The 105,225-nt window shown below is 43.1% G+C and overlaps 1 protein-coding gene across 1 annotated transcript; it reads right to left on the reverse strand.

Annotated features, from left to right (window-relative positions):
* Window positions 1–11,356: 11,356 nt before the first annotated feature.
* AMN1 (antagonist of mitotic exit network 1 homolog) lies at window positions 11,357–98,731 on the reverse strand. Its single transcript, XM_040345753.1, has 7 exons — window positions 98,396–98,731; window positions 62,608–62,740; window positions 31,554–31,701; window positions 25,095–25,312; window positions 23,496–23,552; window positions 19,017–19,128; window positions 11,357–11,679 (listed from the first exon to the last, which is right to left on the reverse strand). The coding sequence occupies exons 1-7, from the start codon at window positions 98,428–98,430 to the stop codon at window positions 11,606–11,608; spliced, it is 777 nt and encodes a 258-aa protein (XP_040201687.1). The 5' UTR covers window positions 98,431–98,731; the 3' UTR covers window positions 11,357–11,605.
* Between the last annotated feature and the right edge of the window lie 6,494 nt (window positions 98,732–105,225).

Below are 105,225 nucleotides of genomic sequence, written 5' to 3' on the forward strand. Positions count from 1 at the left end.
ATATACTAGCGTATATTAAAAAAGCCTGTAACCAACTATAAAAGGATTTAATCACAGGTTTGCGGCGATCATCCTCAGATTTTTCCTCCCTCCTGTCATACTTATTTTCTCTGGCAGCAGGAAGAATTGTATTAAAATCTATATATTCATTCCTCCATATTTTCTCTTTAACTGAGACAGCTAGGTGGAAACCTAAAGGAGATAACAGGCAAGGCATGCATTCTCTGTCAATTCTTTCACAACCACCCATTGCTACTTTAATGTTTGAATTTTCATTAACAGTAAAAGTGGGCTGAGGGACAACATTAGAAGCAGGTGCCAATGCTGACCAAACCCCTGCTACGTTGTCCTTTACTCCAGCAGGGGATTGCTGCAGAGTTTTAATCATAGTAATTAATTGCTTCAATACAGATACTACAGACATTTGTGATGAATCACACTCACCCTCCAACCCCTGAGTTCCTCTCACTCCGGAGGCTGACATGGGCGACGTGCATCTTACTGGAATGGCGCTGGACTTCAGCTCCTCCATGTGAGCTGTCGCAGACCCGCGTTTCTGCCGGGTGCCTGAGTTGGAGCCCGATTGGCTCATCTGTAAGTCTGCCCGTGCGGGGGATCTTCCGACAGATGCCGCCGGACCCGGAGAGTTCCGTCCTCCATCCCTGCTCCTGGATGCTGCGCCTGTACGATGGCCCCTGCAAGATAAAAAAGAGATATCCGGGCTTCTGTCGGCAGCAGCAGGCGGGGCTGTACTGATGGCTGCTTTCCCTGTGCGAATCCGCTTGCTCGACCTCTGTCCTTCATGCTCCGCCTCCTCGCCATCATTCCTCTGTGGTATCTCTGGAATGCACACCTCTGCTGGCACCATCTCTGCTTCCAGTCCACATGGCTGCTGACAGGAGTTCTCGCTTGTCCCCGGCGCTGAGCTGCAGTCTTCATAGTCCTGGTGAGAAGGTAAGGAAAGGCAATGCTGCAACCATGACTCTCCTCCAGCTGCTTCTGCTCTCTCTAATAGCTGCCTGAGTAATACTTTCATGGTCCTGAGTGGAAAAAACTGCCAGAGCTTCACCTGCTGGTTCTCTCCTGTCACACTGGCGCTGACCCCTGTGACTACTGGCCCTTAAATAGGCTAACACCACCTTCCAGAATGATCTCTGACCTGTCAGCTGACCTCTGTAACCAATCCTAGCTGACCTCTAAACCTTCCAGAACCCTCTAAGCCCACCTGACCTGGCTGACCAATCCTAACCTGCACGGTTTAACCACTAGCAGCTTCACCTCCCTTAGACCTTATATAACCCGCTGACCTGCTATTAACCTTATCTGACACTCTGCCTCACACCTAGTTACACTGACACCTGTTCCTTTAAATCTTAGTCTCTTGCGGATGCCATGACCCCATGAGGAAAGGGAGGCCTAAACGGCTGTCCCTTTTACTTCCCCATTCTTTCTGTGGCAGATATAATCCTCATAAAGCACTGCAAGGTGCCAAGCATGAACTCTTATCCGGGAAATTAAATCTTTAATTTTCAGACTCCATGCTATAAACAAAGCCTTCTCTTAAGAAACAAGTAAAATATTTAAAAGTATTCTGTGTGAATGGAAACATATGAACATATAGCGGGGCTTTCTCAAATTTGAGTGCAAAGCGGAAACACATTTTAATGTGCATTCAGTAGTGACAATAAATTATAACTCAAATACCTTTGCTGCCAAATCATACAATTATCCAGGTATATCAAATGACTGTTTCATAAGTGTGCTGATTTATGAAAATGTTGTTTAGTCCAAAAAAAAAAAAAAAAAAAAGGACAAGGCTTTTTTTAAAACACGTTCAAGCATTGATGGATTTTGGTGGCAAAACCTCCGTGTGGTGCTATCCAGAAGATGACAGTCAAAACTACAACTTCTTGACCCTTTGCTTCAAATTCCAGTTACAGGAGTTTAAAAAAGAAGCTAGGAGGTCTTTGTTTAGGGTTGCAGCTCTTTTCTTCGATCCTCAGGGGCTGTACACTTCTCACGACTGGCCACATAACCATCAGCCTACAGAGACCTCTTTCTAAATCTGGCCATACATGGATCGAAATTCAACCATATCAGCTGGGGCTGGCCAAATTTCAATCCATGTATGGGCAGGCTGGTTGTACACACGTCAATCAAAAAACACTCCCTTCCATCAGAATACAATATCACAATGGGAAGTATTCTTCCCCAACCACATTGAGTGTGTTGATTAAGAAATCAGATTTTTTTTTTTGTTCAACCTGCTAGTGAAATGAAAAAAAAAAAATCAGTTTATGGTCTGCCTTACTGTTTAACAACAGGATATAGATACAATTCTGGAAGTATTTGTTCTTGTGACATTTTTTGTAAGATATCGCAGTCTTGAAAAAGGGAAGTTACATGGTTTAGATAAAGGGAAGTTGCTCAACAGTTAAGTTTATGCAATGAGTATTTGTCGCAAGACTCACAGATGTCTAAACCAAAAAAAAACAAAAAAAAAACCACATCAAATATCTAAAAGGAGAAGTTGAAGTAGCAGTATAGGCAAGATTAAAAAATGGCACACTGTATATTATGCATTCTTTCAATAGCATTAACATAGTTTTTTGTGTTCTGAGTATCCACCACCCTGCAACATAGTTTTTATTGTTTATTGTTCATCCTTTTAGTAGATCTGTTTTTTTCACATTACTGTTCTGCAGAAGAATTGCACATCAGGAGTAGTCACCTTGTTAATAGGATATCCCTAAATGGTCACGTAGTTTCCCAGAGACACTTAAGCCCTGTACACACGATCAAATATCTGATGGAATCTAATCCGATGGATATTTTAGACAGATATCCGATGAAGCTGACTTTCATCAGACTTGCCTACACACCATCAGTCAAAAATCCGACCGTGCCAAAACCCAGTGACGTAAAACACTACGACGAGCCAAAAAAATGAAGTTTAGTGCTTCCGAGCATGCGTCGACTTGATTCTGAGCATGCGTGGATTTTTATCCGATGGAGTTCCACACAGACGATCGGATTTTTCTATTGGTTTTTCATCCATAGGAAAAATGTAAAATGTGTTCTATTTTTTAACACCGATGGAAAAAAGACCGATGGGGCCCACACACGATCGGTTTGTCCGATGAAAACAGTCTATCGGTCTGTTTTCATCGGACAAACCGATCGTGTGTACACATTTATCCTTTTTTTACCTAATGATCCTGACTGTAACACACTTTATGTCCTAGGGTGACATTGCTCACACACTGCATTGTACATATAAAGGAGCACCTGGTAGGATGAAGATATTTTTCTGTATTTAAAAAAAAAAAACTAACAGTCCAAAACCTTTGCACAAATAGATGGGTGAGCTTTTGGAATTTTGACTTTTTCAAAATAGTTGAGTTCTGTACCTTGTACTTTATCTGCTCTAAACTTTCTCTTTATCTTTTTTTTTTTATTACCCTTTAGTCTTTTCCTACTCTTGCAAAACATTTTGTTATTCTAATGCTGATAAGTCAAACATCAAAGTCCTCCCCTGTCTCCAACCCCTGAAAAGAAATTTAAGCCATTTGTTGTTTATCTTACAGGCCCACATTCTTGTAATTTTCTCCTTTGTGGAAAAGAGTTTAGAAAAAAATCGTTTTTTTTAAATCATAAAACTAAAAAACCCAAACTGTAGTTTTTACTGTTATATGAAAAATTAGGTTTTGTATATATTTTTTATTATGGTAAAAAATGTATATTTAATTTTTTTACATATTGATGTTATGTAATCTACTAAGCCGCCAGCAGGTGAAGCCCTTGATGAATGTTAACAAGTTTTACAGGCTTGAACAGAAGTAACCAGCTAGCCTAGATTAGCACACTATGTGGGTAGTAGTAGTAAAATCTTTGAAATCCATATAAAATATGCTACATAATAACAATAAAAAACGCCATAGGCTCCTTTCACACAGGGCGGACATATGTTCACATCCATTTTTCCATAGAGATACACTGATTTCCAATTGTCCGTTTTTCATCCATCCGTTGACGGATGAAAAACGGACATCAATGCATCTCTATGGAAAAACAGATGTGAACGGATGATCATCCATTTACATCAGTTTACATCTGTATTGCTCAACATCCGTTTTTTTAAACGGATCAAAGCCCTATTTTGTTCTGTTTAAAAAAAAAAAGGAACTGATAAAAAAAAGATGTGAAAGGGGCCTAATTGGCTGGCCAGAGTAACTTTGTAAGCACAGTTACAAAATAACAAAAACTCTCATGCATGATTTTTACCCAGGGCTTTTTTTCCCCAGAAAATAGGTGCAGGAAGTGTCTTCAGTGGTGACAGCGTACAAGGTCTTGAACTGTCCTCCTTTCCGGACACAGAGTCTCTGAAGAAAAATATTTGCCAAAGCCCCTTAAGGATTAGGAAATCTCAGTGGAAAGTAGCACAAAGTGTTGAAGGTTGCATACAGGAGTATATACAAGTTCACTGTGGACACTGATCCCAGTTCTACTGACTGCAGGAACTACCAGCCCATCTGGCTGCTTTTTCACCAGCCCACCTGGCTGCTACTGAAGATCTCCCAGAGCAAAGGGAAGGAAAGATTTAAGCACAATGCTGTCCTCCAGAAAGGCTTGCTACATGTGGCAGTCTTCCCCCTTGTAAGTCCCTGACTCTACTGATGTACTCACACTGTCCTCCTTGCTCCCGCTGCTTCTTTGGCAAGATTCCCTTCAAACCACACTGCTGTTAGGATCCTCCCAAGCCAGCCCAAGCTCCAGCCTGAGGCAGAGCCGCCCCTGGCAGAGGTCTTCCTCTAGGGTCACTGACAGTCTCCTCAGCACTCCATCTTCCACCCAACTCCCCTCCCTGCATGACTAATCCATATTTAAGGGCTGGCTCAGCCGCCATGCAAGGCCCCTCCAGCTGGGGATTGGCTAAGTTCCCCAAGGTATGCAGATCAACCCCCCTGGCCTCCACCCTCCAGCTTCTAGAAATGTCTCCCAACTTCCAGAACCAGGGGGAGGCACCAGAGACCTGACTGTATGAGTAATCCAGTCTGAACTGCAGTTAACTCTTGACCCAGATTCGAAGACTAATTTTACAATGAGCCAGTAAATTTGCCTGCACTATTCTAGTAGCACACTAAGCTGACTTTCATCAGTCTTGCCTACACACCATCGGTTAAAAATCTGCTCGTGTCCAACGCGGTGACGTAAAACACAACGAAGTGCTGAGAAAAATGAAGTTCAATGCTTCCGAGCATGCGTCGACTTGATTCTGAGCATGCGTGGATTTTTGACCGATGGATTTCCCCACAGACGATCGTTTTTTTCTATCGTTTTTTTAACCATAAGAAAAATTTAAAACAGGTTATATTTTTTTTTCACCGATGGGGAAAAAAAACGATGGGGCCCACACACGATCGGTTCGTCCAATGAAAATGGTCCATCGGTCCGTTTTCATCAGACGAACTGATCGTGTGTACAGGGCATTAGAGTTACCAAGTCTAAAATTTATCGTTATCATTCAAGTATACACATATGGTATTTTGTAATAAGAGCTTGCGTAGAAATGTGAATATCATCTATCATTTACTGTATCTTTGATATTTAAAAGTATATGCATTTTTTTTATTATCACGATTAATAGTGATTAACCACTTCCCGACCGCCGCATGTATATGTACGTCCACAGAATGGCACGTACAGGCAAATGGGCGTACATGTACGTCCTTGCCTTCTAGCGGGTGGGGGGTCCGATCGGGACCCCGCCCCGCTACATGCGGCGGTCGGGTTCCCTCGGGGAGCGATCCGGGACGATGGCACGGCTAATTGTTTATAGCCGCTCTGTCACGATCGCTCCCCGGAGCTGAAGAACGGGGAGAGCCGTGTGTAAACACGGCTTCCCCGTGCTTCACTGTGGCGGCGTATCGATCGAGTGATCCCTTATATATGGGAGACTCGATCGATGACGTCAGTCCTACAGCCACTCCCCCCTACAGTTGTAAACACACACTAGGTGTACCCTAACTCCTACAGCGCCCCCTGTGGTTAACTCCCAAACTGCAACTGTCATTTTCACAATAAAGAATGCAATTTAAATGCATTTTTTGCTGTGAAAATGACAATGGTCCCAAAAATGTGTCAAAATTGTCCGAAGCTGTCATTCCCTGTTTAATACAGACAGGGAAGCTTCTAACCACCAACTGCCAGATGCCCAATGCTATCACTAGGGTTTATTAATCACTTGGGATAGCAATACAGTAAAAAAAAAAAAAGTGCAACATTTTATTTTTTTACAATAAAATGTATTGAAAAACCCAATAAAGTAAGCCCATTGCCCAGCATGTACCCACAAATGCAAACATGGCACAGGGTGCACATGTGTATGTAAACTGAGATTGCACCACACAAGTGAGGTATCGTGGCAAACGTCAAAGTGAGCGGTTTTGTATTAAAAATAATTTCACCTGCAATTCATCATTTGTGATTTATGCAATTTTATGCCCCTGCCACCCTATCTACAGTATGTGGGTAAAACCACACAAAAGATGGTGGTCAGGTGGGTTGGGGTGACCAGGCAACAGCAAGGGTCACCTTAGGAGTTTTGTACCAGAAACCATTGGGAACGCAGAGGACCACTCAAGGAGTGGGGAAAGTGGATTTCTTAGGTCCCAGTTATATCCCACTGATATCTCTGGGCGCATTGGAACACACGGTGTCTACCTCCATTAAATCCTCAGCTATGCTCTCTTAATCCTGCCAGAGAACAGACTCTTTCCGACACCCTCCAACATCAATGGACATGGCTATCCGTGAATCAGCTCTCACTGCAGGTCTATGCACATGGACTCACCTGTTGACAAACTCCCAGATTCCTTGCACTAGCGAGAAGACTCAAGCTGCCACACGTCCATCATGGCAGACCCAGAGGTAAGAGCCATCTTCATCTCCCTACCCATAAAAAAGGGTATAGCACACATTTCCTCAGATATAAAAAATGCTCTGGGTGAAATTCAGTTCCTAAACTGTGTTCTTTAATAAGTGCAGTATGAACTTGCTCTTTTCATGTAGGCATGATGGTGATCCACTCATGCTCCTCCTCCAAGAACCGCACTCACCAGAAATGTATGACCCCTTATTTCTGAATGGGTCAGATAACACTGTGTAATAATAATTCCTCTGGCTCCAGGTAGCAGTTGCTGACTCCTCCTGATTCTCCTTTAATATCTCTCTCTCTCTCTCTCGCTTATCACATAATGGGGCCATGCAGAGTAAATGAACAAGGGCAATCCTATATAGTATTATACCATAAAATGTATTGAATTAAAATGATAAAATTGCACTTAGAGTGAATATAAGTACAGTGAATATAAGTAATGGAGCTTTAAAGTATGCTCTATCCAGGACACCCTGCATTCCACTGACTGGAAACAACAAAACCAGAAGACATAATGACCCAAGTGGCAAGATCTTTACATAAGCCATACAATAGTTTGTCCCTTTACATAATTATCATATAAAAAAGCCCTTGAATGTGATACACAAAAGTCGGTTTATGAACAACCATTCTAAATATTGAGGCTCCATGCACACTGGCTTAGAAAACATTGCTTCTACAGGAGTTCTGTGTTCTGCCTGTAGAAGTTACTCAATGTTATCCTATGTGTCCATGCACATTAGGATGATTGCAGGCATATTTTGAGCACAACGTTTAGAGGCAGTTTAAAAAACCCTTCTCATTTGCGTCTCTTATTGGAGCTCACTGGCAGAACAAACGTAAAACTCTCCTAAACTCGTCTTAACTTAGTAGAAAAATGCTCTATATGAGCGTTCTTTACTGCCAAGAGAACAGAGTGATGTTTTTTTAAGCCCAGCGTGCATGGAGCCAAAGACTATAGTCTATGAATCAGATGGGCTATTCCTAATTAGATAATTGTACAAAATTGCTTAATGAATAGTCTGTGCAACGTGATCGCAGAAATAAGTCACGAGTTAAAAAACGATACAGGGACATCAGGATTATGACCTCAGATTTATGATTATTGATGAGATGACAAGAATCAAGAGGAGTGACAGAATTTCATTGCTAAAGAAAAGGAGATTTGGTGGATCCACAGTTTGCCATCATGTTGTTTTTGCAATATATATTTTTTGCAAGCATCCAGTGAGTAAAATAGGTTAACATTTGTTACAACTGTACACTAGGATTTGTGTTTAATGGCATCCCGGTCTTAGTCCACAGGGTTCAAAATTGTGTTGGCCCACCCTTTGCAGCTATAACAGCTTAAAATCTTCTGGGAAAGCTGTTCGCAAGGTTTAGGAGTGTGTCTATGGGAATGTTTGACCATTCTTTCAGAAGTGCACTTGTATGGCCAGGCACTGATGTTGGACAAGAAGGCCTGGCTTGCAGTCTCCACTCTAATTCATCCCAAAGGTGTTCTATCGGGTTGAGGTCAGGGCTCTGGGCAGGCCAGTCATGTTCTTCCACCCCAAACTCTCTCATCCATGTCTTTATGGATCTTGCTTTGTGCACTGGTCCAAATCATTTGGTGGGGGGGGGGGGATTATGGTGTTGCGTGAAGGGAACTCTTAAGGCATCAGGATACCTACGGACTAAGACTGGGATGCCATTAAAGTTCATGTGCCTGTAAAGGCAGGCGTCACAATACTTTTGACAATATAGTGTATGTGTGATGGTGATATCATGAGTAGTGTTCTTGGAGGGTTAATTATGTACACACAGTGTACATAATTACAGTGTAGTTACTCTTGCATATTTTTGCATTTGGAAATGATTGGTCAGTTTGAACTTACTCCAATGATGTGTTTTGTGCTCCTTGTTATGACATTTGAAGCCACGTTACTGCATCAAGATACTCCTCCAAAGTGTGATCCCTAGCTCTTAACTATCTAAGATCCCAATTTGGGACATATATAGCAATTGAAAAAGAAAAGTGTATATTAACGGCCTTCAATACACCACTCAGCGCCAATGGGAAATGTAGTTGCTATTCAAAACAGGTAACCCAGTGAAGGGTAAGCAAGGAGATTGACCAAGATATAAAATAAATAAAAGATACAAAATCCCTTAAAATAGAAACATATAAAAGGGATAAATGCCTAAGCTGCTGTTTAAAATAAATGACAATTCAGAAACAAGGTATAAAAATACTAAGGCCATGTACACACGGGCAAACATGTACGATGAAACCGGTCCGCCGGACCGTTTTCACCGTACATGTCTGCCCGGGGATTTCTGTACGATGGCTGTACTAACCATCGTACAGAAATCCGCGCGTAAACAATACGCGGGGCGTGTCCGCGGTGTCGCCGCGATGATGACGCGGCGATGTGGGCGGGCCTGCCAGTTAAATGCTTCCACGCATGCGTCAAAGTCATTCGACGCATGTGAGGGATGGCGGGCGCTCGGACATGTACGGTAGGTCTGTACAGACGACCGAACATGTCCGAGCGGGCAGGATTCCAGCGGACTGTTTTAAAACAAGTCCAGGAATATTTGTCCGCTGGGAAAAGGCCCCGGCGGGCAAATGTTTGCTGGAATTCTGTCCGCTCGGTCCTACACACGACCGAACATGTCTGCTGAAACTGGCCCACGGACCAGTTTCAGCAGACATGTTTGGTCGTGTGTATGGGGCCTAAAAGACAGTCCAACACCAAAACAGCGCTAATGTTGGTAAAAGTTAGATGGCCAACTCCACAATGACAGTTTTGATAGATGTGCAAAGTGTCAGATAGTGTCCATGGGTGATCCTATAGAAATAGACAGCGTGCACCTTCCACCGAAAATTCCTGGTCCACCTCGTGAGAACACACTCCACCTTAGGGGTTTAAACTCACCAGAGCAAGTAAATAGCCAAACCATTAGCAAGGAATCAAGGTCAGAAGAGGCACTGCACTCGACATCAACCAGGGAAATACTAGAATGCTGAAGGCTCCAATTGAGTATAAGACAATGTGAGCAAGTAAACCGGCACTGCACCATCTCCTCCACGGGGAGAATCGCCACTCAAACCAAACCTTGAGATGTGTGCATGGTCACGCCCTTTGTTGAAGTCAGGATATCCAAGGTTTGAGTGGCGATTCTCCCCGTGGAGGAGACGGTGCAGTGCCGGTTTACTTACTCACATTGTCTTATACTCAATTGGAGCCTTCAGCATTCTAGTATCTCCCTGGTTGATGTTGAGTGCAGTGCCTCATCTGACGTTGATTCCCTGCTTATGGTTTGGCAATTTACTTGCTCTGGCGAGTTTAAACTCCTAAGGGTGAGTGTGTTCTAACTTTTGCCAACATTAGCGCTGTTTTGGTATAGGACTGATACAGTTGGACTGTCTTTTAGTATTTTTATACCTTGTTTCTGAATATATATATATATATATATAGCAATTAATAGATTAAGAGTAGACATGTTCTGGAGGCAACCCATTCCTCCTCCTTTCAAGTGCACTTATCCATTTACCTCCTGATCATGGTGCTAAACTACCCCCCACTCCTCCCTCCCCAGATATATATACTGACCTTGCAAAAATGTCTGTAGCTGCTGATTTTCTTACAGAGTTATCAACTAAAAAATGTATTAAACTAACCTCAAATCCATTAAAACCCTCCTTTTTTTAAACAGAATATTATCCGATAACCAATAGTTGCTCATTAACCCACTCAAATCCTGAGCAGAGAACCCACTGCATCCATCAGTTGAAGACAGGACCTGCAACAGAGTATACTTTTAAGTTGCCCATACATGTGGCAATTTGATAGAGCAATCAAACTTTTAAATCAAATTTTGGTTGAAATCGTATAGCAATTGAAGACATGAAATGGTAGTTTTGATTGACTGCAAGAAGGTGGGATCAAATTGCCCAAATCAAACCCAAATAGCTTTCAGAGAAACTGCAATATTTTTTTCCCTTTTTTGATTTGATCTGTCAATAAACTGTATTAATACTCTCACTTTAGTGCCCAGTTTGACTTTATGATCAACCAAATTCTTGTGGTTTATCAAACTCCAGAGTAGATTGCATAGTTGTTGGTGATTATTTGCAATCGTATGTGCAATTACTGGTGGATGGACAGTGTTTGAAACTCTGTTGAAGCTGTTTGGTGACTGAACATCGCCACATGTATAGCCAGCCTTAGTCTGATGAACGCATGTTGAATTGCCACTGGCCACCTTTGATCTTCACAGACTTAAGCAGAAGACCTTTATGATTGTTTCACAAAATGACTGACCATGTGAGAAGAAATAAAGTGATATCCTGAAAAGCTGGGTCACCTCAGAAGGATCACATGTGCCAACCTAGATTTAGATAAAAATAAATGCCACAACTTTGCCCAGTGATTATCTACATAGTGTTAGCTACTAAATAAGTTTATTGAAATCCAAAATACGTTAAAATCTTAGAACAAAAGTGCAAATAATTGTAGGTAGGACAAATAGAATAAGTGCTTGTGTGTTAAAAGTCCATCGTATTTCCATGTAATTGACTACACATGTTAATTCTACACAGTCAGTTCTTCTCAACTGAGCCTTGGTGAAAGAGAAGGCTAACAAGGCCTGTCATTGCTCACAGCACTTTGGGTGATGTTTCTAGTAAACCGTCCATGTGACTTGCTTTATTTTGTTGGGTCCCACAAGCTGTTCCAATGCCTCCCTAGAGCGATCTGCAAGACAAAAAACAAACAGTTGAGCAAGGATAACAGAGGGGTCACCTACAGATGACTATTTGCTCTGAGACCAGTCCAAACATCCCTTTTGCTAAGTGAGACTTGGATTAATTTGAGACAATACCTAAAGGAATCCTTGAACTGATAATGTTACAAACAACATGTAATAAACTGCTACTCTTTTTGTAGTTGCATTATTCCTGTCAGTGTGAAATTACAGTATATAATTTTTTTTAGTTTTGTATGGAGTGTGGAGTTCTCTTTACCCCTATTTTTTATTCTGGTAACCATTGTCTCTGGGACAGAAAGCAGTGGGAAATTCTTAATTTTACAATTGTCACTGAAACAGGACGTGAGTGAAATTCTTCTAAAGGGGAATACTGTTCCAATGAAAGCAGAGGAGATTTCTCCTCACTTTGGAGATACTTCCTATTGTATCTATGGAACAGAAAGTGAGTGGAAATCCCTGCAATGGGACACAGATACAACAAATATCAATGAAGAAAAGACCTGTTTTCTTATACAAGGCCCCTTGAGATCCCTAGTGGGAAATCCAACGCATAAAGTGGAATGGCGTAAAACCTGATCCGATTGAGACTTTTTGACCCAGAGACACAACTGTAAGAGGAAATTGTAGAAAAGTGATTCCTCAACAACACAAGTGTCTTCTTTGAAATATTTACTGCTTGTTCTGGTGACAACTCAAAAATGTTGAATTTGCCATCACTTTTTGGCCTGGTGGCAATGGCTACAGTGAAAGAAATGGGAAAACCAGACCACCTGACCTGTCTTCTGAAAAACCTGTATGCAAGTCAAGAAGCAACAGTAAGAACAGGACATGAAACCACCGACTGGTTCAAAATAGAGAAAGAGTGTGGCAAAGATGTATATTGTCACCCTACTTATATGCAGAGTACATCATGCAAAATGCCAGGATCGACGAATCACAAGCCGGAATTATGATCGCAGGAAGATATATCAACAACCTGAGATATGCAGACGATACCACACTAATGGCAGAAAGTGAAGAACTAAAGAGCCCCTTAATGAAGGTGAAAGAGGAGAGCGCAAAAGCTGGCCTGAAATTGAATATTAGGATTATGGCAACTGGTCCCATCACTCCTTGGCAAATAGAAGGAGACAAATTGGAAACTGTGACAGAGTTTATCTTCATAAGCTCCAAGATCATAGCAGACCGTTAATGTAGCCATAAAAATAAGAGCTTGCTTCTTGGAAGGAGGCAAGTGCAAACCTAGACAACATTATATAAAGCAGAGACATCACCCTACCGACAAAGTGCCATATAGTCAAAGCTAGGATATTCCCAGTAGTAACCTATGGCTGTGAAAGTTGGACCATGAGGAAGGCTGAACACTGATGAATTGATGCTTTTGAACTATGGTGTTGGAGAAGACTCTTGAAAGTCCTTTGGATGGCAAGAAAACCAAACCAGTCAATCCTGAAGAAATCAACCCTGAATATTCACTGGAATGCGAGATCCTGAAGCTGAAACTCGAATACTTTGGCCACTTAATGCGAAGAGAGGACTCATTGGAAAAGTCCCTGATGCTGGGAAACATGGAAGAAAAAAAGAAGAGGACAACAGAAAAGATGGATAGATAGCATCATCGAAACAATGAACATGAAAATAAAACAAGCTGGCGCACTATGGTCCTCGAGGTCACGAAGAGTCGGACACGACTGAACAACAACATCACTTACATTGGATGGGAAACTTTGCACTATGGGTTGGAGAAAAAAGTCAAAATATTCTTAAACCATTCCTTACATTCTTACGGATCTTTAGGACCTGATAAATAACCAGTGTTTTGGTGCCTCCAGTATTAGGTACTTTGCTTCCCTTTTATTTAATATCCCCTCCCTTTGGGCTTTTTTTTTTAAATCAATTTAGTTAATTTAGCCTTGTATTTATTTCCTGGGTCCCCTCTTAATTTTTCTTATGTGTCTTCATCAGATAGACGATTCAGCTGTGTCATATAATCCTTTTTATTAAGGATTACAATTCTGCCCCCCTTGTCGGTCGTTCTCAATATTATATTTTTCTTACATTCCGGCTCTTTGATTCCCTGTTTTACATCCTTGATTCCTCTAATGGGTTCTATACTAATGCCCTCATTTTGAATACGTCTAAGCACTGGTTATTATTAAGTTTAGGATTGAAAGTAGATTGTTTTTTAGGCCCTATTTTTGTACAGGGTTTCTTCTTTGACTTTTTAATAATTTCTACTGGCATAATACTTTTTTATAATTAACTTTCTAATAAACTTTTAAAGACCTATAAAGGTTTTAAATTTATCAATGTTTTTTGTTGGAGCGTACTTTAACCCTAATTCTAATACTTTAAATCAGAGTTCTACCCAAAAATTTAACTCCTCCCCCCCTTTTGGTGTCACATTTGGCACCTTTCAGGGGGGAGGGGGGAGCAGATACCTAATACAGGTATTTGCTTCCATTTCCCAGCATTGATATCCGCGGATATCTATGCTACGTCTGGCACCTCCCCCCCCGCGCTGTCTTCTGGGAGACACACAGGTTCCAGAAGACAGCAGGGACCATTCAGATCACGCAGGGCTACTCGCGCATGCACAGTAGGGAACCCTGGACAGGTAAGTGTCCATATTTTCAAAGTCAGCAGCTGCAGTAGCTGCAGTATTCGCCGAAACTCCACTTTAAGTTCTGCCTTTGTAAAGATGGTGTCACTTAGGTTGAAGATGCCAGTGTTTAAACTTCCCTTTTCCTTCTTCTTCTGACCTCCTCTAGAACCTCTGCATCTCTTCTTTCCTCTTCTCTTGTGTAAGCCTGATGTTGCGTCTCCTTAAAAGCCCCCTAGTCTTCGGGGAGGTCCAAAGTAGCCCTCTCTCCCCCTCTGTTGCATGCCCCCCTCTCGCAACACGAATGATAAGAAGATTGCACAGGATATAAGCACCAACACTTTAATGGACTGTGTAATGGGATAGTTTTATGTTATTCATTTGAGCACTAGCAGTATTGTAGTGACCGCATTATCGGGACACTTAATATATGCTTATTTTTTTATAATGTGCTATTGTATATACAGTATCTCACAAAAGTGAGTACACCCCTCACATTTGTGTAAATATTTTATTACCTTTCGATGTGACAACACTGAAGAAATGACACTTTGCTACAAATATAAAAAGTAGTGAGTGTACAGCTTGTATAACAGTGTAAATTTGCTGTCCCCTCAAATTAACTCAACACACAGACATTAATGTTTGAACCGCTGACAAAAAAATATAATTACCTCATCAGCAGTACGCAAGACATACACAGTGGATAAACATAATTTCCTGCCAAAATGGTCAGGGTGGAAGAGAGAGAATTACATTTTTTTCTTGTTTACTTCAGTGGCAGGGGGAAACAAAGCTTCCATCCTGCACTGGCTATCGACGGTAGCCATCGGATGTCTGTGGGCTTCAGCTTTTTTTTTTGTGGTTGGCAATGTCATTTCTTTGTGATTGACATGGACCTACATTGCTGGACAAGACGATTGACAATGGATGCACACTGGGGAAGTTTTATTTTTAACCACATCAAAACCTGTACAATTTTGATATTTCTCGTAAACAATCGGCATTTTTTAACTAGAAAATTACTTTGAACCCCACACATTATATATTTTTTTAAGTAGAGACCCTAGTGAATAAAATGGTGGTAGTTTCAAACTTATTACAGAATACAGCGGTCTACCAAATGCAAATTTTGAGGAAAAAATACTCTTTAATTGATTTTAGTAGACACAAACAATATAATACTCAATTTTTTGTAGAATATTAAAGATGATGCTATGTCGAGTAAATAGATACCAAACACATCATGATTTAAAATTGTGCACGCCCACAGAATGACTACAAATTACAGTACATTAAATTATTCATTTTTAGTACTTGTATGGCACTCGGCCTATCATTTGCATGGGGTCGCGCCTCATTAGCATGGCTCACGCCCACTTCCACCTACGACGGCTTACGCAGAGGGAACCCAGCGCAGTTTGGGAGGCAAGTGTTTTGTGAATTCGGTGCTTGCCTCTCTACGCTACGCCAGCATAAATATGCGCCGATGTATTTACATATCTAGCTTGGACATGTTTATCATATATTATGTTATGTTTATCATAATATGAGGTGATCCACAGTATAAAAAGTGAGAAATCCATCCCTTCCCCACATAACACATCCTGCTAATATACAATGAACTGTGGATCACCTCATATTATGATAAACATAACATAACATATGATAAACATGTCCAAGCTAGATAGGTAAATAACCTGTCACTCAAAGCAAGGAGAGAGGAAAGGACTTTTTATTTAGACAGGTTTTTATCTGGAAGTCTGTTTATTTTCACGGAACAATAAAAGAGGATTGCTCAGAGCTGGATTAACTCTGCGTGGCAAGACTGGGCACAGATTAGGAAATCTTATACTCTACATTGTGACATCAAAAAAGAAAACAAATTGGGGTTTACATCCACTTTAAGCATTGCCTGGTGGAGGGAAACTTGGTTGTCAGAATGTTTATACTGAAATATTAAACAATTTTATATTTACGAAAATAAGCAAGAATCTATAATTAGGGGGATTCCCACTTATTTCCACAAATCAACAAAAGAACTAAAATTTGTTTATTTGCGCTAACCTGAAGACAAAAGGAATACAAAAAAAGAGTGCAAAAATATATATATTCATTTACTAAAAATTAGGGCAAAATGATATCAAAATATAACTGGTGTCAAACAAAGAATATGGATCAACATTTCAATAATATGGATGATACAGATGGCGAGAAAATAACCACAGGATGTCGTTTCAAAACTATCAAGGTAGCAAAACTGGGTAACTACTTGAAAGTAATTAATAGCTTATCACTTGCTCAACAGGATGTGAAAACAAAAAGGTGCTGATTTTGACAGGTGACCTCTCTCAGTCAACAGATATCGCAAACTCAAATTTACTTTAACCGCACATGGACAAACTTGTTATACCATGCACAGAATTGGTTATTTAACCAAGACTTATATTTAAAGTGAAGATACATTTCCAATAATTATTTTATTTTAAGCATACATCATAACTAACCCATTTACTAGGAACTGGAATCCGTTTCAATAAGATATATATATATATATATATATATATATATATATATATATAAAGTGTGTATTGCTTTCTTCGATTGAAAAAGGAACAAATTATACTGCAGTTAGAATTATTACAATTCCAAATCTTCATGCTACAAGGACTAAATGGTTTAGCCAGATATATGTCTATTCAATTGCCTACAGATAAATAGAAATATATACTTTACCAGAAATCTCAAAATCTTCTGTCTGAGAGATATCAGCTTTGTCTCCTTCCTTCTTTTCTCTCCTTTCTCATTCCTCTCTCCTAATCTTTCTACAAACTTTTATCCCCCAAATAAAGTAGGCGTGGATGTGTTTTCCACGTAATTTATGACGTCAATTACAGTATTGGTTTAAAAATAAATTTGGTAATTTTCTTAAAAATATCAAGATATCGCTTCAAATAACCTCTGATCCAAGTCTTGAACAAAACCATAAATATAATGAGTAGTCTATTTTATGGCAGCATCTGTCAGACTTATTGTCTCTTCATACAATATATAGCTCTAAGAACGTCTGAACGATGGTAATTACCTTTTGCTTTAAATCCATATGAGAATGAGGTAATCGATATTAAAAAACACAATGGTTCCACTCTCATTCATAGTACTTTAAATTAGGGTTGTCCCGATACCACTTTTTTAGGACCAAGTACAAGTACCGATACTTTTTTTCAAGTACTCGCCGATACCGAATACCGATACTTTTTTTTAAATGTGTCCCCAAATGCAGCCATGTCCCCCACAGATGCAGCCATGTCCCCCACAGATGCAGCCATGTCCCCCACAGATGCAGCCATGTCCCCCACAGATGCAGCCATGTCCCCCCACATATGCAGCTATGTCTCCCCATACCTAGATGCCGCCGCCTAGTTAATCACTGTGCGGGGAACAATACAGCTTTCATTTGAATAGCTGTGTGTTCCGTGCCGCGTATAGACACTCCCCCTTGCTCGGGATTGGACGGGTGATCTGTCTATCAAAGTGCAGATCACCCGTCCAATCCCGAGCACGGGGGAGTGTCTATACGTGGCGCGGAACACACAGCAATTCAAATGAAAGCTGTAATGTTCCCCGCACGCTGATTAACTAGGCGGCGGCGGCTTTGCGTTATGCGACGGCGGCGGGGAGGGGGGGTGGGTTGTGGATTTGGGGGACGTAGTATCGGATCTGGCATCGGGGGCATTTGCGGGAGTACAAGTACTCCCGCAAATGCTCAGTATCGGTCCCGATACCGATACTGGTATCGGTATCGGGACAACCCTACTTTATATACTAATATATTTCAATGAGTAAAATTCAAACAATATACAGTATAATGAAAATATGTTAAATATTACAAAAAGCACATAAACAAAACAAAAAAATATGTGAAATTATTCAATTAAGTAGGCATATAAATGCTCCATATAATGTAATAGTAATATTACATTTCCCTGGCTGGCTAGTTCCCTGGCTGTCACTGGTTTAAAGAGGTTGTAAAGGTTCGTGTTTTTTCACCTTAATGCATCCTATGCTGCTGTTAGACATATACACCTTACTAACTGATCCATGACTGCTGTTCCTCTCTCTGCCATCTCTTCACTGCCTACCACTAGCCCAACTTTAGAAATTCAAAATACTAACAACAACGTAGAAAGACATCCACAACACTGCCCTCAGCTACATTACCAACCTTACCTGCAGATATCGTCCAAATCGTCCTCTCCGCTCCTCCCATAACATCTTGCTCTTTAGCTCTCGTTACCTCCTCTCGCCTCCAGGATTTTTCCAGAATCTCTCCCATCCTCTGGAACTCCCTTCCTCTGTATGTCCAGCTACTACACTGTCTGCCTTTAGGTGATCCTTAAAAACGTATTTATTCAGGGAAGCCAACCCGACAAACTGTACTTGAGTCACTTCCATCAGATTATCCCCCGGAGCTATTACCTTTTGTACCACCTCCCTTTAGATTGTAAATTCAATGGGCGCTCATATATCTTTTGTATTGAACGGTTTTGTAAATGTACTGTCCCCCTTTATATTGTAAAGTGCTGTGCAAATTGTTAGTGCTATATAAATCCTGTATAATAATAATAATATTAATAATAATAATTTTAAAGCCCAATTTCTATTGAGAATGACATTGTCTGCATGAGATACATAGGTATGATGTCTGTGACAAAGACCGACCTGTAATCTGTGGACAGCCGTGGAAAAGCAGGATGTAAATGTTTGGACAACACGTCAAGATGGCTTCCACCGCATCATCAGTAAGATGGACACAACGATCCATGTGAACTTCCTATGGAGAATAAGAGAAAGTGTTAGGGTTACACTTAGAGTTGTACAAGAGGAAATGTTATAGTCTTTTTAATAGACCTAGGAAGTGAATAGAGTATCGTATCAATCACTACTGTGATTTACGCATACCAGGAACAAATGACAAAATAACAACCCAATGTAACAAAAACAATGCTTCGTAAATATGCTTTAGAAAAGGATTATTTCTGTAATATATTTTTTTTCTGTGGATGTTTATTGACTGTGAACTATGAAGTTCTGTACATTACATCCTGGCTAAAAGTATAACTAAAGGCAATTTTTTAAACAATTTTAAGTAAGGGAGGGTTTTAACCCATCATTTTTTTCCCCCTTCTCTCACTGTTCCACAGCCAAAACAATAAGTGAGAGGAAATCCCTTCAAAGTGAGAGAATCCCATGGTGTCACCATAACTATTGTGCCCAGTGGAAGATATCCCCTCAATAACTTTTCTGGGGACAGCCCAAAATTTGTCATTCTCTTTTACTCTAATGCCGCGTACACACGGTCGTTTTTTGTGATAAAAAATAAACAACATTTTTAAAAACGTCATTTAAAATGACCGTGTGTGGGGAAAACGTCGTTTTATGTCTTCTGAAAAACAACCAAAAAAAATTCGAGCATGCTTCAATTTTTTATGTCGTTTTTCAAAACGTTGTTTTTTGTGTCATTTAAAATCTCTGGGCCAGATTCATCAAGAGATACGACGGCGGATCTCCTGATCCGCCGTCGTATCTCTGAGATCCGACGGTCGGATCTATGCGACTGATTCATAAGAATCAGTTCTGCATAGATCTCCCTTAGATCCGACTGGTGTAAGTGACTTACACCGTCGGATCTTAGACTGCAATCTCCCGCCGGCCGCTAGGTGTCGCCTCGGTCTTTTACGTTTCGGATATGCAAATGAGGAGAACCGCCGATTCAGAAACGAACGCCCGCCCGTCGCTTTTTTTTTACGTTGTTTGCGTTTGGCTTTTTCCGGCCGATAGTTACCCCTGCTATATGAGGGGTAGCTAATGTTAAGTATGGCCGTCGTTCCCGCGCCGAGTTTCACATTTTTACGTCGTTTGCGTAAGTCGGTCTGGAATACGGATGGCCGCAATTGACGTTGCCGCCGAAAACAATGACGTCCTAGCGACGTCATTTGGAGCATGCGCACTGGGAAATTTCGCCGGCGGCGCATGCGCAGTTAAATCGGCGCGGGAACGCGCCTGATTTAAATTGTACACTCCCCCTAGCCGCGGAATTTGAATTCCGCCTGGGGAGTTACGATCCGCCGGTGCAAGTTTTGAGGCAAGTGCTTTGTGAATACTGCACTAGCCTCGCTAAATTGCACCGGCGGATCGTAAATCACATAGATTACGCGGATCTAAAGATCTGCTAATCTATGTGAATCTAGCCCACTATGTGTAGCTAAAACAACGTTTTTAAACCCGCGCATGCCCAGAAGCAAGTTATGAAGCAAACTTGAATGGAACAGAGTGCCGCCGTACGTGCTGAACGTAACCGCGCTTTGCTAGAGCATTTTGAAAAAACGATGGTGTGTAGGCAACGTCGTTTTTTAAAATGAAGTTTGAAAAACGTAGTTTTTTTCATGAGAAAAAAATGACGTTTTTTTTCATCACAAAAAACGACCGTGTGTACGCGGCATCAATGATAACAGTAAACAGAACAAATAGAGAGGACAAACCTCCCTAAAGGCCCATACACACAATAGGACTTTTTGACAACAACTGTCCGACGGAAGTGTTTTATCGAAAAAATCCACGTGTATGCTCCATCGGACAATTGTTTTCGGTTTTACAACGGACAAATGTTCGCTGTGCATGCTCTCAAACTTTCCTGCAATAAATGTCCGATGGAGGATAATCCGATTGTGTGTACAAAAGTCCATCGGAGGAGCTTATGCACAGACATCAACCGGGGCCATCTCTCCGCTGGATTGATATATTCAGCTTCCGCGCTTGTTTGATATTTTTGTTTTATCCCTGTGCTACCATCAGCGTATACCTTTTTATATGTCCTCCTCCTTTTATTCAAATAAACATACGGAGGCCATTTAGATTGTTTCCTTTATTTTTTTTGGTCATGCATTCCAATGCGATTTCACCCAGCAACTTTTAGTGGAGATCACACACACTGCAGGCCAGCCCTGGTTTTGCTGCTCACCTGTTTGGAGACACTCCTGCTGCATGGATCATTTGGTATTATCTCTTGTTGGATACATGCTCACATGACCTTCTCCCACAGAGAGGTCTATCTTTTCTGGTAAGCACATTGTGTGTGTGGTGGAGGATTCTGTTGTCACGCTCACCAGCAGAGGATTCAAACTCACCTTTTTCACGAGGGAATTTATCCTTACCTTGGTCTTACTATTGAGACTTTTTATTTATATATGTTGTGATTTGCATATCACTGTTTCATTTATAACTTTATTTGCGCTGCACATACCCATTGGTTTTTGTTTAGGGAGAAACTGTTAGTAATGCTGGACTGTAAATAGCCATTTATCAGGTGATTATGTATCATTACTTAGATAAAACTGTGCCCATCAATTTCAGCCTCACTGTGCCCATCATATGCAGCCTCACTGTGCCGATCACAGTAGGCCAATCACATCCACATTTCAAGTAAAAAAAACAAAAACACTTAACATAAGAAGTCCTCATCAGAGCCCCCTTTTACATCAGATGTCCCAGAGTCCCCCTTTACAGCAGGGGCCCTCCTTTACATCAGGTGTCTGAATCAGAGTCTCCCATTACAACAGGTGTCCCCATCAGCATCCACCTATACATCAGGTGTCCTAATCAGAGTCCCCCTATACATCAGATGTCCCCATCAGTCTCCCCCTTTACATCAAATGTCCCAATAAGAGTCCTCATTAACATCACATGTCCCCATCAGAGTCCTCCTTAACATCAGACGTCCCCATCAGAGTCCCCGTTTACATCAGATCTCACCATCAGAGTCCTCCTTTACATCAGATGTCCCCATCGGAGTCCCCCTTTACATTAGATGTCCCAATCAGAGTTCCCTTTTACATTAGATGTCCCCATCAGAGTCCTACTTTACATTAGATGTCCCCATCAGAGTCCTACTTTACATTAGATGTCCCCATCAGAGTCCTCCTTTACACCCCCCCTCTCGTACTCACAACTCTCACACAAGTCGCCTATCATCCACCTTCAAACCGGCCAGATGAGTCAGAGAAACGGGAAGTGAAGACACAGGACCCGCCAATCACACACCTCAGCAGGGAACATAGCTATACTGGGAGTGTTCTGGGTGCAGAGCTCTGTGCCCCGAGGACTTTCTGAAGGAAGCCAACAGAGCTTCTTGTTTGCAAACACCTCATGCTTCCCATAGCAGCTGTGTGTCCGGCGCCCTGCACACACTTAAAGGGCCAGTATTTTTTTATGACGAGTAGCTTTTTGCCTTTGTTTTCCATTTAAACAACAATTACCCTGCCTGGGATCAGAAGTCTACTTGCTATGGAAACAAAATGCTTTAGTTATCACAAGTGTAAGGACAATTAAAGCATAACTTAATAAAACAACACATTGCAGCATATCAACCCTTAGATGTGCCTGTCATGGTAAAGTCTGACGCCTCTCAAACTATGTTGTGAGAATGGGAATTTGTATTCTCCCATCAGTTCATCCCCAAAAGTTATCACATTTTCTACTACTTGCCCCTCCCTATTAGGCTGCAAGCTCTCAGGAGCAGGCCATAGACAGTTTGAATCTTGGCCAGTTTAACAGGGACTGGCAAAGATTCGAACCATGTATGGGCAGGCCGATTGTACTCAAGTCGATCCATCAATCGACTTGGGTACAACCAGCACGGCGGATGTTTCATGCAATTATAGGCAGCGGCTATAGCCTCTGGCAATAATCACTGTCTATTCTCCCAGCAGGGATGGTTCTCCATGCCTGATGGCTCACATTACCTAATCTGAGGAAGACATACTGTACATAGGATTCATATGATGTTTGGTGCGCGACAAAAACAAACAACTGATAAAATTCCACCACATCTGGTCAACTTGTCCGTGTCAAAGTTGATCATGAGCTTGCCAATTTGTTTGAATGGAAAGCCTGTGGTTTATGATTCTTGTTAAATTTGATATTTTAGTTGCATCAATTGGATGATCATATTATGTGTGTGGCCACCTTTAGCTTAGTAAATTGAGACTCTTGTCTTTAACAGCAGTTCTTGCCAGTGAACAGATTCTGTCCTTGACTGCTTTTAAGCACTGACACAGTGTGGCTGGCACAGCCTAGATTGCCAAATGAAAAATAGAATGTGAAGCATGGTTACAGGAACTGCAGATAATTATGTAGCCATACCTTTAAATTTTGTGAACATCTTCCAGCCGCAAGAGCTATAACTCCATCATCTGTCACCTACAAATGGCAAAAAACATGTTAGATAAGATTTCCCATTTTAGATAAGCCTCAATCATAAAAGCCAGTTAACAAAAGGAACAATTTCGATTTACAATGCATTCTGGGAAGCTGGCACTGGCAGGAAAACATTTCCAGGAGCACAGTGGGCGTGTCATTTTCAGTACATAGCGTATTCACGCCTAATTCTTTTAAAAAGTTCCAGCTTCTTTCCCGATAATCTATTTTATTAGAATTATGGCATCATACAGGATAAATAAAATCAGGATTGAAGTATCTAATGCTTCTACTGTGTTCTCAAAAAAAAAAAAAAAAAATGATATATATAAATATATATTATATATTATATATATATATATATATATATATATATATATATATATATATATATATATATATAGCTCATTTTGCACAGAGTGGCCCTGAACCTGGTCTTCTGGGGTCTCTCGGTGGCTGTCTCGGCTGCCCCCCGCAAGAACTTTCCACCTTCATGCAAGCTCTCTCGCATGGTGGAAAGTTATTGTGGGCGCACTCTCGTGATACAGCCGGCGGTTGTAGCCGCTAACTGTATCACTTGGCCCCCGCCCCCTGGCGCGCCCCGTCATTGGATATGATTGATAGCAGCGCGAGCCAATGGCTGCGCTGCTATCAATATCCAATGACGAGCTGACTCAAACTGGGGGAAACCGTCGCGGGAAAAAGCCCACGGAGTTCCAGGGGTTAGGTAAGTAAAACCAGGGGGCTGGGGGGGCAGTCATTGCCAGTGCATGAGATGCATTAAGGTGAAACAAACAATTACCCTTTACAACCTCTTTAAAGAAATGAAAAAATTTCACTTTAGCCTAAACAAACTATTTAAAGTTCACTAAAACCTGGAGATCATCTTTAAAGTGGTTGTAAGCCCACAAATTTTTTTTAATTTTAATAAAAAAATAAAAAAACTGCAAGACAACGGTATAATGAGCTAGTATGCATAGCATACTAGCTCATTATAAAATACTCCCCTTAGATCGAAGCCCCCACAGCAGTCCCAGTACACAGCTTTGGCCGGCGACATTGACCCCGGAGTTACTTCAAGGCATCGCGGTAACGGCACACCAGCTCAAGCAACGGCACAAACGTGCCATTGCTTCAGTGCGCATGTGCCGATGACGTCAGCACATGCTGATACAGGGGATATCTCCTAAACTGTGCAGGTTTAGGATATATCTGGGGTAGCTACAGGTAAGCCTTATTATAGGCTTACCTGTAGTCAAAAGTGTTCTGTAAGGGTTTACAGCCACTTTAAAATGAATAAAACCTGACTGTTGTAAGGTGCTAAATAAACACCTAATAATACTGTGATAAAGAACGACTCCAAAAAACATAACCTGCTGTGTTAACACTATTCACAGACTGCATCATATATGTATTTTTAATGCCAATAGTTACGGAAAATTAGAGGAAAATTCCCCAAATGTGACGAAGATTTGATTCTAACAAAAAAAAAAAAATGGCAACACATACACATTTTTCTGAAACAAGGCCCCTAGCTATACGTACTGCTGTAACAGAGAAGTCCACACTGTGTAAAAGAGGGCAATTCTGCCCCAGAGCCTGCAGTGAAACATCAGAGAGCTGGGTGCAGCCACTAAGGTTGACGATCTGTAGCAGAGGACAATGCAGGGAGAGCGTTAAGATGCCACCATCGGTTATATTACGGCATTTCTTCAGTGTGATCTCATGGAGGTATGGACAAGACTGTGCAACTGCTTCAATACCTAGATAAAGATAGGAGAAATATGGGTAACAGCTCTGCACAGGAAATTCAGTGAAGGAAGCAAGTTAATTCCTTTATTTTTTCAACTAGACAGTGAAGGTTCCGTTTCTCTCTTCTGAGCTGGAATTCTTAGTTTTTTTGCATTTTTTCAATTCATCAAATGGGCTTTTGGAATGGTATATCAGCAGGTACAGATGGATCAGAATGTATATACCTGCCCCTGTAGGTCAACTGTCTTGTGCTGCCACTCTCCTATGTTAGCCAACGGGTCAAACTTATTGAACTAGTAAGATTAGGTATCATCAGAGCTTTTTTTCTTAGAAAATAGGTGCAGGAACTCAACCACAACCCAGTTCAGATTTGACAAACAGTAGAAGGGTCTTAAAGGGGCATTAAATACCAGGATTGCATTGCATACAGAGTGCAGAGTTCAGGGGGGTTACACACAGAGTGCAGAGCTGTCACTTGTAAACACAGAAACCAGACTTCTGTGTTTACAAGTGATTGTGGTGAGCAGGCACCAAAGGGTCTGAGCCAGAGGTGGTGGAACTGAGTTCCCCCAAGTTCCCCCTGAAAAAAGGCCCTGGGTATCATATAGTGTAGTAGGATTTCATATTAACCCATGTATTTCATATTAATTTGCATATGCTATTGATATTATAATTATTATTCATATTATTATTGTAGTAGTATCATTATTATTATTAATTCAATATTAAGCAATAGTTATTAGTCTCTAGAAAATTATATATTTCATAACAGAGAAAATCCACAGTTAAAGTTGAACTCCTGACCACTATCAAGGAAAACAACCTAGAAAAAAATGTGAAATAGAACCTGGTAGAATGGTATTCTTTAACCACTTCCAGACCTTAGGTGTTTTTCAGATTCGGTGTTTGCAAGACTAAAACATTTTTTTCTGCTAGAAAATTACTTAAAACCCCCAAACATTATATATATTTTTTTTCCAACACCCTAGAGAATAAAATAGTGGTCATTCCAATACTTTTTGTCACACCGTATTTGCGCAGCGGTCTTACAAGCGCACTTTTTTTGGAAAAAATTCACTTTTTTGAATTAAAAAAATAAGACAACAATAAATTTGGCCCAATTTTTTTATATATTTTGAAAGATAATGTTACGCCGAGTAAAATGATGCCAAACATGTCACGCTTAAAAATTGCGCCCGCTCGTGGCATGGCGTCAAACTTTTACCCTTGAAAATCTCGATAGGCGATGTTTAAAAAATTCTAGAGATTGCATTTTTTGAGCTACAGAGTAGCTCTAGGGCTATAATTATTGCTCTCGCTCTAACGATCGCGGCGATACCTCACTTGTGTGATTTGAACACCGTTTTCATATGCGGGCACTACTCGCGTATGCGTTCGCTTCTGCGCGCGAGCTCGTCGGGACGGGGCGCTTTAAAAAATTTTTTTTTTGTTTTCTTATTTATTTTATTATTTTTTACACTGAAAAAAAAAAAATACAATTTGATCACTTTTATTCCTATTACAAGGAATGTAAACATCCCTTGTAATAGAAAAAAGCATGACAGGTCCTCTTAATAATGAGATCTGGGGTCAAAAAGACCTCAGATCTCATATTTGGGCTTAAATGCAAAAAAAATAAATAAAAAAAAAAATGTAATTTTTTCAAATGACCAAAAAAAAAATTTGTCTCTTTAAGAGGCTGGGCGGGACTGACGTTTTGACGTCACTTCCGCCCAGCCGAGCTATGGGGACGGGCGAAGGAGATTTTTCCTTCAGTCTCGTCCCCGCTCACCAGCCGACAGCATCCGATCGCCTCCGCCGCTACCGACGGCTACGGTAAGCGGCGGAGGGCGCGGGAGAGCGGCGGGAGGGCCCCTCTCCCGCCACCGATAACGGCGATCTCGCGGTGAATCCGCTGCGGAGACCGCCATTATCGGATTCCAGACCGCGCACACTAAAGATTGATACCTCGGTTGTGACAGCAGCTGCTGCCGTTACCGAGATATCAATCTTTAAAAATAGGACGTACATCGTCGTGCGCAGGTCTGGAAGTGGTTAAAGCGGAGGTTCACCCTCAAACAGAACTTTCTATCTATCATTTCTTCTACCTTAATAAATGCCTGTAGCATTTTCATTTTTTTCTACATCTGTACCCTTACCTGTATACAGCATGACTTCCGGGTCTTCTTCCCTGCGGGGAGTGGGCGTGTCGCTCCTTTTCCCCGACAACTCAAGGTCTCCTGGGGGTACAACAGGGCGTGTATTCTAAATGACGTCACCCGTTGGCATAGTAATGCTAGCAATCAGGAAGTGTTGACGGCGAGCCTCGCGCTGCTCAGCGTCAACACCGCGCATGCGCGAGATCCTGCGGTGCATGATGGGGGCATCGCATTACAGAATCCAGGAAGTATTTGCTTGTGGGCTTCACACTGCCCACAAGCAAGATGGAAATGACCTGGATTTGTTTTTATAAGTTACTATTTATCACGGAAAAAGAACGGATAGACCTACAAGCGGCTAGCAGGTGAGTGGTAGATTGCAATCTACATTAATAAGCATTTGAGATATTAAGAAAAAAATCCACAACCCACGGAACCACCGCTTTAAAGTAGGAAAACAACCATTGACAAGAAATTAAATAAATCTTTGTACTGTCTGCCTGAAATAATTAGCGTGGAACATGGGAAAACTATGTACATTAATTAGGTTGACAGGTTCACAGAAAAGGGTCTGCCTGCGTCTTAAAGCGGATCTCCACTCTAAAGTGGAGTCCCGCTGATCGGAACCCTCCCCCCCTCCGGTGTCACATTTGACACCTTTCAGGGGGGAGGGGGGTGCAGATACCTGTCTACAGACAGGTATCTGCACCCACTTCCGGCCCTACGATACGGGCAAAGGACGGGTTTTTTCTCCGCTTCCCGTCGCCCCCCCGTTGTATGCTGGGAACACTCGGCTCCCAGCACACAGCGGGAGCCAATCGGCGGGCGCAGCGCGACTCGCGCATGCGCCGTAGGGAACCGGGCAGTGAAGCCGGAGCGCTTCACTTCCTGGTTCCCTCACCGTGGATGGAGGGGGGAGCAGCAGGGTGACGAGCGATCGGCTCGTCATCTGCTGCGATCACCGCTGGACTCCAGGACAGGTAAGTGTCCTTATATTAAAAGTCAGCAGCTGCAGTATTTGTAGCTGCTTGCTTTTAATATAGTTTTTTAGTGGCATATCCGCTTTAACTTATACTTTGAAATATACTTGTATAGGAAAACACTGTGTGTGAGATTATATATATATATATATATATATATATATATATATAGACATATATCTATATATAGATATATCTATATATAGATATGTATATAGTGCATATTTATGTAACCAGTATATGAATACATACATGTATAGAATTGTATGGTTAAACACTATTAAGACATTTAACACGGAGTGGGGTGAATAGTTCATTTTTACAGTCATAAATATGTTCTTGGGCTGGCAAAGTGTTACCAAGAAGAGTTTGATTAAATGATGAACACATTGGGCGTCATACTGTCTGCAGACAAGGATTTTAAATGGGTAAAACTATAGACAAAAACTGTTACAAATTATTTTTAATAAACATATAAGAATTGTGAGAATGAATAGATTTGCCTAGATGCATTTCAGGAGTCAGATTTGTGGTTAGTTACAATGGGAATAATTTACTAAAACTGGAGAACTTAGAATCTGCAGCAGCTGAGCATAGTAGACAATCAGCTTCTAACTTCAGCTTGCTCAATTAATAAAGTGATACTAAAGTCTTGTTTTCCTTTCGGTTAAAAATATCAAACATGTCATACTTACCTGCTCTGTGCAGTAGTTTTGCACAAAGCAGCCTAAAACCTGGACTTCTCGGGACCCTTGTCAGTGCTCCTGGCCCCTCCCTCCTGTTGAGTGCCCCCACAGCAAGCAGCTTGCTATGGGGGCACCTGAGTGGTGGCGCAGCTCGAATTATCCATTCAGACATGGAGCCGTAGTTCGGCCCTACCCCCTCGCTCTCCTCATTAGCTAACTGAATTTGATTGACAACAGCGGGAGCCAATGGCACCGCTGCTGTGTCTCAGCCAATGGGGAGAGAGTCACCCATTGGCTGAGACATTTTTTTTTTCTTAATGCTTTCTATGCATCAGCCTCCTTAATACTTACTAGAGCCCCATCTCAATCCAGTGATGTCCACGATTGTCTCGGCCATCCGTGACTCTCTGTCCGGTTTTTGAGTCATGCAGGGGTGTCGGGAGTGTGTGGCTAGGGGGGCTGGAGCTCCAAATGGGTCCCTGAAAAGCCCCGAGTGTCAGGAAGGCTGCATCCAATTGACAGCCCTGAGCGCTGGCGAAGTCCCGCCTTCTGGAGCCTGCAGCTCCTATGATGGACGTCCCACAGATCCAATCCTGGGACCGTGGGACGTGTGACGTCCATCATAGGCGCCGCAGACTCCAGAAGGCGGCAATTACAAGCCTCCTCCACACCATGCACTGTAAAGATCCCGGCTTGGGCGGGCGGCTCTCCTCTCCTCCTCCTCTCCTTCCCTCCTTTCTGGCTGGCTGGCTGCCGTGACACATGATGGGTGTATGTCAGGTAGGTGAAGTCATTGTTTATGTCAGGTAGGTCCATGTTACATGTATGTCAGGTAGGTAAAGTCATTGTGTATGTCAGGTAGGTCCATGTAACATATATGTCAGGTAGGTGAAGTCATTGTGCATGTCAGGTAGGTCCATGTATGTCAGGTAGGTCCATGTATGTCAGGTAGGTGAGGTCAGTGTATGTTAGGTAGGTCCATGTATGTCAGGTAGGTGAGGTCAGTGTATGTCAGGTAGGTGAAGTCACTGTGTATGTCAGGTAGGTCAATGTATGTCAGGTAGCCCATCCCATCCTTTCCCACCCCACCATACCCCATCCCATCTCATCCCATTCCATCCTAACCCACCCCCATCCCATCCTACCCCACCCCCATCCCATCCCACCCCATCCTATCCTACCCCACCCCATCCACCCCCATTCCCTTTCCCACTCCGTACCATCCCCCCCACCCCATCGCATTCCATCCTACCCCACCTCCACCCCCATCCCATCCTACCCCACCCCATCCCGTCCACCCCATCCCGTCCCCATCCCATCCTACCCAACTCCATCTCACCCCACCCCATCTCATCCCATCCTACCCCACCCCCACCCCATCCCGTCCCCATCCCATCCTACAGGGGTTAACACTAGGGGCCGATCAAGAGGTTAACTGGGTTCCCTAGGTGTGTTCTGTGTTTTCTAACTAACTGTGGGACTGACTGGGAGGAGAGAGAGATCTGTGTTCATACTTAGTATGAACACATGATCTGTCTCCTCTCTCCTGGGAGAACCGGGATCTGTGATCCCAGTTCTTGCTCTGTCACGAGCACTCGCGGGTGCCCGGCGGTCATCACGCCCGCCGGGGCACTCGCATCAGCTCCGGTGGCGTCCCCTAGTGGTCAGAAGGCAAACCAACGTAAGGTAACATCGTCTTTGCCCAGGGGAGCCAACCTGCCCCAGAACAACTGCGGTGGCTGGTCGGGAAGGGGTTAAACTATTATTTCACTTATATAACATATGTCCATGAAAAGAATAAATAAGCATGTGACAGTCTTTAGGTTAGAAAATGAAGGCTCTAGCAAAATGGCCAAAAAAGTTTAAGCAGTAAAGTTACTATTATGTTGAACACAAATAGCCTTGGAAATGTTCTTGGAAATAATCTTTATAGTAGTACTAAATTATTTGTTTTTTTGGATACAGTAAGGAAGGGTTATAATCCCGGTCAGTTTTCTTTCGCCATGTGTGTCCCATTGGGGAGATATCCCATTCACTCCCTTGTCCCATGGCCAAAAAAGTGAGAGGAGATCCCTCCAAAACACCAAAGTGAGGGAATCCCTGGGTGTCACCAAAGCTAGTGTCCCCATTGAAAGATTTCCCTTATATGCCTGTTCTGGTGTCAATGCAAAATTTGCAATTTCTTTTACTTTCAATGATAATGGTAAACAGGACAATAAGAGAGGGTGAATCTCCTTAACAGGGGTACAGGCAGCAAAACTTGACAGGCATTCGAATTATTCTCCATTCTACTCAAAACTGGAAAAAAGTTGTTCCTTTAGGTATACATTAAAGTTTACATTTTCTGCCAGCGCCATTTAAAGGGTATTATGCCACAATAAAAGAAACAAATGTGTAGAAGACTTTTGAAGATTTTTTTCTGCTTACCTTCTGAAGTGACTGAAGTCCTCTCCTCCCCTTTGCAAGAGTTTAAATTGATTTTCTTGAGCTGCTTGCATAGCGATATCACCCGTAGTGCATCGTCTGAAACATCGCAGTCACGGAGGTCCAGTTTTTTGACTGATGGATGCAACACCTGGGGAAGGTCCACAATATGAGGGTGGTGCATGTTTAGTGAGACCATTAAAAGGTGGCTCTTTGTACTGCATCACAACACCTTCCATAGTAAGCCAAACTGACACTTCCCTGACAATCAATCCATTGTTCAAATACATTGTTAAAACACCATGCTATTTGCTGTGCCCTATTGGAGGGCCATTAACTTCTAAAAAAAATGCGTTATTATGTACTATACTGTAAAAATGGCCATACATGCATAGAAACTTGGCTGATTCAGCAGGGACCGGATGAACTTCAATCCACATATGGGCTATTGTAGAATCTCATATTAGCCAATGTATTTCATTTTAATATTTCAAATTATTCATATTAAATTGCATATGTTTTACTGATAATATATTATCAATATTATTATTCATATTATTATTATTATATAGTGGTGGTTGTATCATTATTATTATTTAATAGTAAAGCAATAGTTATTAAATCTTTATTAATGTACACTAGACATGTGCACATGTGTTCTGTTTCGTATCGTTCCGTAGGTTCGTTCCCGTTCGTTTTTCGTAAGACGCTCGTTTTCCTGTTCGTTTCGTATTCCGATCGTTTCGTATTTTGGTTACCGTTTTATTTTCGTACATGCGGGATGGTTCGTTATTCTGTTTAATTCATGTTCGTTACTTGTTGGACAATAGTTTTCGTGAATTTTCGCCATTTTGTACTTTCGTAAATATATCGCGAGATTCGCGGCACTTTCAACACGCGGCTCATCCATATTAACTATTGTTAAGCCCCATACACTTGGTCAGACTTTTTTAACAACAAACATAAAAACGATCGTTTTACCGAACGTTCGTTCGTTTTTAAACTCCATCAGAAAACCATTTTTGGGTTCCAGGTTCAAAAGTCTAGCCAAATGATCTCTCCCTTCAGACGAAAATCCACAGAAAAGTTTATTTGGCTCTACTGTACTACTGTACTCAGCACAAAAGAGAAGCTGCTTCACTAACTAACTACACTCACTGTCCATTCAAAAAAACGAAAATGACATCTTATAACAAAAGATTTGCATTCTGTATTTTGAAACCAAATTACGAACAGAAAAAAGGAAATTCAGAATACAGAATACAAATCTTTTGTTATAAGATGTCATATGAACATACAAACAGAAAAAGGAATCAAACAAAATACAGAATGAAAATCTTTTGTTATAGATGTCATATGAACATACAAACAGAAAAAGGATTCAAACAAAATACAGAATGAAAATCTTTTGTTAGATGTCATATGAACATACGACTGAAAATCAAAATACGAACAGAACAAGGATTCAAACAAAATAAAGAATGCAAGTCTTTTGTTATAGATGTCATATTCGTTCTTTTGCCGTTTTCGTTTTGTCGTATTTTCGTCGGATCGTTCGTTCGTATTTGCAGTTGTTCGTTATGCGACTCATTCGTAATCCCGTCGTTTTCGTATTTTGGTGCTTACATTTTTTCGTATGTACACATTATTCTGCGGGTACGAAAATGAACATTCGTACAAACGGGAATGCACATATCTAATGTACACTATGTTATTCTATAAAGAACGGGCCAGATTCACAAAAGAGATACGATGGAGTATCTCAGATACACCATCGTATCTCGGATTTTTTCTGGTCCTATCTATGCACCTGATTCATAGAATCAGATACGCATAGATAGGGCTGAGATCCGACAGTGTCACACTGTGTTACACTGTCGGATCTTTTTTTAGATTTAAAAATGGCGCCGGGGGCGTTCCCGCTGATTTACACTGAATAATATGTAAATCAGCGAGATACGCGAAATTCACGACCGTACGCGGACCCGACGCGGTGTTCTTACGTCGTTTCCGTAGCGCGGTACCCGTCGTATACTTACCCATGCTAAAAGCAGGGGTAAGTATTGTTAAGTATGGCCGTCGTTCCCGTGTCGATTTTGAAATTCCCTACGTCGTTTGCGTACGCCGATTCACGAACACGCGCGTCGCAAGTCCCGCTCACGTCGCAACCACTGACGTCCTATTGACGTCAGTGGGAGCAATGCACGCCGGGAAATTCCCCGGACGACGCATGCGTATTTAAATCGGCGCGGGAGCGCGCCTGATTTAAATATGACACTCCCCTAGCCGCGGAATTTGAATTCCGCTGGGGGAGTTAGGATCCGCCGTCGCAAGTTTGGAGGTAAGTGTTTTGTGAATTTGACACTTTCCTCACAAACTTGCGAGGGCGGATCTTAAAACACATAGGTTACACGGATCTAAAGATCCGCTAACCTTTGTGAATCTGGCCCACAGTCTTCATTTTTAAGTGCTGAACTTTAGATGACCTCTCTGCTTCATGCTGGTATTTTTTATACGTTTTCTGGGTGAAAGTGTATTGGGACAGTTCATTTTAAGTTCACTAATTAGAAAAGGAACATGTTGACAACAGCTGAAATATAGCCGATAAGATAAGAAAGTCGCAAAAAATGCGCTGAGTGTAGCGATATAGTTCTGAGTTGGGGAGATGGTACTTCTCCTGAAGGGCGTGTTTCGACAAAACATCTCTATGGTCACCAAGATCTGCTATTCGTTTCAAACCCTTATTGGCCCACCATGTAAAATTATGAGGGTGAAGACCCGGGGTGAATGAAGGATTATCAAGCAACGGAGCCAGTGGGGTGTGTAGGGATTTAAATCCATGCATGGCCAGCAGCCTGTGCCATAGGTTTAAGGAAAATGATAAAGTCGGGCACAGTATTACAGGTCTATCTTTTCCCTTCATCCACATTATGTGGCTAATCTCCTTGTTTGGGTATAGGGAGGATTCCATCAAAATCCAGAGTGGCCTGGACTGTTGTGAGTGGGAATTGAGTCAATTGGGCCAGTTGCACTGCATGGTAGTACTTAATCAATTCAGGTACTCCTAGACCTCCCCTCAGTTTTGGTGTGTACAATATTCACCCTGGGTTTTTTATCTCCCCGTATAAATTTCAAGTTTTGCCTGAAATTTCCTCAGATCAGACACTATTATTGATATCGGGAGTGTCCTAAATAAGTATAAAACCTTAGGCAAAATTGTCATTTTGACAGGGTACAAATCGACCGAACCATGGAGGGGGATTATTTGACCATCTTTTGAGATCCTCCAATAATTTTTTAAACATAGGAGGGTAATTTCATCTATAAAGTGTGGGGAGGGAGGGGGTCAAAAGGATACCTAAAATACAGAAGGGCCTCAGTTTGCCATTTAAAGGGAAATGAGCTTCATAAAGCTTGTACTATTAGCTAGATTCAGGTAGGGGCGCGCAACTTTAAGGCGGCGTAGCGTATCGTATTTACGCTACGCCGCCTTAAGTCAGAGAGGCAAGTACTGAATTCACAAAGTACTTGCCTCCTAACTTACGGCGGCGTAGCGTAAATGCGGCGGGCGCAAGCGTGCCAAATTCAAAATAGGCTGAGGGGGCGTGTTTTATGATAATTTGCTTTGACCTGACATGATTGAAGTTTTTTTTTGAACGGCGCATGCATGTGTCCGCCTACATTTCCCAGTGTGCATTGCGGCTAAGTACGCCGCACGGTCCTATTGATTTCGACGTGGACGTAAATCCCTATTCACGGACGACTTACGCAAACAACGTAAACTTTTTGAATTTCGAAGCGGGAACGGCGGCCATACTTTAACATTACTATTCCAACTATTTGATGGAATAACTTTAGGCCTGATAAAGCGTTACGTAAACGGCGTATCTGTACTGCGTCGGCCGGGCGTACGTTCGTGAATAGGCGTATCTAGTGATTTACATATTCTACGCCGACCGCAATGGAAGCGCCACCTAGCGGCCAGCCTAAATATTGCACCCTAAGATAGGACGGCGCAAGCCGTCATACCTTAAATAGGTTTAAGTGTATCTCTGTTTGAGAATACACTTAAACTTAGGTCGGCGCAGATTCAGAGTTAGGTCGGCGTATCTACTGATACGCCGACCTAACTCTATGTGAATCTAGCTATATGTGTGTTTGTAAGGATATGTTCAGTGCTTGAGATTTGGAACGGTTCACTCGCAAGCCTGTGATGGAAAAAAATTGTCATAGCACAAAGAAAAATTTCAACAGTAACAACTTGAAACATTAAAACAATAGAAAGAGCAAAAATGTGTTTCCAAGTAAACATTTGCATTTCAGATGGTGAAGCAGGAAACTAGAACAATGAACATCACGCCAAAACACAGTAAAAGCAGCCAAAAAACAACCAATCAGGTTTTAGCTTTATTGTGGATTAATGCAGTCCAAGGCCCATGGCTATGGAACGCTCTACCAATGAACATCTGCGTGGAAGAAAACCATCGGGCCTTCAGGAAAAAAACTTTAGACCTACCTCTTTTGAAGGATAAAGCCTCATACACACGGTAGGACTTCAAACAAACTTTTCTGTGGATTTTTGTCCGAAAGGAGTTGGCCGGGCACACCCATAGCATACACACAGCAGGACTTTTCTGCAAACTTTCCTAAAACTTTCCCAACATCACGTGGATTTTCTGCTCTTTTCTTTATCGCCACCCTTTGGTCAACTTCTGCAATTGTTGGTTGATTTTTACATTGGTTCTCGGCATTCGTATTTGTACTTCGGACAAAAGTCCAATGGATTTATGTACACACGATAGGACTTTGCACTGTAGGACTTTTGTTGGCGAAAAGTTTGTCCGTTTGCAGAGCGAACTTTTGTCCGATGAAAACTGAAAAAGTTTGTCCAATGGAGCGTACACACGGTAGGATTTTTTAAAAAACTTGCTCATTTTGAAGTTTGTTGTCAAAAAGTCCTACCGTGTGTATGGGGCTTAAGGACGACACCAGATGGAATAAGCGCCTTGAGGTGATTTAGTTCGCATTTGTAGCGCTATACAAGTTATTCACTCACTCACTCACTGAATACCAGCACTAATGTACTTTGCCCCAGCTTTCAGGCAATAAGTTCTTGTATATAACCCAAGCAGAAAGCAGCAGTTTAGCAACATCACCATGGCTTTCGTTTGAAGTGTATGTCAACTTGTAAACAATGAACTTTGCTTATTTGGTCTGGCATTTTTATTACTAAAAGTGTTTTGTTATAATGTCCTGTGCTCCCTGCCTGTGCTGGCTGTTATCAGTTACATTGTTCTCTAAGAAAAAACAGAATCATGCCCTATTGTTATGGACATTGGAGAAGGACTGCATTTCTTAGTTGTATCTTTTTTCTGTTGTCATAAAACAGAATTGGATTTGAGTACTGCCACCCCAGGACAGAAAGTGCTAAAAAAAATCCCTTTTGTCCTAGGATGGCAACACTCAGTTGTTCTTGGGTTGCTTTTGATGCGTTTTGACGTGATGTTTATTGTTCCAGTTTCCTGCTCCGCCATCTGAAAAGCAAATATTTACTTGAAAACAAATTTTTGCTCTTTCTATATTACAACTAAATACATATCTGCATGTATTTACCCACTATGTGGCTAGGGAGCAAAGTCTCACACGTGGTATCCCCATACTCAGAAGGAGTAGCAGAATGTGTTTTAGGTTGTAATTCTAAGTAAGCCCATGCCGTATGTAAGAAATATCGTATTAAAAAAATCATTGGGAAAAAAAATCATTTACTTTCTTTAATTTCCCCAAAAATTGTGGCAAAAAAATAGATTTTCAAAAAACTAGCCAGGTCTCTGACTAAATACCTGTATGCCCTGTACACCAGATCGGTTTGTCTGATGAAAACGAACCGATGGATTTTTTCATTTCAATAGGTTTTTATTGAAGTTTTATGCATACAAAAGGATAAAGATAAAACAAAACAAAACAAAATAGACCATATGCATATGAAGGTCCGTATAGCTTCACCTTATATATTCAAAACACAAGAAAGAATAAGACGATAAATAGTGAAGCATTGAACAGTGAAACAATGAAACATTGACTATGAAACATTGATTATCACATATTCACAGTGCTCGAGCAGTCTTAACATGTCCCTTCACTCACATTCCGGCCGGCCCACAGTCCCCCCCCCCCCACGCACCCCTCTGGGAGCACTCTGTGCACCGGGAGAGCAGACCGCAGCCCGACCACACGTCCATTATTAGTGCAGCCTCCGACGCCAAAGCCCACAGGGTCAACACAGACCATGGGCCCGGACGTCCGAGGCCCGCACCCCATGACAATAAAATCAGCACAACATGAGCACCTCAGCATATAAAGACGATATGGCTGGGAGTAATGAGCAAATTAAAGAAAACAAATAAAATAAAATAGAACAGGAGATAACTAAAACATTAAAGTGTAAAGTGTAAAGTGTTGTTCCTCCTTAAAACTTAGAAACAGAAGTGTTCAGCATGGGTCTGTTCAATTTTTATGAACCGAGTTATACCACCTATTCCACTTACACCACTTACGTTCCATAGTGACCATTCTACCCTGAGATGCGGCAAACATGAGTTCATAGGAGGCATGAGTATTAGTTGTTTCCACAACTTCGCTCATCGAAGGTGGGTCCGTGTCTCTCCAGTGTCGTGCAATACTTAACCTAGTACTAAGTAGTAGATGGGTGATTATGGTTTTTGAGGAAAACGGGACGCTCTCTAGGCCCAGGGACAGAAGCGCCGCTCCCGCCGAGGGGGTAATCCGGGTCCCCGCAAACTGGGATATTAGATTAAATATTCCCACCCATAGTCGATTAAGTGAAGGGCAGGACCACAGGGTGTGGTGCAACGTCCCTACCTCTCCGCAGTTCCTCCAGCACAAGGAGGAGGTTTTGGGGTCAAATTTAGATAGGCGATACGGCGTTAAGTACCATCTTACCAGAATTTTGTGAGATAGTTCCCACAAATTCACGCTCTTAGTCGCAGAGAATGTGCTCCGCAGAGCTGATTGCCATTGGTCATCGGAGAACGTTGCACCTATATCCCGCTCCCACGTCTCCATATTCGAGGTTTTGATAAAGATGTTTTTATTGTTTAAGAGATTATAAAATAATGATATCCCCTTAATGTTAGTCGTGGGGTTGGTAAAATATAGCATAGCTCGCCAGGGAAGTACGGTAGATGTTTGAGGTGATTTTTTGAGGAAGTGAGATATCTGGAGATACCTGTATGAGTCAGTGTCCGCTAGCCCAAATTCGCTCTGGAGAACCTGAAATGACTTAAGTGTGGGGCCTGACAACAAGTCTCCTACCGTTTTGATGCCTTTGACTGACCAGTGCGCAACGGATAGACCAGGTATGATCAATGGTAAACTGGATATGGGGAGGGGTAAACTTTTAACGTCTTGACCTAAAAAGGCGTGAGAGACAAACCTCTCCCAAGCGCGAAGAGTGGCCACTATCGTGGGAGAGAGTTTAGTTAGGGCCGGCATACGGATTCGACTGGATAGTAAGACGTCAGATAAACAATGACCCTGGACCTGCGATAGTTCCAATTCTAACCATCTAGGGGTGTGAGTTTGCACGAACCATAGCCTAGCTTGCGATAAAACCGCTGCCGAGTGGTAGTCCCTTAGGAGGACATGGCCGATACCCCCGACTCTTCTACTCGCTATTAGCTTTTTAAAGGAACATCTCGCCTTCCTCCCTTGCCACAAAAAATTGTTCAGTTGGGATTGTAGTTTGGAAAAGAAGGAGGCGGGGACAGGGATCGGTAGTGTCCTGAAGAGATACAGTAATTGTGGTAGAACTATCATTTTAAATGCCGCTAATCGGCCGGACCACAGCAGTTCAATTTTGGATATATCTTGTAAGGATTTGCTCATAGAGCAGAGAAACGGGGAGTAATTGGCTGCAAACAATTCACCATTAGTTGCCGTTAGCGATATACCCAAATATTTCAGGCCACTGTCCTTCCAGGTGTAGGGGTATCGAGCGGCAAGCCTTTTCCGCAATGGAGGGGCTATTCCCACCCCCATAAGGTAGGACTTGCTTTCATTTACTTTATAATAGGACAGTTTATTAAACATACCTAAAGCTGCATGTGCCGAAGCCAGGGAGGACTCCACATCTGTGAGAATCAAAATGATATCATCTGCAAACAAGCTAATGGTGTGGGTAGAGTTTTGGGCAGGAAAACCTTTAATGTCGGGATGTGTGCGAAAGTATATAGCTAGGGGTTCCATTAGTAGGTTAAAAATTAGTGGGGATAGGGGGCACCCTTGTCTAGTGCCATTGGAAATCAAAAACGGACTGGACAAAACTCCGGACGCGAGCACCCGGGCGGAGGGGTTGGAATATAAGGCCAGGATCGCGGTCAGGATAGGGCCCACAAAGCCGAATCTCTCCAGCACCCGAGCCATATAGGTCCAGTGGATGCGATCAAAGGCCTTCTCTGCGTCCAAGGCCAGGAACAGAGAAGGCCTTTTGTGCAGATTGGCCAGGTGGATGACATTTATCAACCTGCGGGTGGCGTCCGAAGTCTGCCGCCCCCTGGTGAATCCTGTCTGGTCGGGGTGTATAATCAGAGGGAGAATATCTAATAGGCGTGTGGCAATGATCTTGGCATAAATTTTTACATCTATGTTAAGTAGGGATATTGGCCTAAAATTTGAAGGAGACGTAGGTTCCTTCCCCGGCTTCGGCAAGGTCACAATAACAGCGGACAACATTTCAGTGGGGAAGGCGGCCGAGGCAGCAGCAGCATTAAACACAACCTCCAAATATGGGGACAAAATCTGATTGAAGGTTTGGTAGTAATCTCCCGTGAACCCGTCGGGGCCAGGGGCTTTGTTTTTAGGGAGGGACTCGATAACCTTACGGATTTCCTCCAAGCTAAAGGGCAGATTTAGTGATCGTAATTGATCAGGAGATATAGATGGGATATTCAAGCCCTGTAAGAATTTGCTAATGGCTTCTGGATCAGGTTGGAAGGTACCTTCATCATTTTTTAAGTTGTACAGGGAGCTATAGTAGTGGCTGAAAGCCTCTGCCACATCCTGAGGGTGGTGAAGCTTACATTTGCTAACGGGATGGATAATATAGGGTATTTTGGATTTGTGTCTCACCCCTTTTACTTTGTGGGCCAACAATTTGCCTGCCTTGTTACCGTTTGCATAATACGTCATTTTCAGTCTACGAGACGATTTTTCGAATGATTCCAGTAGCAGGAGCCTGAGGTCATGCCTTAGTAAGTTTAATTTTTGGGAGAGTACCGGGGAAGGATTTTGTTTGTTAGACGTTTCAAGCATGAATATTTCATTAGTTAGGTCTGTTAATTTCTGCTGCCGCTGCCTTTTAGCCCTCGCCCCCAATTGAATGAGAATGCCTCTAATATACGCCTTATGGGCGTTCCATAAAACAAAATGATTCTGAACAGAACCAACATTGGTACAAAAAAAATCATTCAAGTGTCTTTCGATGTGGTTCCTAGCCTCAACCTGCTGCAGCAAGAATGAGTTGACCCTCCACAGAGACGGTGCACTATCAGCCATGCCATCATCTAGGGTGAGGGTAATGGATGCATGGTCCGACCACGTTATCGAATTGATGGCAGTGTCTGACACTTTAGGGAGGGTGAGCTGGTCGACTAAAAAGAGATTAATTCTGGAGTAAGCCCCATGGGGCGATGAAAAAAACGTGAAATCCCGTTCTCCAGCGTGAAGGCACCTCCAAGCGTCAAATAAATCATGGTTGTGTATTGAGGTTGTCAAGGACGGACTCGAGCGCTTGGTTCCTGAGGAAGAGTCAATACTCGGGTCCGGGGTTCCATTAAAATCTCCACATATGACCAACTTCCCCTTTCGGTATTTCACTACTTTGGCCATTACTCTATTGAAGAAACGAACTTGGTGCTTATTTGGGGAGTAGACATTCACAATGGTGAACGTGGTGGTATTAATGTCACATATCAAAACCATGTAACGGCCCCCCGGATCAAGGATAGCCTCATGGAGTGTAAAAGCAACCGTGTCTCTTATGGCAATGAGGACCCCTCTTGTTTTGTTAGGCGAATTGGCTTTAAAGACATGTGGAAAGCGACCATGTGAGCACTGAGGGGGAGACAGTGAGGAAAAGTGTGTTTCTTGCACACATAGAATGTCTGCCCGGTTGGAAGTGGCTTCTTTCCACATGGATTTCCTCTTAACAGGGTGATTTAGACCATTGGAGTTGATCGATAGAAATTTTACCCCCATTGTAGTATCAATAGGACGGTTGGTGGTGAATTATTGCGGGGATACATTATTGGGAGAAGGTCTCCCTCCAGTGGCCAGTCCGAGTAAGGCAAGTAGGAAATTATTTGAACCAAGAAGAGGTCAAGAGAACACTCACGTTTAGATGATAAGGTAAAGGTGCCCCGTACGATGGCAGGTAAGTAGAAGAGTCCCGGGTCCTCACTGTCTCCATGTGGGGGGAGTCTTTTTATCCGTAGGCGGTGATTGCAACGTTGAAGCAACACTTGAGGGTGGTGTGTAGAAAAAAGGAGGAACATAAAAGGAAAAAGGATGAACAAGAAAACAAAAAAATAACAAAAACAGTCAAACAATTGGCGTGTAGCCAACATGAGGTGGGTATGAACCCTATGTTCCCTAAAAGGGATACCTGAGAGCAGCAACAAGCTGCACAAAATAAGTGGGGGTAAGTTCAGGCCTAAGGGCTCTCCGAGACTCCTGCCAGGAGAGAACAAGTAGGTAGATTCCCCATCCGGAATCAGTTGTGTGATCTGGCGTTCCTGTTGGTGACAGTTTTCCATGCGGGATCAGACCGTGCTTTGGATCTGAAGGGGGGTGTTGGAGCATCCGCTTCTTCCGGGAGAATTCCCCACTCCTCCAGCAGAGATATGCCTTTTTCCAGGGTGTCCACATTATGCGTGTGACCCTCTCTAGTGACGGATAATTTAGCAGGATAACCCCATCTGTAGATGATTTTATGGTTTCTGAGGGCTTTGGTGATGGTGTTTAAATTTCTCCTCTTTTGCAGAGTATATTGGGATAGATCTGCAAAAAACTGCAGATTCTGATACTGCGAGGGGATTTTCTCTTTTTTGCGCATTACCGCCATTAGCTGCTCTTTAGCATGGAAGAAGTGGAACCTCAGGATAATGTCCCTGGGAACCTGTTCAGGCAAGAAGGCTGGTTTGGGCAGTCTATGTATCCTGTCCACTGTAAGCTCTAGGTCAGAAAGGTCTGGGAGAAGTTCCTTGAATAGGGAGGAGGCAAAGGAGCGCAGATCGGATTGCAAAACAGATTCGGGGACCCCCCGTACCTTCATGTTATTACGTCTGTTTCTGTCTTCGATGTCTGCGAGCTTGGCTTTGATCCACTCTGTGTCCCCCTCCCTCTCCTCATGCGAGTCAACCAAGTCGTTGATAGTGACAGCGTATTCCCCCATTTTGTGCTCAATATGTTCCACCCTGGTTTCCACAGCCTGCAGATCTGAATGGAATCTGTGCATACACTGCATCATGTCTGATTGCAGTGAACTTCTCAGGGATAATAGCATATCCTTCATTACAGTGTCTATTACAGGTTGATGAGCGGTGGGGAAGGATTCAATGGAGTCTGGCAGCTCCCGGGTGTCATCTCCTGATTCAGGCATAGGGCTGTTTGTCAGCATGGTTCCCTCTCTGTCTAACCTGGGTCTGGCTTTGGCTGGGCTGCCCGACGCTGAGGAGGGAGAGGGAGTCTGCATGGTGCCAGGGGGGGATCTATCCTGTGCTCCGCAGGGAGTCTCAGCTCTGCCTGCACGTGTTGTGTGATCTGGTGTGGACGCTGCTGCGGCGCCATCTTGCCTACCTCCACGCTGATTAGGGGAGAAGAAGTCCGTTAACCGCTGGGGTTTCCTCTGCTCCTTCCTCTTTCTAGACATGTTCCCGGAGGTCTCCAGAGCTGGAACGCCAGGTGTAGCAGCCGAAAATCGGGTCCGGAGGGTTGGTTTGAGCCGTTAGTTCTCAGCTGGATGCGGAGCTCCGGTTCTAAGCCGCCATTCAGCTCCGCCGCAGGCCACGCCCCCCCGATGGATTTTTTCATCAGATATCCGATGAAGCCGACTTTAATCAGTCTTGCCTACACACCATCGGTTAAAAATCCGATGGTGTCCAACGGGGTGACGTAAAACACAATGACGTGCAGAGAAAAATGAAGTTCAATGCTTCCGAGCATGTGTCGACTTGATTCTGAGCATGCATGGATTTTTGACCAATGGATTTCCCCAAAGACGATCGTTTTTTTCTATCGTTTTTTTAACCATACGAAAAATTTAAAACAGGTTCTATTTTTTTTCCACCGACGGGAAAAAAAGATGATGGGGCCCACACACGATTGGTTTATCCAATGAAACTGGTCCATTTTGATCAGACAAACCGATCGTGTGTACAGGGCATAAGTGTTGGATGCTGTGCTGGCTGCTGGTGTCCAATTTGGAGGACTGTTTTTTCAGACCAGGTAATGACTTTTTGGAATGGCCCTTTTTGGCTTTGGAAGGATGCTAATATACTTTTCAAGAACAATTGAAGTTTTATGAACTGCTGGGAGCTTTTCTGCTAGAGAGCAGTGCTATTCCTGTATATGTCGGGAGGTTGTTATAATCCCTCCAATATAAATCAGATCTGTGGCTACTTAAATGATGCCTCGATATGACCCGTTAAGTCACTGACCGTAATCATTGTTGGAATTTTAATACTTACCTAAGCTTCTGAGAAATCGATCTTTTGCGAAACATGTTGAGCTTCAGCAAGTTACATTGACATATGCCAATCTCCTTTGGATCATTTCAGCCTTCAAGCAATCAGCTGTTGCTTTGATACTTCTATGGTATTGATCTGGGTCATTTGATCACATTAGTAGCCTGATCTAACTTTTTCTTTTTAAGTCATGGTTTTAAAAAAGTCTTTTGAAAAAAAATTCTATGAATTTAATGTAGCCTAATAAAATTATTTATTTTTAAATCTGGTGCCTATAAAGTCCATGTTTTCTATCCAATCTCTAAATATCTTTAGGGTGTCTACTTTCCAAAAAGGGGCAATTTTTGGGTATGTTTGTACGGTCCTGGCATTTTAGGGCCTTGATCAATGCAATAGGCAATTAAAACATCATGGCATCATCTGCAGTCCAAAAACAATACACTTTTGTTTACCAAAGGAATGTAGCAGAATACATTTGTTTCACAAAGTTATAAGGAATACGTTTGATACGAGAAATCAGGGGAATTTTTTTTTTCAAAATCTACTCTCCACCATACACCAGGTTGTGGTTTCATGGATTTGGGGAAAGAGCCAACGATTGCAGACTGGCAGACCTTCTTTCATTTTACCCATAAGTCAATGATCTCTTGCTATGCGCAAGAAAATAATTACAAACTTCTCTCCAGGTGGTACAGGGGATCCCCTCTCCTTACATAGGATGTTCCTATCCATGCCAGCCACCTGTTGGAGATGTGGCTCAGCAGAAGAGATTTACTTACACATCTGGTGGGAGTGCAGCGGGATTCAACCCTTTTGGTAGACAGTTTTTACTGTCTATTATAAAATATACAAAAGGAATGCTTAACACCTACCCCGGAAGTAGCACTTCTGTCTATGCTACTGTGCTCAATGGCATCTCAAAAACAAAGCTCATTATTACGCTTCTTCCTTTCTGCAGACTGACAACTAATACCATTGTTTTGAAAAACAGATACATTTCCTCCCGTATCCCTGTGGGTTTCTTCTGTCAAAGAGAAAAAGGATAACTCTCTCAGACTCTCTCATGTGTTGACTACAGGGAGCTTAACAAGATCACTATCAAGAATAGGTACCCACTTCCCCTTGTTCCAGGATTATTTGAGAGATTCTGAGCAGCCTGGGTATTCACAAATTTGGACTTAAGGGGGGGCCCTAAAACCTAGTTCGCATAAGGGAAGGAGACGAATGGAAGACCGCCTTCCGAACGGGCGCTTCCTCATTTTAAATACCTTGTGATGCCCTTTGGGCATTTTAATGGTCCTGCAACGTTCCAGCACTTTGTGAACAACATCTTTCAAGAGTACCTCAACCTTTTTGTCATCGTCTACCTGGATGACATACTGATCTTCTCAGCCTCGCTCGAACTCCATTTAGACCATGTCAAAAAGGTGCTAAATACCCTAAGAACTTATGGCTTGTACACCAAAGCAGAAAAATGCAAGTTCGAGAAACAATCCATTCAGTTCTTTGCACTCATAATCTCTACCAAGGGAATTTCTGAGGATCCTCAGAAGGTCTCAGCAATTATAGAATGGCCCGTACCTTCAGACAGGAAGGGAGTCCAAAGATTCATAGCCTTCGCTAACTTTTACCAGAAATTTATCAAGGGTTTCTCAACTATCATTGCCCCGATTACTCAGCTCACATACATGCTTTCTTTGGAATCAAGAATCCCAAGCAGCCTTTGAACCGCTGAAAGCCCTATTTACCTCGGCCCCTGTGTTACAACACCCAGACCCCTTTTGTTCGACGCCTTCGAAGTAGCAACTGGAGCAGTGCTCTCTCAATGTCAGGGCCATTCCTTGTCTTGAGCATATGCACAAAATAGAAAAGGGCATCATGTTAAAAATTATTATTCTCCTGTGTGTTATGTTGCCCTTGTACATGAACTGGAAAAATACAGAGAAAATTAGCATGGAAGGCTTCATGTACACTGCTGGTAAACGGACATTTAGGAGCGGTTGGGCGTTTTTTCAGCTGCCTCTGAACTCTCCTCCATGTTATCTTATTAGTACATGTACTGAAGAAGTCAATGCTTTGATGATACACGTCTGGGGACAGAGCCTGCATATTGACGTTAGATCATGACCATCTTGAGACCCATTGTCTCTGAAATGTGTTTTCAGCTTGCACGGCTTACAGCGCCATCGTTGCGAGTTTTATACCTTACCTATTTTATATATTATTAAACATTTTAAACGGAGAGCACTAGATTGTGCCTTCCTTCCTTTTGCATATCCATCATATCTAGTGAGATGATCAGGGTTTTTATCCCATGGGAATAATCGATTTGAAAGAGGAAGTGATAACCAGCACCATGCCAGCCCTTTACTATCCCCAGAGGGAAACACTGCTGATTTGACTCAGATGTGAGGTGAGCAGCCTGTGAGACTGGTGGAGGAAAGCACAAGAATTTTGGATTTTTGCTCAGTTGATGTATTTTTTTTACCAAAAATATGTAGAATACATACCCGCCAAAACTGAGGAAGAATTTTTTTTTTTTATATATTTTTTAGGGATATTTATTATAGCAAAAAGTAAACAATATTGCCTTTTTTCAAAATGATCGCTCTATTTTTGTTTATAGCGCAAAAAAAAAAAACGTAGAGGTGGTCAAATACCACCAAAAGAAAGCTCTATTTGTGGGGAAAAAAAGGACATCAATTTTGTTTGGGAGCCATGTTGCACGACCGCGTAATTGTCAGTTAAAGTAAAACAGTGCCGAATCGCGAAAAGTGGACTGGTCATTTACCAACAAAATGTGGTTAAGCCTTAGTGATTAAATACATCAAAATGATAACAGTTTCATTTCTGGGACCAAGAACCCTGGCATCCAAAGCCTTATCAGCTGTAGGGGAGTTTTGTTCCTAAAGTTCTACGATTGCAACAATCTGTCTAAGGCAAATGTGATATCTTTTATGTTTTGAAGCCAGTATAAGGTAGTTTAACTTAGTAGAGTAGCTCATAAATATGTTACTGAAGAAAGTTTCTTTCTCTGCGTACATCTACCACTAGTAATTAGGAGAGAGTTCAAACATCTAATCTATTTTGATAATTTCATATTCTCTGCTCACAAATGTACAGAAACTGACTGTCTCACACCGGATGCAGATCTGCGTTTTAATTATCTGAAAAATAATAGATAAACAAAAAAACTGCTGAGGACGCCTCTTTCAATTTCTTAAAGTTCCCCTTTGCACAGGACTCCATTGAGAGCCGGTCACAATCTCCTGTCATGTGAATTGGATGCCAGGAAAACCCGCATCAAACTCACATAAGTGTGAACCCAGCCTTACAGGCTCCCCCCCCCCCCCAAAAAAATGCACATTTTTTACATGCAAAAAGATATGTATATAATTTAGTTTTTTTATAAAGTTGAACTTATCCTTTAAACTAGTGTCCTATTCCTTATATTTACAGCTAAACTCCAGGTAAATATAAAAGACACAAATTAATGCAGCTCCATAATTATTAATACATCATCTCAGGCAGGGACAGCCTGGGCTCAGATGAAGGCGTCTTCCCTCACTCTCCGGAGCAGGCGCCTGTGAATAAATACATCAAAAAGATAACAACAGTTTCATTTCTGGGACCAAGAACCCTGGCACCTAAAGCCTTATCAGCTGTAGGGGAGTTTTGTTCCTAAAGTTCTACGATTGCAACAATCTGTCTAAGGCAAATGTGATATATTTTATGTTTTGAAGCCAGTTCAAGGTAGTTTCACTTAGTAGAGTAGCTCATAAATATGTTACTGAAAAAAGTTTCTTTCTCTGCGTACATCTACCACTAGTAATTGGGAGAGAGGTCAAACATCTAATCTATTTTGATAATTTCATATTCTCTGCTCACAAATGTACAGAAACTGACTGTCTCACACCAGATGCAAATCTGTGTTTTTATTATCTTGAAAAATAATAGATAACAAAAAACTGCTGAGGACTCCTCTTTCAATTTCTTAAAGTTCCCCTTTCCCACCATGTTACACACATATTGAGCATGTAACATGTTAGTGATGCAGCAGCCCACGCCCCCCCCCCCAGGTCCCCATTATGACAGTGGGCTGGGCATCTACTCCACGCACCCACTGTTACAATTTAAAAAGACGACCAACTGGCACTGTCACTCATTCACAGATTTCTGTGAATGGGGGAACTACAGCTACCGTTAGCCATTGCACAGGACTCAATTGAGAGACGGTCACAATCTCCTGTCATGTGAATTGGATGCCAGGAAAACCCACATCCAACTCACATAGGTGTGAACCCAGCCTTACAGGCTCCCTAAGAAAAAAAAATAGAATTTTTTACATGCAAAAAGATATGTATATAATTTAGTTTTTTTATAAAGTTGAACTTATCCTTTAAACTAGTGTCCCATTCCTTAAATTTACAGCTAAACAACAGGTAAATATAAAAGACACAAATTAATGCAGCTCCATAATTATTAATACATCATCTCAGGCTGGGACAGCCTGGGCTCAGATGAAGACGTCTTCCCTCACTCTCCGGGGCAGACGCCTGTGCTGAGATGGAGGTGTCTACGTTCTAAGCACTAGTGTTGCCCTGCCTGCTCTCCTGCCCACTTTACACTTCTGTTGGAGGGAAGAGAGAGCATAATCCTCTAGGACAGTGGTTCTCAACCTGGGGGTCAAAGAAAAAGGGAGATAAAGGAAAAAAATAGAGAGCAAGAAAGCCAGTTAGAGGGAAAGATGGGGGAAAAAACAAGGAATTAGGATAGAGAGAGATGAAAGAAATGAGAACAAAGAGAAAGAGTGGTACATCCTAAAATGTACCACAAGGGGTTTTAATACTGTACGAGTGGAAGGCATCCAGGGAGCGCTAGATGTCCGTGGGTTAGGGGTTCAAATTACTTGTCTTGCCTTGGGTGCTTTCAACCCACGCTATAAAACTAATTTTAATGTTAGGGGTCCCCACAACTTGGAAATTTTTATCAAGGGGTCACGGCACTAGGGGGTTGAGAACCACTGCTCTAGGAGCTATCACAGCCCTGCACTGTACTACATTCTATAACAGGCAGCTGGAGGACAGCATTTGACAAGCTCTCAGTGCCCTCCCCTCTAGATGGCAGCACTGCAGCCAGGGCATGTGTCTCTTCTGCCCCCCCTCTTGTTTTGGCCCTGCATGTGACTCATGCTTTTCCTCTTCTAGGCTAGTTGCCAAGGCAGCCAATCTTCAGGCTGCAGCACTGTCTGTATGGAAATATTGTGATATTCCTAAATTTTCTGTAAGCTCCAACCTGATTAGCTTACACAGAGATTCTCTTTGCTTTGGCAGGTGAACAGATTGATATGCACCCCCTTATTTAGAGAACAAATCCCTTGGCAAAGTCCTCTGGTGACGAATTATGTCAGGAGGGGAAGCTTATGCATACATTTGCAGAGACCACCCCTGCTGACTAAGGAGCACACTGCAGGCTACTGCATTGCCATTTGGATGTGTGGGTGAGAGATGCCATTCCTACGAATGGTAGGGAATCTCAATTTTTTCTTGCGGATTTTAACTAGTGCAGTTCATAGCACCATTCAAAGTGAATGCATGGTTTCTAGTTTAGGGTTTAATACAGTGTTTTTCAACTGGGGTGTCACGACACATTGTCTGACAGTGAAGGACTATAGAAACATAAAAAACATGGGAGGTGGAATTCATTAAATAAGCGCTGCACGCCTTAATTTATAATAAAGACAAGACCCTATGGCGAGTTCACTACTGGTTGTGGGATAGCACTGTTTTTGGAGATATTCATGTACTTTTATTTAAACGTTTCTTACTTGCAGGTTTCTTACCTTAATGCAGAGAATGCATTAAGGTAAAAAACCTTTTGCTCATAGAATCACTGTAAGTATAAGTATAGTTGGATTTCTACATTCTTCAAAAATAGATAACTCATTGGTGAATAAGATATTTTAAAAGGCCAGATATTTGTTACATCAAACAGTGTTTGCACGAGACTGGTTGAAGACAATAGGCCAATTAGATAGTATTAACTATAAACTGCAAACTACTCGCTAAGTAAAACGCATATCCGCAATTGTTCTCAGTATATTAGAGAAGGTCTTAGACAAACATTAGACCAAAACAGTGTTTGCACAAGACTGGTTAAAGAGAATAGGGCAGTTGGATAGTATTAGCTATGTTTGTATGTACTGCAAACTACTCACTAAGAAAAACACATATCCTCAATTGTTCCCATTATATTAGTGAAGGTCTCATGCAAACATTAGACCCAAACAGTGTTAGCATACTGCAACAATAGCACAAACCTATGTGTTCAAACCTCCCAGACAAAGACAAGATGAAGAGCGAATTTTCCTAGGCTTGCAGGTCTTTTGGAATAAAGGTTTTACATAAATGAATAAAAGCTGATCATTGCAAGCACCACTATGAGTGCTAAATGGTTTGTCTCAACCCTCTGCTACTCTGTCTGGACAGCTTGGTCTGTAATGGAAGTTAAAAAATAACAGACATTCTGGCTAAATCACCATGTAAATAAATAAAGGTAAAAGCCGTAAAAAAATAAACAAAACAAAAGCAGTCACCATATCTATGAATTGGTGGGCTGCAATTTAATGTTTTGTTTCTGGTTTAATACTGCTTTAAAACTGAAATGTAATTTGCTTATTCTTACAGTCCTTGATTCCACCATCTCACTCCCTCCAAAAAATACAAATATAATTGTAAATTAAAGTAATATTAAAGTCTTGTTTTTTTTTGTTTTGAAATAACAAACATGTTATACCTACCTTCTCTGTGCAGTAGTTTTGCACAGAGCAGCCCACATCCTCCTCTTCTCAGGCCCCCCGCTGGCGCTCCTGGCCCTAACCTCCTGCTGAGTGCCCCCACCGTAAGCAGCTTGTTATGGGGGCACCCAAGCCGAGCCGCTGCTCTATGTGTCCATTCAGACACAAAGCCGTGGCTAGGCCCCACCTTCTCTCTCTCTTCATTGGTTCACTGACTTTCATTGACAGTAGAGGTCTAGCCAATGGTGTGTGTCTCAGGCTCAGCCAATCAAGAGGGAGAGTCCCAGACAGCCGAGTCTCTTGTGCAACATCGCTGGTTTAAGATGGGGCTCCGGTAAGTATTAGGGGGGCGGCTGCACACAGAAGTTTTTTTTTATCTTAATGCATAGAATGCATTAAGATAAAAACACCTTCTGCCTTTAGAACTATTTAAAGATTTTCATTTTCGTTATATACCTTATTTTGGACCCAGTGATGTCCTCACTGCGTATCTGTTCTTTTTTTTTTTTTTTTTTTTTACAAAAACTAGAACAGCTTGCATGTTCATGTCCACAGAAAAGGGGAATAATTAAAATCCTTATATAAAAGCGGTAAAAGTGTGGTTCAACCACCCTCCTGGCTACATGGGTAAACAAATCCTAAGCGTGTCTCCTTCCACCACAGGTCTGTGGCATACAATATGTTTGTAAGTTTCACAGACTTTGGGCTGCAGGAGAACCAATCGCCTGGAGAACTCTGTTTTAATGTGTTCTTAGGTTGTCCAGACAGAGCTGGCCACTAATTGCTTTTGGCTTCTTATGCATAAGTTAGTCCTATCTATGGGGCAGCCGGACTGTCTGGGGTGGTCATTGTCATGATAATAGGATTAGCTCTACTGTCTAAAGTGACCATTGTGTGATAGAAAATAGGAGTAGCCCTTATCTGATGTTTTTCTGTATAAATTCAGTGTGTGTTTCTCAAATAAAGCAGTTCTTATTCTAGTTCACTCCAAGACTGGTGTTGTCTGGTTCTTGGGGTTTCTATAGCCAGATCTATTGGTCTCGTGTTCCAGGACTTAGGATGCAGCTTCTTGGCAGAAATGCCCAACAGGGTATCTGGATTCCGTCGCAAAAGTTATTGCGTCTTGTTGTAGAATCTCATATTAGCCAATGTATTTCATATTATTCATATTGATTTGCATGTTTTATTGATAATATAATAATTATTATATAGTAGTGGTCTTATCAATATTATTATTCAATAGTAGAGCAATAGTTATTAATCTTTATTAATGTATACAATGTTATTCCATAAATAGAGACAAAAGTCTTAATTTTTAAGTGTTGAAATTTAGATGACCTCCCTGTTTCATGCAGGTATTTTTTATAAGGCCCCTTTCACACGATCGGACCGTTCAGGTCCGCCTGTCAGTTTTGACGGCGGACCTGAATGGCCGCTCCATGCAGTCCTGTGGAGCGTCAGATGTCAGCAGAGACATGTCTGCTGACAGTCCTGCCTGGTTCGATACTTTATTATTCTACATCAGTGTACAAACTATGGGGTAGATTTAGGGACTTTCATTTATTTTTTTATTGTTTCTACTGGTAATGGCAGCGATCTGCGATTTTTAGCGGGACTGCGACATTATGGCAGACAAATTTGACCCCAAATGACACTTATTTGGGAACCAGTGACATTATTACATTGATCAGTGCTATACAAAATGCACTGATCAATGTAAGAATGACACTGGCAGGGAAGGGGTTAACACTAGGGGGCGATCCTCAGCCTGTTCTAAAGGGGGGTGGGGGGAGGGGTAGCTTGCCTGGGACATGACAGTGGGTGGAAGGCCCGCAAGGTCACTCATCTATGTAAAGAAAAAAAATGAAATTTGTCTCTCATATATGCATCAAATAGCCAAACAGTGTAATCAAAAATTATCAAATATAAATATACATAATACAATTAAAATTCATCAAAATATTAAAAACATTAAAAGAAAATTTGTCTTGTGTAAAATTCATCATGACATTGGCCCTGTTGTGGACTTTGGAGATTAGCTTCTCCACAATGCCTATAGTATAGTGGAAAGTGAGGACTTGTTTTAAAGTGCTTTTAGCGTTTTCAGAATATGTTTAGGAACAATGCTAGTGCACAGTCTAAAACACAAGTTCACTTTAAAGCATATCAGAATCCCAAAACGTTTTTGTCTCTTATTTTCACCTAGCCATCTCACCAGTAATATATGTTCTGTGTTAGATGGACAACACTTGCTCATTCTACTATATCAGGACAACAGAAATAGGATAAGAATACCACCTCACCCTCCTCTACTCTAAAACAGAAAGGAGGGGGTTCTGTAGTTACATATCCAGTGAGGGGAATAAAGTATTTGTTCCCCTGCTGATTTTATTTGTTTGCCCACTGACAAGGAAATGATCAGTCTATAATTTTAATGGTAGGTTTATTTTAACAGTGAGAGACAGAACAACAACATTTCTGGCTCCTAGGTGTCTTCTATACAGGTAACAAGCTGAAAAATAACTGTCAATCTCCCTCGGTCTAGGGCTTCATGCACGTTGTCAAGGAAGATGGGAAAGTAGTCCCCAAGAAAAAAATTGGTAACACACTACGCCGTAAAGTACTGAAGTCCTGCAGCACCCGCAAGGTCTCCCTGTTCAAGAAACCACATGTACAGTCCCGTCTGAAGTTTGGTAATGAAGATCTGAATGATTCAGAACTGGATGAAAGTGTTGTCAGATGAGACCAATCTTGAGCTCTTTGGCATCAACTCATCTCGCTGTGTTTGGAGGAGGAGAAATGCTGCCTATGACCCCATGAATGCCATCCCCACCATTAAACATGGAGGTGGAACCATTATGCTTTGGGGGTGTCTTTCTGCTAAGGGGAGACGACAACTTCATTGCATCAAAGGGACGATGAACGAGACCATGTTGTCAGGAACCATGAAACATGAAACAGTTGGAGAAAGAAAATGCTGTAAAAAAAAAAAAAAAAATCACACCTGTCAATGAAATTGTAAAAATGGTACAACTGGTAAATGTGGTCAAAAAATAGCCAGGGTTCAATAGCCAAATCAGGTAGTCAGGACAAGCCAGGAAACCAGAAAGCCAGAGATCAGCATAGTTAGAGGCAGCAGACAGGATCAGGAACCTAGGCAAGTCTTCAAGAGAAACACCAGCAGAGAGTCTCTAGATATGTTGACCAAGGCAAAGGCAATTGATGAAATGAACCAGGCAGAAGGGGCTGGCTGTGGGCTTTACTGACGAGCAGGAGATGATCAGCAGGTGAGCCATTGTAGAACAATAGGTACTGGCAATTAAATGATAGTTCGCAACCTGAGCAAAGAAGGAAGGGCTGAGTGCCCAGCTCTGACACATGTACTGAGCCTCCTTCCCTCAGCCAGGGCATTGAAAATGGGTTGTGGATGGATATTCCAAAACACACGGCCAAGGTAACAAAGGAGTGGTTTAAGAAGAAGCACATTAAGGTTTCGGAGTGGCCTAGCCAGTGTCCAGATCTTAATCCCATAGAAAATATGTGGGGAGAGCTAAAGGTTCGAGTTTTCCAAATGTCAGCCTCAAAACCTTAATGACTTGGAGAGGATTTGCAAAGAGAAGTGAGACCAAATCCCTGCTGAGAGGTGTGCAAACCTGGTGGCCAACTTCAAGAAAAGTCTGATCTCTGCCAACAAGGGTTTTGCCACTATGTTATGTTTTGCAAAGGGGTCAAATACTAATTTCACTCATTAAAATGCAAATCAATTTATAACTTTTTTGAATTGCATTTTTCTGGATATTTTTTGTTGTTATTCTGCCTTTCACTGTTAAAATAAACCTACCATTAAAATAAAAGACTTGATCATTTCTTTGTCAGTAGGCAAACATACAAAATCAGCAGGGGATCAAATACTTTTCCCCCTCATTGTAATAAAAATGGAAAAAGGTAAATAATAATAAAGGTGGGGTTATGTAGTTCTCAGCGATAACAGACAATATAACTGATATAACTGATAGGAATACTGCACAGACAGGGAACATAAAAAGTAAAACAGCTCACAAGATTCTGACAGCAGGTTCAATCTTGTGAGGTGAGATGCGCTACGCCGGCACAAAGATGCGCCACTCTACGTGAATCTGGCCCCATGTGTTCAAGGACATCTCATTTCAGCCCAAGAACATAGGGCCAGATCCACGTACAGCGGGCTTAACTTAAATATTGGGATTTAAGTTACACCGCCGCAAAATTTCTACCTAAGTGCCCGATCCACAAAGCACTTACCTAGAAATTTTCAGCGGTGTAACTTAAATCCGTCCGGCGCAAGGCGGGCCCAATCTAATGGGGCGAGTCCCATTTAAATTAGGCGTATCCCGCGCCGGACGTACTGCGCATGCTCCCGATGCGATTTTCCCGACGTGCTTTGCGCAAAGTTCCGTTGCGCCGAGTTTTGTGAATCGCGCCGGGTAAAAAAAGTTGCGTCGGGAAAAAAAAAAATGTTAAAAAAGATTTGACAGCGTCGCGGGAAAGAAGGGTCTACTTTTACATGGTGTACTAACTTTACACTTTGTAAAAGCAGCCCTATCTTTGCGTTTGCAAACTAACAACTTACGGAGACTTCACAAAGGGAAACCGCTTCATGGACGCCTGCGTATCCCTTTTGAGGATCTGGCCCATAGTGCACATGTGTGCTCCAAGGACATGTTTTTGCAGCGTGGGAAAAAATAGTGCACAGACATGCCCGAAGAACATCTTCTAGAAGCCCCAGACTTCCCGAATCCTGACCACATAATGTGGTTGCATGCCCTACAGGCGTCTGTTTGCAGCCCCAGTCTTCTGCAGAAATAAAGTAGACAGAATATTCTCACATAAGGGACAAAAATCAAGCAATAGCTTGCGGTATAAGTGATAACTTACGGTATACTGCCACATTTATTTATGGAGTATTTACTAACACTAAGGCCCCATACACACTATAGAATTTATCCACGAATACGGTCCAGCGGATCGTTTCCGCGGATAAATCCTCTCGTGGATTTCGGCAGATTTTCATGCGATGGTGTGTACACACCATCGCATTGAAATCCGCGCCGAAATCCTCTTGCGATGACGTGTCGCGCCGTCGCCGCGATTATGACGCGGCGACGTGCGCGACGCTGTCATATAAGGAATTCCACGCATGCGTCAAATCATTACGACGCATGCGGGGGATCCCTTCGGACGGATGGATTCGGTGAGTCTGTACAGACCAGCGGATCCATCCGTTGGGATGGACTCCAGCAGATGGATATGTTCTGCATGTCAGCAAATATCCGATCTGCTGGAATCCATCCCAGGGGAGATATATCCGCGGAAAAAGATCCGCTGGCGTGTACACACCATAGGATCTATCCGCTGAAACCCATTTGCTGGGATTTATCTGCGGATGGATTCTATGGTGTGTACGGGGCCTAAGATCTGTTGTTCTTTGTTAAAATCAAGGCGCCCCAAACAGATCACATTCTACATTTCCTACAACATATTTCATACCTTCCAAAAAAATAGTTCTTGCCTGATAGCTCTCGGAACATTTCTCTGCCCTTTACTCTCATTAATCATAGTTCCTGGTTCAGCTTTGCAGCTTTCTTTGAAGACTATCAAAAGTTCATTGAAATTCTTAGACGACATAAATCAAGCACCTAAAATTACACATTTTCGTAATAAATGTTTCTGTTATCTTGAACAAATGCACACAGAGTGCAATCCTACCAGATACTGTCTGGACTTTACAGAGGATCTTTTCATTCACCAAGATTTGATACATCTTATTATAATATAAAATACATTTGTGAGATTAGCACTGGAAAAAAATATGTCTGTTCTGAATTTTTCATCCCTTGCATGGAAGTTTTAAAACAGAAGTGTGGGAAATGAAGACAACAATCATACCTAGATGGCTGCAGCACTGATCCCAGCTGCAGCTGTACCTTACCGCCTTTACACCGAGAACTGACAGATGAAACACCACTGATCTCAGTTCTCAGTCTTCAGTGAGCAGAAAGCGGGTGACTAAAAAACCAACTGGCGCGGCAAACTGTAGCTGGGGCAGGAGTGGCTGGCTGAGGCTCTCAGCAGTGTGCTGATAAGACTGAGCCAGCTGCCGGTGAGGCTTCTAGGTTAAGGTGACCAGATTTTTAAAATGAAATCCGGGGACATATTTTTTTTTTTACTAGTAATGGTGGCAATCAGCGACTCTCTGCCCGTCGCCACTGCTGCCCGCCTCACAGCCTGTCAAGTCTCACTCTCCGGGCCCCTGGCTACTACTGGGTGGGGAGCAGAAGAAGATCACTCTGCCAGGGAAGGCAAGGAGATAAGCAGGCAGGCGGCTGGCCGGGACTTGAGACAATGCAGAAGAACACACGAGCGGAGCTGAATGGGCATGCACCCGAAACTGAAGACATATTCCCTCCGCTCCAACCAGCACATGATCATCAGAAAGGGGCACAGATAATGGAAAAAAAATACACCCCCTCCCCCCAAGCTACTAGGAGCGGCGGAGTGGGGGTGTGTAATTCAGATATTTTTTTTTTATTCTGCACTGACTGTCTTTGAAATTGCCTCAAGCCCCTGTTCAAATCCAATCTGGGGACAAAACTGGGGACAGACTTGGCTCGGGGACAGTGTCCTCAATCTGGGGACTGTCCCCTGAAACCGGGGATGTCTAGTCACCTTATTCTAGGTGGATTCCAACATTATTAATGGGACTCTTAGGCCTCGTACACACGGCCGAGGAACTCGACGTGCCAAACACGTCGAGTTCAGGGATGAAGCCGCCGAGGAGCTCGGCGGGCCGCCTTCTCCCATAGAACAACGAGAAAATAGAGAATATGTTCTCTATTTTCTCGACGAGTTCCTCGGCGGCTCCATCGGGCCAAAAGTGTACAGACGACAGAGTTTCTCGGCAGAATCAGGCTCTGACCGAGTTTCTCGCCGAATTCTGCCGAGAAACTCTGTCGTGTGTACGAGGCCTAACAGAGCCTGGACCGACTCTGTGAAGTCTGCCGACAGCAGGCTTTAACCCACTGTTGGCTGAAAACGGTCACATTTGCATTTTAATGAGTGAAATAAGTATTTAATCCACCAATGACACTGTTGTGTCTCAGCCAACCTTGAGGAGTGTCCCGGACGGCTTAGACACTCGTGGACATTACTGGAGAGAGATGGGGCTCAGGTAAGTAATTAGGGGGGTGCTGGGGAGGCTGCTACACACAAACGTTTTTTTTTATCGTAATACATACAATGCATTAAGATAAAAAACATCTGCCTTTACAACCCCTTTAGGGGAACCTCAAGCAACATCCATAATTATCCCTGCACTTTTCTTGAGGTGATTGTAGCCGTATTAGTGCACTTGCGACAGAAACAACAAGCTTGTCCTGAAAAATTGTATATTAGTGCAAATAAAAAAAAGTATCATGAGAGTACACAATTGTTCCCCTGAACTATGGCTTCTCTCAGGCTAAGTTCACACTGGCATTAAAAGCAGGCATTTGAGAGGCAATAAAAATGCCCCTCAAACACCTATGCAAATGCTACAATGGACAGCACACAGTGAAGCGTTAGCATTTCATCGGTTAAAAATGTAAGCCTCATGTTGAGTCAGGAGGCATTTAAAGCCTTTCAAAACCGATCGTGTGTGGGCCCCCATTGCTTTTTTTTAACTGAAGGTTAAATAACCTAACTTGCTTTACATTTTAACTGATGGAAAACCGATCGTTAATATGCAAAACCATCGGTTAAAAACCTGCGCATGCTCAGAATCAAGTCAACGCATGCTTGGAAGCATTGAACTTAGTTTTTTTCAGCATGTCGTTGTGTTTTTTACGTCACCGCGTTCTGACACGATCGGTTATTTAACCTATGGTGTGTACGTGTGACGGACCATCAGTCAGCTTCATCGGTTAACCTAAGACAACTGTCCTTCAGACCATTTTCATCGGATGGACTGATCATGTGTATGAGGCTTTAAAGGGTCACTAAAGGAATTTTTTTTTTTAGCTAAATAGCTTCCTACCTTACTGCAATCCTGGTTTCATGTCCTCATTGTTCGTTTTTGCTCTGATGTTGCTGTAATCCTTCTCTGTTCTGAACAGTCTGTTTCCTGATGAAAAAGGTCATGGGAGGTTTCTCTCTGTGGTCACTAATCAAGGAGGTGTGATTACTGTGTCTAAAACCCCTCAACACCAATCAGTTTAGTTTTCCAAACCATCACTGCCCTGTATTGGCTCTTTGTCTCTGTTCATTACAGAAGCATGAAATAGCATGCAAAAACGAAACAAACTGTAGGTACATTATATGATTGATTTTTATCTATTTTTAATCATTTTTGAAAAAGGAATCAGTTAACTATTATGTCTCTATAGCCTGTAAACAGTCATTTCAGCAAAAATTGTTTTCCTTTACAACTCCTTTAAAGTGGTTGTATAACCCACTTTTTTACTTTTACCCAGGGCCGTCTTTAATATGGTTTGGGCCCAGGGCAAACATTTTTTTTGGGCCCCCCTCCAGCTTATTTTGGGCCTGGCTGGTTCACATGTATGTTTTGGCGGTCCCCATGTGTGCAGGTACAGCAGCCCATTGATTTGAATGGGCTGCCATGCCTTCGTTTCCTGCAGAAAAAAGGTGCATTCAGCATTTTAAAAATACAGTTGCCTTGAAATCCATTCTGCTTTTGCACCATGCTACTTACCTGCAGTTCTTGCACCATGCTACTTACCTGCAGTTCTTGCACACACAAACGCACTGTGTTTTTAAAAGCGTGACCTAAACATCTAAAAATGCAGCAAGTTTGACAGTGCGGGAACTGCAGATAAGTCACAGCAGACAGCATAATGGACAGACAGTGCTGTATTTCAGTGCTTGATGGGCATAGGCGTGCCGTGTGCGCAGCCTATTACATGAGGCATGCGCTTTTCTTTGCAGGAAACGCAGGCATGGCGGCCCATTCAAATGAATGGGCTGCTGTGCCTGCGCAAATGTGGGCCGCCAAAACACATACATGTGAACCAGCCAGGCCCAAAAAAAGCCCATCCAGCAGTTAAATACAGACAGTAATGTCATGTGCTCTGAGGCTTTACTCAGCCTGGACTGCAGGTCTGGTCTGTGATTTAAAGAGTTCCTCTATTTTACACATGGCATGGCATGGGGTCCCATGGTGCTAAAGCAGAATGGACAGACAGTGCTGTGACCCCATGCCATGCCATGTGTAAAATAGAGGAACTTTTTAAAACACTGACCAGACCTGCAGTGAATCATCAAATATTATAAAGACTTTGGGCACACTCTACAGAAAACTTCTATTTACAATATAGATTAGCAAACAGTGACATAACTTGAGGAGCAGGACATGAAGAAGTCAGCCTCAGGAAGAGCAAACTGGGGATGTTATAAAATCATATTCTAATTCACTTTTATATGCAAGCAGCACCCAGTGGCAGGAAGGGAGAAGTGCGCGTCTAAAGGGAAGCCAGGGGTGCTGTACATTTTAAAACACTGGGAAGGGAAGCAGTACTGTCACTGGCTGCGTGCCGCTGATGATTTTCAGCCTGATTTGTGGGCAGCACAGGGGCTTAACGGGCGGCAGGGCCGCCATCAGGAATTATGGGGCCACTTACACAGCTTCAGGCATGGGCCCCCTGGAGCAGAGAACCGGGATGGGGGGTGCTGCCGCCTGAAATTGAGAAGCAGGGGGGGGGGGGGGCTGCCGCGAATTTAGAAGCGGGGGGCCCTTTACAAAAAAAGAAATAAAGAAAGAAATAAAGAAAAATATATATAAAAAAGGGGTGTAGCCATCCGGGGCCCTGGGGACCTCTGGGCCCTTTTAATAAAAATAAAAAAGAAATAAAAAATATATTTTAAAAAGGGGGTTGCCATTGCCATCTGGGGCCCTGGGGACCTCTGGGCCCTTTAATATTTTTTTTTTATAAAAATAAATTACAAAAAAAAGGGGGTTGCCATCCGGGACCTCTGGGCCCTTTAATAAAAAAAATATATATAAAGAAACATTTATAAAAAAAAAGGGGGGGTTGCCATCCAGGGCCCTGGGGACCTCTGGGCCCTTAAATAAAAAATAAATAAAAAAATATATAAACAAAAATAAAAAAATAAACATTTATAAAAAAGATAAAGGGTGTTTGCCACATGGGGACCTCTGAGCCCTTTAATAAAAAAATAAATAAATAAATATATATATATATATATATATATATATATATATATATATAAAAAGAAAAAAAAGAAATAAAATATATAAAAAAAATGTTTTTTATAAAAAAAAGGGGGTTGCCATCCGGGGCCCTGGGGACCTCTGGGTCCTATAATAATAATAACAAACATTTATATATATATATATATATATATATATATATAAAAAGATTTTTTTTAATAAAAAAAGGGGGGTTGTCATCCGGGGCCCTGGGGAACAATGGGCCCCTGGGGACCCCCAGACCTCTAAAAAAAAATTGGCCCTTTAATAAAAAATAAAATAAAAATATATTAAAAAATTGTCCCTTTAATAAAAATATATAATTTTTTTTTTATTTAAAAATAAATAAAAAAAAGGGGGGTTGCCATCTGGGGCCCTGGGGTCCTCCGGGCCCCGGGGGGCCTCCGGACCCCTAAAAAAAAAAAAAAAAAAAAAAAAATTTTTTTTTTTTTTTTTTTTTTTCAAAGGGGGATGCTTTGGGCCCCCAACAGTGACAGGGCCCAGGGCACCTGTCCCATTTGCCCCGCGGTAAAGACGGCCCTGCTTTTACCTACAGGTAAGCCTATAATAAGGCCTACCTGTAGGTATAAAGAATATCTCCTAAACCTGTACGGTTTAGGAGATATTCCCCCCGCAATGCGCCGCTGCAATTGCAGCGGCAAATGCGCAGCGGGGATCCTCGGCTAAAGGGCCAGCAGCCGCCGGACCTTGCCAGTTTGAAGTTACAACCGCTTTAAGGTTTGACCTCATATTAGATGGTTTTGGTAAACCTGAAGAGAAAATGAGTGCCAAGTGGGAGGTCCTACCTTTACTAGCAACCCAGATCAGTTCATGGTATTGTGAAATTAAATGTTGAGCTTTCCTGTAGATATTTTGCATCCTTGTATACCTAAAAAATGTGTTGAATAGTAGAGGTCTGTCTTTCCCACAGTCAAATGATTAGACTCATAATATTAGGAAAGTGCAACTCTGGTGCAGTAAACCTAAGCCGTTTGTGAAGAATACCAAATTCTGTGTCATTCCAATTTCTCAGCTTCATTACTTTCGAAATCACGGACCTAATGTAAGAAAGCAGTTCAGATTTTACCTTTTTTTGGGGACAGTGGCACTGAAAACATTAAAACGCCCGTCGGTCAGGTATTTCGTATTTGCAGAAGTTATGCAATGGCAGCCTAGGTTAATCTCTCATGACAGGTGTACTTTAGCATTATAAAAAGGTATTTTGGAAAAAATAAATAAAAATCATCTTATTCTCCTTACCCGCCTTATGTTGGCATCTGTGAGAAGCCCCTGGACACACAGAAGCTTTATCAGTTTGTCCTTTAAGTTTGGTGGGAGGGGCTCTATCTCTGATTCGTACCGAGCAAGGTTCTTCGAAAGGCAAATCAGACACCTGTAGGGAAGAATGACATGCTGAGATGACAGAAAGCCAAACCGTTCCTAATGTAAACAAGGAGGACAGGATCAATGATAATAAATCCATTATGACAAAACTACAGCCAAAAATAACATGATACAAATTAAAGCCCGTTAAAAGATAATAAAAATTAAATTAAAGTAGTACTAAAACCAAAAGAAAACATTTGTTACATTGCACCTTACTAATTGTTAGATGTGGTTGTTGCATTAGTTTTCTTTTGGTAGACTTTTTTCCCCCTTTAATTTCACCTGGTAATGCTGCTAGTAAGTTTACTGTTTTTCAAGCTTTCCTGCAGATGTATCAATTAGAGGGCTGAGACAAACCATTTACCACTGACAGAAGTGCTTACAATGATCAGCTTTTGTTAATTTAAGGAAAAAAAAATGTTACTCTAAATGCTTAAAGCAGAACTTCACCTAAAAAAGGGTAGTTATGCTTTTTTCTCCTCCTCCCCTCTCCTTTAATAGGTTTTTTGTTTGTTAAGGGAGCGGGTACCTTTTTCTGGCAGGTATTTGGCTGCCTACAACCTCCTGGGACATGTCACAGGTCCTAGGAGGCTGTGGGTCCATTCACAAAGTGCAGCACGACTCCCACATGTGCAGTGGAGAGCCAACTTCCCATATCCAAAAGTCACAGCCGGCTTCCCATATCCAAGATGGTGGTGCCGGGGACTGGTGAAGATTCGGCCCAGTACTTATCCCCTGGACTGGTAAGTTCATGTTTAATAAAAGTCAGCAGCTACAGTATTTGCAAAAAAAAATTCACAGAAAGAAGATCCTTTTTAATATATGTGTGTGTTGGAGTTTGGCTTCAATTTGTTTAGTGTATTTAAATCTACAAATTTAACACTCCCCTACCACCAGACTGGCAGTGCTGCTGTTCAAATGTGCCCCTGTGCTCCTTTATCGAGTGGAGGCATTCTAATACAGAAAGTGTGTTACTGGCAGATCACCAGGTGAAAATACAGCAGGAAAAAAATAAGACTAAAAAAAGAAAAACAAATTCAGCCACTACTTCTGATTAAACTACACAATATTACATTTTTGGCTTTGGGTTTAATATCACTTTAACAAAAACAGCTTTTGCTGCAATATTCACTTTCAATACAGAGATTTCCCCCTTCAGTACTGTTTTGTGCCACCAGATGCCCTCAATATGAAGGCCAGCATAATTCAGGCAGTTTACAGATGCTCCGAAGCACAGCCTTCTTGTAGGCACTTCTGCTGCATTTATATACATTTTCAAAAACATCTCGCCTCTACAGATGTTAACACAAGCTGCTTTGTGGTGTGGCTTAGGATTCGAGACTCATCTAAATGTGAATTAGTAGATCTCGTAAAAATAAAACAAAAAACTGTGCCCCAGGTCGCCCCTAGTTGCCTCAAGTCGTGCTGCATGAAGAAATGAATGCAAGTCTTAATGCACACTACTGCAGTCGCTCCGACTTGAAAAAAGGTTCCTGTACTACTTCAATCCGACTTGTAGGCGACTTGTACCCATTGATTTCGCCTCCAAGTCGGATCCCCGTTCACAGTGAGGCAACTTTACAGAAAGTCCCCCCAGTGTGAACCTGTCCTAAGGTAAACCCCTCCCTTACACAGGGGAACTTCACGCCAAATTTTAAATAAAAAAACAGCATGGGTTCCCCCTCCAAGAGCATACCAGGCCCTTCAGTCTGGTATGGATTTCAAGGTGAACCCCCCTATGCCGAAAAAACGAAGCGGGGGTCCCCCCCTAAATCCATACCAGACCCTTATCCGAGCACACAGACCGGCCGGTCAGGAAAGGGGGTGAGGACGAGTAAGCGCCCCCACCCCCTCCTGAAACGTACCAGGCGGCATGCCCCTATGCCGAAAAAAATGGCGTGGGGGTCCCCCCCAAATCCATACCAGACCCTTATCCGAGCGCACAGAGCAGACGGTCAGGAAACGGGGTGAGGACGAGCGAGCGCCCCCACCCCCTCCTGAACCAGACCAGGCGGCATGCCCTCATCATGGGGGGGTGGGTGCTTTGGGGCAGGGGGCGCACTGCGGCCCCCCCATACCCCAGAGCACCTTGTTCCCATGTTGATGGGGACAAGGGCCTCTTCCCAACAACCCTGGCCGTTGGTTGTTGGGGTCTGCGGGCGGGGGGCTTATCGGAATCTGGGAGCCCAATTTAATAAGGGGCCCCCAGTTCCCAAACCCCCACCCTATGTGAATGAGTATGGGGGCACATCGTATCCCTACCCATTCACCTGATGGAAGAAAAATTTCAATAAAAACACACTACACGTTTTTAAAGTAATTTATTAGGCAGCTCCAGGGGTCTTCTTCTGAACTCGGGGGTCTTCCGACTTCTCCCTTCTGCCGAGCACCACTGTTGTCTTCTTTCAGCTCTTTTACCAGCAGGGGCCCGGTCTTCTACGTCGCTTCTGCCTTCTGCTCCTCTTCTCTTCTTCGATGTTGACTCAACGCTCCCTCCCACTGTAATGCCGGGTGTGCAGTGCGCAACGATTTATATTGGCCTCTTATGACGTCACAGTCCCAGCATGCTCCGGGTGGTGCGACATAAGGGGGCGGAGTAATTATGTTGTCACCACCAGGAGCATGCAATTTTTACAGAATTTTCAGTCTTTTTTCTTTTATAGCGCAAAAAATAAAAAACCCAATGGTGATTAAATACCACCAAAAGAAAGCTCTATTTGTGTGAAAAAAAATACAAAAATGTAATTTGGGTACAGTGTTGTATGACTGAGTAATTGTCATTCAAATTCAGAGAGCACCGAAAGCTGAAAATGTATTTGGTTAGGAAGGGGTAAACCCCCTTCCTAACCAAATACATTTTCAGCTTTCGGTGCTCTCTGAATTTGTGCCCAGTGGTCAAGAGGTTAATCAGCTGATTAGAGTGGGACACTTTGAGCCTAGAATATTGCACCTTTTCACAATATTCAAATTTTTGGAGATTGTGGATTTGGGGTTTTCATGAGCTGTAAGCCATAATCATCACAATTATGACAAATCACAGCTTGAACTATCTTGCTTTGCATGTAATGAGTCTATCTCATATATTAGTTTCACCTTTTAAGTTGTATTCGTAAAATAAATTAACTTTTGCACGATATTATAATTTTGAGAGTTTCACCTGTATAAGGGAGGAGAACCAGTCCTATAAATTCCTCTTCTTGTTAATGTTTTCTTTGCATATTGCTACTTTAGCTGATAGATCCAACAATGCTTTTTAACGTTTAATAGAGTTTGGCAAGGAGTAAACCACTACTTGCTTCTTTGATGTTTTACATCATGAAGAGTAACCAATCATATGTTATTTTCTATTCTAGAAAAATTATATTTGATAGGTTGCTTTTTCTCTTTTACCCAAAGGGTGGTTGGACCTGATGGTAGCCAACCAAAATCAAAATAGCAACAGGATTGCACACCTGCTGTGTTGACTATGAGTGGTTTTCACTCTAATTTTTGGGATTTTCCATTTGTTTACATTATGAAAGTCCAACCGGAGGAGCTAAAACACACAAAAGGTAGAAGGGAACCGTCAAAGACTGCCAGATGGACAGGAATAGAGTAGAGTAAAGGGTCGTTCACATGGGCTGAATATCAGGCTGTATTGGCTGGTTCAATAGAAACTGGACCGACATTTGGCCTGTGTGTAAGAGAGTCGATCTGACAGAAGCCAGCCAAACACCCATCGTCTATCAAAGGGGCATGCCCCGAAAAAGGTCTGCTGATCGGCATTAGATCAGCGCTCTCAGTCAATGGCTGGGTGTGGTTCTATCGGGGGGCCATCTTCCTGTCAGAACACAATAGCTCAGCAGGGAGATCGCTGTACTACCGTAATTTCGGATTGTTAGCACAGTATCTCCTCCTGAGCTCTTCAGTTTTTTTTTCATTCAGCCCACTGGGTTTAACGATAAAAAACTGATAGTGTGTACCAGGCTTTAGGAATAATGACAGGGAGATCTCAGTTTGGTTATCCAAGACATACAAAAAGACCAGGGCTGATTGAGTCCACCAGTCTCCAACTATAATTAAAGGGTAGGTAAACCCCAACAATGAACTTCTGTTATTTGTTTCCTTTTAGTCAGTTAAATATAAATGTATTTATTATTTGTTTTGGGTAATTATATATGCCATCAATTTATGCAGCGTTTCACATTGATATTGTACATATCAGTCCCTGCCCTAAAAAAGCTTACAATCTAAAGGTCCCTAACTGAAATTCTTACTTACAGTTAGGTCCATATACAGTATCTCACAAAAATTAGTACACCCCTCACATTTTTGTAAATATTTTATTATATGTTTTCATGTGACAACACTGAAGAACTGACACTTTGCTACAATGTAAAGTAGTGAGTGTGTGAGAGAAAGTCACCTGAGACCACACTCCGGATCAAGTTGAGGCGTTTTCTTTTTATTGACTCGTACGAGGAGACAAGTTACAACAAAAGGACAGATATTTGCCTATTGGTTCTGACTGCCTGCCACCCGTGCAATAGGGCTGCATAGACAAATAGTCAGCCTGATAGACGCCTATCTGAACAGATAATTGCCCACTGGATCTGATCTCTATGACCCGTACAATAGGGCAGCATACATAGAGTTCAGCCTTTTGAGCTCCTATCTGACTTGTCTGTCTAACAATCGTAAAACTTGCAGTTATATACCTTTACAAGCCTCATCTTAGCCATCTCTCCTAGATATGATTGGATGCTAAGATCTACGTCAATGTAACACCTGTCCTACAACCAAACTTAATTATTCCCAGAATTCCAATATATTCATTAAAGTGATTTATAACTGGTTTTGTCCAATTAAAAACACCTGTGTAGAGACAGAACGGTACCCAGGTGTGCTAGATCAAACCTTCCTCGTCCTGATAAGACTCCACCATCAGATTTACGACTTTGGGAGAATGAACTTTCAATAACCCCACCTTATGGGTTATATGTAACAGTTTTAATAAGGGCACAAGCAGACCTTTGTTTGACCCCGTCAAACTTAATGTACTGTACATATCTTTCCCATATCCCACATAATAATTATTTTAAACCACCTGTATCACTTATCCTTGACAGTGCTTATCTTACAGGCTATAATTCAACTTCTGTCATAATGTTCCTTTTCTAATTAGTGAACTTAAAATTAACTATCCTAATACACTTTCAAGAACACCTGTGAAAAATTGTCATGATGCAGAGAGGTCATCTAAAGTTCAACACTTAAAAATTAAGACTTTTATATTCATGAAATCATTCTACTTCTAAGCAATCTTTTGCAAGCATTCATAAATGATTATAAAATAATCATCCAATTTCTCTAACAGCTTGCATAACAGTGTAAATTTGCTGTCCCCTCAAAATAATTCAAACACACAGCCATTAATGTCTAAACCGCTAATAACAAAAGTGAGTACACCCCTAAGTGAAAATGTCCAAATTGGCCCAAAGTGTCAATATTTTGTGTGGCCACCAATATTTCCCAGCACTTTGGAGACTGGGCATGGGAGTTCACTAGAGCTTCACAGGTTGCCACTGGAGTCCTCTTCCACTCCTCCATGACAACATCATGGAGCTGGTGGATGTTAGAGACCTTGCGCTCCTGCACCTTCCATTTGAGGATGCCACACAAATGCTCGGAAGGGTTTAGGTCTGGAGAAATGCTTGGCCAATCCATCACCTTTACCCTCAGCTTCTTTAGCAAGGCAGTGGTCGTCTTGGAGATGTGTTTGGGGTCGTTATGTTGAAATGCTGCCCTGTGGCCCAGTCTGTATAGGGAATTTTATGATCATGCTGTATCACTATATATTTCTGTTAGGTGTTAAGTATATTCTGTTTTGCTCTGGTCAAGCAAGTGCTGAGTGACAAATTCTGTATTCAACTGTCAGCACTGTAGAATGACAAAAATATTTTGTCACGGACATTAGTGGCTGGAAGCTTAGAGATAACAATTTGTGTGTTAGCAGTTTGAGATAATATAATGTACTTCGTAAGCAACTTGTATGTTAAGTTAGGGTGATTGTCATGTCACGTTTGTACGTCATAGCAGAATGGGAGACACAGATAACCAGATAAGCAGAAATGAAGATTTGGGTGTTTAAAGGGTCACTAAAGGAATTTTTTTTTTAGCTAAATAGCTTCCTTTACCTTACTGCATTCCTGGTTTCATGTCATTGTTCCTTTTTGCTCTGATGTTGCTGTAATTGTTCTCTGTTCTGGACACTTCCTGGTTGTCTGTTTCCTGAGGACCACAGTACTGGGAGATTCTAGTTTCATTTTCCAAACCATCACTGCTCTATGGCTCTGTACATGCACACAGGCAGGATAACATGCAAAAACGAAACTAAATGCAAAAACAAAAGTAGATGCGAAAACGAAACTACAGGTACATTATATGATTGATTTTTTATCTATTTTTAATCAATTTTAAAAAGGAATCAGTTAACTATTATGTCTCTATACCCTGTAAACAGTAATTTCATCCAATTTTTTTTTTCCTTTACAACTCCTTCAACGATGAAAACAGTATAAATCCTGCAGCCTGACAAGTGCAATTTGGAACACTCTTAGAAATGCATGACTTGATGTATTAGTGTTGCATATATATATATATATATATATATATATATATATATATATATATATATATATATATATATATATATATATATATATATATATATATATATATATATATATATGCAACACTGATACATTATATATACAGTACAGACCAAAAGTTTGGACACACCTTCTCACTCAAAGAGTTTTCTTTATTTTCATGACTATGAAAATTGTAGATTCACACTGAAGGCATCAAAACTATGAATTAACACATGTGGAATTATACATAACAAAAAAGTGTGAAACAACTGAAAATATATTTCATATTCTAGGTTCTTCAAAGTAGCCACCTTTTGCAGCAGACACATCTCTAGAACTGGTAAGAGGAGACTGTGTGAATCAGGATTCATGGTAGAATATCTGCTAGGAAACCACTGCTAAAGAAAGGCAACATGCAGAAGAGACTTGTTTGGGCGAAAGAACACAAGGAATGGACATTAGACCAGTGAAAATCTGTGCTTTGGTCTGATGAGTCCAAACTTGAGATCTTTGGTTCCAACCCCCGTGTCTTTGTGCGACGCAGAAAAGGTGAACGGATGGACTCTACATGCCTGGTTCCCACCGTGAAGCATGGAGGAGGTGGTGTGATGGTGCTTTGCTGGTGACACTGTTGGGGATTTATTCAAAATTGAAGGCATACTGAACCAACATGGATATCACAGCATCTTGCAGCGGCATGCTATTCCATCCGGTTTGCGTTTAGTTGGACAATCATTTATTTTTCAACAGGACAATGACCCCAAACACACCTCCAGGCTGTGTAAGGCCTATTTGACCAAGAAGGAGAGTGATGGGGTGCTGCGCCAGGTGACTACCTCTTGAAGCTCATCAAGAAAATGCCAAGAGTGTGCAAAGCAGTAATCAAAGCAAAAGGTGGCTACTTTGAAGAACCTAGAATATGAAATATATTTTCAGTTGTTTCACACTTTTTTGTTATGTATAATTCCACATGTGTTAATTCATAGTTTTGATGCCTTCAATGTGAATCTACAATTTTCATAGTCATGAAAATAAAGAAAACTCTTTGAATGAGAAGGTGTGTCCAAACTTTTTGTCTGTACTGTATATATATGCGATAATAAATCTTTTGAATTTGGAGCCAGTCTTGCTCTAGGTATTTTAACCCTTCACAAGTCTCCGAAGGGAGAGGATCATGGTCTGCTTCATTATGTCACAGTACATGCTGCCATTCATGGTTCCATCAATGAACTGTAGCTCCCGAGGGCCGGTGTCCTGTCGAGAAATGCCCCCTATCGAGAAATGCCCGGGTGGAACTGCGCATGCGCCGCGCACATGCAGTACGGACCCCCGGAACAGCTGTTGTCTTGAGACACGTTCATGTAGCTGAGGGGTTGATCGAGTTTGTCGTACCAGTGTAAACCCAGCCTTAGACTCAACTCGGTTCTTTTACCTGCCTTTTTTCCCAGTCCTCCACCGTGGAATACAGAACACCTCTTGCCCCCACACCACCACCTTTTTTGGAGATGAGGAGATGGAACATACTCTTCCAACACATTTCCTCTTTTAGGATGACAGTGCTACTCCTCCATAGATACAGGAAAGTGAGTGAGCATTTTCACCCTAGAACACAAAGGGGTTGATTTATTAAAACTGAAGAGTGCACAATCTGATGCAGCTCTGCATAGAAACCATTTTTTTTTGTTTTTTTGTTAAAGCTTATTGAACAAACTGAAGTTAAACGCAGATTGGCTACCATGCATAGCTGCACCAGATTTTGCACTGTCCAGTTTTAGTAAAATCAACCTCTAGCAGCAACACCAGGAAAAAATAAAGAAAAAAAGGCTACAAAAACTAAAATGAATTCAGCCACCACATCTGAGGACTGGTTATCTGCAATATATTACATTTTGGTACTTGGCATTAGTTGCACTCTAAAAGATCACTTTTGAGCAGACTGACTCCTTAGGGCTCATTTATACCATGTCTGATGAGCTGCATTAATACTGTTTGGGATTTCCTCAAGATAACGTTAGTCAATGGACCCAAATTATGATAACAATATTGCAATTGCAATAGAATAGACACATACACTAAGATTTGTATAAAGCTATTCTTCTTTACTGAAGAATGGGTGACCATTATATAGGCAGTGAGGGAGTCCTTAGTTACACAAGACAATAGAAGACAACAGAAGGAAAGACAGTTACATGTCGGTATGTGGTTTCCATCACAAAAACACACACTCCAGCTTGAAATACCCGTTAACCTAGCTTGTGTCAGTTATATGCACATACAACAAGAAAAACAAATTATAAAAATAGTAATGTACTGTATGGAGGTAAAAACTAAAACTGCATATATTCACCTCTGTGCCAACAATCCAATATCCATGAGGTCCCTGTAAAGATGACTGCATTTAGGGAGGTACATTTGTTACACTGCAGAAAAGAATTAGCACTGTTTTCCTGGCAAGGATGGCTCTCTGAAATCCCAACACCCCCACCCTGGCAGGAGAACATAATAGCAGCAGGAATTTCTCCATCAACACAGTCAACACCTGTGGTTGCAGAAAAGAAAAATCGCACCATCTATGGCCTGCCTTAAACATTACATCACCACGCATGCATTATAGTGTGTGGGTTAGTGTGAATGAGCCCTAGATCGAACAGATGATCAACATTGGAGTCCCATTATCCTTTTATTTATAGCAGTTGAGGTGTGTTCTTAGGGTTTACTAAATTATGAAAAGACAGCACTCATGTTGCCACATCAGTTAATAATTATGATACAAAAAAAAAGGGGGAACCCCAGGCGGTAACCCCAAGTCAGACTTTAACGGCACAGTAAACAATGGGGATATAGAAAAACAATCTTTAAAAAAAACATAGACACATACATGGTATACAAAGGGACATAAGAGCTCTTTAAAACGCGTTTCACCGTTAGGCTTCTTTAGGACTCATTTGGGATTCGATGATTGCAAGAACAAGGAAAAGGGTCTTACTATCTTGCAAAAAAGTCAGTCTTGATCAGCGTGCAGCTAAAGAAGATTTGTCCAGTAAAGGAAAAGGAGTTGGCTCACACAGAGAGAGCAGACATTCTTACAACACGGAGTCAAAGAGACCAGTGGCTCTAGATTAAAAGGTATAAGTGTCCTCATGTTGTCACCTCATACAGGGGAAAATGGATACGACTTTGAATATAATACACTCCCATGGTTGGATATAGCCAAGCTTATTGGTTCATTGGACATTCTGGAACATGGTATTTGATCTACTCATATTCTTTTAAGGATCATCTCCTGCCTTTTGCGGTCATTTATATCCATTTTTCCCTGTATGGAGGTGACAACATGAGGGCACTTATACCTTTGATCTAGGAGCCACTGGTCTCTGACTCCATGTTGTAAAAATTGCTGCTCTCTCTGTGTGAGCCAACTCCTTTTTCTATTACTGGACAAATCTTCTTTAGCTACATGCTGATCAAGACGGACTTTTTTGCAAGATAGTGAGACCCTTTTCCTTGCAATCATCGAATACCGAATGTGTCCTGAAGAAGCACAATGGCGAAACCCGTTTATGCACTTGGGCTCACATCATATACTATGTATTTCTACGTGTATGATTTTTAACCACTTGCCGACCTCCTCATGTACATATACGTCAGCAGAATGGCACGGACGGGCACATGTACGTACCTGTACGTGCTCTGCTTGACGTGGGTCGGGGGTCCGATCGGGACCCCCCCCGGTACATGCGACGGTCGGGTTCCCTCGGGGAGCGATCCGGGACGACGGCGCGGCTATTCGTTTATAGCCGCCCCGGAGCTGAAGAACGGGGAGAGCCGTATGTAAACACGGCTTCCCCGTGCTTCACTGTGGCGGCGTATCGATCGAGTGGTCCCTTTTATTAGGGAGACTCGTTCGATGATGTCTGTCCTACAGCCACACCCCCCTACAGTTGTAAAAACACACTAAGTGAACCCTAAATGTTACAGCGCCCCCTGTGTTTAACTCCCAAACTGCAACTGTCATTTTCACAATAAAGAATGCAATTTAAATGCATTTTTTGCTGTGAAAATGACAATGGTCCCAAAAATGTGTCAAAATTGTCCGAAGTGTCCGCCATAATGTCGTAGTCACGAAAAAAATCTCTGATCGCCGCCATTAGTAGTAAAAAAAAATAAAAAAAATAAAAATGCAATAAAACTATCCCCTTTTTTGTAAACGCTATAAATTTTGCGCAAACCAACCGATAAACGATTATTGCGTTTTTTTTATACCAAAAATAGGTAGAAGAATACGTATCGGCCTAAACTGAGGGGAAAAAATGATATATGTTTTTGGGGGATATTTATTATAGCAAAAAGTAAAAAATATTGCATTTTTTTCAAAATTGTCGCTCTATTTTTGTTTATAGCGCAAAAACTAAAAACCGCAGATGTGATCAAATACCACCAAAAGAAAGCTCTATTTGTGGGGAAAAAAGGACGCCAATTGTGTTTGGGAGCCACGTCGCACGACCGCGCAATTGTCTGTTAAAGTGATGCAGTCCCGAACTGTAAAACACCTTGGGTCTTTAGGCAGCATATTGGTCCGGTCCTTAAGTGGTTAAACAGCTCTTATGTACCTTTGTATACCATGTGTCTATGTTTTATTAAAGATTGTTTTTCTATACCCCCATTGTTTACTGTGCCGTTAAAGTCTGACTTGGGGTTACCCCCTGGGGTTCCCCCCTTTTTTTGTATTCTTAGGGTTTACATCATCTCTGATGTATATCTGCTCTTGGTGGCTTTGGCAGTGAGTTATGATTTCCTGTAGCTGATTAGGTCTCCTTTTCATGAATACCCCCACTGTATATAACACATTACACTTGACTCTGAAAGGCTCCAACATTTTTTCCATACAATGTGTATGGTATCAGGCGCATTACGCAAAGGCTTGCAATAAAAAAACAAAACAAAACAAAAACCACTGTTGTGCCGTCTCAGCATAATATAATACAAACAAACTAGCTGTCAGTTCTCGAGAGTAAAATAATTCTGAAGGTGAGAAGGAACAGGGAAAGGGGGTATAGTAATATACCCATCCAAGCAAAGGTGGCTGAGGTAGTTCACCCATAACTACCTCTTGGTGTGACTGTCCAAGATATGGGGTTTTGTACCAAGAGCTAGTGATGTTCAAACTCATTTTTGGGGGGTCAGGGATGGGGGGGGGGTGCTTGGGGTAAGAGTGGGATTGTTCGGTATCGGAGATAATGGGGCTTGAGATGGAATGGAAAAAAATAATAAAAGGGGAGAGGAAAAATAGCGGAGGGAGAGGAGGGAGTATTGGGTGGCCTGTCAAGAAAAATTGTATAGTGTGTATCCAGCTTAAAGAATGGTCTTTCCCATACCCTACAGAACACCAAATAAAAAGAAGTTCTCAATCTTAATCTCAAAAAGTTATCATTGTCACCAGAACAAGAGGTGAAGAGAAATCTACAATGGAAACTGTCCAAGAAAGAATTCCCTTCACTTTGTATGGGAGTGACTTTTATAATTATCATCAGCTAATGCACTTACAGGAAAGTGTCGGGGGCTGCATCCCTTAGGATGTGCTTTCCCTTTAGAAGTATCTCACCAAAAATGAAATTGTTGTTGCAATGAATTAAAAGAAGAAGAAGAAAAAAAAAAACAAAAAAAAACGTACTTGTATACGTGCAGGCTTCTCACAAAATAAGTGAGCCTATCAAACAAGCAGGAAATTATAAATCTGGTGGGCGTTCTGTACACTGTCTGTAAAGAATATGTAAAAAAGGGAGAAAGGATGGTGCCATGGAAGTCAGCTAAAACATTGTCTTATTATTGCAGGTGAACAACAGTCAAAAATGCAACGCGTTCCGGCCATAAAGAATAAGTCCAGCTAGAGCTTGTTTGGCTGGGCTTCTCCTACAGGTCACAGGAGCGCAATTCGTTTTACACTCCTGTGACCCGTTTTCAGCAGAGAGCGGTCCGAAGTCCGCTTTCTGCTGACATCACTGGACCGATAGCCGTCTCAGCAAGCCGGTGAGACGGCCGCTACTCGCCCCACCACAGCTCAGCGCTCCAATGAGCGTGGAGGAGCAGAGCAGAAGAGCTGCTGACTGAAAGGCAGCAGCTCTTCACTTAGGGAGCTGTGAGAACCCGAGCCATTGGTAGTGTTCAGGGACTTGGTTCTCAGTGCAGAGGTGGCGGGGGACAGATACAGCATTGGTCCGATGCTGCATCCACCTAGGCAAGTAAGAATAGGAGAGAATTTTTTTTCCCATACTTCTCTTTTGACCACTTGACCTCCAGAAGATTTACCCCTCTCCCTCATGACCAGGCCATTTTTTGCGATACGGCATGTTTTCTGCCCGTGTCCTGAACGATCAGCGGGGGCCAGCAGACATCAGTCCGCTGATCAGCTCTCGCTGTGTAGAATCACAGAGGGAGCGAGCCTCAGGCGGGGTGCTTACACCTGATACCCAGAAATGCAGGATCAGGTGTATATATATATATGTGATCCTGCGCAGTGCAGCCGCCCTGTAGCAGTAAAAGTGCTAAAGTGTGGTCTGCAAATGGTTACTCATGAGCCATGATTAAGGCCTGAAATGTGTTGTTCACCTGCATTTCAGCCATCAGGCCTTAATCATGAGCCTTGATAAAGGCCTGATGGTTAAAACGCATTGGCGTATATGACTGTGTTCTTGATGCTTACCAGGCATTACATAGGAGGTAGTAGCTCGGATGCACCTGTTCCAGTTCTTATCTGTGTACACAATGCCTCCAGATATCCATAGTGCATTGCTTTTACAGAAAATTACAGTACTGCAGGTTGAAAAGGAAAGGTAATTTTTGATAACATTCAATTACAATATGACTGATGTTGCAACCATATACGCTATATTATTTTATTATTTGCTATTTTTCCCCAATGAGTTACCTTTTAAGCTTTTATTAAGCACACTGTATACATACATTGGGGAGTCAGCTCAATAGGGATCTTTCTTAGAACAAGCAGCAACAGTCTAAAAGTAGGTCCAAATCAAAGAAGGATTTATTAAAACACACACTGTATACATGTGGTTGGGACAGGAAAACAACTGCCTACGACACCGGGAACCATATGGCTTTTATGCACTCAGAGATCAAGATAATGAGCATTTCATGACACTAATGGTTCTTACAACTAGTTACACAACATAGTCATCGCATAGTTAATATTAAATTGGTTCAATAGATGTCCATTTACGTCAGATGTATTTTCCAAGATAAGGATGGCAGGGCGCTGAGCGCTCCTGGCAGCTTCTGAATTTCAGAGATCAGGTGTCAAAGTCTGGTAATGTTCCTGGCAATAGTCCTTCAGTCAAGAAACAATGACTCTGCAGTATTTCTCCTCACATTAATCCAAGTTTCAGACATACTGTAAATATCTCTATTAGACTTATAATGAGAATACCTATAAAATAGCTGACTAGTCTCTTGTTACTAAAGGGTGGGGGACCAGGTGATTCAGTAACATTCATCCTAAATTTCCCTATGCACACCTTTCAGGCCAAAGAACCCCTAAATCCAACCAAGATCATATAGGTTTTATAGTCTCTGCATGTTATGATAAAGATCCAACCACAAAATTATTGGTCATTACTACTGGATACTTCATATTCATCCAATCATAAAACATACTATATCAATGTCCATGTACGTCAGATGTGTCCTTGGAGATAAGGCTGGCAGAGTGTTGGCCCTTCTATTAGCTTCTGATGTCTGGTGATATCCTTGGCATCTTGCCTCGATGTCTGGACAAAATTTCACAACCTCAAAAAACATGTTTACTAATTTTTCAGGCTTGTTCAGACATGTTCTCTATCTAGGCTTAAAGGGCAAAACCTTTTTAGTTTTGGATAGAATGGAGAGGGATTAACACCTGTTAGCACCTGTCTGTGCTTGTTTGGGAGACTCAACCTCTCCATTTGTCCTACTTACCATTATCTTCAAACATTAAAGTAAAAATAATGTGTTGTTTCTGGTTGTCTCCAGAAAAGTAATAATGTGGAAATCTTCCAATGGGTACATTAGTTATGGTGAACCTGGTGACAACCAGGTTCCCTCTCTTTAGAACAGGGGTACCCTACCCCTGGTACGTGGCCTGTTGATGACCAGGGGGTAAGCGGCAACCGCGGTCCAAACAGCATTATTACAGACCGTGGTCGCCGCTCATCTCCTGCTGTACGGCCATGCCACGCAGCCTGTGTCCTCTCCCGCTCTTTGTGAAGATATCTAGCTGCTCCTGCCCCCTGCCTTGCTGATCGGATGACATCAGCAATCGGGCAGGAACAGCTGGAGATCTGCACAGAGAGCGGGAGTCTTTTCATATTAGCAAGCAGGGAATTACCGTTTTGTTAACATGAAAAGTTGGGCAGCTCCCGCCCTCCATCCAGAGCTGCAGTTCCTCCTGCTCTGCTGATAGGAGAGCCAGGAAAGGGCACATGGACTGAAAATTGCCTCTGCCCTGCCTAAGATAGGGCTGTGAAGGGGAGGCAGAGATTTAGATTGGAGTGGGCAGTGTGATATTAGAGAGGAGGGGGGGACATAGCTGCAAGGGGAACTGTGATGGGGGGCTGCGATTTCTGGGGGCACTGTGATATAGATGAGACTGCAGTGTAATAATTACAATGCCCCTTTACAGTGCAGTCCGCTTTATAGTGCAGTTCCCTTTATATCACAGTGTCCCCTTTACAGTAGACTACACTGTAAAGGGGCACTGAAGGGGACTACGCTGTGAAGGGGCACCGAGGATACTGTGGGACTGCTTTAAAGGGGAAACTGTTATATAAATAGGGACTTTGGACACGGATATAAAGGGGGGAGTAGCAGCAGACTGCTCAATGTGGTTTTGGAGTACCAGTTATAAACGCCAGAAAAAAGATTTCAGGAAAACAAACATTTTTATACTCGCCAGCAAGAGACACCCAACCCAGACTAATGCCAGGAAGTCAAGTGTGTCTCTATAGGCGTTAGTGGGTTATTTATATTAACAATTTTGTCACACACACACTAAACATTTCCTTTTACAAAAAATTAACTCTTAAAACAACTTAAACATTCTCCTCTTTTTTAAGTGAAAATAAAAAAGGGGTCCCCCTGGGTGGACTTTTAAGGCACTGATAGTATTCCAACTATACAGGATATTGAGAGTAAAAAAATAGTTTTTATTCACAATTATACATATTTATCAAAAAAATTAAATATTGAATTAAAATATACAGTTCCAATGATTGTCACCATATAAGTAAATACATGAAAAACCTTCTCTTCGTTTCAGGGGAACCTTCTTCAGGGGTGTGTAGAGAAGGACAATTAGTTCATGTATTATAAATGTAGAAGGATGATGAATATTTAATTGGATAGGCTTTTTTAAAAGAATTGAAAATGTAAACAGCACGCTGGGTTCAATCGATGGTTCTTTGCTGGATTGTCAATGTGTGAGGTGGATTCTGTCAATAATACAGGGTACTGTTTGACAGCGGACATTATTAGGTCTGTTGCAGATCTCATATAATTAGGGACCTCCATCCCAGTCCCAGTATATCCCTTCTGGTTGATCCACCGGCTTCTCGATCTTTGGAATAATTTCTCCCTAACGGGATGAACATCTGTTCCTTATAAATGTCCGTCTCAAACTTGCATTAATTGTATATTCTGATACCCATTTCTTGCTTGACTGGCAACCTCATTGATTGAACCCAGCGTATCCAATGAAATATTCATCATTCTTCTACATTTATAATACATGAACTAATTGTCCTTATCTACACAACCCTGAAGAAGTTTATCCCAAAACGCGTCGGGTGTAAAGAAGGTTTTTCATGTATTTACTTATATGGTGACAATCATTGGAACTGTATATTTTAATTCAATATTTCATTTTTTTGATAAATATGTATAATTGTGAATAAAAACTATTTTTTTACTATCAATATCTTGTATATTTGAAATACTATCAGTGCCTTAAAAGTGCACACAGGGGAACCCCCTTTTTCTTTTTCATATATACTGGATGTGGCACAAGCATACATTTGCCATTCACCCCCCTTTCCTTCCCCTTTTTTAAAGGAGTTGTAAAGAAAAAAAAAAAATCTCACCTTAATGCAATCTATGCATTAAGGTGAAAAAAACATCTGATTAGGGCCGAAACAACTAATCGATTAATATTAGTTGGCCTGCATATAGAATGCATTATTTGTTTACATTTAAGGAAATACAGTGCAGCACACACAGTTCAGTACACCATCCATACATGTCACTAAGTGCCTGATAATTTGTGAATGTGAAAGTGTGAGGAGCAATGCCTCATGGGAAATGTACTCCTTGGCAGGAAGTGAGTGGTTCTAAAGGCAGAAGTTTTTTTTACCTTGCTATAGGGGCGCTCTATACTATACTTTGCAGCTTGCTATTGAGGCACTCTGAAGGCAGGAGGAGCCAGAAGCATCGGTGAGGGACCCCAGAAGTGAGGATCTGGGCTGCTCTGTGCAAAACCATTACACAGAGCAGGTAAGTATAACAAGTTTGTTTAATTAAAAAAATATATATCACTTTAAAGACTCTGTGCAGGGAAGATCAGCATCTGAACCCAGAGAAAGTGAAGGTAATAGAAAGCGTTACAATTACTGTATTTGGTTATTTATATTTACCACTGCGTATATTTAAGAATTAATTTCTTTTGTTATATTTACATATTAACTAAATTGTACACCACACTTTAAGATTATCCGATTAGTCGATTAATCAAAACAATAAATCGACCAACTAATCGATTATGAAAAAAATCGTTAGTTGCAGCCCTGCATCTGATCACACCCCCCCCCCCCGAGCCCCCGTTATACTTACCTGACCCTTCGAAAGTCCTGCGTGCGGTCCCGAGATCCTCTTTGCCGCTTAGCCTGGCCGTTGATTGGCTAGAGCGGATGTATTGAGAGCAGCGCAGCCATTGGCTATTGGCTGGCGCTGCTGTCAATTACATCCAGTGACATGGCGCGCCGAGGGGCGGGGCCGAGTGATACAGTGAGCGGCTATGGCCGCTCGCTGTATCACGGCAGTGCGCCTGCAATTATTCACCACCATGCGAGCTCTCTCGCATGACTGTGGTCAGTACTTGCGGGGAGGACCAGAGACAGCCGCCGAGGGACCCCAGAAGACGTGGATCGGGGCCACTCTGTGCAAAACGAACTGCACAGTGGAGGTAAGTATAACATGTTAGTTATTTTAAAAGAAAAAAAAATCCCTTTACTAACCCTTTAAGTTGATCTTACTCTTAGGCCCCGTACACACGACCAAACATGTATGCTGAAACTGGTCCGCGGGCCAGTTTCAGCATACATGTTCGGTCATGTGTAGGCGCGAGCGGGCCGAATTCCAGCAAACATTTGCCCGCCGGGCCTTTTCCCAGCAGACAAATATTCCTGGACGTGTTTTAAAACCGTCCGCTGGAATCCTGCCCGCTCGGACATGACTTTGACGCATGCGTGGAAGCCTTTAAATGGCAGGCCAGCCCACGTCGCCGCGTCATCGTCGCGACGACGCGGACACGCCCCGCGTAGTGTTTACGCGCGGACTTCTGTACGATGGTTAGTACAACCATCGTACAGAAGCCCTCTGGCAGGCATGTGCGGTGAAAACGGTCCGACGGACCGCTTTCATCGTACATGTTTGCTCGTGTGTACCGGGCCTTAAGAGTTTCATGTAGATTTGTGGTTTCTTCATTTACATATCTTATCTGCTATTATTTTTTAACACATCTTAAAACTAAGTCAGCGACATTTGCGGTTTCCCACTTCCCTGCACTAGCTATTCAGTTGCAGAACGTTCTGCCTAATGCCCCGTACACGCGACCAGTGTTCATGACAAAAAAATAAAAAATTTAAAATTGGTCGTTAAAAACAGTTGTGTGTAGTATCCAGAGCATTTTTCACGACGTTTCTCTAAGTTTTTCACGTCGTCGTGAAAAACCGTCGTGTGTCCGCTTTAAGAACAGGGAAAAAAAACGCACATGCTCGGAAGCAAATGAGAAGCGAAATTCGCATAATCAACCCAAAGGGTGGTGCCATTTGAATGGAACTTTCCCTTTATAGTGCCGTTGTATGTGTTGTACATCACCGCGCTTTGCTCAAGCATTTTTTTTCACGATTGTGTGTATGCAAGGCAGGCTTGACAAGAATCACGTTGAGAAAAACATTGTTTTTTTCCATGACATGAAAAATGGTTGTGTGTATGCGGCTTAAAGGGTCACTAAAGGAATTTTTTTTTAGCTAAATAGCTTCCTTTACCTTACTGCAGTCCTGGTTTTATGTCCTCATTGTTCGTTTTAGCTTTGATGTTGCTGTAATTCCTCTCTGTTCTGGACACTTCCTGGTTGTCTGTTTCCTGATCACCACAGTACTGGGAGATGTCTCACTGTGGTGACTAGGGATGAGCCGAACATACCCGCGTTCGGTTCGCACCAGAACGTTCGAACAGACCGCGGGTTCGCGCGAACATTTAGAACCCCATTGAAGTCTATGGGACTCGAACGTTCGAATTCAAAAACGCTCATTTTAAAGACCAATATTCAATGTAATGTTGGAAAACGTCTTTCAGAACCCGGGTCTTGCCCCAGGGAACATGTATCAATGGAAAAAAAAAAAAAAAACGGCCGTTTTTTCCGGAGCAGCGATTTTAATGATGCTTAAAGTGAAAAAAAAAATTGAAAAATTCCTTTAACCTCTTGACCACCGCCCCATGTCAAAAAGACGTCCTGTTTTTAAAGTTGAATATCTCGATAACGGCAGCAGCTGCTGCCACAACCGAGATATTCATCTTTTCAGGGGGCGGTGGTGTACACGATAACGGCGGTCTCCGCGGCAGATTCGCCGCGAGATCGCCGTTATCGGTGGCGGGAGAGGGCCCCCCCCTCCCGCCGCTCTCCCGCGCCCTCCGCCGCTTACCGGAGCCGTCGGTAGCGGCGGAGGGGATCGGATGTGTCCGGCAGCTGAGCGGGGACGGGACTGAGGGAGAAATCTCCTTTACCCGTCCTCATAGCTCTGCTGGGCGGAAGTGACGTCAAAACGTCAGTCCCGCCCAGCCTCTTAAAGAAACATTTTTTTTTTGTCATTTGAAAAAATGACATTTTTTTTTTTATTTTTTTTTTTGCATTTAAGTCTAATTATGAGATCTGAGGTCTTTTTGACCCCAGATCTCATATTTAAGAGGACCTGTCATGCTTTTTTCTATTACAAGGGATGTTTACATTCCTTGTAATAGGAATAAAAGTGATCAATTTTTTTTTTTTTTTTTTCAGTGTAAAAAATTATAAAACTAAATAAAAATAAATAAGAAAACCCAAAAAAATTTTTTTAAAGCGCCCCGTCCCGACGAGCTCGCGCGCAGAAGCAAACGCATACGCGAGTAGCGCCCGCATATGAAAACGGTATTCAAACCACACAAGTGAGGTATCGCCACGATCGTTAGAGTGAGAGCAATAATTCTAGCCCTAGACCTACTCTGCAACTCAAAAAATGCAACCTGTAGAATTTTTTAAACGTCGCCTATCGAGATTTTTAAGGGTAAAAGTTTGACGCCATGCCACGAGCGGGCGCAATTTTTAAGCGTGACATGTTGGGTATCATTTTACTCGGCGTAACATTATCTTTAACAATATATAAAAAAATTGGGCAAAATGTATTGTTGTCTTATTTTTTAATTCAAAAAAGTGATTTTTATCCAAAAAAAGTGCGCTTGCAAGACAGCTGCGCAAATACGGTGTGACAAAAAGTATTGCAATGACTGCCATTTTATTCCCTAGGATGTCTGCTAAAAAAAATATATAATGTTTGGGGGTTCTGATTAATTTTCTAGCAAAAAAATTGTGATTTTCACATGAAGGAGAGAAGTGCCAGAATTAACCTGGTGGTTAAATATCACACCTGCTGTGTGTCTATAGTAGTGGCACGTGTTTATAAATGTCCCTGCACAACATGAGATTATTATAAGAAAAAAGTAATTTAATACTGCTTGCGCACGTGCTGTGTGGCAACAATATGTCGATTATTTTAGGGGTGGTGGGGGGCTATTATTTTTTTGTGAAAGAAAAATTGTAGAAAAAAAGGGCACCCCTCAAACATACTGTAATTGGAACGCAACAAAGAGCCACGTGCAAAGTATTGCATCAAAAATTGTTATTAGGCGCCCCTGTTAAACAGGGGCGGAAAAATTGGGCCTTAGGCACAACACAACACTGCAACCCCTCCCAATAACTGTAATTGGAGCGCAACAAAGAGCCACGTGCAAAATATTGCATCAAAAATTGTTATTAGGCGCCCCTGTTAAACAGGGGCAGAAAAATTGGGCCTTAGGCACAACACAACACTGCAACCCCTCCCAATAACTGTAATTGGAGCGCAACAAAGAGCCACGTGCAAAGTATTGCATCAAAAATTGTTATTAAACGCCCCTGTTAAACAGGGGCACAAAAATTAGGCCTTAGGCACTGGTGGCGGAGCCCAGAAACACAACATTTCTTACTAGCTATCAGCAAGAAAAGTGAGAAGGATATTACATCAGCAGCATAACAGGACAGTCACTCAGCATCAGCATACGCAGTCTCAAAGGGATCTGACATTTCAACAAAAAATTATTATTCAGTAACATCAGCATCAGGTGCTTGGTAGCTGGTGTTGATCCAAGCCTGATTCATTTTGATGAAGGTCAGTCGATCAACAGAGTCGGTGGAGAGGTGCACCCTGTGATCGGTCACAAAGCCTCCAGCAGCACTGAATGTGCGTTCTGAAAGAACACTGGATGCAGGGCAAGCCAGTAGCTCAATTGGGTAATGTGCAAGCTCTGGCCAGTGATCCATCCTCAAGACCCAGTAAGCCAGAGGATTTTCGGTGGGGAAGGTGTCCAAGTCGGATCTTGCCCCTAGGTATTCCCTGACCATGTAAACCAAACGCTGGCGATGGTTGCAGGAACCGGTCAGACCTTGGGGCTGCGGACTAAAAAATTGTCTGAACGCATCAGTCAGACGGCCACCTTCTCCACCGCTCCTTCTGTGACTCACCGAAGCCTCAGCAACACGTTGTCCAGGGCCAGGTTTTGGTAATCCCCCCGGTTCTGGGAACGCATTGCACAGACCCTTCTGCAAGGCCTCCCGCAGAAGTTTCATCTTCTGCTCCCTCTGCGATGGCAACATAAGGTCCGCAACCTTACTCTTGTAACGTGGATCAAGGAGAGTTGCCAGCCAGTAATGATCCCTCTCCTTGATAGCACGTACACGAGGATCCTTACGCAGGCTTTGCAGGATCAGGGAGGCCATGCAGCGTAGGTTTGCAGAGGCATTCGGGGCACTGTCCTCTGGGTCACTGAGGACGACAGGATCCGCAGCCACCTCATCCCAGCCACATAAAAGTCCACGTGTTCCTTGGGACTGTAAATGATCCCTTGAAGACTGCTGCTGCTGCTGCTGAGTGCTAGGTTCCACCTCCATGCTGCTGATACAATCATCCTCCTCCTCCTCCTCCTCTTCCTGTGTGCTAGGTGGGCAAGCAGGACCACTGTCTGGATAAAGGGGGCCTTGAGAGGTAAGGAAGTCCTCCTCTTCCTCCCTCTGTTCTGCCTCAAGGGCCCTGTTCATTATTCCACGTAGCGTGTGCTCCAACATGGGAATAAGAGGGACAGTCTCACTGATGCATGCACTGTCACTGCTCACCATCCTCGTGGCCTCCTCAAATGGTGACAGGACAGTGCATGCATCCCTGATCAAGGCCCACTGGCGTGGTGAAAAAAAACCAAGCTCCCCTGACCCAGTTCTGCTGCCATATTGGCACAGGTACTCATTGATGGCCCTCTGCTGCGTGTGCAGCCGCTGCAGCATGGCCAACGTAGAGTTCCATCTGGTGGGCATGTCACAGATTAGGCGGTTCTTGGGCAGGTTGTATTCCCTTTGGAGGTCTGTCAGCCGAGCAGTGGCATTGTATGACCTCCGGAAATGCACACAGACTTTCCTGGCCTGCTTCAGGACATCCTGTAAGCCCGGGTACCTGCCCAAGAACCGCTACACCACCAAATTCAGGAAATGCGCAAAACAGGGCACATGGGTGAGTTTTCCCTGTCGCAGGGCAGAGAGGAGGTTGGTGCCATTATCGCTGACCACCATTCCAGGCTTCAGCTGGCGTGGCATCAACCACCTCTGAGCCTGCCCCTGCAGAGCTGACAGAACCTCTTCCCCAGTGTGGCTCCTGTCTCCCAAGCACACCAGCTCTAGCACCGCATGGCATCTCTTGGGCTGCATTCCTGCGTAGCCCCTCGTACGCCTACGGAGCAAGGCTGGTTCTGAGGAAACATCACCACAGGAAGAGGCCACAGAGGAAGAAGAAGAGGAGGGGGTGGAGGAGAGAGGTGTGTCACAACCAGTAGTAGTGTTTTGGAGGCGTGGTGGCGGAACAACCACCAAAACTACTGTACCTTGCCCTGCATCCTTCCCAGCTGCCAGCAGAGTCACCCAATGCGCCGTAAAAGACAGGTAACGTCCCTGTCCATGCCTGCTGGACCATGAGTCAGCGGTAAGATGCACCTTACCACTGACCGCCTTGTCCAGCGAGGCATGGACATTGCCTTCCACATGCCGGTAGAGAGCCGGAATCGCCTTCCGTGAGAAAAAGTGGCGTTTGGGTACTTGCCCCTGAGGTACTGCACATCTGTCCCAGGTCTTCTCCAGTGCACACTCTGCCTCTGCTAAACCATTCTCCCCCAGCCGGCATCACGTCCCAGCGACACTTACTTGGCTGAGCGGGAGACCGAGAGTCCCTGCAGGCGCCGCCAGACTGCAGAGCACGTCGCCATCTTGGAGCCTCCGCAGCGTGTCCGCAGCGTGCACGCAGGTGTTGTGCCAAACAGGGCATCCCCTGCATCCTTCCAGGCGTGCCCGTGCCGGCCGCTGGGAGGTACCGGCGGGGGGGCTGTGCGCTCAGTGGAGGAGGCGCTCACTATAATATCAGCAGCGCTGCCGGTCACCGGCGCCCCCCTCAGCTCAGCGCTCGCAGCAGACACACCCCCTGCCCCTCCCCCCCGGGTTGTTACGTCACTGCTACAATAAAGTGGATTTGCCTTTAGTAAATAACCCCCATTGTGTTTAGGCCAGCTATGTCCTTGTAGATAATGTTATCTCTCCTAAGTTTCTTGCAGCTGCCTAAACTAATGATGAAAAAAAATCTCTGTAGAAACCTGCTTAACCCCTAGAAACTTAGTAGCAAGTCTACCCCTCTCGTTTTTTACATATATAAGCTGTAACCCAGTGGCGGTTCGTCCATAGAGGGCGCCAGAGCGCTGCCCCCTCTCGCTCCCGCACCGCCACTGAATACAATACATAGATTCAAGCATTGCATGAATCTATGTATTGCTGCTGCCGCTGACTATTTAGATGGCCGGCCCCCTGGTGAGCGCCGGCCATCTGAATAACAGCAGCTGGCTGGCTGTGGAAGTGCCTATCAGAGCCAGAGCCTGGCTTCCAAAAACTTATCCAGGGACACATGGAGGGTGCATTCCTTAGATAAGACTAACAGGTGTCTCAGTCAATCAGGTTCACCGGTTCTGGTTACCGGTAACCTGATTGGCTGAAGCGTCATCGAGGGCAGGAGAAGACATCGAGGGACCGTGGAAGGAGGGTGGTCGACCACAGAAAGGTAAGTGCTGGGCGGGGGGGGGGGGGGGAGCATTTTACAGGGCACAGTGGCGACAATTACAGGGCACAGCTGGTCGACAATTACAGGGCACAGTTGGCGACAATTACAGGGCACAGTTGGCAACAATTGTCACAGTGGCTGCGTTTGATGGCATGGCACAGTGGTGACAATTGATGGCACAGTGGCTGTGTTTGATGGCATGGCACAGTAGTGACAATTGATGGCACAGTGGCTGCATTTGATGGGCCCAGTGAGGCTGCAATTGTTTTTTTTTTGTTGTTTGCGCCCCCCCAAAAATGTTGAGCACCAGCCGCCACTGCTGTAACCCTTAAGAAAGATTTCAGACTTGCTTTGCACACTGCCTGCTGTGTGTGAGTCATTGGAGTCTCCAGAATTCTGACAAGGTTGCTGTGGATTACCAAAATAAAGAGGGTGGTCGGCTGTCCAGTAATCTATCCTTTCAAAAGGGACTGTGTGGGGTGTCCATCTGTGTCCACTGTGCCCATCAAACGCAGCCACTGTGCATCCCCTGCCCGCCCGGCACTTACCTGTCTCCTGGGGTAACGGGTCACGGCAGTGTCCTCCATTCTCCTCGATGTCTTCTCCCATCCTCTCTTCCTGTCCTCTGCTATGATTGGACACCTGATAGGTGTCCAATCACAGTGCCTGTCGTTTCAGTCAATCAGGTGACAGGTAACAGACCCGAGCACCTGATTGACTGAGAGGGGGTTCAGTGTTAGGAAAGCGAATATTCATTCGCTTTTCTAACACAACGCTGAGTGAACAGCGAGCGCCAAGCATGGCAAACGCTGTTCATCTTTTTGGAGGCCTATTAGGGTCTATGGCTCTAATCAGGGGCTTCCAAAAAATACCCCGCCGCTGTAATTCAGGCGCCTGAAAAGGGGCTGGCACCTGAATAGGGGGTGACAGTGGCGACCACTTCTCTATCTATGGTGATAGAGAAGTGGCAGGAGAGAGGGGGCAGCGCCCCTTATGGACGCACTGCCACTGGTGGGTGTGCTTTAGAGGTGTCTGGAAAATCTTTTTACATGTCTGTAATTTTTCTGTGTGATCCTACAGATGAACATAAGGCCCCTTTCACACGGACGGCTGTTCTGCCGCAGTTAAAAGCATGTTTATTTTCTGGTGAAATTCAAGACAGCGATTAGCTGCATTTGTACAGTGCAATTAGCTACGGTTGCATTTAGCCATGGCACGATATTGATCAGGGATCCGACTTGGATCCCTGCCAATATCAAGCACTGTATTGGTATGAATCTTGAGGGGGAACTCCACGCCTAATTTCAAATTAAAAAACGGCATGGATCTGCAATGGATTTTAAGGGAAAAAAACGGTGTGCCCCCCCCCCAAAATGACATTACAGTCCCATCATGCTCTGGGTGGTGACGACATAAGGGGGCAGGGTCACCGGGTGATATCCGCCCCCTTATGTCATCACCACCCGGAGCATGATGGGACTGTGACGTCATAAGAGGCCTATATAAATCAGTGCGAGCCGCGCACCCGGCATTACAGCGGGATGAAGCGACGTGCCAACATCGAAGAAGAGAAGAGGGAAGAAGACGACAGAAGACCGGGCCCCCGCTGGTAAAAGAGCTGCACGAAGACAGTGGAGAAGCCCGGCAGAAGGAAAAAGGAGAAGACGACAGAAGACCGGGGCCTCGCTTGTAAAAGAGCTTAAAGAAGAAAGCGGGGGCCCTGGCAGAAAAGAACAAGATGGCGGTGAAGAGCGGGCCCCCCCCTCCCCGGCAGAAGAGAACAAAGAAGACGGCGAAGAAGACCGGGGCCCCCGCTTGTAAAAGAGCTTAAAGAAGAAAGCGGGGGCCCCGGCAGAACGCCCCCCGAAAGAGCAGAGAAGTCGGAAGAAGACCCCCAGAGCTGACTGACAAATTACTTTAAAAACCTGTGTAGTGTGTTTTTTTACATTTTTTTTCCCTCTAGGTGAATGGGTAGGGGTACGATGTACCCCATACTCATTTGATAGAGACTCATTAATTAATTGATATCCTGATACAATCTCAGGGCTACCCATTTCTGCGGCTGATTTCAAATTACTATGGGTGAGACAATGCAATCTATGGAGAAAACAGACCACATGCTCACCTCTCTCGGCTTCAATCCCAACAGGAAGTTACTAAAGCCTGCTGGCTCTTCATTAAACCACAGAATCACAAAACATGCACACCCACTTCACCCACCCCCTGTGAGTCCGTCATTGGCATGAAGCTTCTCATTGGCCAGTTCATATAGGGCCTCTCCATATAGCACAAAACAGTTCTTGTTACAAGAGTTTCCTTCCAAAAGGCACAAGACACAAATTCCTTCTGCGATCTGTAAAGACAGGATGAGGGGGGAAGGGTAGAACTTCCGTTTTTTCGGCGTACGGGGGTTCCCCTCAAAATCCATAGCAGACCCAAGTGCCTGGTATGCTCTTGGAGGGGGAACCCATGCCGGTTTTTTATTTGAAATTTGGCGTGGAGTTCCCCCTCAAGATTCATACCAAACGCAGCTGACACAGTGCTCTGCGATTACCTGCGGTTATGTGCCGATAGCTGCGCCAGATCGCACCTGGACGCATTCAATTATATTTTTTCTATCCGCAAGAAACAAAACCGCAGGTAACCGCAGTGTGTGAAGGGTGTCATAGGAAAGCATTGTGTGCTTCTAGCTGCGGTAAAATCCGAAGTTGAAAGCACCATTCTATCCGTCCATGTGAAAGGGGCCCAACATGTCTGGTAACATTTTCCACTTTGTTACAGTGTCCATCCTGACCACAGTTGCCATTCCGTCCTCACTGGGCAGCCACCACAGGGGGACTGAGCTGTAAAAGGGGATTATGGTGTGGAGGGGGCTGAGGAAAGACTCCATGAATATCCCGCCTCCCCTCCCAGGGAAATTGGCTGCCACAAAACCAGTCCCTGGTGTCAAAAAGATTAGGGACCGCTGCTTTGGAGGTATTTCTTTTAACTTCCTACTTTGACTAAGGCAGGAAGTGAAGGTAAATCTCCCAAAATGTGGCACGGATGGAAAAACAAAACTGACAGGGGTTTTAACTCTCCCCTACTTTATCCAAAAAGGAACAAAAAAAATTAAGTTTGCCTTTAGTTCTACTTTAAGGGCCCCAGCGGCACCTGCAAATAGGGCTGTTAGCAATTACATGCAGGAGACCCTGCATGGGCTCTCAGTGATCAGCTGCGGGCGGCAGCCCTAATTAAAACAATGGGAGTCTGACAGCTCATGTAATCGATCATAGAGCAATTTCCCTTGAATGATTGGTCCTGGATGCAGACTGCCTGTGTCCAGGGCCTATCATTTGCAGGTAATTGCTCTATGAGCTCAGTCAAACTGTTAAGCCATAAAATGGCTGGTGCCATAGCTGATCCCATGTGCAGCTGCCGAATAAACATAAGCCAAGATGGCAGCTTCCTTGCCGATAAATAATAGAAGGTTGCTTCCGCTTGAGGAAGCATGCCAACACATGCTGCTACGCACATCATGGCATCACAACACAAATTGCATTGCACATTAAGAAATCCATTGATTTCACCATCTGCCTGAAGTTTGCATGTTCTCCCTGTGCGTGCGTGGGTTTCCTCCGGGTACTCCGCTTTCCTCCCACACTCCAAATACATGCTGGTAGGTTAATCAGATCCTGTCTAAACTGGCCCTAGTATATGCATGAATGTGTGTTAGGGACCTTAGGTTGTAAGCTCCTTGAGGGTAAGGACTGATGTAAATGTACAATATATATGTAAAGCGCTGCGTAAATTGACAGCGCTATAGAAGTACCTAAAATAAATTAAATGCATTAGAAGGAAAAGAATGCATAGGCGTTTATAGGCCCTAAACGTTTTCCAGATAATAATCTCCTCCAATAGGCAGAAGGTGTCTACAGTGAAGGTGTCTACTTCCTTCATAGTAAACAAACATGCACAAAGCTGACATGAATGTTTTGGAATTACCGCATGTCCAATTGCCATCTGTTATCAATGGTGGTCTTTGTGGCTCCCACATTTGGGGGATTTAGGCCCTGTTCACCCCTGAGCGTTTTGTTAATGTGAAAATAGCATGCTTACATGATGCATGAAAAACGCATGTTGTGCTTGCACCGCCATTCATGGTTAATTGAGAGGAAATTGCCAACATATAGTCTATACATCCGTTAAAATATATATAGCCTGTATTTGCAATAATACAGCTTGGGTAAATCTTTTATGCAGCAATAGTTAGAGTTCCTCTGTAAATGGGAAAATTACTGGTATAGTCTTTAAAAGTATCTTAAACGAGTGAGAGATGTTTTGCAGATGTTATGTGACCACAAGTTTATATCAAGATAGCACGGTCTGAGGGGCATACAGCTAAGTTGCAGAACTCGTCTGCAAAATGTACAAACACCTGCTAATTTTAGCCAACACATCCTGGGACAAAAGAGATGACATTTGCTATAGCAAGAAGTGTGGTAGATGTGTTTATGTTATTTGCTGTGGTTTGCATCACAAATGTGACATGCTTTTTCTGTACTTTGTACTCTGTTTAACCATACATGTATCGGGGTAGATTTGGTAAACTCGTTAATTGATTTTGTTCAATGGGGTCTTAGGAGGGTGTTAAGCTAAGGGGAGGTATAGGGAAATTTTGTGGTTTAAGGTTATAAATTGTCTACGATGTCAAAACACAATACACAATCATTTTGAACCCTTCACTGTGTATTGGTCATTTTTGATTGTCCGGCTAGCCGAAGGTTCACACACAGAACAAACCAAGGGTGCACCCGAGCGAAGGACCCTTACATTAATAGCACCCCAAACATAGCCATCAGACATGTTTTTCCACGTGGAAAAACGTGCGAAGCTCAAAATGAGTTTGTCGTGAGTAGAGCTGCTCCCTATGTGTGTAGCATAAACATAACATCCGCCGTCGTGCGTCACAGTATGAATGAAGACACAGGCCCTAATAGGTCCACACTGTTGCAGGTCTGTGCGGGCACGTTTGCATGAGCACAGCAGGCTATTCATGTAAATGGGCTGTGGGAAACGTGGGTAAAGAAATACACTTATCAAAAACGCAGCTGCACGGAACCATATGGTTCTGTTGCACCATCCGTTTTTTTTTTGCACACCCAAAAAAAAAAAAAAAAAGTAATGATCCTCCTCCGTGTGTCCGCTTTGCTCAGCGGGATCCTCCGTAAAATCCCCGCTGAGCCGATTTTCTTCCGTCCGAAAAATCGGATCTTTGCGGAGGCGGGTGATTACGGGTGTCAGCGGATGGTCATCCCACAATCACATAGGGACCAATGTATGTCCCGTTTTCATCCGCAACGGATGGATGAAAATGCGGACATACGGTCCGCACATGTGAAAGGGCCCTTAATGTCATTAACCACTTCATTACTGGGCACTTAAACCCCCTTCGTGTCCAGACCAATTTTCAGCTTTCAGCGCTGACGCATTTTGAATGACAATTGCGCGGTCATACAACACTGTACCCAAATTATATTTTTATCATTTTTTCCCCACACATAGAGCTTTCTTTTGGTGGTATTTGATCATCTCTGTGATTTTTTTTTTTTTTGCGCTATAAACAGAAAAAGACAGAACATTTTGAAAAAAAATTATATTTTTTACTTTTTGTTATAATAATATCCCAATTTTTTTTGTAAAAAAAATATTTTTTTCTCGGTTTAGGCTCTGTTTTTTTTTGGCGCTATAAACAGAAAAAGACAGAACATTTTGAAAAAAAACTATATTTTTTACTTTTTGTTATAATAATATCCAATTTTTTTTAAAAAAAAATATTTTTTTCTCGGTTACACACAGAGCTCCACGTCCCTGCTGTGTTACCGACGATCGCGTGTACCCGGTGGACATCGCGGCCGGCAGGTACACGCATCGGCTTCCCAGCAATGCGCCGGGACAGTGTTTACCCGCTGCGCGCCCCCCAGTGGCGCGTGCGGGTAATGTAAACAAAGGACGTCTAAAGACGTCCCACTCGGCACTTCAGGTCCGCGCTGCAGACGTCTTTTGTCTATAGCGCGGATCTGTAGTGGTTAAGAAGTGCAGGTCGTGTTCCCAGACTGGCTACAGCGTGAAGCTTGACTAAGGCCCCATGTACACTGCTGCTGTTAAATGGATGTTCAGAGGCACATTCAATGTTATCTTAGGTGACCATGTACACGGTCGCGTTTACAGTAGTTTTTAGGCAGTTGCTTTTAACAGCGTTTCTTTGAAAGCAAAAAAATTAGTTCAGACGCCAGAGATTTCCACGTTTCAGACGTCAAATGTGGTACCGGCGTTTAGTTGCGTTTTTATTTATTTTATAAAGGTGCCCAATTTCTTTTTACATCTCAAAAATTATGGCAAATGATGAAAAAACACACACAAAAAAAGAAGATTTTTTAATTGCTTGTAGAGATTCATAGACCATTTCTATACCCTAATGAGCCCTTGAACCAATCCAATACACCACTAGCATTGCTGTTATCCGAAGTATAATTGGAATTTGACCCATGTATTGTTAGATTTGAACAAGCAACTTGTGGCAGGTGATGTGGCAAATGACAACCCACAACTTGTGGCAGGTGACGTGGCAAATGACAACCCACATTTAGGTCAATCATTTGCTCAGTTGTTACCCAAGTTCATTTAACATATGTATATGAACTTGAAAACCTATGTTTTATGATTTTTCACAAGTATTGTAGCAGTATACTTTATCTTAAGCAAACATGAGCCAAGGTAAAAGTCCACACATGACATACATATTTTAAACTAGGTGAATGGTTTCTACACATCAGAAAAATGAGACATTTATGTAAAATGTAATTTTTCATTTTAAGCAATGACATCGGTACCCTGAAATTAAAATGGAGGTTGTAATGCTTATATTTATTACAGTGACGTGGCAAGTGGACAACCTGCAACTTGTGGCAGGTGATGTGGCAAGCGACACGCTAAATACAAGTACACTGCTGCTCTCTCAGCTGCTGCTATTCACTCTGGTCTCACAAAATGGCTGAAATGGTTAAATAATACTGTTTTGTGCGCTTAGGGAGGGTCTTATGTTATCTTAACCACTTCAGGCCCGGGCCAATTCTGACACTTCGTTTCTACATGTAAAAATCATAATTTTTTTTCTATTTTTTGCTAGAAAATTACATAGAACCCCCAAACACTATATATGTTTTTTTAGCAGACACCCTAGAGAATACAATGACGGTCGCCGTTTTTTTTTTAATGCAGAGGCCGGGCGTGACGTCATAACATCGCGCCTGGCCTCCGACGATCATAGAGACTTTTACGACCATCTGGTCTGCCGGAAATCTCTATGATCACCATCCGGGGCTGGCGGATCTTGTCACGACTCACCGATCACACAGGTGAGTCGGTAGAAGTGCCGGAGGGCGGCGGGAGGGGGGGGATGTCCCCTTTTGCCGCCCGTAGGAACAATCAAGCGTCGGAACAGCCGCTATAATCATTCCTATGGTGTAGGGAATGGCCGGCTGAAAATGCCGATATCTGAATGATGCCTGTAGCCCCACAAAGCCCAGGATGTCATATGACGTCCTCTGGGCGTCAACTGGTTAACCACATCAGCCCCGGAAGAATTTACCCCCTTCCTTACCAGAGCACTTTTTGAGATTCTGCACTGCGTCGCTTTAACTGACAATTGCGCGGTCATGCAAAGTGTTTTCCCAAACAAAATTTATGTCCTTTTTTCCCCACAAATAGAGCTTTCTTTTGGTGGTATTTGATCACCTCTGTAGTTTTTATGCTGTAACGGTCAAGGGTTAACGCCGTTACCATATTCCATTCCACCAACCCAAGACAGCTTCCGACACGCCACAATCCAGCAGACAGGGCCCATTGGATTTCCCCCAGAAAAACGAGACACACACAGCTCTGTGCTCTGGTTCCAAACAGAACGACACTTTAATGGTAAACTTAGGCTTCTTATATACAGTTAGAAAGCATGCTGCAGTAATCAAAGGGACAATGACACACTCCACCCACAACATCACACAATGGGTATTAACAAGTCCCCATTAATCCACATCTTAGACAGACATTCTGGTGCCAGGTCTACATGAGTTAATTACTATAGCTGACAAGGCAGACATCATGACTCCGGCTCTTTTCACCTTCTATTCAATACACATTCCTTTGGTAAACATAAGTCAGACATCTGACCTTTTATATTCACATCACATATTATCATCATCAATAGACTTTCACACAATACAGTGTCATTAGCATACACAATGAAAAGGTCTTTAGAAGCCAGGCTGTCTACCAAGCTCCAATTCACATCACCACAGTAGCAGACTTAATTAGCACCTCAACAGTATATGTTCCACATTGAAGGAGACACTCTATTGACCTGTTGTGTTCAGAATGAACAACTTGTAATATTTCAAGATATCCTGCAATACATGAATTATCATTACTGTCCCATCTCATGTAATCCATGATATCAGTTCTCAGTCATCCTATGCCCCTAGTGGACATAGGATTACCCTAGACACAAGAGTCATTGGTGAAGCTGACACAAGAGTACCCCACATCCTTCAAGAGCCTCTGGGTCCCACGGGCCATACCGTTACATGCGATAAAAACAAAAATACAGCGACAATTTTGAATTCAATATTTTTTACTTTTTGCTATAATAAAATAACCCCCCCCCCAAAAAAAATTCCTCAGTTTAGGCCGATACTTATTCTTCTACATATTTTTGGTAAAAAAAAAAATGTCAATAAGCTTATATTGATTGGTTTGTGCAAAAGTTATAGCATCTACAAAATAGGGGATAGTTTTATTGCATGTTAATTTTTTTACTAGTAATGGCGGCGATCTGCGATTTTTATTGTGACTGTGACGGACATATCTTTTGACACATTTTTGGGACCACTCACATTTATAAAGCGATTAGTGCTATAACACTGCACGGATTACTGAATAAATGTGACTTGTAAGGAAGGGGTTAACACTAGGGGGCGATGAAGGGGTTAATATGTTCCCCAGTGTGTGATTCTAACTGTAGGGGGAGGGAACTCACAAGGGTAGGAGACCGATGTGTGTTCCTCTGTACTGGGAACCAGGGCCGGACTTACCATTGGGCTTGACTGGGCTCAAGCCCATGGGCCCCGCCCAATAGGGAGCCCTGGCGCCCTGCCCATTTACGTTTTACTGAAGGGAACTGTTATCTATGATTTTCCCAGAATGCATCATCTTTTCCACTTATTTTCAACTGCCATATCATTTGAGAAGCGTCCTGAATGGACGATTTACTGTTCTACTGTTCCGATGTCACTGGGTAGTGGTACGGCCCCTCACTTCCTGTTTCCCCTACCAGCGTCGCAGCCGCTTTGACTTCACCGGCGGGTGCGACCATCGGCTGTCCCCACAGAGCTCACCGGCACTGCATCTGTCTTTCCATCCATCGGGGGCTGGGCGCCATTCAACCCAGAGACAAATCACCCGATGTAAGTTCATCACCCGACGGGACTTTGAGACCCCCTATGTCACCAGGTCAGGGACAGTGCCTCATACCTCTGTCAGTGCTGCCTATATCAGTGCAATGCATAACTTTCTATACTGCAGATCAGTGCCTCATACCTCTCTCTGTGTCATGCATAACGTTATATACTGCTCCAGGTCAGTGCCTCATACCTTACTCATTGCAATTTTATCCTCAGTGCCTCTGTCAGTGTGACTTTATGGTCTGTGCCTTATGCCTCATTCAGTGCTAGGTGGAACTTTTTTTATGGTAAGTGCTTCAGGCTTCTGTTAGCGCAAGGTGCTACTTTATGGTTTGTGCCTCATGCCTCACTCAGTGCAAGGTGCAACTTTATAGTAGTCCATGTCTGATGCCTCTGTCAGTGCAATGTGCAACTTTATGACCAATGCTCCCATGCCCTAGTCAGGGCCTCGCTAAGAGTCATGCATAATTATATACTGCATTAGTGCCCAATGCCTCGCTCGGTGCAAGGTGCTATTTTGTAGTTAGTGCCCCCCTCAGTGCAACCTATTGGTATGTGCCTCATGCCTCACTCACAGCAATGTGCAACATAATGGTCGGTTTCCTGTTGTCTCTGTCAGCGCAGGGTGCATCTTTATGGTCAGTGCCCCCATGCCCCTGTCAGTGCCACTTTATAGTCAATGCCACTTTAGGGTCAGTGCCGCCATGCCTCACTAAGTGCCATACATCGCTATATAATTTTTTGACCAGCGTCCCCCATGCCTGTCAGTGCAACTTTATATATTTATTTTTATTGTGGTGTAGGATCTGGGCCTGCTGTCCCTCCATCTCTCTCTCCTTTCTTTCCCTCTTTCTTTTTTTCCCTTTCTCCCTCCATTCCTCATTCATCTCAGCCTCTAACCACACACCCTTCCGAGCCACGCCTATTATTTTGCGTGAACCAGGCCCATTTTTCGTAATGTCTAAAAGGTAGGGCCCGAAAGTGACTCAAGCCCAGGCGCCCCCACCATCCTAAGTCCTGACTTGCTGGGAACACACACACATCGGTCTCCTCACCTGACAGGACTGTGGATCTGTGTGTTTACACACACACAGGTCCACAGTCCTGCCGTGATTGCGGGCAATCGCGGGTGCCCGGCGGACATCGCAGCCGCCGGGCACACGCACCGGGTCCCACGGGCGCGTGCCCCCTAGACGGCCGGGAAGCCCAGGACATCATATGACGTCCACCCAGGATGGGAGATCCCATCTGTGGACGTCATGACAATGGGTGGTAGGGAAGTGGTTAACTAAATGCTTCTAGATGCAAACGCAGCATGCAACCGCGGCTAAACTGGCTTTTTAAACGCTGGTATCAAGGTGTCAAAAGAAAAAAAGAAAATAAAATGAGGACTTTGCCTCAGCGTCCCGTGTACATGAAGTCTTAGGCCCCATTCACATCTGCGCAATACGCCTATGTACATCTTGTCATATTTTATTTACGCATTTGTCACACAACAGCATAGTACGGCCTATTCATTAACTGGGCTGCCCTACGCCTGCCAAAGTAGCTTCTTCATTGAGCAGTGAGCCTCATGCGTCCCCACTCCCCTAGCCATGTTTGACATGTCATTAGCAATTAATACGTTTTACCAGATTTCTTTTGCTGGTGTAAATAGGGCCTAAGAAAGCTTTATTTACAAACATCATTGACAATGGGTCAGCACTTGCCAGTCATATAGTAGAAAAGAGTTCACACACAACCCCTCCCCCAGCTTAGAGAAAAATATATTTATAGACCCCTCCTTCTCCTGGGGCCCCCAGCTCCCTCCACACACAGGGCCCCCCACCTCTCTTACCTGTCTAGGAGGGGGTCCACCCGGCAGCAGCTCATTGTTACAATGTATCCAGCAGCATCAACAAACTTAGAGACCGTCTGCAAAGACTTCACACACGACTGCCGCGCCTTACACCCGCCGTTACTCCTTCTTCTGTGCTCACCCTCCACACTACCGACCGCTTGTCATTAGATCTTCCTTTCCTTTCTATAGAATCGGGTATTCTTACGGAGGGTAGAAATATTATTGGGCAAAGAGAAGCGTTAGTTTGCAGACGGTCCCTTACTGTTGTAGTCTTGTCAATGTATGAGACTGCAAGTCTTCCCTGATGTGTGTGTGTGTGCTGACTGAACGGTAGAGGGGAAGAGGAGAACAAGAGCAGCTACAGAGCAAAGTCTGTGAGGATCAGCAATGCACTGAGAGACGAGTACGTGGGAACAGTGTATGGATATATGTAGTCCTTTTTATGTCATTCTAGTTATTGTTTCCACTAATATACACAGGAAATTCCAAGGCTTGTGAACAGCAATCCACTACGAGTACATGGGAACAGTGCATGGATGTATATATACAGTCCTTTTATTTCATTCTAGTTATTATTTCCACCAATATGCACAGGAAATTCCAAAGGTTACAGTCACACTAGGTTCCTGTTTTTATTTAACCACTTCCTTACTGGGCACTTAAACCCCCTTCCTGCCCAGAGGACTTTTTGCGATTCAGCACTGTGTCGCTTTAACTGACAATTACGCGGTCGTGCGACGTGGCTCCCAAACAAAATTGGCGTCCTTTTTTTCCCACAAATAGAGCTTTCTTTTGGTGGTATTTAATCACCTCTGCGGTTTTTATTTTTTGCGCTATAAACAAAAATAGAGCGACAATTTTGAAAAAAAAATAAATACATTTTTTACTTGTTGCTATAATAAATAGCTCTTTTTTTTTTTTTTTATCCTCAGTCTAGGCCGATACGTATTCTACATATTTTTAGTAAAAAAAAAAAAAAAATCGCAATAAGCGACTGGTTTGCGCAAAAGTTATAGCGCCTACAAAATAAGGGACAGAATTATTATTATTTTTTTTTTTTACTAGTAATGGCGGCGATCTGCGATTTTTATTGCGACTGCGACATTATGGCGGACACATCGGACACTTTTGACACATTTTTGGCACCATTCACATTTATACTGCAATCAGTGCTATAAAAATGCACTAATTACTGTATAAAGGTGACTGGCAGGGAAGGGGTTAACACTAGGGGGTGAGGAAGGGGTTAAATGTGTGTCCTATATAGTGTTCTAACTGTGTGGGGGGAGGGGGGGTGACCGATCTGTGTCTCTATGTACAAGAGACATAGATCGGTCTCCTCTCTCCCTGACAGCACCGCTGTCTGTGAGAGCCGGCAATGAGAAATGATCTCAAATACAAACATATGAGATCATCTCATTGGCCGCACAGATCGCCTAGCAAACGGCCACTCCGATTGGCCGTTCACGGCGATCTGTGATTGGCTGTGTCCAAGGGACACGGCCAGCACAGCAGTTCCCCGCTGCGTGCTCGGGAGCGCGGAAAGGGGCGGACGTCAATTGACGGCGCCCCGGAGAAGTAGAACCACCCTGCGGCCGTCAATAGTCGTACGGCCGTCGGTAAGTGGTTAAAGCGGAACGTCTCCCAAAAGGGGAAATTCCACGCTTCCTTCTCCTCTTTCCTGTTCTGACACATTTGAAATGCATTTTTTTTTTTGCTGGGTGGGTTTTGACAGGAACCTGGTCCTTTTTCAGGCCAGATCCACCAAAAGTTTTTGTCTCCCCGCTCACTGCCCGCAACTAAGGATGAGCTCCGGCGTGTTCGCATAGAACACGTGCAGAGCCCGCCAGGAAGTGTGCACGGCACTGTGCTAATCACAGCCAGGGAGACATTTCACGATCCCTGCAGCCAAGCATCGGGACAATGTCTCCCTGGCTGTGATTAGCACAGCGCCGTGCTCACTTCCTGGCGAGCTCTGCACGTGTTCTATGCGAACACGCCGGAGCTCATCCTTACCCGCAACTTTCTGAGACACGACACAGGTCCCAGAAGGCTACAGGATCACTCACAAAGCTCAGCGCGGCTCGCGTATATGTGAAGCCGCAAAAAGTCACAGCCGACTGCCCACAGTTAACATGCCGGGGACCCGAAGACCAGTAAAGAAACAAGGCTGGGCGAGGATGGCGCTGGATCCCTGAACAGGTGAGTGCCTGTTTATGAAAAGTCTGCAGCTACAGTTTTTGCAGAACTGACTGAAGCTCCTCTTTAAGGCTGCATTCACACCTGAGCGTAGCGTTTTTGGTTGATTTGTCGCGCGTATTCATGCTTATTTGCGCGTTTGCATACAGCGTTGTCTGACGTTTTTGAACTTCAAAGTTTTTTATTTTAGCCAATAGGAAAAATGATCATCTCTTTCATCACTTGTTGCTATGTTTGTAGATTTTTTTATCTTCTGCCTAGGTGAAATGTTCTATTTCACAGAACAGATTAAAGCGAAAAAACGCCCGTAGAAACGCTCGTTGTCGCGCTAGACGCTTGAATCGAGCGTTTCCATTACTTTCTATGGGAATATAAACGTTCTAAAACACCCAAATCCGCGCAACAAAAAAGGGTCCGGAACTTGTTTGAGATTCAGGCGTTCGGCGTCAGGCGTTTTGGAGTGGAGATGTGAACCATCTCCATAGAGAATAATGTCTTTTTTCCCCTCTAGCGTTTTGGAGCTTCATGCTTCAGGTGACAAAACGCTCAGGTGTGAATGCAGCCTAAAGGCTTTAAAGTTCAGCTTTTTCTCAAAACAAAAAAGCATTTAATAATATGGATTTCTTATTTTTTTTTCCATAGGAGCCTAGAAAACATTGCAGCCATGATCAGTGCGCCACAGGTCCTTATTTAGCAACAGACCATCCGAGGAAGTGTGTGATATCACCGTACTTCATTGAAATTTACAGCCCCTTTGCCGTGATGGCAGATGGATGGAACTTAATGTTTTTTCATTCACAGATACAGTATCTCACAAAAGTGAGTACACCCCTCACTTTTCATGTGACATCACTGAAGAAATGACAGTTTGCTACAATGTAAAATAGTGAGTGTACAGCTTGTATAACAGTGTAAATTTGCTGTCCCCCCAAAAACAATCAACACAGCCATTAACCACTTGCCGCCTCAGGATATTGAGCCGCTGCGCGCCCCCGGGGGCGCGCATCGCGGCGATCGTTGTTGCAGGGTGTCAGTCTGACACCCCGCAACACCGATCTAGGTAAAGAGTCTCTCACGGAGACTCTTGACCACGTGATCAGCCGTGTCCAATCACGGCTGATCACGATGTAAACAGGAAAAGCCGGTAATTGGCTTTTCCTCACTCGCGTCTGTCAGACGCGAGTAGAGGAGAGCCGATCGGCTGCTCCTCTGACAGGGGGGGTTTGTGCTGATCGATTATGAGCACAGCCCCCCGAGGATGCCCACTGGACCACCAGGGATGCCCCCTGTACCACCAGGGATGCAAAACAAAAAAACACAGGTTTGCCACACCAGGGATGACAATGACACAATAATGGATGCCAATCAGTGCCCACAATGGGCATCACTGATTGATAGGCATTGTTTGGCACTGATTGGCATCCATTAGTACAACACATACGATAGTGCCACCTATCAGTGCCCATCCGTGCCACCTATCAGTGCCCATCCGTGCCGCCTATCAGTGCCCAGTCGTGCCACCTAACCGTGCCCATGCGTGCCGCCTATCCGTGCCCATCCGTGCCGCCCATCCATGCCGCCTCATCAGTGCCCATCAGTGCAGTACCATCAGTGCCCATCAGTGATGGAGAAAATGTACTTATTTACAATGTTTTATAACAGAAACAAAAAAAATACTTATTTTTTTCAAAATTTTCCGTAATTTTTTATTTTTTTTTTGCAGAAAATAAAAATCCCAGAGGTGATCAAATACCATCAAAAGAAAGCTCTATTTGTGGGTACAAAATGCTAAAAATTTAGTTTGGGTACAGTGTTACACGACCGTGCAATTGTCAATCAAAGTGCAACAGCACTGAAAGCTAAAAATTGGTCTGGGCGGGAAGGTGTATAAGTGCCCGGTATGGAAGTGGTTAATGTCTAAATCGCTGGCAAAAAAATTGAGTACACCCCTAAGTGAAAATCTCCAAATTTGGTCCAATTAGCCATTTTCCCTCCCCGTTGTCATGTCACTCATTAGTGTTACAAGGTCTCAGGTATGAATGGGGAGCAGGTGTGTTAAATTTGGTGTTATCGCTCTCACTTTCTCATACTGGTTACTGGAAGTTCAACATGGCACCTCATGGCAAAGAACTCTTTGAGGATCTGAAAAAAAAAGAATTGTTGCTCTACATCAGTGGTTCTCAACCTTACTAGTGCCGTGACCCCTTGATAAAATTTCCCAAGTTGTGGGGACCCCTAACAGTAAAATTATTTTCATAGCATGGGTTGTCAGCATCCAAGGCAAGACAAGTAATTTGCACCCCTAACCCGCGAACATTTAGTGCTCCCCGAGTCCCCTCCACTCGTACAGTATTAAAACCTCATATGGTACATTTTAGGATGTACCACTCTTTCTCTTTGTTCTCCTTTCTTTCCCTTTTATCTCTTTCTATCCTAATTTCTTGTTCCCCCTTCCCCAACCCTCTCTCTAGTCATCTTTCTTGTTCTTTCTCACCCTTTTTCTTTTCTTCCTTCCCCTCTTTTCCTCTCCCTTCCTTGTATTCTCTATTTTTTTTTACCTTCTCTTACTCCTTGGTGGGGGGAAGGGGATGAGTGGCAATGCTGGGGGGGGAGTTCTGATCAACCAGCTTAGGTGCTCTTGATCAAGGTCATCTGCTGATCTGGGGACTGTAGTGGGAACTTTTAATGGCAACTATAATCACAGGTAGTGTTACAATATCTCCGACTAGTTGGTGTCTCGAAGCGGTGACATCTATGCTGAAATCAGGAGATAGGGTCTCCTCCAGCCCCTCCCACTTCACATTCCTCACCAGTCAGCAGACCTCTAGTCTGAATGGGCGGCTGCGAAGAGGCCGTGGGCTCCAGGAACAGCCCAGCTGGGCGGCCACACGCTGGACAGCTGCAAAAAGGCTGGGAGAGTGGTGCGGGCTTCAGGAACAACCCAGGATTTGGTGACCCCTGGAAAATCATAATTTGACCCCCAAGGGGGTCCTGACCCCAAGGTTGAGAACCACTGCTCTACATGAAGATGTCCTAAGCTATAAGAAGACTGGAAAGACCCTGAAACTTAGCTGCAGTACGGTGGTCAAGACCATACAGTGGTTTAACAGGTTCAACTCAGATCAGGCCTTGCCATGGTTAACCAAAGAAGTTGAGTGCACCTGCTCAATGTCATATCCAGAGGTTGTCTTTGGGAGGTATACATAGGAGTGCTGCCAGCATTACTGCAGAGGTTAAAGGGGTGGGGGGTCAGCCTGTCTGTGCTCAGACCATATGTTGAGCATCAAATTGGTCTGCATGGCTGTTGCCCGCGAAGGAAGCCACTTCTAAAGATGATGCACAAGAAAGCCTGCAAACAGTTTGCTGAAGACAAGCAGACATGGATTACTGGAACAATGTCCTGTGGTCTGATGAGACCAAGATAAACTTTTTTGGTTCAGATGGTGTCAAGTGTGTGTGGGGGCAACCAGGTGAGGAGTACAAAGACAAGTGTGTCTTGCTACAGTCAAGCATGGTCTTGGGAGTGTCATGGTCTGGGGCTGCATGAGTGCTGCCAGCACTTGGGTGCTACCGTTCATTGGGGGAACCATGAATGCCAACAGGTACTGTGACATACTGAACCAGAGCATAAAGCCTTCCTTCGGGGGACTTGGCCGCAGGGCAGTATTCCAACATGATAATGACCCCAAACACATCTCCAAGACGACCATTGCCTTTCTAAAGAAACTGAGAGTAGAGGTGAAGGACTGACCAAGCATGTCTCCAGATCTAAACCCTATTGAGCATCTGTGGGGCATCCACCAAATGGAAGGTGGAGGAGCCAAAGGTCTCTAACATCCACCAGCTCTGTGATGTTGTCATGGAGGAGTGGAAGAGGACTCCAGTGGCAACCTGGGAAGCTATGGTGAATTCCATGCCCAAGAGGGTTAAGGCAGTGCTGGAAAATAATGGTGGCCAGACAAAATATTGACACTTTGGGTCCAATTTGGACATTTTCACTTAGGGGTATACTCACTTTTGTTGCCAGTGCTTTAAAAGTTGACTATGTGTTAAGTTATTTTGAAGGGACAGCAAATTGTTATACAAGCTGTACACTCACTACTTTACATTGTAGCAAAGCGTAATTTCTTCAGTGTTGTCACATGAAAAGATATAATAAAATATTTCCAAAAATGTGAGTGTACTCAGTTTTGTCAGATACTGTCTATGAATGAATTATGTGACTGTGCAAGTCGAACAATGCATAGCCGTGCTGATTTCAATCTAAGGTGAAGATGAATCCCTGATTCTGTAAGGGGGGGGGGGGGCAGCTGTGCATGCTGACCAGGTTTCAGGTTGGACCCTACATTTGAGTGTAACTTGAAACATGCTTGAAAGTTGAACTTAAAGAGGATCTTCACCCTAGAGAGAAAATACTGTAGCTGCTGAATATTAATAAAGGAATACATACCTGTTAAGGGATCCAGCGCCGTCCTTAAGCAGGCTGGCTCTTCAGCGGTCTTCAGGAACCCAGCACTGGCATATTTTCATAAGGGAATCCAGCTGTGACTCCTTGCAGCTTCACAAAGCATGCATGAGCCACGCTGCACTTCCTGTATTGTCCTCTATCTGATCTGAGGAGGCCTGTG

Source organism: Rana temporaria, chromosome 3, assembly GCF_905171775.1.
Source record: "Rana temporaria chromosome 3, aRanTem1.1, whole genome shotgun sequence".
NCBI lineage: Eukaryota > Metazoa > Chordata > Amphibia > Anura > Ranidae > Rana > Rana temporaria.

What these genes read in the sequence shown, in the direction of transcription:
- AMN1 (XM_040345753.1), bottom strand. Translation starts at nt 98,430, where the DNA reads ATGAGCTGCTGCCGGGTGGACCCCCTCCTAGACAG. An exon ending in GTGGACCCCCTCCTAGACAG is followed by an intron (nt 62,741 to 98,395) that starts GTAAGAGAGGTG and finishes TCTTCCCTACAG; the next exon opens with GTGTCTGATTTGCCTTTCGA. An exon ending in CGGCTGTCCACAGATTACAG is followed by an intron (nt 11,680 to 19,016) that starts GTCGGTCTTTGT and finishes TTTGTCTTGCAG; the next exon opens with ATCGCTCTAGGGAGGCATTG.